The sequence below is a fragment of the Rattus rattus genome, chromosome 2 (assembly GCF_011064425.1).
Source record: "Rattus rattus isolate New Zealand chromosome 2, Rrattus_CSIRO_v1, whole genome shotgun sequence".
NCBI lineage: Eukaryota > Metazoa > Chordata > Mammalia > Rodentia > Muridae > Rattus > Rattus rattus.
Window position 1 is genome coordinate 79667307 of NC_046155.1, and position 121896 is coordinate 79789202.

General features: G+C 43.6%; 6 protein-coding genes and 1 long non-coding RNA gene across 13 annotated transcripts in view; 4 read left to right on the forward strand and 3 right to left on the reverse strand.

Moving 5' to 3' along the window:
* Plk1 (polo like kinase 1) overlaps positions 1 to 2382 on the reverse strand; it is a 10267-nt gene extending 7885 nt beyond the window's left edge. The window contains exons 1-3 of the mRNA XM_032892727.1: positions 1554 to 2382; positions 837 to 1005; positions 1 to 105 (exon numbers count right to left, since the gene is read on the reverse strand). The exon at positions 1 to 105 is cut by the window's left edge and continues 40 nt beyond it. Of these exons, the coding sequence (XP_032748618.1) occupies positions 1 to 105; positions 837 to 1005; positions 1554 to 1961 (682 nt within the window). The 5' untranslated portion in view covers positions 1962 to 2382. The remainder of the gene's footprint in view (positions 106 to 836; positions 1006 to 1553) is intronic.
* Positions 2383 to 12371: 9989 nt separating this feature from the next.
* Positions 12372 to 29706, reverse strand: Dctn5 (dynactin subunit 5). The gene is made up of 6 exons (XM_032892730.1): positions 29561 to 29706; positions 28353 to 28421; positions 27620 to 27738; positions 22904 to 23015; positions 16688 to 16790; positions 12372 to 13461 (listed from the first exon to the last, which is right to left on the reverse strand). Exons 1-6 carry the CDS (start codon positions 29606 to 29608, stop codon positions 13364 to 13366), a joined length of 549 nt encoding a protein of 182 aa, XP_032748621.1. The 5' UTR covers positions 29609 to 29706; the 3' UTR covers positions 12372 to 13363.
* A 149-nt stretch (positions 29707 to 29855) lies between these two features.
* Palb2 (partner and localizer of BRCA2) lies at positions 29856 to 54365 on the forward strand. 4 transcript variants are annotated; one of them, XM_032892731.1, is made up of 13 exons: positions 29856 to 30030; positions 32710 to 32769; positions 33226 to 33319; positions 33824 to 35230; positions 38359 to 39029; positions 39554 to 39625; positions 42601 to 42762; positions 45212 to 45297; positions 47179 to 47340; positions 48556 to 48672; positions 50079 to 50166; positions 51216 to 51364; positions 53908 to 54365. In XM_032892731.1, exons 1-13 carry the CDS (start codon positions 29983 to 29985, stop codon positions 54116 to 54118), a joined length of 3327 nt encoding a protein of 1108 aa, XP_032748622.1. In that variant the 5' UTR covers positions 29856 to 29982; the 3' UTR covers positions 54119 to 54365. The 4 variants fall into 4 exon arrangements, with proteins under 4 accessions (XP_032748622.1, XP_032748623.1, XP_032748625.1 ...); XM_032892732.1 differs by having other exon boundaries at positions 48559 to 48672; XM_032892734.1 differs by lacking the exons at positions 29856 to 30030; positions 33226 to 33319 and adding an exon at positions 31415 to 32210.
* A 7238-nt stretch (positions 54366 to 61603) lies between these two features.
* Positions 61604 to 71650, forward strand: Ndufab1 (NADH:ubiquinone oxidoreductase subunit AB1). The gene is made up of 5 exons (XM_032892741.1): positions 61604 to 61829; positions 65984 to 66106; positions 68963 to 69050; positions 70759 to 70858; positions 71515 to 71650. Exons 1-4 carry the CDS (start codon positions 61662 to 61664, stop codon positions 70848 to 70850), a joined length of 471 nt encoding a protein of 156 aa, XP_032748632.1. The 5' UTR covers positions 61604 to 61661; the 3' UTR covers positions 70851 to 70858; positions 71515 to 71650.
* On the reverse strand, positions 66576 to 93646 carry Ubfd1 (ubiquitin family domain containing 1). 4 transcript variants are annotated; one of them, XM_032892739.1, is made up of 8 exons: positions 93361 to 93646; positions 92853 to 93182; positions 91850 to 92058; positions 89236 to 89301; positions 88992 to 89097; positions 85111 to 85193; positions 66951 to 66983; positions 66576 to 66699 (listed from the first exon to the last, which is right to left on the reverse strand). In XM_032892739.1, the coding sequence occupies exons 1-7, from the start codon at positions 93560 to 93562 to the stop codon at positions 66963 to 66965; spliced, it is 1017 nt and encodes a 338-aa protein (XP_032748630.1). In that variant the 5' UTR covers positions 93563 to 93646; the 3' UTR covers positions 66576 to 66699; positions 66951 to 66962. The 4 variants fall into 4 exon arrangements, with proteins under 4 accessions (XP_032748630.1, XP_032748631.1, XP_032748629.1 ...); XM_032892740.1 differs by having other exon boundaries at positions 66576 to 66827; XM_032892738.1 differs by having other exon boundaries at positions 66576 to 66983.
* On the forward strand, positions 73643 to 75650 carry LOC116891562. Its single transcript, XR_004386846.1, has 2 exons — positions 73643 to 73756; positions 73797 to 75650. It is a non-coding gene; the product is annotated as an uncharacterized LOC116891562 (long non-coding RNA).
* Positions 93647 to 93728: 82 nt separating the features above from the next.
* On the forward strand, positions 93729 to 120922 carry Ears2 (glutamyl-tRNA synthetase 2, mitochondrial). Its single transcript, XM_032892736.1, has 9 exons — positions 93729 to 93937; positions 97976 to 98131; positions 104308 to 104497; positions 110341 to 110813; positions 112274 to 112382; positions 114751 to 114904; positions 114986 to 115116; positions 119898 to 120033; positions 120584 to 120922. Exons 1-9 carry the CDS (start codon positions 93799 to 93801, stop codon positions 120680 to 120682), a joined length of 1587 nt encoding a protein of 528 aa, XP_032748627.1. The 5' UTR covers positions 93729 to 93798; the 3' UTR covers positions 120683 to 120922.
* The last annotated feature ends 974 nt before the right edge of the window (positions 120923 to 121896 follow it).

Sequence of the window (121896 nt, forward strand, 5' to 3'; positions counted from 1 at the left end):
GTCCCTTCTTGCTCAGCACCTCGGGAGCTATGTAGTTAGGAGTGCCACACAGGGTCTTCTTTCGTTCCCCTTCATATTCCACTTTTGTTGCCAGGCCAAAATCCCCTGGGACAGAAGGAAGAAGAGAGGGTGCTCAGCTGCTTAGATCAGCTGTCTAAGGTTTCAGACAGCTGTTTCAAGCCTGAGCATTGACAACTTAGTGGCTTGAGACCCCACAGTCCCGGAACACCCCCCCCCACACACACACACACTGTACTGGCCCTAGCTGGCCTCCCACTGCCCTTTAACCCCTCTTTAGATAGCAGGGTTAAGGTTAGGTAGCATGGCTCAGGAGGTAAAGGGGCTTGCTGCCAAGGCTGATGATGACCTGAGTCGTGATCCTGGAACCCACACAGTGGAAGAGAGAACGGACTCCTTGAAGTTAACCTGTCTCCATCCCTCATATAAATAAAGTTAAATGCACTGGAGAATCAAGCAAGTGATCTCGTGATTGCTGCTGAGCAAGACAGGGATCTAGGGACTGGCAAGTCAGACTCAAGGGGACAGCTGAGGAGATGCCGCCTGCCATGCCCTATAGCTTATGTCCCCCATCTCCTGTTTAAAAAAGAAATTGGCTGAGGGTCTGGCTCAATGCTAGGGGATAGAGAGTATTTGGGGAGGCACCCCAAGTTCAAAACTACTGAGTTGAGGCACAGCAATGTATCTAAAAAAGGCAACCCCCCCCCCTTCCATTTCCTTTCCAGAGGGCAGCACTTCTCTTTCCCTCCTCCCAGCCTTCCCCTCCTTCCCGACTCTTGTGCTGGCTGGCACAGGCACCCGCAGGCCCAGCACCTCACCTATTTTCACCTCCAGATCCTCATTCAGAAAGAGGTTGCCCAGTTTGAGGTCCCTGTGAATGACTTGATTGCGGTGCAGGTACTGGCAACCCAGGACTATCTGCCGCAGGTAGTATCGGGCCTCGGGCTCGGTCAGCGCCTTCCTCCTTTTGTGCAGCTCCAGGAGAGACTGAGGAGGAAAGAGGTCACTGAGGCCCAAGTAGGGTGGCCAGCATAATATGGCCAACTAGGCGCTCGGAGTGGAGAGTTTTGGCAGGTTTCTGATAGCTCTGCCCATAAACTCGTCACTATCATTCACCGGACCCTCTTAACTAGTGCCCTTATACAGAGTCTTCTCTCAACCCCACTCTCGATCCCCTATCCCAGGGCTTCCTCCTAGCAGGAGATCCCCTCCCTTTCCTGAAAGCTCTAAGGTCTGACTCCAAACAGCCGCCCCCTCCCCCGACCTTGCCTCACTCCGGAAGTTCGAGATCCTCGGCACCTCAAGCCTGGAACCCTTCCTAAGCCAATTTACGCATCCATTTCCTGTACCCACTCACAGCCTTGCGTCTAGGAGCCCCTTCACTAATAGCAACAGGATCCGGAGTGCCAAGTACCGTCGCTAGAAGCCTTTCCATAACAGCTTAAATAAAACCCAAACACTCCTCTAGGCCACTCCAAAATCTTGGTGCCACTTTGCCAGCAAGTTCCAGGTGTAGGAGCCCCAGAAACACTTACCCTCCTGCGACAGAGCTCCAAAACCACGAACACAAAGTCGCTGTCCTCAAAAAAGCCATGGAAGCCTACGACGTGCTGGTGTGCGAGGCTGCGGTGAATGGAGATCTCCATAGACATTTTCTCCTTCTGATGGGGCTTGAGCAGCAAAGACTTAGGCACGATCTTGCCTGCGAACACCTCTTTTGTGTCTGAGTCTGAGATTTCGAAGCATTTGGCGAAGCCTCCTTTACCCAGAAAGCGGCCCCGTACATACTGCCGCCGGCTGCGTGGATCCATCAGGACCTCCGGAATCTCTTTCGCCAGCGGGGCGGCCCCTGGGGCACCGGGAGCTGCGTCTCCCGGGACCCCACCTTTCCCTAGGTCGGCTGGTGCTCGAGCCAGCTTTCCAGCTTTGGCCGCTGCATTCATGATGCCGATGTTGCTCCACGGACCTGGCCGGGTAGGTGCAGAGGGTCCTGCTCTGCTCCGCTCCTCCCCGAATTCAAACGCAGCGCTGGGAACGTTACAAGGGCCTGCGCGTTGCTGATTGGCCGCGGGGATTTAAAATACAAACCCGCCCAGCGCGCGGCACCATGGGAGTGCTCTACGGCGCAGCCGCCTTTAAACCCCGATCTTGCGGGCGAGAAATTTGTACTGGAGGATAGAGTGCACTCTAGATTGCCTGGGAAACCAGGAACGAATGAACTAGGTAGAGATCCCTAGGAGAACAGGATTCGGTCCTGCTTTCTGCTCCTCGGCCGGGGCGTGCTCATGTGGTTCACCTGCGCCTCCTCCAGAGGCTTCTCCTAACTATTAAGATCTAACACCTTCCTCCGCCCGACCTGGCCTTCTAGAACTGAAACTCCAGGTCGAGAGGTAGCTTGGGAGTGCACCGCCACCGTGGTCGACCTGGCACGACTAGCAGGCAGATGCACCTTCACAGCGCAACCGACCGGCAGCCTCTGTGGCAGTAGCTCTCAGCCCCTGAAATGTAGCTCAAGCCTTCGTCTGAACAACCCAGGGGCCAGTAGCATCTGCAGCACCTGGGAATTACCGAGGAAGGCAAAGGAGAGGCGTGGGTTCAAGACTACAGATTAGCCTAGGTCAGCTTCAGCTACCTCTCCGCTAACCCCAAAGGAAAGAAACTTTCCAGGCATGACCTGCCAGTCAAACAAGACTTTCAGATGATTCAGATGACATGTAAGAAACACCAGACGTCCGCCTTGGGATACAAGCTTGTCCTGAGCTGTGTGGCCCAAAGCCCCAAATAGAGAAAACTTTTAGTCAGAGGTGTGGCGGGGTGGGGGGGTGGTTAGACCCAAGTCGGCTCTGCAGAAGTGTTCAGTTCGGCCTTCATTTAGAAAATAAATGGATTTACAACATGTAAAAAGAGTGGCCACACAGAGCAGGTGTGTGGCTTTTCCTGGAAAAAAAAAAAAGTCAACTCTGGCCACTATTCCCAGACATCATCTTTGCCCACTTGCCTGCTGGTTTCTGTGGGCACTTTAGTGATACCTTCCGTTAGAAGCTGTGTTCCTCTAGTTCCCCAGGAGGGTCTTAGCAAGATCCTATTGCTGGATTGAGCAAAAACGGCAGTGCTGCTGTCTTTCCCAGTGCCTGGCAAACGATTGTACTAAATGCTTTCTGAATAAGCCCAAGCTTTGTCTCCAAAAACTTAAACTTGCCAGGTGTGGGCACACACCTTTAGTCCCAGCCAGAAGTGCTATTACCATAAACAGGTAGCCAGTAGCAACAGCTTGGGATGGAGATGGGGCAGAATGTAGCATCCCTGTTATATAGATTCACTTCCCATGTGAAAGACTAGGGCACCACCAAGTCTGCCAGCTCAATGTCTGGCACTCACAATGTCCTAGTAGGATGCTTGTCAGAGGCTGGATTTTAACATAATATTTTTACAGAACCTAAGATCTCCTGCATGCTAGCTGATTGTTCTACAACTGAACAATATTTTTTTTAATTTGTGTGTGTGTGTGTGTGTGTGTGTGTGTGTGTGTGTGTGTTCATGCTTGTGCCTGTGAGTACAAGCAATCACATAGAGATCTTAGAGATAGGCGCTCTCATTCTACCTTGTTTGAGGCAGGGTGTATCAGTTGGATAGTATGAGTTATCAGCAAAAATATGAGAGCAGAAGCTGCAGTAGCACAGAGCATCAAGGCAGTTGCCACATGGCTGGATGATTGATGTAGCCCCTGAGACCCATATACCTGCATGGTAGAAGGAGAAAACTGACTCCCACTTGTTGTTCTCTGACTTCTGCATGTACCAAATAAATGTGATAAAAAATTTTTTAAGACAGGGTCTTACTATATAGCCCCATATGACCTGGAACTCATAGAGATCCAACTGCCTTTGTCTCCCAAGTCCTGGTGTTAAGTTTGTGGAGACTGACCTATGATATAAACGCAATTATGCCTAAGAGGGGGTCTGGATGTAGCCATTCGAATCAATCCCACTGACCGTAAAAGTGTATTACAGGAAGTTTCTGAGGTGACGCCTTTAGCGGTCTAAGGCCCCGGGTAGAGTACATACTGGTCAGAGAAGGGAAGATGATGCCCTCAGGACTGAGACACTGTCAGGACAATCAGAGTCAAATCCTGGGGCCCCCTGGAATTTACTGTGTTAGGGTACCCTAAGCAGAACTTATGCTCTGCAGACAGCGTAGAACAGTGTTTCTCAACTCTCCTAATGCCCCTAATACAGTTCCTCATGTTGAGGTGACCCCCCAACCATAAAATTACTTTGTTGCTACTTCTTAATATTGTAATTTTGATACTGTTATGAGTTGTAATGTAAATATCTGATATACAGGATATCTGATAATTGATCCCTGTGGGGGTCTCCACCACAGGTTGAAAACTCTTGGTCTCCTAACTCCTCATCGTGAAGCCCCTGCCACGTTTCCTGTCCTGCCTGGTAGCCCTTGGGTCTCGGGCTCCTGAAGGTCTTTCTGAGGACAGTTTCACTTGTTGGTGACTGGCACGTCACACTGGAAGGTCTTCTGCATAGGAGCACTGGAGCTGGGTTCCAAGTCTGACTCAAACACATGGAAAGGTAGCACTGGGAGTTCTCCTCCAGGAAGCTGACAGTGCTTCTGGAAGCAGTCATGGAAACAAAGATTGAGCTCCCAGCCCAGGCTGTCACTCATCCCGTGTCACAGAATCACTGGGCCCCACTCAGCCAGTCCAACTTTTCATTTTTAAAATCATCTCTTAGCCTTTAGTCTTGTAAAAGACACACAAACCTTTTTTTTTTTCCTTTTTGCAAATTACTAGTTTTGTGCAATGTGGCCAGAAAACTGTGCTCAGGAAATGGTGACAATATGTTGACAATATGACTGGGCCATGCAGTCCCAACTTCTGTGGACTATATGTGGAGACAGGTCTTGAAAGCACTGCTTACATTAAAAAGAAGTTGTTAGGGCAGTGAGAAGGCTCGGCAGGTAAAGGTACTTGCTCTTCAGCCTAGCGACCTGAGTTAGAGCCTCAGAGCCCAAAGGGTAGGTCCCCAGAGCCCACTCCTGGAAGCTGTCCTCTGCTTCTACACTTGTGTTCACACACACACACACACACACACACACACACACTCACTCACTCACTCAAACATACACATAATTAAAAAAAAATACTAAGGTGGCAGTATTAGAGTAATCTCTAACCCAACTAAACTGATATCCTTATGAAAGAATTTAAGTCACAGACACCTAGAAGTACAAATGAGGACCCAGCAAGGAGGCAGCACTTTGCTCCTGGACATCTAGCTTCCGGAGCCAGAGGAACACAACTTTCCACTGCTTAAGCCCAGCTTCTAATGTTTCGTAATAAGCCAAGCAAACTAATAAGGGATGAAATCCTAAATTTTCAAAATGTTTAAGATGGCTTCCCGTACCTTCTACCTCCTTTGACCTGATAATCTGCTTATTGAGCAGCCTAGAAAAGATCAGTCCTGGGGACAGCGCTAGTTGAATCAGTGCCCTATCTTACCGAGGTTTATGTACTGGGAGAAAAGTGGGGAAGGTGGGCCTCAGTCTACTGAGAAAAGCTGCAGAAAAATAAGCTCAGTGCAGGAAGACAATCTCTTAAGAAGGGGCAGAGTCTGCTGCGTCCAAAGCAGTTGGAGGGGCCACAGACTCTGGGGTGGGTCCTCCCTACAACGTGGAGCTTTCCACAGGAATAACTAGTAAGAGATGTATTAGATACAGCTGACTAACAGCCTGGTTCTAGAAGGTGCCTTCAAAGACAAAGCCCTTTGTAGAGGCATTTATCCAAGTCGGCTGGCTAAGAGGAAGCACCTAGGGTGTGTTAATGGTTGTGAGCTCGCCAGAGGGGTCCTGACCTTCCAGGGTCAGAATCAAGGGCTTGCTCTTCAATCCATCTCCTTCCCATCAAGCTCAGCTTGGTTTGGGACTGAACAACTCGTAGCAGTAATGAAGTCAGGATTCCAGACATCCATCTTTGCTGCAGCACTACAGTCCACTCCAAAGGACAGGCAAGGCTTTCTTTGTGCTTTGTCTGTCTCAAGAGTCCACCTGGATCCACTTCGGACTAGAAAATGACCAGCTTTCAGGGCTGGATGTGTGAATCCCACATGGGCTCATAAGTGACTTAACCTCATTATCCAAATGTGCACTTTAAGCCAGAGACAGCCTTTCACCTTTCTTACTGCTGTTTCTCTTTCCAGAGGTTCCAGTCAGAATAAAAGATACAGAGACCTGCCCTGGCTCCAACACTCCAAGAACTTAAATTCCAATCAGCTGGACAGGGGCAAAAAACAAAAAAATCATAACTACCAGTATTTATGTTTGTTTGTATGTATGTGTGTATGTATATATTATGTATGTGTGTATTATGTGTATGTATGTGTGTATGTATGTATATATTATGTATGTGTGTATGTATGTATGTATATATTATGTATGTATAGCTAGAAATCAAACCCGGGACCTTGGGTATCCTAACAAAACACCATGCCATCACCCTTATAATTTTTGTAGCCTTTTTTTCTGACTGGCATGATCATTTAGCCCTGCTGAAATTGTAAACATTAATGTGGGCATGGTGGCACAGATTCATAATCTATCCAGGAAGTTGAGGCAGGAGGTTTAAGGCCAGCATGAACAGCATAGCAAGTTGCATCCAGCTAAGCTGGAGAAGACCTTATCCAAAAAGGGGGGAGTGGACCTAGGGAGGTGACAATAAGTTCCAGCTGAAAGCAGATAAAAAGGCCAGATGGATGGGGTGCATGTCTGCAATCCTGACACTCCTACAGACAAGAGACTCTTCCCTAAACCCTAGGGCCAAGTAGCCCCAGAGCACACAGCAGAGCAGCAACAGGAGAGACTCCTTCATAAGGTAGGTAGAGGGAGAGAACCTACCTATGAACATTATTCTGACTTTCACATACCTGAGCACATGTACACACTCCTTCCCTCCCTCCCTGTCTCTTCAAGCCAGGAATGGTGGTGCATGACTTTACGCCCAGCAGTGGGGAGGCAGAAGCAGGCGGATTTTTGAGTTTAAAGCCAGCCTGGTCTATGTACCAAGGTCCAAGACTTCTAGGGCTACAGAGAAAGACCCTATCTCAAAGAAAAAAAAAAAAAAGCCTGGAGCAGAAGGCTGGGAGCTGGCTCAGTGACAGTGTACCTAAGGTTGTGCAGGCCATGACTGCCACCTCTAGCACTGAGTTAGGAAGTGACAGCTGAAGTGCTTGTGGAGAGGGTCTCTGAGGCCAGTCCCATGAGGCACACAGTCATATGGTTACTATTCAAATAAAAACACCATGCACCGATTCAGGTATCTCAACATCTCCAATAGGCCTTTTCCACTCCTGGGTTTCTCATATATACTGTTTTCTTATTTTTGAAACAGGATATCTTGTTGTCTAGGCTGGCCCTGGACTTAGTATGTACCCAAGGGTGACCTTCATTCCTGACCATCCTGCCTCCATTTCCCAGACTCTGGGGCTCTAGGCATGTGCTGCCTGCCACCCCTGGCTCCCTGCCTTAATTCTTCCCACTCCTCTGGCTCTCTTTCCTCAGGCTCGTTTCTCCATGGAGAATCAGGACGCATATGCCAGACACCCAGAGCTGAGAGGGCTATGTCTGAAAAGAGAGCATGGTAGGGCCAGAAGGGGCCAACAGTTCCTGTTCAGGTCCAAGAGCAGAAAGCAAGGGGTGTGAATCTCACTTCTATGTCTTCTTGGATGGCTCGTCTGCATGATTATGATTTATGAATTTGGTAATAAGGAAAAGTCCACAAACTGACTTCAGGGAAATAGCTGTCCTATGCCAACTCTTCTTACTTGGGGGCTGCAGTCACAATGAAACTGCGAGGACGCATCAGAAGCAAGGACTCCAGGACAGTCAATAATGAGCCAGCAGACAGAGTGCTCCAAGCCAAGTGCTTAACGTTTCTTTTTCCCTTGAGTTCTGCACTCAGAGCTTTGAACACATCCCCAGCAGGAGCCTGGAGCTGAGCCACTGCCTTTGCCACCCAGGACAACGGGACCAGCCACATCAAAACGGACTTTGTGTTCACATAAGTGCTCGCTTTAATACTGCTCAGCAGACTGTCTGGAGTGTAGCACTGGCAAGTTTACTCAACTTCCCTGATAATTAGCTTCCTCTTCTGTAAAATGGGTTGTGACAATCCCTACTTTCTTGACAGTTGAGGGGATTAAATAGTTTCCGGTGAGTGCCTGATGTTCCATAGATAAAAAAATAAGAATGATTTTTTTCTTCATCTCTTTTTTTTTTTTTTTTTTTTTGGTTTTTTGAGTAGAAAGGTAGGATGTGCTTAATCCTATTTTACATCTAAACCATATATATCAGAATGCTGTGCTTTTAACTACAGGGGTTTTACTCAGGGTCTTTCCCTTTCTGGAAGAGAGGTTTCATGGCTTTTTCCCCTAAGCTGTAAGGTCCCCAGGAGCAGGGACTGCATGTTACTCTCCGGTGCAGGCCTGGTTCTCTGTGTGCGCTCAGTGAAGTATTTACGTGAATAGGGGGTGCTGTCTTCCCCACAGCATGTGGTAAGTCCCACCCCCCTATGCTAATGGGCAACAAGAACACAAACTAGGAACAGCACAATGCTGTTGCTAGGCTTGTGTGCTTCCGTGGGCATGAACTTAATGGCAACTTGTCCAAGCTGGCAGGGCCTTTTGCTGAAACCTGTTTTAAACAGCCAGGCTATTAGACATATTTATCCCCTCTGTAGTAGCTTCACTCACTTCCCACAATCACTAGTCATTAACTCTAAATCTATGTGTGTGCCTGTATTTCAGCGCTAAAATGAGCCTAGACTGTCTTGAAACAATAAACAAGGAAGAGCCATCTCAAAGGAAGAGAGAGAGAGGGGGGGGGGGAGGCAAGCCCTTGATGACACTGTTTAGTCTTAGAAATCCAGCCTGAAGCCCAACCGAGGCCTGGCTTTCTCAGCAGCATAAACCGAACTCCTTTCTCTCAATTACACGGTCAGAAAGGTCTTTCCCATCTACAAAAATATTCCTAGAACAAAGTTTTTCTTCTCTGGGGGTATAATTGCCTAGTAACAGGCTATTCTTGGGATGAGAGCCACCATGGAGACAGAGTCCAGCTAGTCCTTCCTAGGATACAGGCTCATGACAGTACATGCTCAAATACTACAAACACAATTACAAACTTGTTACTGTTTGTAGTAGGGACTGTTTTCATCTTCTACCTTGATTTGGCAATAGACTCCATTTCTCCCACAAGGTGGGGAATGGAGAAAAGGTCATGACCCTGACAGGTTAATCACAGGGTCAAACACCATTGGCCATTGTCATTGATCCAAAAGGGCACAAGAATTACAGTATAGGCTGGAGAGATGGCTCAGCAGTTAAAAACACTGACTGCTCTTCCAGAAGTCCTAAGTTCAATTCCTAGCAATCACATGGTGTCTCACAACCATCTGTAATGGGATCCAGTGCCCTCTTCTGGTGTGTCTGAAGACAGCTACAGCCTACTCATCATATATACATAAAATAAAGAAAATCTTTTTTTAAAAAATTGCAGTATAGGGGTTGGGGATTTAGTTCAGTGGTAGAGCGCTTGCCTAGGAAGCGCAAGGCCCTCGGTTCGGTCCCCAGCTCCAGAAAAAAAAAAAAAAAAAGAACCAAAAAATTGCAGTATAAACCACAGACAGCACTTTCTTTGGGATTTGCCAGGCCAAAACTGGAGTATCATTGGGATGCAATGGTAGAAGTCTGAAGCTATAATCTATCATGTCCCAAAAGTCCAGGGATCAAACCCAGGAAATCCAGAGCTCAAGGCTGCTTATTGTCTACTAATGTCCATTCTCCTCAATATCAGAAACTCCTTCCTAGTCTCGGTCACAGTGAGACCCCATCTAAACACACACACGCACACACACACACACACACACAAATACACACACTCAGACACACACATGCAAACACACACACACATACACACATACACACACACAAACACACACACACATACAGACACACACACAAACACACAGACACACACACACACACAGACACACACACAGACACACACAATACACACACACACACATGCACACACAACACACACACACACACAGACACACACACATACACACACATACACAAACACACACACACACTCATGCACACACACGTGTATATCTGCATTGCTAGGGCAGTGTGAAGGCTATTCTTAGTTGTCAACTTGACTACCTCAGGAATTAAAAACCTAAATGTCTGGGCACAGCTGTGAGGGATTTTTCCTTAGTTAAACCATTTGAAGTGATAAGACTCATTTCTATTATGGATCATTGAGGTGAGAGGATCTACCTTTAATCCGAGCCATTCTTTCTGCCGGCGGCCTTTTTAAAGGACATGGAAGAAGGAGGCTTGCTTTCTCTTTGCCTGCTTGCTCTCACTCTCACACAAGTCCATTCCTTCACTGGCATCAGAGCCTACTTCTTCAGGATTCCAGCACAAACCGAAGACCAGCTGAGACAGCCAGCCTCATGGATGGAACAACTGCCGGGTTCTTGAACCTTCTGTTGGTAGACAACCATTTTTGAACTACCTGGACCACAGCCTATAAACCAATCTAAAAAGCTCCGTGTGTGTGTGTGTGTGTGTGTGTGTGTGTGTGTGTGTGTGTGTGTGTGTGTAGTATATATATGCTTAGAAGTTGGCAGAATTCTTACATTGGTTCCCTGACCTGTGGAGTAAGGGCATCATGATTGGAAATGCTAAATAGAAGCTTTTTGAGTTACCTCTGCCAGGGAAAATAGTGATTCAAAAACAGTATCATATCCCTGGAGGGATTGCAGAAATTAGTGCCACCATCAAGGACTTGAAAGATGCAGGGGAGGGTGTGGTTCCCACCATATCTCTCTTTCACTCTTCTATCTGGCCAGAGCAGGAGACAGATAGATTGTGGAGAATGGCAATTGACTTTCATTCTTTTTTCTTTTCCTTTTTCGGAGCTGGGGACTGAACCCAGGGCCTTGCAAGCGCTGTACCACTGAGCTAAATCCCCAACCCCGGCAATTGACTTTCAAAAACTCAATCAAGTCCAGCTGCTGTACCAGTTGTGGTATCCTTACTTGAGCAGATTAACTCATTTCCTGGTACATGGTATGCAGGTATTAATCTAGTGTACACTGGTTTTGTGTCAACTTGACAAAGGCTAGAATCATCAGAGAGGAAGGAGCTTCAGTTGAGCAAATGCCTCCATGAGATTCAGCTGAATGGCATTTTCTCTTTTAGTGATCAAGGTGGAGCATGGAGCCCATTGTGGGTGGGGCCACCCCTAGGCTGGTAGTCCTGGTAGAAAGCAGGCTGGGCAAACCATGGGGAGCAAGCCAATAAGCAGCACCCCTCCATGGCCTCTGCATCAGCTCCTGACTCCAGGTTCCTGCCCTGTTTGAGTTCCTGACTTCCTTTGGTGATGAACAGCAACGTAGACGTGTACGATAAATAAACCCTTTCCTCCCCAGCTTGCTTTTTGGTCATGGTGGTTTCTAGCAGCAGCAGAAACCCTAACTAAAACATCTAGCAAAATGCCTGTTCATAAAGACCACCAGAAGCAATTTGCTCTCAATTGCCAAAGCCTTCAGTATACTTTCAGTTTTACTTCAAGGGAATGGTAACTCTCCAGCCCTATGCCATAACATAGCTTGAAGGTATCTTGATCATCTGTCTCTTCCACAAAATAACCCATTGGTTTGTTATAATGACGATACTATACCGACTCGACCTTTGACAGGAGAAAGCAACCACTTTGGATGTGTTGGTAACACATGAAAAATGACAAGTGACAAGTAGAGAACATTGACTGGGATTACAGCTGAGTCCACTCAGGGTTTTCTGGCAACCCCACCACGCCGTAAGTCAAGAAGGCTCCTCCTAGGTCCTGCCCCTCAGTGCTCAACTGTTTGGCCATTGTCTCTGAGAGCACTCAATTGACCAAGGCTCTAAACAAGGACTCAGAGCAGAACCAGGAGGAGGTGTGCTATCAGTTAGGGGCACTGGCACTGCCACTTCCTCAGGCTCTGTGTCCACAGGATGACCTAAAAAGCCTCTCCTGTACATGTGAGGCTGACCTCCTCAAGTACAAATACTTTGGTCCGAAGCATGGGAGTGTTGACAAATACCAGACGGACAAATGCTCTAGGCTAGAGAGCAAAGCTCACAGACACTCATGTTTGGTGGAGTAAACCCTGAGTCAAGGAATGAGGATGTGACTAAGAAATTCACACTGAAGAGCAAAACCTGGGACTTTGCAGAAGCAGAATCTGCAGTGTAGGTTCGCCTCTTTAAATCAAGAAGCCTAAACCAGGATGTTTTAAGTCTTTTATTAACTACTTTATAACAACTAAGGTCACCCTGAAAGAACAACAGATACCATCTGTTCCACATTTGTTTCTTTTACTGACTTTATTTTTGTTCTTTTGAAGCAGGATCTCATGTAGCACACCAGGCAAGTGTGAGCTCACTATGTAGCTCTTACTCCTCCTGCTTCTACCTCCAAGGTACTTGGATGATTGGTACAAGTCACTACAGCCTGTCTCTTTTCCTCATGTTCTCAAAACCAACAGGAACCTAAGCTCAAATCATACTTTCCCCAGGGTACAAGAAATTGTGGCTATTGGTTCCATATCAACAGCGAAAGCAGAGCGTCATCTGTGTGGATGGTGTGCAGTGGGACAGGACAGGGTTGTGAGCAGGACTAGGGCCATGTGACCCCATGCTGGGTGGGTGCTACTGCTCTGCAGGCCCACGCCAGGCAGGTTCCAGCCATCTGCGGAACCACAGGCTGGAGTGTCAGCAACAGAACTTTCTGTCCTCTTCAGACAATGGTATGGTGACTGTTGACAGGTGTATAACTCTTCCAGATGTTCTTATTAAAATTCTTTAAAAAGTTCGTTATTTTATGTGAAGGGATATTTTGGCTGCATATATGTCTTTACCATGTGTACGTTTGGTGACCATGGAAGCCAGAAACCCATCAGATCCTCTGGAACAAGAGTTACAGACAGTTGTAGGGCCATGTGGGTGCTGGGAACTGAACCTGGGTCCTCTGGAAGAGCAACCAGCATGCTTAACCACTGAGCCATCTCTCCAGCCTTCTTTTAAATTCTTAAATGCTCAGATCCATGGAAGATTGAAAACTTCTAAATTAAAAACCAAAACAAAACAAAACAAAACACCCCACCAACAAGGAGAGTAAAGTTGTAAGAAACACAACAGCTCTTGTAGTCACCGACTGCTCTTTTCATCTCCAGGTTCATCTTAGAGTTCAAAAGAATTAAAGACATGAAGCAGAGACACTAGACTTGTGTTAGGGGTAGAAACTTCTGGTAGTAGCTTTTGGTGACATCGATCATCAGCTCCTGTGTGCACTCTGGGAGCTCCCCTGAGAAGAGTCCTGAGGAAAGAGAGACCCTGTGAAGCATGGGAGGCAGGGAGGCCTGTAACCCTACCATTTGTGCAAAGTCTGCAGACTTTTGCATGCTATTTCGAGGATCTAACTTTGAAGTCCTCATCTTCAGACTGACAAGACTGTTGACTGCATACATCTTCTGAAAGGCCTGTGTTTGTTTGGGAACCAAACACTACAGCTCTCAAGTGAAGAAATAAAGTCCAGCTGGAGGAGTCAGACCATGCTTACAAGATCCAAAGAGAGAAGGCATCTCTGACTGCTGTGGGTTGTTCCACACAAGGGCTTCTCATCCCCAGGACTCACTCCCCAGTGACCCCCACTGAGCCTTATCCCTATCCCTGAGGGAAGAATTGTCCTGCCATTCCTACAGTGAAACTCGATCCACCAAAGCATACAGATGAATCAAAAGAAGACAACAGAGGAGTCCATGATGGAACAAGCATGGTTAAGAATGTGTGGGTGTGCACAACTTTAATTCCAGCACTTGGGAGGCAGAGACAGGCAGATCTCTGAGTTCCAGCTCAGTCTCATCTACAGAGTGAGTTCCAGGATAGCCAGGGTTACACAGGAAACCTGTCTCAAAACAGTAACAACAAACTTTCTGAAACAAAGGTACTGTAAGCTGCTGCCTCCATCCATGGGCTTTAAAAATAGGTAACAAATGATTGGAGAGATGCCTTGGCAGTTAAGAGCACTAACTGTTCTTACAGAGGTCCTAGGTTCAGTACCAGCACCCACATGGCAGCTAACAACCATGTGTTAGCTGGTTCTAGGTCTGGGTGCTTCATGCATGTAGTGCAGAGATAAATACAAGCAAGAACACATACAAATAAAGTCAGCAAAGTCTTCAACATTTATACCCTGTGGCTCATAAGTCAACCTCTAAGAATGTATGTCAGAGATAACTGTGCCTAATTGCACAATACATGTAAAAGAATGTCAGGACAGCAGTTTCTAATAGTGCCCAGGTTCAGCTTCCATTATACTATGGGACTGACTCAGTGCTTTTTGTTAAATTCACTTATGCAGTATGTGAAATCTATAACCCTGGAGAGGAAAGATGTGGTTCTCTATAGACCACAATAGTAAGGTATATTGCTAAATAAAAGGTAGTTGCCAAGCAGTACAGAGAAATAGTTTGATTTCACTTACATAGGTATAGTTTCAAATACCTATATTATCCATTCAAACATATAAGCACACCTACATATTTTAGATATTTACAAAATGTACTGAGTATATCTAAAAACAAAAACAAAAGCCTTACAGAATTCTCATACGCACCCTACAAATAAAAAGTGCACATGAGGTCTGCAAACATGTACAGACTTCACAGTATTTTTGTTTTGTTTTGTTTGAGATAAGGTTTCTATGTAGGTCCGGCTGTCCCAGAACTCATCATGTAAACCAGGCTGGCCTTGAGCTCACAGAGATCCGCCTGTCTGCATCCCAAGTGCTGGGACTAAAGGTCTGCACCACCATACCTGGCTCAAAAACATTTTTTTTAATGTGCAAGAATATTTTGCCTGTATTTAAGTTTGTGCACCACATGCATTCCTGGTGCCCAGGGAAGCCAGAAGAGGGCTTTGGAGCCTCTGAAACTGGATTTATAGATAGCCGTGAGTTATCATGTGCTGGGAATTGAACCCAGGTCCTCTGCAAGAGAAACAAGTACTCTCAACTGCTGAGTCATCTCTCCAGCCCCTAAACTACACGGCATATAATCGTTATGTAATAACTACACTACTTTAACAAAGTAGTCTAATTGTTACATAAAGTAATATCACATAAAACTCCCATTTTTAGCTGTTCCTTAAGCATCAGCTTTTGTGCCCTCAGGTGCTTGTCAAGCAGCCATGATGGGCTACGGCTTTTAATCACTGCCTGGCTGCAGTAGCATCTGAGTTTGTGGCTTCTGATCAGGATCCATCCTGATTCCTTTGCTTCATGGTTTAATTTTATCTCATGTAGCTCTTCATTAATGTGCCAGATTTCCTACAAGCCCACATGTCTGAATTCAAAGACAGAAGTGCCAGTAAAGTACCCTACTATCTGGTATTTATCTGTGAAACTACTCAAAAGGAAAATCAAAGTATCTTGTCACAGTGCCAGAGCTTAGGCTCTAAATGAGGGGTCTTTGGTGCTGGACAAGGCTTTGACCCTGGGAACAGCACACCTTTCAGTCTCAGTTTGCTCATGTACAGAGACCTGGATGGTCACATGTAGCTGGGCTACAAACGAGTCTTTATTACTTCCATCTGAAATACAGGGTGGCTTCCTTGTCTTCTGTCATTAGTGTCAGTGACAATAAGAAGCTGGTACTAAAGAATGTGAATACACACCTATCTCTAAAGAGATTTTCCTTTCTCCTTTGTCCTTTGTTCACTCAGAGCCCAGGCAAGAAAGAAATGCTTCTTTGTCCTTCCCATGTGCTGGTGGCAAATTTGTTCCATAGAAACCTTTTCTTATAATGTTCTTATTTACTTTTATGTATACAGGTGTTCTGTCTGCATGTATGTCTGTATACACTGTGTACAGCTGACTATTTCACAGCCCAGAAGAGGGAGTTGAATCCCCTGGAACTAGAATTTCAAAAGGTTGAGCTGCCATATGGGTGCCAGGAATGAAAAGCAGGTCCTGTGGAAGAGCACCCAGTGCTCCACTGAGCCATCACTCTAGCCCCTACAGCAACCTTTGTGAGGAGAAACCCTTCAAAGGTATTTGGGAAATCTCTCTACCATATGTGGATCTAAGGCATTCTCGTCTATCCCCACAAGTACCACATTTTAAATCACTCTACTGTGATATCAACATTCAACACTGCACTCTTCCAGTCTGGGACTCCATTCTTCTTTGTTTCTGATAATTTCCTGTGTTGAAAAATTGTGAATCCAGTTATTGATTCCAAGTGCAGTTTGTTCCCTAGGTGTGATGGTGCATGTTTTTAATCTTAGCACTAGGGAGACACATGCAATCAGATCTCTTTGAGTTCAAGGGCAGCCTAGTCTACATAGTGAGTTCCAGGCCAGTCAAAACTACACAGTGAGACTAGAGTCTCAGAAAACAAAAACCACCCCCACCAAAAGCAACTTATTTATACGTCTTTTGTAGTATTTTGTTGCTAAATCACAGACAGAAGTCTTATGCATTACTTTAGTGATAGAAAACAGTTTTAAGGAAGTCGAAATAGACATATTAACATCAACATTACCTGGACAGCCGGAGAAGACAGTGAATGGGGGGACCACAGTTTCTGGAGGTAATACTGTATTGTCAAGAATTTTGCAGCAGTCTTTCAAGACACACCGGCGCCCCTGAAATTATAATCTCATTACTAGGTATTGATCAAGACATGGAGTAAAGCCTGATTAGTGTGCTTCGTGGAGGCTGTTCTATATTCTCTCTATTCATGGTATTTTTATGACAGTGTCTCATTATTGGAGCCCTACTTGGTCTGGAATTTGCTATGTCAATCAGGCTAGCCTCGAACTCAGAGAACCAACTGCTTCTACCACTACCTTTTATCTGGAGTGCTAAAATAGCTAGCACACATCTCCATACCTGGGCACTCGTGGTTTCTTATAATACCCAGGGTACCAGGGATAATGACAGGGGGTTTGGTTGAAATTATACTTCAAGTGGAATCTGACAAGGAAGGAAAGGGTGTGTGTGTGTGTGTGTGTGTGTGTGTGTGTGTGTGTGTGCACGCGCGCGCATGTGTGCACACACATATACACACACACACTCATGCATACCTATGTGGAGGACACAGGTTTATATCAGGAAAGCGGTAATTTTCAACCATTTTTTAAAGACAAAAGTCTTTCATTAAGCCTAGAACTCACTGTTCTAGCTAGACTATCTGGCCACTGAGCCCCCAGCACTGTCTCCACCTCTCCCAAGCACTGTGATTACAGGCATCACACCACCGTGGGCAGTTTTTACATGGTGCCAGAGATTGAAGAAATTCTAGATTGAGAAAATACTACCCAGTGAGTCACCTCTCCAGCCCATTGATTGTCTTTACTAGAGCTTGTAAATTCACCTGTATCTTGATAAGCCTGCTTATTTCCATGAGAAAAACTAGGCTGCCAACGGAAATCTTTCACAGTTTTATTTATTTATGTATTGGTATTCTGCCTCCTTTGGAGGCCCTGAAACTAGAATTACAGATGGTGGTGAGCCATTATGTGGGTGCTAGAAATTGACTCTGGGTCCTCTGGAAGGACAGACAGTGCTTTTAACTGCTGAGCCATCTCTCCAGCTTCCCTAAATGAAAATTTTAAAAAAGGATCTACCACCAGAAATAATATCTGTAAAGAAATTTTAATCCAGTAACACAGCTGCTCTGGCAAGGGATTACATCCAAAGACCTAGGTCTGTGTGATCTGGCTGCAATGCAGACAGGACACATACCTTTAATTCCTCTGGCTAGACAGACTACAGACATATCCTTAGTAGACACCTTTAATCCCAAACCATGAAGCAAAGGTTAGTTTGTAGAAGGAAACATCCATGTTTGAGAGTGATGTCTAATTGAGGGGCAGACAAAGTGAAAAATCAGAGAAAGATTTGGCAGAATGAGTCAGAGATGAGATACACCCAACTCTCAATGAAAACAGACAAGAAAAAGAGGCTACTTAAAAGCAGCACAGAGAGAGTTCAATCAGTTCAGCTGAGTCAGCTTGGTTGGTGCAGCTCCGTTCAGTTTAGTTGAGTGCAATTAAAGTCAGTGCAGTTGAGTTGAATTTCACTGAGTTCAGTTCAGAGGCAGTTTTTACCAGGAAAGTTTTACAGAGACAGGTTGCAGGGAGTACAAGTTAGACACAGGTGAAGACAGAACGAGCCAGAGAATAAGAAGCCAGAAGATTAGAACAAGTTGCCATTGTTAGTTTGAGGCCAATCAGATCATTTCACTGAGAAGCAGAGAGAAGCCAGTCTGAATCGGTCAACTTGGAGAGGAGTTTTGAGCCAGAAAGGTTGAGTTGAATCAGCCAGCTAGAGTTCAGAAAGAACTAGAAAGGGTGAACTTATTCAGCAGTAAGTCTCTAAGACAATTACGTTTGGTGAATAAAAGTTGCTTTAATCCCAGCATGGCAGGCAGGAAGCACAGGCATGCAGGAAGCACAGATCAGCTATTAGTGAGGCACCCATCAAAGAACAAAAGCAAAACCCTGGGGGCACAGAGATGGTCCAGCAGTTAAAAGCACTCAAGTCTCTTCCAAAGGAAGGACCAGGTTCAAGTTCTAGAGCTCACAACTGTCTCCAATTCCAACAATATATCCTCTTCTGACCTCTGTAGTCTCCTAGGAGACATGCAATGCACAGATATACAAGCAAGCAAACCCTCATAGACATAACATAAAATAATTTTGTTTTTGTTTAAGGAGACAGGGTTTCTCTAAGTAACAGCCCTGGCTGTCCTGGAACTTGCTTTGTAGATAAGGCTAGCCTAACAGAGATCCACTTGTCTCTATCCCTACTCAGTGTTGTGATTAAAGGTGTGTACCACCATACCTGGCTTTAAAAAAAACCTCCTATCTGCAATGTCTGAATTTCATGAATGCTTAAGCCTCTCCAGCTGGATGGACAAAAAGACTGGCAACAGCTGGTGTGTCTGGTTCAGAAGCAGGCATTAAGTGCAATGTTGATTCTCTGCTGAAGTTCTCATTCATTAATTAGCTTTGGTATTTTCAAAGATATCAACTATCTTCCCTGGTGAACAAGGTGATGTTATCTAAGTCTCTGATCATGCCAACACTCCTAATTACCAAGACTAAGCACATGGATGTAGAATGTGCTAAGTAAAGCATGGCGCATTCCCTTGTTGGGATCCATAGACAAAAGGCCTAAGAAAAACACAGTGGGAAGGGATCTTCTCATTACTTACTGATAGCCACTATACAGCCTGCAGCCTGCTTTGTCCACTAATTAGCCATCCCACCCACTTAGATCCTGCCTAGTTAGAGAAATAGAGTTTAACTGAATTTCAGGAACATTATGAGGACAAGGATTAATTCACAACAGTATGAAAAATACAAATAGCTTTAAGACATGAATGGGTTTGTAATAGCTGAGGAGGTTAAAGGCTTCTTCATGCTTCCTGAAGGAGCTGTGGCTATGCTGCTCATTTTCCTCTCACCTAGATAATTTTAGATAAGTCAAGTCTGCCCAGTATTTCCCTCACTCTGGAAGCAGGACATAAAGCCAAATCAACAGCAAAGCTGCCAGGACTGGACGTAACAAACACAGAGCTGACGCACCCTAATGCCTGCCATACTGCTTCCTAGGCTTTTCCTTCTGGCACATGGCCCCTCCAGCTTACACCTTCCACAGCAAGTCACTGCTGGATGCTGCATGGGGCCTCTAGGAGAGTCTATGTGCCACGGAGGCAGTGAGGCTTTGCACTCTGAGAGGCTACAGTTCTAAAGACTCTCAAGTTTCAAAGTCTTTAAAAATTGCCAAGTTAGGTTTAACAAGGATTGCTCACATGGAACAATGACCAGGGAATATTCTGAAAAGTAATATTCTGAAAGAGGTACAAAAAGCAGAGTATCTAACCAGGAATGGTGTGAGACAGGCCTATAACCCAGCTGCCTGGAATGCTGGGACAGCAGTGGCATACGTGCAAGGCCAGTCTTGTCCTTGTCTAGTACACAGCAAGTTCTTGGTTAGTCCAAGCAACTTAGCCAGGCCTTGTCTTAAAATTAAAAAAAATATATATTTTTTTAAAAAGTGATTTAAAAAATTTTTTTAAAGTAATTTTAAAAAGTGAGTTATAGAGATCTAACTCAGGATAGAATGTTTGCCAGCCATACACAGGGCAGGGGTTCAATTTCTGGCAGCAGTGTGTAATAACCAGTGTAATTACTATAAGTATTTGTAAGTTATAGTGTGATACTTGAGTACACAGCATGTGCTGACCAAATCAATGCAGCTGAAATTCTGAATGTCTTTTGAATCACTTGATGTTTAGAGCCTTCCAATGCCTCTTGAGGTTCTTATGAATACAGTAAGTTGTGGAGTGTGGCCTCTGCTGTGCTGTGTACTAGAACATCCTCCTTGCTGTGCTGTATGTTAGTGCCCTTACTCCATCTCCTCCTAGCTTCTCCCTTCTTCATTGTTCTCCTTTCTTCTATTTGTCATCAACTTTTTATTTGCTGCTTATTTCTTTTTTTTCAAGACAGGGTTTTTCCATATAGCCCTGGCTGTCCTGAAACTGACTCTGTAGACTGACCAGACTGGCTCTGAACTCAGAGATTCATCTATATCTGCCTTTGAAGTGCTGGGATTAAAGGCATGCACCACAACTGTGATTGAGATCAACTATTTTCATTCTCCTTTCTTTAACACAGAGCTCTATACATAGTAAGGAATGCCTTTGCAACAAGAATATGTGGCAGAATTATCGTTCCCCCATCTCTAAGTCCAATTAGAACTGTTTTCACAGCAGCGTGAGCTCCCCCTACACTGACCACCTGTGCTGAGTCTTTGTGGCTTCTAGAACAAGAACTGTGACCTGCATGTGTTTTGATTCTTTAACATCTGACATTTAGCTGGGGCGGAGAGTTAGCTCTGCATTTTGAGGTAGAAGAACCTGGCTTTTACTATAATCCAGTCTGTGATACACATCTGAAACATACAAAACATCTTCTCTAGACTTTATGCAGGCAAACTTTGGTCAACATTCTCAACCCAAACACGATTCTTGGAAACCCCAACAGCTGTGTCTTTATCTACAAAACAGCAAGAAACCCAAACCTTGCTTGTGACACCTCTGCTTCTACGGATGAGGTTCTCTCAGATGCCATTCAACTGGAGGTCTATCTGCTACCTGCACTACCTGCAGTCCCTAACAATATGCCCTTTGGTGATACTGACCCTCACACACAACAATCCTTTTCCTGAACTGCCCAAGCTACCACTATCTTCTGCACTAGTTTCAATTTGCCCATCATATTTATCTGTGGTGGGGTGGATATGTTTGACCCAGGGAGTGGCACTATTGGGAGGTGTGGCCTTGGAGTGGTTGTGGCCTTGTTGGAGGAAGTGTGTCACTGTGAGGGTGGGCTGCTGCCTGAAGGCAGCAGTATTCTCCTATATACCTTTGGAAGAAGATGTAGAACTCTCAGCTCCTTCTCCAATACCATGCCTGCCTGGATGCTGCCACGCTTCCTGCTATGATGATGATGGACTGAACCTTTGAACCTGTAAGCCAGCCCCAATTAAATATTGTCCCTTATAAGAGTTGTCTTTGTCACGGTGTCTTTTCACAGCAATGGAAACCTAACTAAGACAATATCCTTCATCCATAGCATACTGTATGTTTTATGAGGCAAGGCAACAAAGAGCCCAATGGGCAGCACAGCTATTTAAATGGTATGTATATTTAGTCGTAGCTCACCACTGCCTTTGTTAATCCCTTAGTGTTAGCATCAGACACATCTGTGGACTTCACAGCCAGCTTTTGGACCCAGCAACTGGACAAAGCAACCAGACACATCATGTCTAGGCAACAGTGCTGCTCCCGCTGAGTCCCTTTGCACAGGAGTCACAGCCGGGATAAAAGACCCCCCCCCCCAGACCAATCCCTTCTTTCCTTCTATCCTCTCCCAGAGGCTGCCTTTGCCAATAAACTTCTGATGTGAGCCCAGCTATGGTGTGATTTGTCTGGGACTATCCCCCCACCCCCCATTCTAACACTATGGATCTCAATACTCACAGCAGCAAACAGGAATAACAGTGCCAAGACCTCTGTGTGGTTACGAAGATTACATGAAGTAACTGATGGAAAAGAAGTTTTGTGTGTGTATTCATTTACGTGTTTATACATGTATGTGTTCATGCTGGGACATATGTGTGCACATTCATACAGAGGCCAGATGTTAATTTTCGCTGTTTGTCCTCAGGTTCCATCCACCTTGTTTTTCATGACACAGGGTCTCTCCTTGCTCTGGTGCTGGGCAAGAAGGCTGGCTTGTCAGACAGTCTGCCTGCTTCTACCTCCCCAGTGCTTATAAATGTGTGATACCACACCTGGCTCTTTACGTGGGTTCTAGGATCAAACTTCTGCATGACTGGTGATTTATCAAGGAAAGAGTTCAACATCATATGGAAGAGTGTAATAGAGGCTAGCCACTATTACTTGGCTGTATTTTGGGTGTGTGTTTGTGTTTCTGTGTGTGGAAGAATCAAATCCAGTGCCTCGTACAAGCTACATATGCACTCTACATCTGAGCTAGTTCCCCAGCCCACTAGTCATTATTATTAATGCTTGGAAAAAACCCCAATCCAGTAAGAAAATCTTAACCCTAGGAAACTGGAAATGGCTCATTCCCTGTTACTGGGACTGAGTTCTACCGATGGGGTGGGGAGGGGAAGACAGAGAGGAAATGAAGCTGCTTAGTTGAATGAATCCTATACTCACAATCACACAGTTCTTCCCAACGTGAACATAAGAACCAATCTGGGCAGCGTTGACCACACAGTCTTCCTCAATAAAGACATGATCCCCAATATGCAGAGGAAAGAATGCAACACTAAAAAGGAAAAGAAGATGAATCAGGAAAGGGTAAGGTGATGGAGCTTAGGTTAAGGTTTGTAGAACTATGGACCATAACCTCGACATTTATTTATTTACTTACTTACAGGGTAATTCATTTTTTTTTTTTTTTTTTTTTGAGACAGCGGCTGTCTTTGCAGTCCTAGATTGGCCTCAAACCAACTAAGATGCTCTTGCCTCTGCCTCACAAGCTCTGGGATGGACATTCATCACCAGGCCAGCCTTTACAGGCACTCTTTCTATGTTGCCTAGGCTACCCTGAATTTGTCACAGAGCCCAGCATGACCTTAACCTTTGATTCTCCCGACTCAGCTTCCTGAGTAGTGGGGTTATAGGCAGGTACCACACCCTCAGTTTTTGTCATGTCTTAATAAAACTATTCCTTGCAAGAAAACAATCCTTAGGTCACAGATATTCCTAATGTTAAAACCAAAGAATCATGTTATAACTCAAAATCAGGACTGCTGGATTATGCAAGGAAAGCAATAAAGCAGGAGGAGTAGGATCTTCAAAGCAGATTCAAGTGGGTGGGTACTGATCCATTCCTGCTCTCTTGGACAAAGCTCACATATCATGCTTAGTAATCTGTTCCTAGGACTGACAAGGTCATAGGCTATCAGTTTACATGACCAACAGGACAGCAAAACAAAGAACAAATTAACTAATGAACTAACTAGGGGTCTACGGAGAAAAGAGGGTTTCAGATCTTCAGAGCTGTCTTCAATTTATTATGTAGCAGAAGATAACCGTGAATATATGATCCTCTTGCCTCTGAACTAGAGCTGTGTGCCACCACCATACCCCATTCATGTGGTGCTGAGACGGAACCCAGGCCCTTATGCATGCCAAACAAGTACTTTATATTCCCAGATCTTAAAAAAAAAGTTTTAGTTCCAAACAAACTGAAACTTTAATCATCTACCATATTTACTAAGTTCCTACTGCGTCCCAGACTCTCTGCAAGGAACTGGGGATACAATGTAAGCAACATAGGTTGTTGTATGAGGAATGTAGAATCAAGAAGACACCAGATGGCGTAAAGGAATGCATACACAATAGTCACACCTGTGATCTAAAGTGAGCGCACACAACTAGGCCATGTTACCTAGATGGGAGGCTCTGGGGAAAGTCTAATAGAATAGAACTTAAAGCCAGATATTGTGACGCACACTTTTAATCCTAGCACTTGTGTGGAAGGCAGATCTCTGTGAGTTTAAGGTCAGCCAGAGCTGCACAATGATAGCCTATCTCCAAAATAAAAAAACAAAAACAAAAACAAAATATATTTAAGTCAAGACCTAAAGGATGAATAGGAGTTATCCAGGCTTCTTCCAGACATCTAACCTTATTCCCATTCTCTATAATACCTCAAATATCACTGACAATGTTTCTATAACAGCATTTATCAAACCATGTTTAAAAAAAAAAAAAAAGAACGTGTGTGTGTGTGTGTGTGTGTGTGTGTGTTTCTGGTACTTAGAGGTCATAAAGGAGTGGTGGACTCCTTTCAGCTCTAGAGCTATAGGCCACATAACGTGAATGCTGAGATCTGAACCTGGTCCTTTGACAGAGCAGTAACCGCTGAGCCTAGCCCCAGGCCATATTTAAATCTGTGGACTAGATGAGATATAAAGTAGTTGTTTGCTCACTAACTCCTCCAGCCCTGTTCCACAAGGAATATTTTGTAAGTCATAGTATCTATTAGCCAAGACTCAAAACTTAAACTTTGTTAATTTTTAGTATTTTAAGTCTCTTCCTCTTGTACAACAACACTTCCTTGATCACATAGCAGTCTACAACAAACCCTCTTAAGATTTTTGTTTCTGATACCTTTTTACCCAAGAAATTGTTTTTTATGTGAATTCAGGTTTATAATTATATAGAATAAGTTTCCTAGTGAAACATTTAAGCTGAGCATTGTTGCACACACCTATAACCCCAGCTCTTAGGTGGCTGAGTGAGGAAAACTAGGGGGTTCAAGGCCCACACTAGACCTATCTCAAACAAACACACACATACAAATATTTACTGGTGAAAAAGCCAGAGTTGGGGTCAATCTGAGGCCAATGGGAAAATTCCACCACAAACCTCCGAGCACAGAAAGACCCCTCCCTTCCAGGAGCAGTAGAGCTAGTTTAGTTCCTAGAACAGCTACAAGCTAAACTGTTGAACAAAGCCACCTGTGACTCCCCATCTAACCCCCTTGGAAAGTCCCAGAACAGTCTACTGACCATGAGTAAGTCTGGAGGTCACTTCACCCCACCAACAGTACCTTGCCTAGTTACCATTGTGCAAATTCTGCTCCAATTGTTTGAATTCTGTTCCAATTGTCTGTAAGGTATATAACTGCCTGTTAGAGTCTACTCAGGGTTGTCTCTCTCCAAAAGGGAGTCGACCTCAGTGCATTGGAATAAAGCTCCCCTTGCTTTTGCATCAATTACTCAAGGGGTTCCAGAAGGGGTTCAGATTGAACCTCACACTGGTAATAGATCATAAGAAGCCTATGGCCATAGTGATCTGAGTGTGTTCAATCTCATTGTAAATCACAGAGAAATTTATTTTAAAACAAAACTTTGATATAATAAAGACAATAGCAAGTGTGCATGCTGTAGTGTGTTCATTTATTTTTACATGATTGGGTCTTCCCTGGGTATTTGCTATAGCAAAACAGAGCATCTTCACTGTTGCTCAGAGTTGACTGATACTCTAATTTTATAGTTATCAATGCTCAGAAAGCCACTGTGCATAAATACTCAGTACAAAATGGCAGATATGTTCAAAGTCATTTCAGAATCTACTGGAAAAATACGTCCTAATCTCAAAACAAAATACATTAACTAACTTTTCCTTTTGATGAATTCAAGTCAGCAATTCAAAGAGCAACTGTCATAAAACAACAATCTTTTTCTTTTTTTGAAAGATTTGTTCTATATGTGTGTGTGCAAAAGTATCTTTTATTCTCCTGATCAGAGGCTTACTGCTAACCTAGGCATAGTCCTGGAAGCTTCTAGCCTCCATACAATTTAATCTATGCCTAGAATATTTTCATTCTCTGAGATATGCTACTGAATAAGCTCAGCCTTTCTAGTTCTTTCTGAGCTCTGGCTGGCTGGTTCAGCTCAACTGTTCTGACTTAAACTCCTCTCCAAACTGACAGACTCATTATGGCTTCTCTTTCTGCCTCTGACTGAACTGCTCAGCTTAGCCTCATACTAATCTGGCAATCTGTTCTAATGTCTGGCTCCTTCTCATTGTCTGGCTTGTTCTGTCTTCACCTATGTCTAGCTTGTTCTCTCTTCAACCTGTCTCTGTAAAACTCTACCAGTAAAACTGCCTCCTCTACTCTCTTCCCTTATGTTTCCTCTTTATCCTCCTGAGAGTTGGGCATATCCTAGTGTGTCAAATCTTTCTCTGATTGTCACTGTGTCTGCCTCTCAATTAGACATCACTTTCAAGCACAGGCCTTTCCTTCTACAAACTAAATTTACCTTCATTGTTTGGAATTAAAGGTGTGTACTAAGGGCATTTCTCTATTCCAGCCAGAGAGATAAAGGTATGTCCTAAGTTGCATCTGTATTCCACCCAGAGTAGCCCTTTGCTGGATTAAAATTCCTCTACATATGTGTATTTGCTTGCATGAGTTTATGTAAGCCCCACGAGTGTAAGAGTCCAAGGAGGCCAGAAGAAGGAACTAGTCCTTAGTTGGGACAATAGGCAGCTGTAAGCCAGCCAGGTCCTTCATAAGAGCAGTGTGCTCTTAACCACCGAGCCACCTCTCCAGCCTCAGAAACCACCATTCTAATATGATAAAGTCCAAGTACATACCAATTTTATACTTACATGTTAAGGAATAACTGTAGGAAAATTTAAGAGTTTATTTTCAATAACTAAACCATTGTTTCTCTAATAGCAGCAAAATGTATAATAAAGACACTAGAATTTATACTGTAGTTCAAACTTGAGTGGAATGCTTCAAGAAGCATTCATTGGTATGGCTTGTATGGTGTCATGCACAATGCAGTGTACATGCTTGTGTACAGAACTGAGGCTGCAGTGGTGTCAGATGACAGATATTGTCACCCATGAGCAGGCATTGCCAGAAACTTTGGATTCATTCTGTATTTCGTTTTGAATTCATTTTTGGTTTTACATACTGAGAAACCTTTCATTTGCTGCCAAATTTTCACAGCCCTCCACATTCAGCTATGCAATGCTTGTACAGACTTGCAGTTTAAGAAACGATAGGCTACACCAGTCCTGAGTGTTCTCTAATTTTAAACTAAAATTTCTCAGTACTACCTGACTCTGGTATACACGAGAGGGGAAATTCCAGCCTCACCCTTTACCCAGGCTTTACTATCTATGCTTCAGTTGCCCACATCTCATAGGGACTTTTCTACTCCTGCCGGCAATGAACAAGGTTACAAGCACCCAGAGGGGCGTTCATTATTGTGAGCTCTTATGCAGCGCCCTCAGATGGCCAGACCTTCTCATTACACATCTAAACATGGTCATGGGCAACATCACCAGGAACAGGATGAAGCCTAGCTAGGACTGCAAACAGATAATTAAGTCACATACCCTTTGCTGAATTTTTTGAACGGTGGCCTTATGACACTACGGCTTTTCACAACACAGTGACGTCCAACTCTTACATTTGCCAGGTCTCCTCGGATGATACAGTCATTCATTATAATGGTCTATAAAGTAAAATGCATTTAAAAATTACCAGTGTAGTCCATTTCCCTGAATTCTGTTTTAAAATACTTAAAACAGTGCCTCCTTATGAGTTTTATGTCTAGTAGTCCTGGGCACAACATAGCAGAACAATCTGCCATTGTATTTTGTACAGGCATAAAAGATTTCTGGTCCTTCCCTCTACCACCGCTACTTTCTAATTCATAATTTTTAATGCAATGTAAATCCTATTAAATACAATATTGAAGAAAATGACAAAAGCGTTCATGTTCGGTTCAGGTGAAATTCCCCTCCTTACACTTCTCCCTCCATCTAGCTGCCCGTGTCTGGTGTGCCCTCTCCTGTCATATTTCACATATTACTGCCCTCCCTATCACTCTTCCTTAAAGCTTCTTTATCCCCCATCTAATGGGCCGCTCTCTAATTTCCTGGCTTCTCCTCAGTGATCATCTTTGTGCATTCAATAAATCTAATTTGGAGAAAAAAACAAAACAAAGAAATAGAATTCGGAATGGAGAACAAATTGGAGACACAGCAGTGTTTCATACACCCTGCAGATACTCGGCTAGTGGGAGCAAACACAGTGAAGCCTCCTGAAGCTGCCTATGCCCTTTACCTTGCCATTGAGAACGATGTTCTGGCTTCCACACAAAACAGACTGGCGACTAACTTTGTTCCCAGATGCCTAAAAGCAAAACAGAAATCTGGGGTGAAAAAGACAGGACTATAGTTTCCATCAAGAAAGCTGACATTGCAGAGAAAATTACTTCAGATGAAGGGTAATCTAAAAAGAAATGAGGCCTGAGTGTATGCTGCACCCCTACTGTCCCAGCTCTGGGCTGGCAGGATGACCGTCAATTTGGGGTTAGAATAAACTATGAAGTGAGCCTCCATCACAAAACAAACCAACAAAAGCAAGTTAGAGAAAGAAGACATGAAGAGGGGAGAAAAGACTGAAGGGCATAGCTCCGTTATAAGAGTGTTTACAAACTGAATCCAATACATCAAAGGAGCAAGGGTGGATTAGGAACTGAAAGCTCAAGAAATGATGACAGGTCTAATGACATATATGCATTCAAACCCCAGTTCCATATTATGGTTTCATAGCCCTAAATTAGAAAAACTACTTTCTCATGACCACAGACATACAGAAAAAATGATAGTAACCCTAACAGTTTACACATATTATAATGAGTTGACAATTTAAAACAATAACTTCTTAGCATGTAAACAGACTGTGAAATATTATTTTTAAAAGGGCCCAAAGCCTGAAAATGTAATTAATATCAGAATGAATAGGTTGTATTGTGTATTCTTCTGGAAGACATTATTTCTACAGGGAAACCAGGCGTGTGTATATGCACACATATACATATATATGCATACACACCTACCCACACCCAAACTTACACACACACACACACACACACACACACACACGGTGGATGGAGTAGAAGAAAGCCTAATTCATGCATGCACCGGCTAAATAACAAAACTAGATGAAACACGAAGCGTCTCTATGTGTTTCCAAGTCATCAAAGGAAGGGACTGAGGCATACACACCTACCCACACCCAAACTTACACACACACACACACACACACACACACACACACGGTGGATGGAGTAGAAGAAAGCCTAATTCATGCATGCACCGGCTAAATAACAAAACTAGATGAAACACGAAGCGTCTCTATGTGTTTCCAAGTCATCAAAGGAAGGGACTGAGGGAGCGGGGGCGAGTGTAGCAGGGACAGGAAGGGTGACCGTCCAGTCCTCGAGGGGCCTGCGACTGCCAACGGCGACAAGGTCGCCACACGCGCACCGTCTCGATGTACTCGGACTTGTTATACAGCAGTTCGCCCAACTCCATGGCTGCCTCCTCCTCTCTGAACCTCAGGATCCTGTCAGTCGCTCAGGCTGCCGGTGATTCTAGCTACTTCCGGTTGTCTGTCCACTTCCGCTACCGCGCCCTGGACTCTCATCGATTAACTACTCTCCTCTAGTCAGCCCTGCTCGATCGCTCGGCGGTCTCCAGCTGCGCGTGCGCAGAGCAAACGGCAATTTTAATTGGCCAGAGCGGGTAGCGCGCGGGACCTATGCGGCTCGCCAGTCACCCAGTGAGGGTGGACTAGGTCCGTGTTTCTCCCCGGGATTCCTTCTGGCCCCAGGAAGGCTCGGTTGGGTCCCCGTGACCACAGGCTCGAGGCTGGCGACGGCTGCTCCTTGCGTTTGTCTTCCATCCCGATGGAAGAGCTTTCCGGGAAGCCCCTCAGTTGTGCGGAGAAGGAAAAGGTGCCCGGGTTGCGGGAAGGGTGACCCAGGGCTTTAACTTGGGTTTTCAAGCCTGGTTCCTGTATCTGAGGCAGTGTCCTCCGACATACCTTCCATGAAAAGTCATTGAGACAAGCGCGCTGCTCTCGTGGTGAAACTTAAAATGCAAATTAGCCAAACCCAACTTCTAGTGGCACTGCATAAATATTAGGTGTAAAAGTTTACATATAGGTAAACCTAGAGGCCCTCTTCTCATCCTCTCCACCCCTGCCCCTTCACATAAATCTTTCAATAGTCTTGTACTTACATTTTCGTGTTTGTGTATTTAGGGCTTGACCTCCAAAATAGGAGAAGGGGATGTTCATAATGTATACTCTGGTTGGTTCTGCAGCTGATTTTCTCTAAGTTTAAGACCCACTTTGGAACAGGACGAAGGGAAGAAAAAATATAAGTATTACATATAATGAGTAGTTATTCTCTGTGTGTGTGTGCATACAAATTTAGTGTAGTAGTTTGGAAGAGCTCTCATCTCTTTCCAGCTCAGTATATTCTCCTGCAAGACTTAAATATTGCTTGTGTGTTCTTGCGCTTGCTGTGCAAAGTTAGCATTCACGTTAATTTGCCCTATCCTGTCTTACCTTCGAAGGGTGGTAAAGATCATTTACAAGTAAACAAGATAACCCCCACTTACTGATTGAGGACATGATAACAACAGAAGTTAAGAGCACAGACTCTGGGCCTTCCTAATGCTGTGACCCACCCTTTAATACAGTTCTTCATGTTGTGAGGATCCACGAATATAATTTCATTGCTACTTCATGACTATAACTTGCTACTATTAGGCATCAAAATGTAAATCTGTGATATGAATCCCCTCAGGGGTCTGGAGCCACAGCTGTAGGTACTGCCTAGGGGATTTAAATGGAGCAGTTATAAATGGCAGCACCCTGGAGGAACTACTTATTCTCTGTTTAGTTTGCATATCTATAAAAGGAAGGTGATTATATAGTAAAATCTACTTATTAGGGTTATCGTGAATGTTAATTGAGTTAATGGACATTAAAGTCATCCCTAGGACCAACTGAAGCACATTATGATGGTATCAGCCATTTTTGTTACTGTTTGTCTGAGAATTGGATGGGCTCTGAAGTCCACACCATGCTTGGGGAACTGAGGTGGGCAAAGTGCTTAAGTTAAGTTTAAAAAGTTTAAGTTGTTAGTAACTTTCATTGCAGCTTTTTTTGCTGCTTTTTGGTCTGTGGAGGTTTTTTTTTTTTTTTTTAAGACTGAATACAAAACAGTTACAGTGCACTATAACTGTCTTCAGACACACCAGAAGAGGGCATCAGATCCCACAGATGGTTGTGAGCCACCCCGTGGTTGCTGGGAATTGAACTCAGGACCTCTGGAAGAGCAGACAGTGCTCTTAAGAAAGGACCTTGTATCCCAGGCCAGTCTTCAACTTACTAGGAAGCTAAGGATGACCTCCCAAGTGCTGGGGTTACGGGTGTTCATCAAAAATCTGGGTTTATGCGGTGCAGAGGATCAAAGCGCATGCTCGATGAGCACTCTGCCAAGCAAGATACATTGCTAGCCCCTTTGTGTTGTTTTAAAAGGAATATACTGAGGATAGAAATGCAGCAGTTGTCTGAAGGATGAGTGCAGGGTTCCCAAAGGAAAGACAAGGATGGCTTTGCTGCTGAGAGAGCACTTCAACCACAGAAGCTAAGGAGACAGAGAGAAGCTAAACTTTCAGGGACTGGTAATTTAGCATAGCCTAAATGAACTTATTTGCAAAAGCATTGTAGAAATGCCTGCTGCGTGCCTGGCTTGGAACTCACTGCCTTTCTTCTATGTATTCTTCAGATGTATGAGCCAGGTCCGCCATGGAGCTTTCCTAGTTGTGGGGTCTACAATAATTACACATACACTGTTTTCACAAGACTAATTCCTTCCTTTAGATCTAGGTGCAAGTGGTAGCGCTCAGAATGCCTCCATGACTACACTCCCTGAAGTAGTTCCTGAAGTTCCTACAGGAAGCTAGTTACTTATGTCACCCAGATTAATCTAGGTACTTCTTACTATGACAGATCTTATCTGTGCTCTTGAATGTTATCTGCATTCCTCACTACAAGTAATTGCCTTAACCACCTTGTACCTCAAGTACCAGAGATAACTAACACTGCGTATGTCACTGAGGGGTGAGTATTGGTTACTACTGCAAGTTCCTGGACCATTGATAATGAGCATTTATTGGTTGATTGACTATGGTAACAGCCGGTCCCTGCTTTTCAAAGTGATGGAAAGATACAGGAGAAAATGGACAGCATAGCGAATGGTGCAGTAAATTTTGAGAAGAGCACAGAGGAAAAGAAGAATGTCTAAACTTGGTTTGAGCAAGAACCTTGAAGCCCATCCTAGGAAAGAAATCCTGCAAACTGAGGCTTGAGGAATCCATAGGAATTGCTCCATATGACAGGAAACCACCATGAAAGTCCTAAGACAGCTTGATCCTTTGTAGGAACTGAGAAAAGGTTTGAGTGGGAAAACTTCTCTTCCTGTACTGATCTTGCTGAGGGATGATGCTACTGAGCTATGCACATTGGGCACCATATGCAATCTCAGGCCCTATAGGCACTATATCCATTCCCTCTGATCTCACCTTTCCTCTGCTCAGAATTGTTAATGTTTTTCTTCCAGTTGAAGGAAAAGCTAGCATTTTTGAGAAAGGAATACACCAAGACACTTGCTCGCCTTCAGGTGAGTGAATCATAGTTGGTCAAATTAAAGTGTTGCACAAACTATGTAAAAGGTTTTGTTGGTCTGGTTTTGGTTTTGAAACATGGCTTCACTGTGTAATCCATTTTGATTTATACTCATAAACCTGTGGCCAACAAGATGGCTCAGAGGCTAAAGTCACCTGCTATCAAGCTTGACACAGTGACCTCAGTGCCCAGGAGTAACATGCTGTAAGGAAAGTTGTCTTCGGATTTCTACTAAGAAGTTCTAAGGCATGGGGGTATTTATATGTGTGCCACACACTTACACAATAAATAAAAATATAATAAAATAAGTAAACCCACAACACTGCCTCAGCTTTCAGGGTGCTAGGTGTGCACCACCTAGTGGGAAGAGAGGTTCATGATGGTAATAAAGCTTTAAGGAAAATTGATTTTTTTTTTTTTTTTCCTTTTGGGCTGTTTTTGTTTTCTCTAGCGTGCCAAAAGAGCTGAGAAGGTTAAGAACTCTAAGAAAGCAATAGAAGATTGTGTGCCCCAGCAGGAAATCTCCCCACAGCTAAGCCACTCTGGTAAATTAGCCATTCATTTTCACTTGTTTTGTATTCAGTCCCCAATTGGCTGATGTTATTTTTTTCACAGCCCATGGAAAAGAAGCAATAGAGTTAAGTAACACAAAATTTACTTTGTACAATTCAAGCAATACCCAGTGTTCAGTTGGATTGCCAATTTAGTTGCTTTTTTTTCTCCTCAAATTTTCAGAACTATATTCAGTGTTGTAATTGGAAAAATGAGTTTTTAACTCATAGTTATTTTTAAATTTATTTTAGTTACGATTTTTTTTTAATGTGATGTTTTTCCACAGAGCTATAAATAGCCTGGTACTTACAATGTTTCCTAGGCTAGCCTCATACTCATGGCAGGCCTTCTACCTCAGTCTCAGAGCTACTCTTTGACTAAAAATGCTGTTTGAATGGCTATGTATATATTTCTATGTATATATGGGTCTGTTTTTGATTCTCTTGTGACTACCTGGTCTTATTTGAGTCTCATTTATACATACTTTCCCCCCGCAGAACCTATAAATAAAGGCTTTCCTTGTGACGCGTTACAAAGCGACCATCTTGATGAGGAGACTGGAGAAAACATCTCTCAGATACTTGATGGTGATCCTCAGTCCTTTAACTGTGAAAGTGGCCAAGAAGTCTTACATACACCAAGAGCAGGTGACATCCAAGGACAATTTTTACATAGCACCAGCAGCCCTGATGGTAAGAAAGGGCAGAGTGCATTTCCAGGGACAACAAAGAAGCTGCGGAAGAGATCATCTGTTTTACAGGAAAAGGACGATTTCTTTGACACTAGTTCTCTTGTGCTCCCTGGTAGGCACCAAAATAGACAGGAAACAGTCAGCAGCAAGGGTCCTAGGGCCCCAGAAACTGAAAAGACTCACCCTTTAAGTCTGAAGTCTCAAACTCCTGACCCTCCAGCCCTTGTCACAGAAATCGACGGAGGGGGTAGATTAATTGTACTAGCTGGCAAATCAGAAAGAGGTATTGATACACCTGTGAGAGGAAACAATGTCTCTAGGGAGACTACAGTTCCTTCATGTACTGCTTCAGACAGCAATCATGGTGGACACCTTGAACTTACACCTCCTAACAGTAGCTGTAAAATTACTACTCAGGGCCCAGCTTCATCCATAAACCTGGTGGCACAAGACAAAAAAACGACTATTTTTACAGATAACCCAGCAGTATATAAACCTGTGAGTGCTGGCAGTCAGCTGCCAGGAAGTCCTAATTCGTGTTCTGTAAATGACCTCACTCACAGTAACTTGCCAGCAAATACTACCCAAAACTCTAGATCTTTAAAATCTGATAACATTGTTGATGGGAGAAATGAAAATCTTGAGGAAGATGAAATTCTTGGTCTATCTGAGAACCTCAGCCCAGCAGCAGTCTCTCCTCCCTCCACAGAAAGTCAAATACATTCTTGTACGATGCTTGAAGGCCTTCTGTTTCCTGCAGAGTACTATGTTAGAACAACCCGTCATATGTCAGATTGTCAGAGGAAAATAGCTCTGGAAGCTGTAATTCAAAGTCATTTGGGTGTCAAGAAGAAAGAGCGTAAAAAGAAAAACAAAGCAACTAAAAATCTAGTCCTCTCCAGTGAAGAAACTGACCAAAGTGAAAGTGGTATGTTGGACACCAGCATAGGACACTCAAGTTCAGAAAGCCTCTCTCAGAAACTAATCTCACCAGTCGAGGTCAGCTCTCCTCTGGGACCTGCCAACAACAGATCTAAGAAAGCCACTGCACGGCCACCAGGTAGAGGACACAGAAGGAAACAAACATCAGCCTGCACCTCCACAGTGGGTCACCATCAGCTGCTTTTCCCTCCTTGTGCCGCCCTGGCTGTTAACAGGACCAGGGGCAAATTCACAAAGCATAAGTGTCAGAACAGAGACGTGATTATTCATGGTAAGAATCTAAGGCAAGTCAGATTGCGTTTGATGACACTTGGTGTGACAGCAGATCATCACTGTGTACCTGGTACATGTAAATACTGTTCAGTATTAACTTACTGAATCTTCTATCACTGCCCTAGTCAAGGCAGTGATCATCTTCATCTTCAGTTGAGGAAGTAAGGCAGAGGGAGGGTACAGTATGGCACCAGAGGTCAGTGGTATGCTTGAAAAACTCATAGCAAAGGTGCTTACTTACCTAGTCAGGTACAGCACAGTCTCATCCACGGGTAGAATCTAAGGTAAGTGTTACTCTCCAAAGTACTTCATAGGTTCCATAGTAAAATGGAATATGTATTAGGTAAAACTACAGAAAAAAAACTCATATAGTAGAAAGTCTGAGAACTTTTATGGATAACATAACTGTTGTCTGTAGAACATAAGATTTCGGAACAGCAAACAAGAATTTAACAAGCTTTTTACTCATTTTCTGAGAAGTTAATCATACCTGATAAACAACAGGAAAGTTGGATCACTGGGGCTTTAAGGAGAGAATGAGCAAATGCCTGCAAATATAGGTAGTGGATATTTTGCTTGTCATTTTTCAGCTGCTCAGTTGTGGTGCAGGAGGAGCCACAGACAATGTGTAACTTACTGTGCTCTCATAAAACTTTGTGCATACATAGGGAGCAAACTGTTCATTATATGCCATTAGGCATAGATGTCCTTTACAAGCTAGGATTCATTCATTTAAAAATAGGAAGCATGGCTCTTCCTTACCTTAACCAATGATACAAAAATTTACAAGAAAAGGCAAGGTATAGTATTGCATACCATTAATCACAGCCGAGGTAGAGGCAGGTAGATTTCTGAGTTCTAGACCATCCAGGGTTACATAGTGAGACCTGTCTCAAAAGGAAAGGAAGGAAGAAAAAATATGCACACCAATAATAATCTAGAAACATTTTGTTTGGAGACAGGATCTCACTATCTAGTTCAAACTGGTTTTGAACTCAAGATCCTTCTGCCTTAGCTTCCTGAGTACTGGGCTACCTTGCCTAATTAGACATTTTGCTTTATACTTTGAAATGATCTGTTGTGACTTTATTTTCTTTATGTGTGTGTTTTTTGCCTGCCTGTGTGCTTGTGTACCACATGCATGCAATGCTAGTGGTGGCCAGAAGAGGCGTCAGATCCTCTGAGATTGGAGCACAGAAAGCTGTGAGTCTCCGTGTGATGCTTCAGTGCTCTTAACTGTTAAGCCATCTCTCCAGTTCCCTGCCATGAAAAGCCCTTTCTGTTTCCATTATCAAGTTTATTATTCATATGTAAACTTGATATTAATACAATAGATGTTTTTAAAGCATCATTTATGTCAAGGATAAAACAAACCTGCAACCAAACCTATTTTAATAACAATAAAAACAGGTCAAAGATTTTGATATTGCTTTCTGGTTTTGATTTGTTAAGGTTTTCTCTTCCTCCTCCTCCTCCTCTTCCTTTTTTTTCTTCTCCTTCTGTTTATTTGTTTGTTTATGTATATGAGTACACTGTTGCTGTCTTCAGATACACCAGAACAGTGTGTCAGACCCCATTACAGATGAGCCACTGTGTGGTTGCTGGGTCTTCCTTTCTTCTTTCTCCTCCTCCCTTTTTTTTTTTTTTTTTTTTTTTTTAAGATTTATTTGTTTATTATGTATAGTTTTCTCCTGTCCTCACCAGAAGAGCGATCAGATCTCATTACAGATGGTTGTGAGCCACCATGTGGTTGCTGGGATTTGAACTCAGGACCTCTGGAAGAGCAGTCAGTGCTCTGAGCCATCCTCCAGCCCTCCTCCTCCCTTCTTATTCCCTCTTCCTCCTCCTTCTCTTCTCTTCCCCCCCCCATGTGTGTTTGTTTTTTAATTTGAGCCAAGGTATTTCTATGTAGCTCTTGGCATCCTCCTATGTGGACCAGGCTGCCCTGGAATTCATAATAATCCCCTAGCTCTTCCTCCTGACTGCTGGGATACAAAAGGGTGTGCATGCCTATGCCTCTTTAATCTCAAATTCAAGGCTTGGGTCACCACACCCAGCCTAGTGCATAAGGGATCAGGAGAGAGATGTGTTTGTCTTAAGTTGTTTATGTGCATATATGTGTAGATCTGTTCATATGACTGTAGAGTCAGAAGGGGCCAGAAGAGGATGGGTCCTGCTGGAGCTACAGTTACAGGCACTTGTGAGCCGCTTCCTCCATGCACATTCTGGGAACCAAACCATGGCCTTCTGTAAGAGCGGTACATGTTCTTTTCTTTATTTTGCTCCTTAGATTTATTTTATTTCAACTGTGTGTATGTGTATGTCTTGTGCATGTGGCTGTAGGTGCCTGCAGAGGCCAGAGATGTTGGAGCTGGAGTTACAGATGGTTGTGAGCCAGTATGTGAGTGCTGGGAACCAAACTCAGGCCCTTTAGAAGAGCAGTAAACACTTAATCTCTAAGATACTGCTCCAGCCCCAAAGTGCATGTTGTTAAGCACGCTCTACAGTCCCAGGGATATGGCTATAATAGACATAGTAGGACAATAAATAAGATTGATTTTTGAGAATTAGAGCCTTTTTCTAGAGTTGACATTCACATAACATAAAATTAACTGTTTTTGTTAAGTGAGCAATCCAGTGTCATTTACTGAGTTACTCAGTGGCATGCCACAGGGAAGCCCACACCCATTAGGCACCTGTTTCCTATTTACTCTTTTCATCCCCAGTCCACATACAGCTACCAGTCTACTGCATGGTGTCTGGGGGAGAGCTAGCGTTCTGGTCACTTCATGTAAGTGGAATTATGTGATGGGTGGCCTTTGCATTCCCATCTGTTTGCTTCCCTTAGCATTGTGTCCATGCTGTAGAACATGTTGGCGCTTCCTTCCTTTCTGTGGCTGACACCTTGCTGACCAACCAGTCTAGCTGAATCTGAGCTCCAAGCTCAGTGACAGACCCTATCCTACAGAAATAAGATAGAGAGTATATGAACATACACATGTGAGAACATGCACATGTACCCCAAATGATAACATTTTATTTTTTCAGAGTAATAATAATGCTTTCATTGCACTGTGAGAACAAAATCCTAACTTTAAGGCAACTTGTCTTTTTTCACTGTCACAGACTTTGAATTACCCGATGAAGACTTTGGGCCTCTTAAACTTGAGAAATTGAAGTCCTACTCAGAAAAACTGATTGAGTCTCCTGACTCAAAAAACTGTGGTGAGAGTCTTCCTACAGAAGGAAAGCATGCTGTTCTGGAGGAACTGCAGATAGATTCGGAAACAGAGGGCTTGGAAGTGGAGCTCACTGTTCTACCAGGAGAAGCATGCCATCCAGGGCCAACCCTGAGATGGCAGCCAGTGAGCAAGGGCCTTTCTTCATCCATAGTGCTTTTCACTCCCACAGACACCGCTGCACCTAACAACAGTGGCAGGTCTACTGCTTGCCTGTGCTCACCTGCTTTCCCCGTCTTAGGCAGGACTCCAGCTTTTGGCTCCCAAGCAACCGGTGAGAATCTATCTGCTGAAGCTGGACAGCCTTGCTCTACATCCCGACCTTCTCACTTGGGAGAAACAAACAGTCTTGTTAATAAGAATAAACAGTGCGACAGTTCAGCCTGCTCACCAAAACTGGATACCAGCCTGCAAGTGTCAGGTAGGCAAGGACAAGCTGCCTGTGACAGTGACTCTGGCCCCCAAGCAACACCTCTACCCATTGAGTCATTCACTTTCAGAGAAGATCAGCTTTGTGGAAGTGCATGCCTCGAGTTACATGAACGTTCCACCGAACAGGTACAGTCGTTTCCTTTGTGAAATTCTCTCTGATGAAACGATGAAATGTCTTAGTGAATATGGACAGCACGATGTTCTCCCCATTGGCCTCTCTGTAGTCAAAAAGAGTTTCATTACATTTGTTTGACATGTCCTCATTGTAAACCTTAAGCTCATTCTAGGAAAGTTAAGGCTAATTAAATTATGTATTGTTTTTATCTTATATGCATTGGTGTTTTGTCTATGTGAGCTGTCAGAGCCCCTGGACTAGAGTTAACAGACATTGTGAGCTGCCATGAAGATGCTGGGGATGAACCTGGGTCCTCTGGAAGAGCAGCCAGTGCTCCCAACTGCTGAGCCATCTCTCCAGCTCCCTAAATTATGTATTTTAAAAACACAAGGAAGGTCCTACTCTTTACTCACAGGGAAATGGTTGCATTTGCTTTTGTGCTGTTATAGGTAGCTAAGGTAGCTTTGCTGATGAGTGAGTGAGAAAGGCAAGCATCACATAACGTAAGCTCACAGTGTGACTTCTTTTTCCACAGACTGAAATTGCAGATCTCCCTGCTTGTGACAGTTTAAACCCAGGCAACCTACAGTTGGTTTCAGAGTTAAAGGTCAGCAAAATGTCCTGTTACTGTGTGCCTTGTATATTAAATGTGAAACATTGAATGGGTTGGCGAGGAGAGCTGTTTTATTTGTTTGTTTAATATTATTAAATATATTGAGAAACAAATGCAGAAAAGCAGATTTTAATTCTTTTCACAGTATTTAGTTATGCTTTGAATTATCTATCTGAAATTTATACATCAACTTATTGCCAAGAACAACTTTTTTATTTTTAATTTTTTTATTTTATTTTATTTTTTTAAGACAGTCTCAATATAGGCTAGCCTCTGCCTCCCAAGACTGCCTCCCAAGACTGTAATGGGATTAAAGCCATGTTCTTCCACATCTGGCTTAATTTTTTTAGTGAATTTAAGTTCATTTAAATAACCTGAGTAATTTATGGAAATCAGATATTTTGACAGAGTGAGGGAGAGGAAGACAGGAGTTACGCATGCCTGTGCTACTAAATGATATGATATTCTTCAAGACCGTCTTTATGATTTATAAGAAAATAGGTCCTATATGGTGGCACACATTTGCAAGATCAGTGCTCAGGAGGCAAGTGGACCATGAATGAGTGAGGCCAGTCTAGGCTGCCTCTCAGATTCAAGGTCAGATTGGGCTACATAGTAAACTCTTTCTCAAGAAAAAGAAAATCTTAGTTCTGGGTTTTGATGCAGTAAATGTTTAGCTGCCACATCCAAAAAGGCGTCCAAACATTGCTGAGAATCCTGGGGATGAACGCGAGTCTTTGGAGTCTTTCCCAGTTGAAAACCAGTGGTGCCGAGAAAGAAGGTCCAACACACAGAAGTGTTGCTGCCTGTTACTCACAGATTAGCCTCTGAGCTCCAGGCTCCTTTTCTGTAATGGTTTTGTAGGGATAGTGCCTATGCTCTGTGGCAAAGCTGTTCTGAGGTCAATTTTATTTACCTATTTATTTTATTTGTTCTTCTCTTATACATTATGTCTTGGCCACAGTTTCCCCTCTATTCCTCCCAGTCTCCCTGCTCACCCAGATCCCCTCCTCTGTTTCCCTTCAGAAAAGAGCAGGCCTCCCAGGGCTGTCAACTGAATATGACTTAACAAGTTGCAATAGGCACAAGGCTGGATGAGGCAACCCAGTAGGAGGGACAGGCTCCCAAGAGCAGGCAGAAGATTGAGATAGCCCCTCACTCCACTGTTAAAGAGTTCCACAGGTACACTAACAACCAAAACCTGTCTGCAGAGGATCTAGCCCAGCCCCAGACAGAATGTGTGACTGTCACTTCAGTCTCTGAGCCCCCATGGGCTCTGCTTTGTTGATTCTGTGGGCCATGGTCTCGTTGTGTCCTTCACTCGGGACAACTTTAATACCTTAGATCAAGATGGAACTTATCATTTTGTTCATACTTTCAAGTTTGTATGTTAATGGTTCCGGGTGTTTTTCTGTCAGTGTATATGCAGTTAAATCTTTCCATTCTCCTGTTTTTTTAACTTAATTAATTGAGACAGGGTCTCATATATACCAGACTGGCCTTGTTCTCCTGATTTGGCTGACTGTGGCCTTCCAAATGGTGGGTGTGCTGAGTTAACAGTGTGTTCTGTCGTGACTAGATTATTGGGTGCAGGGAATTAAAGCCAGGGATTGTATGTGATAGGCGAGTATTCTACCAAATGAGCCACACTTCCAGTCCTCTTGCCTCTGCCATGTGTGTTCATGCTTGTTTTAAAGCAATTAGCTCTTGATTATATTGATTTCGTTTGGTGTTTGAGCTCAGGTCTCAGAGTGTCCCTCAGGCCGCCCTTAAACTTGGGATCATCTTTCCTCTTTTTTTCTGGTACTCAGATTACAGGTATTCACTGCCACACCTGGTTCATTTATTGTTTTTATTTGTTCTCATTGTTTGTTTGTGTCTTTATTATCCTTAAGCTGTATGCTATCTATTTTATATTTTCTGATGCTGCTGCTTTGGCTATGCTTCGTGGGGTTTGACTCATAGTGCTCTCCTTGTTCTAATAAAAATGGCATTTTTGGGCTGGAGAGATGGCTCAGCGGTTAAGAGCACCCGACTGCTCTTCAAGAGGTCATGAGTTCAATTCCCAGCAACCACATGGTGGCTCACAACCATCTGTAAAGGGATCCGATGCCCTCTTCTGGTGTATCTGAAGACAGCTACAGTGTACTCAATATATAATAAATAAATAAATCTTTAAAAAAAAAAAAATGGCATTTTTGCTGGGGGATGGTGGTACTCCTTTAATCCCAGCACTCGGCAGGCGGATTTCCCTGAGTTTGAGGCCAGCCTGGTGTACAGAGCGAGTTCCAGGATAGCCAGGGGTGAGGTTGGGGGTGGGGTTGGGGGGGTAGACACACACACACACACACACACACACACACACACACACACACACACACACACACACACACGCACACGCACGCACTTGGGAGGCCAGCCTGATCTTTTTTCTTCAATCTTATTCTTTCTTTAACTGATGGGTTGTTCACCAGCATCTTTAATCTCCAAACAGGTTAGTGTTTGTAGGCTCTCTCTCTCTCTCTCTCTCTCTCTCTCTCTCTCTCTCTCTCTCTCTCTCTCTGTGTGTGTGTGTGTGTGTGTGTGTGTGTGTGTGTGTGTGTGTAGAAATTAGAATGTATTCCATTCTAGAATTACGTAGTCTCTCTCTCTCTCTCTCTCTCTCTCTCTCTCTCTCTCTCCCTCTCTCTGTGTGTGTGTGTGTGTGTGTGTGTGTGTGTAGAAATTAGAATGTATTCCATTCTAGAATTATGTAGTCTAAAACCTTTTATTTAGTTCTGGGGTTAAGAGATTTTTAGGGGTTGGTTTTTCTGTGTGTGTGACATAAAATGTATACAGCTCTTTCTTATAACCTGCATAGAACTTCATTTATGTAGCTAGTATTTCTTCTCATCTTTGTAACTCATTACCTTTGGTACTTACTCTTTTCCTTAGGCATAACTTTAACATAATATCTCCTTTTGGGTCAGAATCCTTCCAGTTCCTGCTCTGTGGATGTGAGCGCCATGTGGTGGGAAAGAGCTGGTACTAAGGAGCCATGTATCATAACTGCTTGTGAAGATGTAGTTTCTCTTTGGAAACCGTTGGATTCTATGCAGTGGGAGAAAGTTCATACCTGGCACTTCACAGAGGTATGTCCAAGCCTCAGGTCTAAAAAGTGGATCTGTGTCATTTGTGATGTGAATGAACAGCTTAACAGAGATCTGTGACTCTTCATTGCAAACTCATGTTCCAACATTTACTGTGACTGAGACATCTCAGACTTAAAGTTTACATGGAGTACCACATGCCCACCATCTAGACTCCAGCATTACCCTAACGCTTTGTTTGCTTCATCATGCTTGCCTGCAGGTGGAGTTCTGCCGCCGGTCTATTGGGAAGCTTGCATTATTTGTCTATTGTCTAGTCTGATGGCTAAACTGCTGATAATCACATTTCTTCTTCACCAAAGCACTTTTCTATTTTCCATGTATTATCTGTATTCATCTTCATATTGGTTCAATTATTACTACTATTATCTTACTAGTGTGTGTTTGTGTTTGATATATGAGTGTGGGTATGTGCATGAGTGTGGGAGTCTGAAGACAACTTTCAGGAATCATTCTTTCCTTCCAGTATGGGTGTCAGGGATTGAACTCAGGTCTTCACTTATATGAAAAATATTTTTACCTGTCGAACCATCTTACCAGCCTGTTTAAGATTTTTTAATCCGTGTAAACATTTACGTGTTTCTACATATTCGTTTCTTTGGTGAGAGGGGAATATTGAGAAAGGTCTCCATGTAGCCCAAGTGGCCTTGAACTTCCCATGTACCGAAGCTTACCCTGCACTCCTGACTCGCCTGCCTTTCCCTGTCACGTGCTGGAATTGCAGGCACACAGCACATGCCTGGGTTTTCTGTATAATCATATGTTTTTGTACTCCTTTTTCCTGAACTCACAGCTTTGAGTACTGGCCTTTGCACACAGCTGACAGTGAGCATCTATCTGCTTAGTGACTAATAAAATTCCCTTCCTTTTTTCCTTATTTATGCTAAGCTCATGATCTGCCACTGAACTCACTTATAGCCCCTAAACATAAAGGAGTTTTTATTTGTTTTTCCCTACCTCCCTCCTTCCTTTCTTTATGTATATGTGTATATGTATGTGTGTAGGTTGTGAATCTATGTATTCAGGTTTGAGTACATGTGTATATCACATGTCAGTCCTCAGGAGCTGTCTGTCTTGATTTTTGAGACAGGGTCTCAAACTCACTAAGTAGTCTAAGCTGAATGGCCCTTGAGCTTTAGAGATCTACGTGTCTGCCTCCCGAAAGCTAGGATTACAAGTACCTGCTACTTCACCTGACTTTTTTACACTGGATTCTGGGGGTCAGATTCTAATTTCACACTTTGATCCCTGAGCAAGCTTCCCAGCTTTTTGACACATGTTTTTAATAAAGATTTATCTTTAAGTACGAATATGTATGTTGGGGAGAATGTGTGCATATGAGTGTAGGTGCACACAGAGGCCAGAAGAGCATTTTGGATCCTCTGGAAGTGGAGTTGCAAGCAGTTGTAGGCTGTTTCAGATGCTGAGAACCAAATCCAGGTGCTCTATAAGAACAGCTCTTAACTGCTGAGTAATCTCTCCAGTCCACCCCAACCGCCCTTTGGAGGCAGAGTCTTACTGTGTTGGCCGTACTGGCCGCAGACTCAGGAACTCAGGTCTACTTAAGCTACTCACTCCCCTAGAATAATTTTTAAATGGCACCTTAATGCTCTCTTCATCTGTTTGCTAGAATTTACTAGTTCTTGGTTGTTAGAGGCATAAATTGCATTAAATTGCACTTATTTCCTTGGTGTGATAGTATTACTTGGCTTAAGTGTATAGTCCTAGCTACAGGAGTCTGAGGCAGGAGTACTTGTGGCCAGTACTTTGAGCCCATCCTTGACAACATAGGGAGACCCTACCTGAAAAATTAAAATAAATACTAACCTGACTCCTAACACATATTGCTATTTAATTGTTTATTTGGCGGGGAGGGTGTTGATAGTGGTCTCATAGTGTAGCCCAAGTTTTCCTTCATTTTATGACCCCTGCTACCTTAGCTTCCATAGTACTGGACTTATATGTCCACACTACCACATCCAGCTCATGCAGTTAGATTAGAGCTTGTAAGAAGGTTTTTCTGAGGGCCCAGGTGGAGTGGCACATGCTTTTAATCCCTGCACTTGGGAAGCACAGGCAGACAGTGAGATCAGCCTGGTATACATATTAAGTTCAGGTCAGTCAGGAATACGTAGTGAGACACCGTCTCAAAAAGGAAAAACCAGAAACCAAATCAAAACACTAAAAGGTTGTAAGAGAGGCAGACAAAGATTTTTCTGAATCTTCATATTTCACACATAGTCCTGATACCATAAGAATTCAAGAGAATGTGATTAGCAGGCTCAGGGCCAGCCTACACAACTTACTATGACCCTATCACAAAATAAAAGTAAAAAGAAGGCTAGTAGTAATATAAAGAAGAGAAGTGTAATACATTTTTTCTAAAATATTCATGAAACTAAGTAACTGAATATAATTTTCTTTTATGTAGGTTCCAGTATTACAAATAGTTCCAGTGCCTGATGTTTACAGTCTTATATGTGTAGCTTTGGGAAGTTTGGAAATCAGAGAAATCAGGTATGCAGTTTTCAAAGACTCTACATGTGCCCTCTCTCATGCTCTGGCACTCCACCATCTTTGTTCCTTTCAGTTATTTTGAGTACACATTGCAACCCACACTTCAGTATTAAAAGCAGTATCAAAGCATCTTTGAGTTTCAGGTCTGGAAAGATTGCTCAGTGTTTAAGGCTACTTGCTCTTAAAGAGGATCCAGGTGTGGTTCCCAGCACCTACATAAGGTGGCACACAACTACAGTTCTAGGGAATCTCATACCCTGTCTTAGTTAGGATTTTACTGCTGTGAACAGACACCATGACCAAGGAAACTCTTATAAGAACAGCATTTAATTGGAGCTGGCTTACTGGTTCAGAGGTTCAGTCCATTATCATTAAGGCAGGAACACGGCAGCATCCAAGCATTCACGGTATAAGAAGAGCAGAGGGTTCTACATCTTCATCTGAAGGCTGCTAGCAGAATACTTGCTTCCAGGCAGTTAGGATGAGGGTCTTAAAGCCCACACGCACAGTGACACACCTACTCCAACAGGGCCACACCTTCTAATAGTGCCACTCCCTGGGCCAAGCATATACAAACCATCACACACCCTCTTCTCACCTCTCCAGGTACCTACAAATACATGTATTATACACATATACACTCAAGACACAACCACAAAATAAAATAAGTAAATCTTTTATGAAAAAAATTAGTTTAGGGCCAATCATGGTGATATACTGCAATCCTAGAATTTGGGAGACTAAAATGGGAGGGTTAAGAGTTCAAGGTCAGCAGCTGTATAAGACCCTTAAGACCTGCATAAGAACCTCACTCAAAACAATAAAACACTGAGAGTGCTGGAGAGGTGGCTCAATAGTTAACAGTGCTTACTACTCAGAGAAGACCCACACAGAGCTCAGAGACATGACCATCTTCTGTCCTGTGGGCTCCTGTATGTGTGTTGCATACATAAACTTATGCAGGCATGCACACATACACATAAAAGTTTAAAAAAATTTTCAGGGGACTGGAAAGATGGCTTAGCTATTAAGAGTGCATACTGCTCTTACAGGAGAACTGAAGTTCAATTTTCAACACCTTTATAGGGCAGCTTAACAACCACTTGTAACTCTAGCTTGAGGGGATCTGATATCATTTTCTGGCTTCTACAGATACTTCACTCAGGAGCACATACCCACACACAGGCACACAAATATATGTAATTGAAAATAAAAGTAATTTATCTTAATCATAGAAGAATTTGAATTTTGATACAGGCATGGTGGCACACTGAAGGAGAATTGTTAGGCTACCCTGGGTTACATGAATCTCTCTCAAAAATTTTATCTAGCTGAACATGATAGTACAAGCTTTTAATTCCAGTACTCAGGAGACAGAGACAAGCAAATCTCTGAGTTTGAGGCCAGCCTGGTCTACATAGCAACTTCAAAGCCTGCCAGAGCTACATAGTGTCTCAAAAAAATCTAGTGGCTAGAGAGGTGGCTTAGCAATTCAGAATACAACACCCATGTAACAATCCAACTGCCCTGCAGACACCTGGAGTTCTGGCTCCCGGAGAGTCTAAGCCTTTTAGCCTTCTGGTATCAGGACCCACATCCATATGTATGCCTACACTTACACACACACACACACACACACACACACACACACACACACACACACACACACACACACACAAGGACCCACATCCATATGTATGCACACTTACACACACACACACACACACACACACACACACACACACACACACACTAAAATCCTTAAAAAATGAAGCCATGTGTAGACTGACATCTGTGATTGAAGTTGCTATTTAAAATTTATACTCAGTGCCTTATTGCCCACGGCTTACTCCTGGCTTCTGAAATTTGTGTTTGGTGTAGGGCGTTGCTGTGCTCCTCTGGTGATGAATGTGAAAAGCAAGTCCTCCTGCAATCTGGAGACATAAAAGCTATGCTTGGCCTGACAAAGAGGAGACTGGTTAGTAGCACTGGGACCTTTTGCAATCAACAAATACAAATCATGACATTTGCTGAAGATGGAAGGTAAGAAAAGTATTGATTGGTCTTCTCTGTCCTGTAAGAAAGGCATTTTATCTCAGGCTTCAGGGAAAGTGGATGCCTAAGAACCTGATTTTCTCTGCTGTAGGTGTGGTAGCAAGCATGGCCAAGGAACAGGTACCTTATTCCTCGCTTCCTTGCCTGTCTAGATGTAACCTGCAGACATGCACTTCTAGCTCTAAGCTATTTCTCAGGCTCTAGACCTATGTGCTTGTTTAATAGTCACTTCTCAGGTACTTCAGGGTCAGCACGTGGCAACCTGAACTAAAACGTTTTTTCCTTTTGTTATGTCCTATCCTTTGCCAGTTTATTTCATATTAGTCCTGGGGATGGGACTCTGTTACTGAGCTCTACCTCAGTCTGTTTTCTTCACTGCTTTTGTCCTTCCTCATAACAGAGGGGAGGAATCTTATTTGTCATTATTAGCCCCAAACCAACATGGCAGTCTGGGCAAGAGACCAGTGAGTCCTTAAATCAAGGAAATGAACTATATGTGGTGGTACACACCTGCAGAAGCTGGGAGGGTGGGAGTGAGGGAGTCAGCCTGGGCTATACAACGAGTACTGGACCAGCCTGGACAGCAAGGTGACCCTGGCTCTAATCAAACAATTGCCAGGAAGTGTTGGTAGAGAAGGAAAGAAGACAGATTTGTGAGAAGTGAGTGTAGAGAGTGAATAGACCTGTTGATTGAGTTCCTGAAGAGGAAGGGAAAATGATGTCAGTGTTCAGGGTTGGTCACCGCATTGATTGGTAGTTCAGATATTGAGTAGGAATGGAAGAAAAGAGATTTAAACAGAATGTTTGTTAGATTAACATTGGCTAGAGTGAATTTGAGGTGATTGTAGCATGTTCAAGAAGATGAGTTTAAAAAGGTGTGTTTATTGTAGAAAATGTAGAACATGTATCTTCTAGTTGAAACTTTTTTCTGGTATTGTTGGCTTTTATTTTATTTATAGTAAATAAATAAAATAATTTAACAAAGTAAAGATTTTATTTATTTTATATGAGCGTTCTATCTGCATGTACACCCACATGCCAGAAGAGGGCGTCAGATCACATTGTAGATGGTTGATGGGAATTAAACTCAGGATCTCTGGAAGAGCAGCTCTCGTTTAGTGTTGTATAGTCTAGTAACCTATAGAAGAACTACTTAGAAATTGTTTTGGTTCAAAGTGATTTTCAGTACTGTTTTAAATACAGCAGCAAAGATGAACAGCTTTTGATGCCTCCTGATGAGACTATACTGACTTTCGCTGAGGTCCACGGGATGCAGGAAGCCCTGCTTGGTACTACCACTGTGAACAGCATTGTGATCTGGTAAGCTTTCGCTCTCTATGTGAATGTGCCTCTGCCTTACAGTTGTCAAGGTTAGCTATGCTGGGCATGGGCAGGGTCTGGTGGTCTATTCATGTAATCCCACAGCTGGACATGAGGAAAGATGCTGCCTCAGAGAAAGAGAGACTGCAGACAGACATGACTGTGGTTTTCTCTTTTCCACTGTTAGAAGCTTTGTCCTTGTCTTGCCAAGAAAACGAACCTAGATAAGTGGAAAAGAACACCTTCGAACTGTTTCTAAGATGCAGAGTCAGGGGCTGGCTCAGTAGTTAAGAGCACTGACTGTTCTTCCAGAGGTTCTGAGTTCAATTCCCAGCAACCACATGGTGGCTCACAACCATCTGTAACTCTGATTTCGAAGGATCTGATGTCCTCTTCTGCCGTCCATGGGCTCCAGCCACATACTTGGTATACCTCTTGACTGCTACAAAATAAATATTCAGTAAGTCTTGCAAACAGACAAGCAGGCAAGCATATGTGTAAGTTAAGAGATTTAGGTGGTGTTTGGGGAAACAAATCATAATAGTGAGTGGTATAACTTGTAGCTGTCTTCAGGGAGTTGGTGGAAGATACTGAGTAGAATGAGAAGAGGTTATCCACAGTATAGCAGAGTCCATTCAAGGCTAAACTATCAAGTTCAATTTTTGACAAAGTTAACCTGCCATTACACTTTTAATAAGGGTGTATAAGGACTAGACGTGGTGGTGCATGGCCTTTATCTTAGCATTCAGGAGGTAGAGGCAGGTTGATCTCTGTGAGTGTGAGGCCAGCTTGTTCTACATAAGGAGTTCTAGACTAGCTTAGGCCACCTAGTGAGACCTTATCTCAAAAAACAAGAAGTAGTATATGAAGTGTGGCTAAACAAAATGTAGTGCTCTGTCCCTTAGGGACTTCTGTTGTTACCTCCAAAATAGTTGGTAACAAATTAAGAACATTATATCTGAACCAGGCATGGTGGTGCAGGCCTATACCAGCCCTGACAGGCTGTGGCTGGAGGAGCACACGTTTTAGACTGCATAGTGACACCCTATCTTTAAAAGGAAAAGGGGTTGGGGATTTAGCTCAGTGGTAGAGCGTTTGCCTAGCAAGCTCAAGGCCCTGGGTTCGGTCCTCAGCTCCGGGGGGGGAAAAAAAAAGGAAAAGAAGGGGGCTGGAGAGATGGCTCAGTGGTTAAGAGCACCCGACTACTCTTCCAGAGGTCCTGAGTTCAATTCCCAGTAACCACATGGTGGCTCACAACCATCTGTAATGGGATCTGATGCCCTCTTCTACAGTGTACTTATATATAATAAATGAATAAATCTTTAAAAAAAAAAAGGAAAAGAAGCATACTATGTGAAAATCATTTTACTAAAAGAATGTAATAACCTCACTTATTTGATGTCTAGGAATTTAAAAACTGGCCAACTCCTGAAAAAGATGCACATTGATGACTCTTACCAAACTTGTGTCTGTCACAGAGCCTATTCGGAGATGGTGAGTAGTGACCCAGGGCCATTCAGTGTTTGTGTTATTCGTTGGTCTCACTAGTGGGGGAGCACCAGTGGCTTTCAGCACGCCCTCCCGCTGTCTTGTCTTTTCAACACTGGATGGCAGTGTGCTTTGCTTTGCTTTGTTTTGTTTTGAGATGAGTTCTCGTGTAGTCTAGGCTGCCTGAAACTATGTACTGAGTAAGGCGACCTTGAACTTATGATTCCGCCTGCTTCTACCTCTTCAGTGCTGGACGTTCTGGCACAAGACAGGCACTCCCTTGACTGAGCTACATTCCTAGCCTGTTTGTTCTTTTTGAAATTTATAAATAAAAATGTGTTAGTGCAGTGTGATTGCTTGTCACATTTTCTGCCTGTATGACTTAAAGACCTACTTCCAAACTATGAATTTTGTCAAAATATTATCCCTGTTATCAAGCTTGACCCTGACTACTTAACAAAGAAAAAGGGGAGAAAATCATGATGTAGCCCGGATTGGTTTAGAACCTAGTATGTAGCTCAGACTATCTAGCTTTTATAATCTGTTACGAGGGTTGAATCTGTTTCTAGAATGTGGCTGTTTGCTTGTCTGTTTCCGTTTAAGTAACTGGCATACTTGGTATATACCGATTACTCACTGACCTTCAAAGCAAGGACAGGGCTTACGTGGGTTTTTCCATATAAACCACAGATGATGGTTTCTTTTTGTCACTTTGTGGGACTTCTGAGATTTTGTTTATAAATGAGTACTTCCAATTTGAGGATTCCTTGTACGCGTTTCTGTGACGTCCATATTTGTACCAGCCTTTCCCACTGGATGGCACAAGGTGTGTCTAAAGTATAGGAACCTGAGAAGTCCGCTGGACTCATGATTGTCAAGACTGGTGAGGCTCCAGAAGCCCAGTGTGGCAGTCTCCTCAGCTGTGCGGATGAAGGGAAGGCAGTGGTTATATCCCGCGTGTTGAGGAGTCTGTGGATCACTCCTTCTGCGCTGGTTTTGTCACCACCGCCCACATACTCTTGATGGTCGTGTTGGTTATTTCTCTCCTACAACAGGGGCTCCTGTTTATTGTCCTGAGTCATCCTTGTGCCAAAGAGAGCCAGGCCTTTGGCAGCCCTGTGTTTCAGCTGCTGGCAATTAACCCTATGACAGCTCAGAGTGTGGGTGTTCTGCTGTGCTCCCTTCCTCAGGGGCAGGCTGGAAGGTAAGTGTGTGACTACTGTTCAAGGGTGAGGTAATTCTGAAGGCACTATGCTGGGTACTTTTGTGTCACTAAAATCTAGAATAGAAAACATGAGATGCTAAAGACTATTGGGTACAGAGGTGGTTCACTGGTAGTTTTTTTATAGAAAACATTCCTTTGATTTTTTTTTTTTTTTTGAAGATTTATTTATTTTATATGTATATCTGAGTACACTGTAGCTGCCTTCAGACAAACCAGAAGAAGGCATCAGATCCCATTACAGATGGTCGTGAGCCACCATGTGGTTGCTGGGAATTGAACTCAGGTCCTCTGGAAGAGCAGTCAGTGCTGTTAACCGCTGAGCCTCTGTAGCCTTGACTATCCTGGAGCTCAAGATTAATCTGCCTCTGCTTCCCAGTGCTTGGACTAAAGCCACCGCCACCTGGCTTAAAATATTTTCTTAAAACTTGTGTTGTTTTTAGTTACTTGTGCATGTGAAGCGTGTGTGTACAAGTTCAGGTGACTGAGAAGGCGGGAGATGTTGGCTCCCTAGAGCTGGAGCTACAAGCGCCTGTGAACCACCTAATACAGGTGATGGAGACTGAACCAGGCCTCTGCAAGAGCCACTATTGAACGTCAGCACTTGTAAAACATTGTCTTTAAGGAAAGACAGGATCTGAACATGGAGAGATGGATCACCAGTAATCAGTGCACGGCTACTACTGCAGAGAACAACTATAACTGCTTATAATGACAGCTCCAAAGGATGTTTCTGACCTCTAGACATCAGTTGTCACACGTATATACCTACCCACAAACACATAATTTAAAATAAATATGTTTTTTAGGAAGACCTACAGACCTTTTAAATGGACTTCAGGAAGGTCTTTTCAATATAAGGTGTAGTTCAGATTCTGGATTTTTGGTTTCTTTTTTAAAAAAAACACAGAAATATTATATGTGCTCATTTTAATCCTAGGTGTGGGGGTACAGGGCTGCATTGTAGCAGTGGCTATGATTTGCCTCGTGCTCTAGCAGAGGCGTGGTTTTCTGACTGCAGATAGCGTCTGCCCGTGTGTGATGTTTGGAATTCTGGGGACTAGTCAAAGGGTACATAGATGCTAGAGCACTGAAAGAACGGGCTCGTGCTGGATGCTGTTGGGTGCAGTTTGTCAAGTAGTCAGGTGCAAAGAGACAAAAAGAAGAAATTAGATATCCTGACTGTGAAGATCAAACATGCCCCAAGGTACTCGACACCCCTAGTCAGCAGGAAGTAGTCTAATGATATCACCCCTTTCCTTTCTCCTCTATCTTTAGGGGGTTGAAAGGGAAGAAGAGGAGCGGTGAAGGGTGGAAGGAGAGACCCCACAAAGTAGCCCAGGGTCCTATTACAGGCTTGAAGATGTCAGGATTCCCTGGAACTGGAGTTGGGATGGTTGTGAGCTGCCGTGTGGGTGTTGGGAATCAAACTATATTCCTCTGGAACAGCAGCCCAAGCAGTGCTCTTAACTGCTGACTACTTCTCATCCTGAGGCCCCAAGGTACCTTTTTAAGGTACCTCTTTCTCATCCTCACAACAGCGCCATGAAGTAACTGTCTTACTATCCTCATCTACTGATTAATTACTGGTTAATTACTGATTAATTACTGGTTAATTACTGATTAATTACTGGTTAATTTGCTCAGGGTCACACAACACTTAGTTGTCTTTAGAATTTAAGCCCAGGCACAGACTACAGAGCCTTTGCTTTTGGTTTTGGTTTGGATTTTTTTTGCTTATTTTTTACATTTTTAAGTGGGTGTAGAGGTCTGAGGACAATGTGGGTTCCATGGGTCAAATTCACATAAATAAAAACATAGAAAATAAATAAGTCAATATCTTTTTTTTTTTTTTTTTTTCTTTTTTTTTTTTTTGAGAAAAGAAGTAAGAAAAAACTGGGAATATAGTTCAGTGTAGAACCTGGCATGGTGTCATGTTTATGGGTTCTAAGGACCCCTAAGACTACCAAAAACTGAGGCAGCCTCAAAAATTTGCGGGAGAGTGCGTGTCTTTGGGTGGTTGTGACAGGCCTGGGTATGGTACGATTCAGGGCTAAAGTCTTACAGAGAAATGGGGTGGGGGTGGGGGATCAGACAGAGACAGATAAAGACAGACGGAGATAGAGACACTAGCAGAGCAAGGTCACTCAGGTGAGGCTGCGTGTGGTTAGCAGAGGGAGGGAGGCAGCGTCTGTGAGCTAGTGCTGGGCAGTATAAGATGCAGCCACTGAACGGTGCTGTCCCGGCCAGCAGCCATCTTGTACGGGCATTCGGTGACTGCAGGCTTGCTTTTGGCTGATTCTTAGGAGCATCTTTTTTTTTCCTTCAAGCTTTAAGTTTAGTGTTGTACATTTAGTTAATACATTTTGTTGGAGGCATGTGTCATGGTAAGTGTGCGGTAGCCATCCTGGGGATCCTGGGGATTAAACGTGGGTGTTTAGTGAAGTGCCTGTCCCACAGAGCCATTTCTGAGTCCTTGAAGCCTTTGATGTGAGATCTGAATTGTCTCCTCTGCTTTGTCTTAGGTTCCTGGAAGGGGATGTGAAAGATCATGTCGCAGCAGCAGTCCTGACTTCTGGGACAATTGCCATTTGGGATTTGCTTCTGGGTCACTGCACGGCTCTCCTCCCACCTGTCTCTGACCAGAGTTGGTCTTTGGTTAAATGGTCAGGTACAGATTCTCACCTGTTAGCCGGACAAAAGGATGGAAATATATTCATATACCGCTACTTTTAAGAGGCAAATAGGTGTTTCCTCTTTTTTTTTTTTTTTTTTTTTGAGAATACAATATCTTAATGACACTTTATGTGATTACTTGAATGTATTTCCCACAAACTTAATTTTATTCTGATGGTGGCACTACTGACTGAACGTTTGCTTATACTTACTTTCAGGTTAATGGTTTTAAGTCATTCTTTGCACATCTGCTATTACAGCTGTACATATGCAGTAAATGTTAATAAATATTTATTTTGATACATTCTGCTTGTCTTGTTTTACTTTTTTTTCCCAGTCTGTTCTTATCAGTTCAAAAATAAGAAATACTTACAAGGCTGGGGAAGATTCCTCAGTTGGTAAAATGTTTGCGTGTGTCTGACTTCATTTACCAGTGGGAAATAGCACAATGACACAGTTGTAATCCTAACACCAGGAAGGCAAAGACAACTAGATATCTAGGGCACACTGGTCAGCCAGTGAAAGAAAAGACAAAGGTAGATGATACCTGAGGAATACCTGGCCTCATGTGCACTGGTGCATGTATAGTACACAAACAAAGGTTGCTTAGACAACTAGAATAGTCGATAATATTTGCACAATAGGAATATTTCAGTTAGCTTAGAATGCTAGCAACTTTTTGTTGTTTTTAATTTATGTATACAATGCATTTTGATTATATTAACCTCTTGTTTATTTACTCGTTTTGTTTTTACATAAGTGTGTATGTGTGTGTGTGTGCGCGCGCGCGCGTGTGCGCACTTGCTGTACATACATGCCACAGTGTACTTGTGGAAGTCAGAGGACAGCTTACAGTGGTTCTTCCCTTTCACCATGTGGGATATAGGGACCTTTTATGTGCTGAGCTATTTCTAGGATCAGTCCAGGTAGCCAGGGGTCTTGTGTAAACTTCATTGTGCAAGTAAAGAAGAGAGACTGAGCTGTAAGCAGATCAGGCTGGACTCTGGCTCCTGGTGAGCAAAGGTTCTGTCTGGGAAGGCCAAGAATAAAGGTGGGTTGATAAGTGATGGAATCAGTAATTGTTACCTTGTTTTTGTTTGTTGTTTGTTTGTTTGGGTTGGTTTGTCTTTTTTTTTTTTCCTAGAGCTAAGGTCAGGACCAGGGCCTTACCACTGAGTTAAATCCTCAACCCCCTGGGCTGGAGAGATGGCTCAGCGGTTAAGAGCACCCGACTGCTCTTCCAGAGATCATGAGTTCAATTCCCAGCAACCACATGGTGGCTCACAACCATCTGTAAAGAGATCCAGTGCCCTCTTCTTGTGTATCTGAAGACAACTACAGTGTACTTATATATAATAAATGAATAAATCTCTAAAAAAAAAAATCCTCAACCCCTGGTATCAGTAATTCTAAGAAGAGGATTCATTTGAGTATTTAGAAATCACCCAAAAAGAATGCTTACTAGGTAACTGGATATAGAACTGTGAAAGTCAAAGTCAGATTCAAGTGGGAATTAACTCCTCTGAAACACACTGGTTGTGAAAACTTGAAAATTTAAAGTTAGGGGTGGATTAAAGGTACCATTCTAAGATGGATGTTTAAATGGTGAGGGAAATTGAATGTGTTTATATATTTATTTCAGATATAGTACATGCAGCCTGGGACTCACAATGTTAGCCGTTTGTCTTAGACTTAGAGGCATTCCATTCCTTTTCTTCCCAGGTGCCAGTTTGAGCTTCCAGGTCTTGAAAAAAGAAAGGGGGTGTGCAGGAGATAGAATCTAGGGGAGTAGGTCAAGAGTGAGTAGAAAGTGAGTGAGTAAATGCAGGTTATTTCAGGTTGGAGAAATGGCTCAGTGGTTAACAGCACTGACTGTTCTTCCAGAGGACCTGAGTTCCATTCCCAGCAACCACATGGTTCCACAGCAACCCATCTGTAATGGGATCTGATGCCCTCTTCTGGTGTGTCTGAAGACAGTTACAGTGTTCTCATATACATAAAATAAGTAAATAGATTTTTATTGTAGGTTATTTCTTAAACAAATGAATCTTAAATAATGACTCTTAAAGAAGTTTGACCATGACAAGATGCAGTGGTCGCACCAGATGAGTGGAAGGGGTCTCCGACTTTGATTTTAGATTAGGAGAAACAAGCATGTCTATGGGTTCATGGGAAAGAACTAGACAGACTGTTAAAGGTAGGAAAATGCATAAGGACCTCATAGTGCTTGCTTGGCATGCACAGGATAGTGAGTTAAAACAATAACAGGAGGGGATGACAGTAGAGCTGAGACATTAGAAGCAAGGAGGGTACCTGGTGTGCTGCTGGGCTGTGAACAAGAGCAGACCCTGGAGGTGCTACTCACTCTGACAAGAGTGCTACTCAAAAAGGCCCTGCCCTCTTTTGTCATTTTCTTTAAATATTTTCAGATAGCTTTGCTACGTGGCCAAGCCTGAACTTGAACTCCAAGTCCTATTTCACCCTGCCAAGTGCAGGGATGAGGGGTGTGCACATGTGTGCCTGGCTTGTCTAGGACTCCTCTCACTCCTCTTCCCAACCTGCAGATCCTCACCAGTATCCTCAGAGAGAAGCACAGGAGATAGTGCAGCAGAAGTTAGCCCTCGGGCTGGGGATTTAGCTCAGTGGTAGAGCTTAGGAGATAGGCCCTGGGTTCGGTCCCCAGCTCCGAAAAAAAGAACCAAAAAAAAAAAAAAAAAAAAAAGAAGTTAGCCCTCATTAGGAGAGCTTATCTTTAGATGAATTGGTCTTAACACACAGGAGTCGGTTCTAGAGAACTGGCTCTGGCGCGGGAGTCAGGGAGAGTGTCTTCTGTGGCTTGGTCCTATGGTTTTAAGTGATTTAGAGAGGCTCTCCAACTTTTTTTTTAATGTATGAATATGTTTCTGGTGCCCTTAGAGGCCAGAGAGGGCATCAGATCGCCTAGATCTGGAGTTATGAACGGTTGTGAGCTACCAGTGTGAGTACTGGGAATTGAACCTGGGTCCTTTGAACTAGCAGCCAGTGCTCTTGACGCTGAGCCATCTCTGCAGCCTCCTTTTTTGTTTGTTTTGTTTTGTTTTTGAGATCAGGTGGTTTTGATATCTAGATTCACTATCTTCCTGCCTCAGTTTCCCAGGTCCTGCATACCAAGTGCCACCAAACCTTGCCTTTTTTCCTTTCCTCTTTCTTAGATGGTGTCTCCTGTGTCACAGGCTGGCTTCAAATGAGCCATCTTGTCAAGAATGACCTCGGACACGCAGGCTCCTGCCTCCTTCCACCTCCAGAATGCTAGGATTATCTTAGTCAGGGTTTCTATTGCTGCAGCAAAACACCATGACCAAAAAGCAAGTCGGGGAGGAAAGGGTTTATTCAGCTTACACTTCCACATTGCTCATCATTATAGACTGAACAGGAGCTCACACAGGGCAGGAACCTTGAGGCAGGAGCTGGTGTAGAAGCCATGGAGGGGTACTACGTACTGGCTTGCTTCCCAGGGCTTGCTCAGATTCCTCTCTTTGAGAACCCAGGACCACCAGCCCAGGATTGGAACCACCAAAAATAGGCTGAGCCTTTCTCCATCAATAACTAATTAAGAAGATGCCCTACAGGCTGCCTACAATCTGATCTTCTGGAGGCATTTTCTCAAGAGTCCTTCCTTTCAGATACGTCTAGTGTGTGTATCACACTGACATAAGAGCAGTCAGCACAATAGGTGTGTACTAACCTTGCCTTGTTTATACAATGCCAAGGATTGAACCCAGGACACTATGCATTCTAGGCAAACACTTCTAAATTATAGCATCTTCTTAAATACAAGTGCTGAGGATAGAGTCGGAATCTCAACATTGGACCTTTTATTCTACAGATCCTGACATTTTGTGTTTGCTGTAAGGAAAAGGTCTCCAAGATGACATCATTTATATAAGAGGAGGTTTATTATGTTTAACTGAAAAGGTTAAATGTAGACACATGTAGTGAGCAAAAGAGACCTTGCGAACAGAAAAGCACTGGAGAAGCTGGAAAAATGAAACACACGGCTTACCTTTTCAGTGGAATGAAGTGTGCAGCCGTTCTTCCTAGAAGGCCAGGAATGATGGAGTTTTACAACCTGGTGATCCTTTGCACCTGATGTGACAGACTCTGCCTGTGTCTCTCAGAACTCACAGTATTACTTATCCCAGACCCTTCCCTCCTTGTTTTTGAGTATTGCTTTTAGAACATAAAACATCCTTATGAGTGATGTCACTTGTGCTTTACAACAGCCAAAGTGGCTTCTATGTTATCTTAGGGTTAGGCCAATCCTGACTCTCACAGACCTCAGTCAAGCTCCCTAGATCCTAAATCTTAGACACTGTCTCTGAGTCAGTATTCCCGTTCTTGTGAAAGAAGCCAGGTGTACTTTGTAAAGTATCTCAATGTAAATATGTCTTCAGTTATTACATGCTTGGGACGGAGTTAATTGTTACCTGAATACTTTTTTTCCAAAATTGTGCTGTGCTTAAATATGGCTCAAGTAAAATGATCTGGGCCAGACTCTAGAAGTCGTGGTCCAGTACTTGTTAAAATAAAACCGGGCTGAGCAGAGTTTCATTCTTCACTCTGATTGGTTTTCTCTGCCTGCTGTGAAGGCTGCAAAGAGGTCACCACAGAGTGTTTCGTATGGTTACCAGAAGGAGATGATCAGAATACAGTCTCACAAGTCCAACTGCTAAGCCTGCCACTTCTCCAAGCTTTAACTCAAAACTAACCTTCCCTTTTCCTTCTGTCCTTTTGAGGCACTGGCTTAAAGCCTAAGTATGATTTCCTTGACTCTCTGGATCTTCTTGCTGTCTCTCTGAAGGCCCGCCCTTTTTCCTACAGTTACCTGTTGACTTCCCTGCCTGATTCAGAAGGCATGGCTTTCTCCCTCCCTGCCATCATCACCCTCCTCCTAGCATCTGTGTGGATTTACAACTCCCTTGCATTGTTTCTCTCTCAAACTAGTAAAATGGTCCTTGGGCTTAACAAACGAACAGAACGATAAAAAACCTACATGTTTGTGGCTATGCAAAGAGACATTTTAAGTTGGAAGTGGTTATTAAATCATCTGGATTTCAAATACTAGATAATGTTAACAAAATCTGGGAGCTACATGGAAGGAAAACACAAGGCCACACAGTGACCTATGCTTTAGTTAATGTTCCCAGCCTTAGCATCATATGGCCTGATAAACCATTCCCACTCCTTACAGGAAAGGTCAGGATCTTTGGTTGATGCCAGTTATTGAGGGCTGAAGTCTTTGACCCCCTCCTCCCAATTGTTTTTCTTTGATTACAGTTTTTTTAGATGCTCATAATCCTTAAACAAGAGACTAATAACAGATCTCACAGATATCCAGTAGTCAGGCTACATTAACCATGTGCTGAGTGAATTCCAAAATTATTACAGTAGTTCCAAAATTAGAGAGAAGAAGGCCTCTTTAAAGTAGCCAAGTGAAATCTGAGGTGGATGTTATCTAAGTGATTGGTCCTCAGGAAACATTGCTTTACCCAATGGCACAGACTAAAGAGGGTACCTTGAATCCAGGGGGCAGGTACTGGCTTCAGGACAACCTGGGCTTTCAAAGTGTCAAAAATAAATTCTTACCTGCAAAGCTAACGTAAGTACAACTGAGACATAAAATAGTGGAGAAAAATGTAGTGCCTGAACCAGTCAGGAAAGCAAAGAAATTCTTTTCAAAGGAAGATATTCATTAAACAGACACTGAGGCCTTTATTTGGGGACCTCCTCCATATATATTCACACGGGGTTGGTCATTTTTAATCATACTCTTATTCCTAAATAGACTTATGAGTGTGCTCAGTTTAATTCATTTAAGATACGAGCACATTTTTAAGTTATGGGGTATGTGTTTGTGAGCTTGAGGGGAATGAACAGGACCGCTTCTAGGCCTGCTCAACTCACACCAGAAAGCCTTCCCTGGAAAGGACACTGGGAAAGTGCGTTAGTGTAGGAGTTTGCCCCTCGGGCGTATGCTGTGTTTACTGTCCAGCTGGTGTGTGGGTTTCACCAGAGTTGCCACTTGTCCATTTTGTTTACAGTCTCAAATTTCAAGGTGTGAAAATGAATTCCTATCTGCAAAGCTGTAAGTAATCTATTTAATCTGTAATATACACATATAGTTCAGTTTTGTTTGCTTTGTTCTTGCTGTACTGCAGACAGAATCTAGAACTTGGGTCATCCTAGGCAAACTGTCTACATTCATACATTATCAAAATTTAAAATATGTATTGTTAGACTTCAACATTGGTTAGTCTTCAGTTGACTCATATAAGCACATGGAGTTTTGTGGTGGTGGTGGTTGGGTTATCTATTCATTTTTTTTAAAATCTATTTCGAGATAGGACCTTGCTATGTAGTCTAGGCTACCACACCATCGATGATCCTCCTGCCTTAGCCTCTGGAACTGAGAATGTGGACATGGCAGTCACACCTACCTGGCTGCTAGTCTTAAATAGATTCTTTCTCACACTTATAATTTGTACTGAGGTTTCACTAAAACCAAAAAAAGAAAAAATCTTAATGGTATGGGAGAATTGTGGCATATTTTATTTTTTGAGGGCTTCACTATATAACCCTGGCTGTCTTGGAACTTGCTTGTAGACCAGGGTGTCTTTGAACTCTCTGAGATCCTCTTGTCTGCAGAGTGATGGCATTAAAGATGCTTGCCACCATGCGATGATCACCAGCAAACACTTTTTTTTTTTTTTGACAGAAAATGATGCAGTTTTAATATACCATTTTGCAGAAAGGGTCACCAGCACAGAGAAAAGGCAAAAATTGCTTTCGGGTTGATTTTGCCGAAGACCGTCGTTTCTGAACCCCTGACCACAGGAAATTCCTGCTTTTTTTCTCCCATAGGCTAGACATAAGATTCACAATCTAGCATAGTCCCCTTCTCAAATTCCCTATCCTTTTTATTTAGGAGGAAAAGCCTTACTTAATGAGTTAATTCGAGGCTTGAGACTACCCCTTTTGTTGATTGTGGGCTCACCCATATAGCTGATTGCCTATAACTTTTTTTTTTTTCTTTTTTTCGGAGCTGGGGACTGAACCCAGGGCCTTGCGCTTCCTAGGCAAGCGCTCTACCACTGAGCTAAATCCCCAACCCCTGCCTATAACTTTTTTCTATTTATTTTTTACTTATTCACTTTACATCCTGCTCACTGCCCTCTCCCGATCATCCCCTCCCACAATCCTTCCCCCTCCTCCTCTCCTTCTTTGAACCGGTAAGGGCCCCCTGGTTACCCCTCTATCCTCTACGAGGCTAGACGCTTTCTCTCCCGCTGACAGCCAACAGTATATTTCAGGACTTTGGGAGAAGAAATAAATCAGTTTCTTTTTTGAGTCAGTGACAGCGTTAAGGGTTAGATGGCATTTGTGCAGTTGCACCACAGTAGCCCTTGCCCTTCAAACAGAGGTGGGTGCAGCGCGGCTGGGAGCCGCCAGGGACCGCCAGCGCCCGCAAAGCCCTCAAGCGCCGCTCTGTACGTCGCAGGCGTAAGGCGCTACCAGCGGCTTCGGCGGGAGGCCACGGCGCGGTGCATCCTGGGTTGGCGTAGCCATGGCGTCTCGTGTCCTTTGCGCCTGTGTCCGCCGCCTGCCCGCGGCCTTTGCGCCGCTGCCCCGGCTTCCCACGTTGGCTTTGGCCCGGCCGCTCAGCACCACTCTCTGCCCTGAGGGAATCTGGAGGAGACCCGGAACTCTGCAGCCCACCTTGGCGCTCGCGCAGGTGACTCGCGGTGACTTTGCCGGAGCTAGTCAGGGGTCAGGGCTCCGGGCCGTCCGGGTTGGGGGAGGGGCTCCAGCCAGCTGCACACAACATGCAGGGGTGATCGGGGTACACGGCTAGCCCCACTGCTAGACGGGTTTTGGTTGACCACTGTCGCGAAGCTAAGTGTCTTATGATTAAAGCACAGGACTTTGACCAAGTCTTGACTGAACAGCAAAATTGGACACCACCTCTCATCCTTGCGGAGTGGCAATGAAGTTTAGTTGAGTGATCGAGTAGAGCACGTATTGCCTTTGTCAATTGTGATGATGGCAATTACTGTGGTCACCTCCTAGGGAAGTGCACAAGAGGAAAACCACTTGCCTACAATAGCCCTCTCCAGAGTGTTCTCTAGGTTCCTAGAGTTCTATCGTAATTTACCCGTGTGGCACCTTTTGTCTGTGAGTCTTCTGGAAATAAGGATAGGAAACAAGTCCTTTGTAGTTTGCATATTTAATGAAACCAGTGTTATGCTTAAACTGTGAGGATGTCACTTTCAACCCTAGACGCCCAACAGAAGACCCTAGTGAGCCCTCTAACTGCTCCCCTTCTTACCCCCCTGGGATCAAGCCCTGGCATGGCATTTTAAGTTCCCAGTGTACATGCAGGATTAGGGACTACTGTAGGATAGTCTCTGGGTCTAGTTGAAGAACCCCTTTTCTGTACTCAGCGAGCTTCCTGCAGTAGTGGTTTCAGTCATACCTACATGCTACAAGAAGAAATACATCCAGTGCTGAGATTCACTAACAGTGTAATAGGTAGACAGGCCACTGTCTGTATCAAAAGGTTGTCGTTATAAAAGTATTATAAGGGCAGTAAAGTTGCCGTGCCCTGGATCTAGAGATTAATTTCAGATTAAGCTAAAATGTGATCTTATGTTCTTACGACATTGCTTCTCAAACTTAAGTTGTGCACACAGATCATTCAGTAGGTCTGTAAGGTGTTTATTTTCGTGGGCTTTCTAGATGGGGTCCTGGGACCGTGCTTTCAGGTGGTGCTCTCTCTGCCTGCTTTATACAGATAGTAGAGGAACTGCTTTATGCTTACAGAATGGTTTTGATTAAGTTCATTCACAGATGTGGAGATGCAGTTGTTTCCAAAATATCTTAGGTTTGTTATTGGTCTGTGAACGTTCTCTGCACATCAGAAAGCAAATGGTAAGCGAGGTTTGTTAAAGGAATAAGAGACCTTTTCTCTGAATCACCCAGCTTAGATGAGTGAAATAAGTTGGCTTGGAAATTTCCAGAAAATGGAGAGGGAGTAGATGAAGGAAGAGTTTTGAAGAGGTGAGGGTTTATTTCAAACAAACAGCTGAGTTTAAGGTGCCCCAGTTCATGAGGTTTGCAGTGGGCAAGTGACAGAGATGGCCTTTAAAGCTTTTCCATAAACAAAGGACAAAGGCGAGTAGGATGGACTCTAATGCAGACTCATCAGTAGTGGGCCAGCTTAGAGTCGCTGCACATAGTGCCATCCTTGGTGCTTCGAGGTGATTGATGTCACACGTGAGTCTGGGGAGAACTCTACTGAGACAGCCCGTATTGACTACAGGGAAGGTACTTTTTTAACGGTAGACATCTGGCAGGTGGAAGCGGTTTAGCTCCTCCAAGAGGTGATGCAGGATAATGTAGGGCAGGATACCTACCATCCTGTGTCTTTTTGTAAAAAGTGTAACATACTGGCCCTGGAACTTACCAGTGATGCCTGGTGAGTTACTGACACCTAGTGGCCTACATGAGTAACTGCACACAAGTAGACACTCCAGTCACTGTTTTCTCACTGCCTGTTCTCAACACCGTTTCTCCTTCTCTTCCTTCTTTTTTTTTTTTTTTTAGCCTGATATCAATGCTAGGGATCTTTTTTTTTTTTTTAAGATTTATTCATTTATTATATGTGAGTACACTGTGCTGTCTTCAGATACACCAGAAGATCAGATCTCTTTACAGATGGTTGTGAGCCATCATGTGGTTGCTGGGAATTGAACTCATGACCTCTGGAAGAACAGTCGGGTGCTCTTAACCGCTGAGCCATCTCTCCAGCCCCTCCTTCTCTTCCATGTTAAATGCACTTCATACCAGCCCTGTGTTTCCTGTGATTGTTGTCTTTGAGACAGAGTCTCATTTTATCTTAGGCTGGCCTAGGTGAGAATATGTTACTCTGTGCTCACTTTGGGAGCAAGCCCTAGGACCGCAGCCCTGAACCACCCATGTCTTATTAAGTCCGCTTGATCTTTTTTTCCTTCCAGTCTGGAAATTGAACCTAGGGCCTCACTCATGCAGATAAGCCGTCAAATCCTGTCCCTTAATAGTTTCTAATCTCTTCTCAACTCCTTCTTGATATGCACACAAGATATGTTAGATCCTCCTACCTCAGACTTTTCTGTCATTCTCACTGTTAACATTTTTCTCCCTCTTTCTCTTATTCCTGTCTGTCCTTCATCTTATCTGTGGCCTTTTTAGGTCATTGTAATGAGTAGGACTGGCAGTTTGTCCCTATCATAGGCCTCTGATACACAGTATAAAGGGAACAATAGATTTAGGCACCAAAAGCGCCCTGCCATTCTTATTCAGAAATCTAGAATATTTTTCAGCTAATCTCTCTAGTTTTCTGATTAAATAAGTTTGCTGCAAAGTAAGTATATGTGTCCATTGGTTTAGTTTATGTATGTCCTTGCTATATACAGTCAGGCTTGCCTGGACTCTGGGTCTTCCTACCTCAGCCTCACAAGTGTTAGGGTTACATTTGACACCACAGCAAGTCTTGGGTCATTTTTTCATAGACACACTCAGGGTCCTGAGTGCCAACAAGCAAACCCCGCTCTTTCTTACACGTTTGTTTGTTTGTTTGTTTAGTGTGAGCATGCGTGTAAAGGTCAGAGGGTAACTTGGGAGCCTGTTTGGCAAGCGCCTTTACCCTCTGTTCCATATTGCTGTTCTTTTCCCTCTTCTTCAGTTCCCAGGGTTTCATACATGCTAAACAAATTGTTTACAACTCCATCCCTGCCCCTCTTAATTTGAGACAGGTGATCACTAAATTGCTCAGCTTGGCCTTGTTTCTTCTGCCTCCCCTCCCAAGTATCTGGGATTAAAAGCCTGGCAGCAGACTCATTTTCTATAGCACAGGCTTCCCTGCAAACTAAGAACTTAAACCCCCTGGCCAGACAGTCAGTGCCCCTCCATGCTTTGTAGGTGAAATCTAGTCAAGGCTTCAGTACCCAGCTGAGTATAAAGCAGACTTGATCGCTGAAACAGTTGGATCTTATCATAAGAATACTCAGAAAGGTTCAAATGTCTGGTGGCTATAGGGCATACCCACTTGCCAGAGAAATAGATGGGGCTGTGAGGCTTGGGGGTGGTGGCTGGTTTCATTTGTTCTAGCCAGAGTCTAGTTACCACCAAAGCCAAAGTAGACCTTTTCTGTATATGACCGCAGCTGTTAGGGTGGGTTCTTTTGTCTTCTATCAGTGGCGGCAGTGCACTGAAGAGCTGTGGCATGCTAAATTTGCCATGAGGGAACGTAAGCATTTCTGTGATGCTTTTCTGTTAATGACAGTCTTACTGAACAAGATGATACCCAGAATCATACGGACCAGTCCTGACTTTGAGGACAAGTGACCAGTTTGAAGCTAGAGCTTCTCAGTTGACGCAGCCCTGTGATCCAGTATTGAGTAATGACCACATTGGAGAATGACATGGTGTGGGTTCTGTAAGGCTCAGGAAGCTTTGTGAAAGATACCTGTAGGGAGGCAGTGAGGTGGCTCACCAGGGAAAGGCAGCTGCCACTAACCCTGATGACCCCTCAGTTCAATCCCCGGGACTCACATAGGGGAAGGGAGAACTGACTCCCACAGCTTGTCCTCTGCCTCCAGTCATGTGCTATGGTATATGCACGTGGATCCCTCTCCCAAATAAAGACTGTGTGCATTTTTTTTCCTTTTTTCTTTTTTTTTGGGGGGGACCGAACCCAGGGCCTTGTGCTTGCTAGGCAAGCACTCTACCACTGAGCTAAATCCCCAACCCCGACTGTGTGCATTTTTTAACAGATACCAGTAGTCATGTGCATCTATGTAAAGACATTTGGGATGGAGTGACAGCCTCTCTTCCCTGCCTTTGTTCTAGGTGCCTGGGACGGTCACACATTTGTGCCGCCAGTACAGTGATGCACCCCCACTGACGTTAGAGGGAATCAGGGACCGAGTTCTGTATGTCTTGAAACTCTATGATAAGATTGACCCAGAAAAGGTAAGTGGTTTTGTTTTGATCTTTTCCTTTACTTTCTTTGTGTGTGTGTACTTATGCACATGGATACACATATCATGGCCCCTTGAGGAAGTCACAGGACAGCTTGCAGCGGTCAGTTCTCTCCTTTCACCATGTCTGTCCCAGGAATTGAACTCAGGGGAATGAGGGTTGGTGGCAAGCTCCTTTACCTGCTGAGCCATCTCACCAGTCCATTTTTTCCTTTAGCAAATTTAATCACACAGTATAAAACTCAAAGGCTCCAAACAAATAATTAAAAGTCTCCCCAGCTTTCAGCCAACTAGTTCCTCTACTAGTAGACCTATGTTGTCCTTGTGTAGACAAGCTTCTTGTATAGCTTTCCAAGAGACACATGGATTTGTCAGGCAGTATGCACACATACGTATAGTATATATGTACTGGTCTCATTTACTTTTCTCTTGCTGTGATTAAACACCATGAACAAGCCAACTTACAGAAGGAAGGGTTTATTTAGGGCTTTGAATTCCACCATGGCAGGGAGAATGGCTGTAGGCAGGCAGGCAGGCAGGCAGGCAGGCAGGCTTGGCACTATAAAAGTAGCTGGGAGCTTACATCTTGAAGCACAAACAGGAAGCAAAGGTAAGTATGTCAGGGGCTTTTGATTCCTTGAAGGCTCCCTACCTCCCTGGGTGAAACACCTCTTCCAAGGCTACCCCTCCTAATCCTTCCAAATTGACACAAACTGGGAATTCAAATATTCAAATGTACAAGAAACCATCACAGTATTTATGTTTACCTCCCACTTTTCCAAAATCACAAGTGTTCTGGGAGTGCTGAGAGTGCAGTTCGGGGGAAACACACTTACCCTATGGCAGGCCTAATTACAGTCAAGAAAAGCCTGCGGAAAACAACAGGTGGTACATATACCAAAACTGTGTTTTGTTTCTTGTTTTGGTTTTGAAAGGGTCTCACTATATAGCCAATGCTGGCCAAAAACTCAGACCCTTAGCCTCCTCTTCCTAAGTGATGGGATTATAGAAGTACACTACCACATGAGGTCTGTTTCCGTCCTTCTGTCCTTTTTTTTGGTGACAAGGTTTCTATGTGTAGCCCTGGCTGTCCTTGCTTCGAACTCCGAATTCTGAGATCTACTTGCCTCTGCCTCCTGAGTGCTGGGATTTAATAAACCCTTGGGATTTTTTCATGTGGTTTGTAAACAACTTTTTCTTTAGTAACGCAAATTTGTTGCGTGTAAGGCAGTTTGTTTTTAGCAGTTTTAAAAATGACTGTGTGCGGGCTGGAGAGATGGCTCAGCGGTTAAGAGCACCCAACTACTCTTCCAGAGGTCCTGAGTTCAATTCCCAGCAACCACATGGTGGCTCACAACCATCTGTAAAGAGATCTGATGCCCTCTTCTGGTGTGTCTGCAGACAGCTACAGTGTACTTATATATAATAAATGAATAAATCTTTAAAAAAAAAAATGACTGTGTGCGCCCACACACGCACATACACACATTCATGCACCTGCCTGTATGTGTGATGAGAACAGATGGGGTCATCAGATGTCCTCTATTGTTCATCCATCTATTCTGAGGCAAGGTATCTCTGAACCTGGGACTCCCACTTTCTTAGCTAGGCTAGAAGCCAGCAATCAGTGATCTTCTGTCTGCCCACTTTAGGGCTCAGAGTACAGGTCTCTATCAGACAGCCAGCTTGTTACATGTGTGCTAGGACCTGAACTCTGGTCATCAGGATTGCATAGAGACTGCTTTTAACTCCTGGGCTAGCTCTCCGGGCCCTTACACAGATTCTAAAGAATATTTCCTGGTGATCTTGAGGTGTACATTACATTATAAGCAAATGAAATGCTGTATTTTCTCATTTGAAGGTGTCTTAGGGTTTCATTCCTGTGAAGAGAGACCATGACCAAAAGTAGAAGTAACTCTTAAAAAAGTAAACATTTAATTGGCTCAGTGGTAGAGCGCTTACATGATAGCATCCAAGGCCCTGGGTTCGGTCCCCAGCTCCGAAAAAAAAGAACCCCCCCCAAAAAAAAAAAAAAATAAACATTTAATTGGTGGGAAACATGATAGCATCCAAGTAGATGTGGTGCTGGAAAAGCCAAGGGTTCTCCACTTGTTTCTATAGGCTGCCAGCAGGAGGGTCTCTTCCCTACTGGGTGGGGCTTGAACTTAAGGCCTTAAAGCCCACCTCCCACAGTGATGTACTTCCTCCAGCAAGGACACACCTCCTAACAGTGTCACTCTGTGGGCCAAGCATTCCAACACGTGAGTCTGTAGGGGCCAAACCAATTCAAATCACTACAGAAGGTACCTGCAGTTTATAATAGTCTTGGGATTTTTAGTTGTTGAGTGTGTGTTGCTAGGAATGAAACCCCCAGGCCTCACGTGTACTAGACAAATGCTCTATACTGAGCTATATGGAAAGGCAGGATCTCACTGTGTAGCACTGGTTGACCTGGTACTTGCTATGTAGACCAGATTGGCCTCAGACTCAGACCTGTTTTCAATCTTGAGGACAAGTGGTTTTATTTGTTAGTAAAGTAGCAAAAAAAAAAAAATAAAATAAAAAAAAAAAATTCTCCCTGATGTCCTTTAAAATAGTAATCAAAGAACCAAGTAAAATATGTAGCATGAAATCCTTTATTTAATTTTGTTTGTAAGTTAACCACCTCAAAATGAAGTTGAACAAAGTAACAGATTACACTGTATTCATGCCAACATAAGTTAACACACCATGTTAAAGCCTTGATGGTTGTGTAAAATTGTCTGTATGGTGATAAAATAGCATTCTGTTGTCTTGGGAAGTAAACACTGTCTTGGGTTAAATTTTGCTTGGTATTTCTTTCTTGCAGCTCTCAGTAAATTCTCATTTTATGAAGGACCTGGGCTTAGACAGTTTGGACCAAGTGGAAATTATTATGGCCATGGAAGACGAATTTGGTAACACATACCTTAGCTTTGGGTTTGCATGCTATGAGTCTTGTTTTGTTGTTTTTAAGAGAAGTTTAAACTGAAGGAAGTGTGGAATCTGGACTGCACTCAGCTTTAGTAGAAACAATAACAGCAAATACTTGCCAGTCTTCTTACTGTCAGGTGATGCTAACTGTTAGGGACAGCCCAAGGGTCGGCAGAATACATAGAATTAAAGGCCCTAGAAAGCATAGCATCAGAAGCAAAAGTCTCACTTGTAGAGATGCTGATGACACTCAGGGCCTGGCCCCCAAGACCTATGATGACTTTAGCTGACAGCAGTAATAAGCTGTGCTGAGGACACATAGCTGAGATCTGAGTTTCCTGTGATGTTTGCCTTGTGTGCTCCAGGTTTATTAAGGCCTGTTTGCTGTGCAAATGAGGCCTTAAAAATTCCCAAATTACCTTTATGGGTAGCTATTCAACTAGGGAGCAAAGATTTGTGTGCCACCCATCAGGGCAGGCCCTAGTTAAAGCTCTTATAGATGATGCTAGCTGGAGAGGTGCTGTTGCTGCCTAGGGCTTACAAGAACTAGAGCTAGTCTGAGCAACATTACCTCTCAAAATATTTTCCTACACTGTAAAATGAGTGTGCTAGCAGAAGCAGCCTCAAGATTGGGACTGCTCAGAGATTGCATAGAAGGTACTCACTTCAGTGTCTGAGCCCAAGTGAACCATATGGAAACTATCAAAACCCAGCTGCATAAAAGGAACAAAGGAACACATGGATGACCCTTGAGAACAGAAGCCAGATAAACGTCTAACACATGCTGTACATATGGCTACTCCACTGGCATTGAGTAAGACACATAGGGACAGAGTAGATCCAAGACTGCCAAGGGTTGGGATTTGAGGAGTGACCTACTAATGACACTTGGTTTCCTTTTAGGGATGATGAAAATGTTCAATGACAGTGGTTCTCAACCTTCCTGATGCTGCCACCCTTTAATACAGTTCCTCATGTTGTGACCCCCAACTTTAAAATTACGTTGTTACTTTATTAACTAATTTTGCTGTTATGAATCATAATGTAAATATCTGAAATGTGACCCCCCCCAAGGTTGAGAACCATGGTTCTAGGGGAACTGAATTAATTCTTGGGGAATTAGATAATAGCAGCAGTTGCCCAATTTGTGAGCATACTATAGACTACCAAGTTGTTCATTTGAAAAAGGAGTTTTCACATGGGCAATGGTGGGCACACCTTTAATCCCAGCATTCAGGAGGCAGAGACAGGTGAATCTCTTGGAGTTTGAGACCAGCCTGGTCTATATTGCAAGTTTCAGGACAGCCAGAGTAGTTACACAACCTGCCGGGGGGTGGGGAGGTTGTTCTGTTATGTTAATTCTTTCTAAAAAAACAAAAAACAAAAAGAAACAAAAAACCTAAGATCAACATGATACTTATATTTTCTAAAATCTCAGTTCAAAATAAAGTAGGATTCAAGATTATTGGAGATGTTTAACACAGTTGTGTATATTATGAGAGGATCAGATGCAAGCCAAACCTACTGGCACAGACTTATAATCAAAGCTACATCAAATTTTAAGGTCAGTCTGAGTAACTTAGTCTCTGACCTAAAATTAAAACTAGCAGGGGAAAGGGTACTCATATGCTTTCAGTTCTAAAGGATTTGCTTTCTCTGTACTTATACATTGTTACCAACTTTTTATTTTAGGGTTTGAAATTCCTGATATAGATGCAGAGAAGTTAATGTGTCCACAAGAAATTGTAGATTACATTGCAGATAAGAAGGATGTGTATGACTAAAGTATCAGGTAAATAATCTGACATAAACTATCTTCTCCCATAGGATCAGTCTGTCTGTAGTTCTTCAATAAAGCAAGACACATAAAACAAAAGTTGGCAGTGCTTGACTGTCATTAGTTCTGTATTAGTTTCTGGTTATTTCCCATCCAGAGCCCTAAGCCTTGCGGTGATCTTTATTTTCAAGAGAAGCTTGAAAGCATCATTCCTAGACAGGACTCAGCCCTCTTCTTAAAAGTAGTCTTACACAAATATTGCATGTTATAACCCAGAAAGAAACCTCAGTCCTAGGCACCCACCCAGCCTAAGCCTCACCTGCTCAGGTGACCCAGGATTGCTCACAACTAAGAGGATGGGCTTTAGAGACAGGCCCAAGTTGGCTTCATTGTCAGGTATGCTGTGAGCCTGGTCATCTTTGATGAGCTGTTGGATCTGAGCCCACATAAAGTGGGAATGACGTTGGCCCTATCATGACTCTGTGAAGGTCAGATTGGCTCTCAGATGGTCAGTGCTGCCCACTGTTAAGCCTTAGCTGACAATCATTGCTGGTTCAGCTCTTGTGTTTTAGTGCTTGAGATACTTAGTTTCAGAGCATTGGGCACCTTGAAGATGGCACTTAGAATCAGTGGCTGCACACCAAGAAACCCACTTCTCTTGTCATTGCCAGAGCCTTCTTCCTCACTGTGAGGACTCCAGAGGACACACGATGGCATCGTGGCCAACTGACAGCGGTTCTGTTCGACTTGTATTTAAATTGTCTGAGTGTTTTGCCCTTTAAAAATAAATCTATTACAAAACTAACATTTTTCTCAATCTTTAGTTTTTCTTTTTCTTTCTTTTTTTGAGACAGTCTCATTCTGGCCTGAACTCATTTAAGACAAGCCTCAAATTCACAGTGATCTTCCTGTCTCAGCCTCCCGAGAGCTTCAGAATATAGGTTTGAACTACCCTGTTTGACCTAAACTTTTTAATTTGTATTGATGTTGCTTATAATTTTTAAAGATCTGCTATTGATAACCATGTATATTAGAAATACCTCCCAGGATACTGTGATGGGCAGCTGGGGAGAATAATAAAAGGCAATGACAGACTCTGTTTGAGAGCATCTCAGCGAAACCTACCTAGGCATGTATGAGTTAAAAACCATACTGGATGACAAGAAGACCCTGTTGCAAAAAAAATTTTTTTCCAGCAGTGTACCTGAAAAGGCTTCCCTTTGCTACCCACCTCAGTACATGGATTTAAGCTGGAAAACATCTGCTCCACTTGTTTCTCCCTCACTGGCTGATGAATCAAATGTTACTGGACTAGTTCCTTCCTAAAGACCCCTTTGCAAAATACCAGGATTGAATTTTGGGGGAGGGCAGCTCTCCTGAGGATGGGTATGCTTGGCGCTGCTACATCCAGTGTCAGTTTTGCCTCACCTCCTGTTGAGATATGCTCTCTGTCACCAAGGCTAAGCCTCAAACCATAATCCTACCTCAGTCCTCTGAGTGCTGGGACAATCGGGTAGATGCCACCACATGGCTACCCTTTTATTCTCATCTCAGCATTGTTTGCCTCTTGAGGTTGATGTAGGTAACACACACATAGCTCATGTCTTGAGATTAAGTTTGAGAGTCATGCCATAATTGCTTTTTTGCTGTGCTTTGGAGAAGGGAAAGGAAACAAGCTTATAGAAGGTGGTATCAAGGGGAGGGGCTGAGGTGGGTGGTCCAGAGAAGCTTCTGGTGGGATGAGGTGGGACAAAGGCAGGAACCAATACTGCATTTGGGCCTATCCTCAGCGCCCATTTCTTTCTGCAGTACCCAGTCTCTTTGTCTCCCAGGAGTTATTTTAGACATGTTGGCCATACATACTCCTTTCTTTTTAGGAATAGAAACCATTTACTGTTAGTTTGGGGGTTTTCCCCTATAGTGCTGGGGATGGGTTCTGGGGTTTTGCACATTAGACAAGTACTGCAGTACTGTGCTACACCCTCAGCTACTGTCCTCCTTTTTAAATTAGTTTTTGAGGTTACAACATAATTAGAGCTTTTTTCCTCCCTTCAAACCTTCCCATACACCCTTCCCTACTATCCTTCAGATTCATGACCACTTCTTGGTTTTATGTGTATCTTTAGATACACATATATTCCCAAGTATAACCTGCTCAGTTCATATAATATTACTGTATGTATGCTTTTAGGGCTGACAGTCTGACACTGAACAACCAACTGGAATGCTCCCAGCTTTCCTCAAGTGCCTGTAGTTCTGCCTTATGGGTTTTTTCTGCTCACTTTGGCCTGTCCATTGGTGTCATCTTTGTTCAGCTCATATTTGGCAGTCATCGTAGACTATGGGTAAACATTTAAGAAAATATCATGTATAACTCCTATCACGGAGCTTTAAGGAGCCTGTTTTTTTACAGATGCCTTTATTTCATGAAGAGCTTGAGTATTTATGATACACTGACAAACAAGAGTGAACCACATAGGATGCATGTGGCTGCTGACTGGAACTTACTCCAGGTTATTTTGGTAATATTCCCCCAAGTTGTAAATGACTACTTTAAATCCTGGGGTAGCTGAAGATTTGGCCCCAAAATGCATGTGGATTGTTTCTGCTCAAGCTCACCAAGTACTTCTCCTCACACATCTGGCCTATTCATGTGGCTACAGCTAACTGGCTCACATATTTAGCATCTTTTTGCTGAAATACCAAACATCTCTCTGCTCTAAGAATTCATGGGGATGGGTTGGGGATTTAGCTCAGTTGTAGAGCGCCCTGGGTTCGGTCCTCAGCTCCAGGAAAAAAAAAAAGAATTCACAGGGATGTTTTCAGTAAAGATTCTTTCTGTGCTCTGATAGGTGGGCAGCAAACTGACCACATACAGCATTCCAGACTGCAAATCAGAATGGAATACATACAGTTGATGTTTGTGTGTATGTTCATGTGTCAAAAGACAGAGGTTGATGCTAAGTGTGTGCCTGCATTGTTCTCCACTTTACATATTGAAGCAAGGCCCACTGCTTGCTCTTTTAGCTAATCTAGCTGGCCAGCTTGTTTGGGTAATTTCCTGTCTTTTCTGTCCTGGGTGACTCTCATGAGCCCCTGTGGCTGGGGATGGAACTCTGATCGAACGATTGCTCAGAATGCCTGAGGCCCTAGGTTCTATGCACAACAGTGAAAAAATAAGACCTGGAAATAGCCCTGTCCTCCATCCCTTGTCTCCTAAACCCTCTAGTTTAGCATCTTCAGTCTTCTCACTGTGTCCCCCCAGACAGTCCTAACAGTGAGCCCCCCCCAGGAGATCCAGGAAGACCTTTTAAGTTTCTGTGACAGTACCTATAGTAATACAAGCATGTGCCAGCAATGATGTCACCAACCAGGTATTCTTGCTAAAATCCTGTAAGCAGGATGATGGTGAAAGAGTACAGAAGTTGCATAGATTGAAATATGCGCTTCTGTCATGGGAAAAGGCAGTATGTTCTAAATCAAAGACCAGAGAGATGGTAACTTTGGGAAACATGGAGCTGGGAAGCACTAGGAAGAAGACATTTGGGGTAACTAAGCTGTATGTATGGGATAAGACAAAGTTAAATTTCTTAAGTACAGCAGTTAAGAATATCTATACTGCCTGCAAATAAATACTTAGGAGTGAAGCACATCAGAAGCTGACTTTAAAATTATTCTGGGCAAAAAAAATCAAAATGCTAATTGCTGACAAGTTAGGGTCTAGTTAGGGTGAGTCTTTGAGTTCACAGCACCATTCTTTCAATTGTCAAATTTGTGAAAAGATGGGAGAAAGCTTCAGTGTACATTTGAAAAGGACTATACTAAGGACTTAGAGTTGGATGTCCGCCTAAGTGTGCATCATCACACCTATGATCTCAAGCACTGTGAGTCTGAGGCTTGTCTAAAACAAAAACTCTCAAAAGCTAACAGCGAACACTGGGTGGGGTTGGTTGAACAGAAACAAATCTGTAGAGTAGGAAAAGTTGCTATTTTAAGCAAAAATAAAATGCATGCTTATAATCCCAGTGTTTCGGAGATTGGGGTGAGGGGATTGGAAATTCAATTGGCTACTACTTACTAAGTTCAAGGCCAGCCTGGGGGCTACAATGCAGTTGTCTCAAAAACTGAAGTGAAGATAAGCAGCATGACCCTACTTCTATAAAACATACCAAAGTGAAAAAAAGAGGTACCAAAGTGTGAATAAGTAATGATCACTACCAAGACACAACAGAGAGATGTATGGTTAACAAGTACATTTTTAAATGTTAGTAACTCAGGAATGAAAGCAGCATTGTAATGGGAATTCATTCCCTTTACAACTGACATGCTCCAGCCAAGGCTGAGGAGTAAGTGCTACAGCAGCCGCACAGGAAAGGTAGGACACAAAACATAGCAGGAGCAGGAGTAACTGCAAATTCAAGTGGATGCCCCATGTAGCACACACCTCAGCTACCTAAGAAGTTCAAAGTCAACTAGGGCCATGAGACCCTGTCTCAAAAATAGAATATAGAATGAAAATAAATGGGCAATTAGCCTGTGACTCAGGAAACCTGTAGTGCACAGCCTACATGGTCACCTGCACTTAAACAGGTGGCGGCAAGCAGTTAAGAGGTGGCTATGGTCCGTCTATCAAAGGACCTTACAGTCTAAGTCTGTTGGCCACTGGGATTTTCTGCAGGACAGAACCATATGGACACCCAGGATAGAGTAAAGAGGATGAACCTGATTGATGGTTACAAAAAGAAAAAAGGAAAACAGGTTTGGAGATTGGAATAAAGTAATGGATGAAGGTTCTCTGAGTAACTTATCTCAGCTTCACATAGCTAGCTGTGTTGCTAAAGAATAAAATGAGGGGTTGGGGATTTAGCTCAGTGGTAGAGCGCTTGCCTAGCAAGCATAAGGTCCTGGGTTCGGTCCCCAGCTCCAAAAAAAAAAAAAAAAAAGAAAAAAAAAAAAAAAAAAATAAAATGAGGGTCAGATTTTAAGGGGTGTCATTCCCACTTGAGACATCATGACTTGAGGGGTTTGTGGGATACCCAAGGAGGCAACACATAAAGCAAATGAGCAAAAGCATAACACCACCACCATGCTGAAGCTCATAATCGAGGGTCTGTAGGTAAGGCTGCCCCTGTGTTCTGGGATGGGGCCTTCTGTGCTGAAGGCTAACATGAATCCTGTTCCTTCAGACTGGGGTTCAGTAGACAGAGACAGAGCACCCATCACTCGAGATCTCTTTATCAGGTACATCATTATGACTTTCGAGTTTTTAAAATGATAATGAAGCCAAATCAGCAAATTTCAGACTTAACAATAAATCCAATGAATGAATGCCAAGGTCAAAGTTTATGCAGGCAATTTGTAACATGCATCAATGAAATCAGGAAGAGGATAATCTAGCAAAATCGGCAAGAACCACTTTCCTTAAGTCCTCAACAACAGGTAAATGGGTGCAGAATTCAGCATCAGGCCATGTGGGTGCTGAGTGAGCCAGCCAGCTACTGACAGGCATGTGATTGTTCTCAGCCTGAGTCCTTTGGGCTGAAATGAGGGTACCAGAAGATGTGACAGATCATGTGCTAACATAACAGAACCTGAATACAGTGCTTAGAGTAAATACTACAGACAGCCCCAGAGGCTCCTCTTTCGCCTCCATGCTTCCTCTAAAGGCAGGAGCCCTAGAAAAGGTGTATCCAAGCAGCCATTTATCCATTGTATAGCCAGAGATCAAAACCCTGTCAAAGTGCTCTTCTCTCTATACAGAGGAACTGCTCAATAGTCGCAGGCTCACAATGAGTGACACTCATTCACAGTGACAATGTCTGTTTGAGAAAGGTACGAGAAACATAGAATAGTGCAACAACTGGTGCTTTGGACAGAACTCTGGGAACAAAAACACCCTCCTGTGGGGTTGCTAGAGTACAGGTTCTAACTCCAGAGAACACAGCAGAACTAGGCATTACATGATTAGTCACCTGACAACCTGAGTGTGGGTTATTTGCATTGAGGTGGGTCTGCCACTAGTGTTTCTGTCATGAATCAAAGGGCACAAGTCCATCAAGAACTACAATAGTCCTTAGTAATGGCTCAGTGGATTCTACATCTTAGACTAGGATGTGAGAATACTAACTAGGAGAACCTCACCCTGAGCGGATCAGAAGGGAGTCCTCTGCTAACCTACACAGGACCAGAGCATCCCTAGCCATAGAAACCCAGGACATGAACTAGAGTAAGACTCAGAACCCAGCAGGACAGGGCATGGTGGCACACATCTGTAATCTTCGCACTCTGAAGATTGAAGGAGTAGAATTAAGGGACAAGGCTACCCTCAGCTTCATAGTGAGTCAAGTCCAGCCTGGTCCACATAAGTTCTAGGTCAGCCAGAGCTTAACAGTGAGACCCTGTCTTTGAAAGCAGGACAAGAACATTAATAGGAAAAATTCTACAAGTTACGTATTACTGATATCTAGGCAAAGCATCTTCCTGCACACACCTCGTTGGATCACTAGAATCTGGGTCAATGTGGAAAGAGAAAACCAAGTCCACAAATTTGTCCTCTGACCTCTTCACGTGGGTGCCTGGGCAAATATGATCCATACACATGCAACAACAAAGGACTTAGATGGGGCAAAAGGCATAAACGGGCAGTTCAAAAGTTTAGTAGAAAAATTAGGTGAACGAGGAAAAGTTGGAGAAGCAAAATAACGGAGCCTGAAAATAAAAATGGCCCTACATCAAGGCAACATGGCTAGAGCAGTCATGAGGGGGTAGAAGAGCGGCCTTGGCAGTTGTGTGTGGCAGAGGTCTCATGGCAGGAAGCATCTCACTCCTACTTCTCAGCTGCCTGTGGCTCAACAGTACAAAGAAGCCCTTGTCTCTAGCTCTTAGGACTGTCTCCTTGTAGGCTCTCTATTGTGGAAATGGTTTTTACCAGATCTTTTAAGAATATATCGGGGGTTGGGGATTTAGCTAAGTGGTAGAGCGCTTGCCTAGCAAGTACAAGGCCCTGGGTTCAGTCCCCAGCTCCGAAAAAAAGGAAAAAAAAAAAAAAAAAAAAGAAGTGTTTTAAAAAAGAATATATCGGTGTGCCAGGTGGTGGTGGTGGTAGCAGTGTACACCTTTAATCCCAGCATTCAGGAGGCAGAGGCAGAGGCAGAGGCAGGTGGGGAATCTCTTGAGTTCAAGGCCGGCCTGATCTACAGAGTGAGTTTCAGGACAGCCAGGGCTACACAGAGAAACCCTATCTTTAAAAAAAAAAAATATCCATAGGCTGACAAGATGGCTTGGTGGCTTATCCTGTTACCAAACCTTTCCATCCTGAAACTCATATGGTAGAAGAGAACCGACTTCCAAAAGCAGTCCTCTGATTTCCACACACGTCATGGCCTGAGTGTGCACACCTGTGATATGTGTACAACATATCAACAATATAATAATGTAATAAGAATTTTAATAAAAATCAAATACAGTGACAATGGACATCACACCACATGCCTATGCCCCCGAGGATGAATAGGAGGATCTGAGTTCCAGGCAGGCTTATACTACCTAACAAGACACTATCTGAAAAATGCTCTTCAATGTTGTTTGAGAAGTATGAGGTATTAGCAAGATAGAAAAGTGGGAGCCTAAACCTTCAGGAATACTTGCACAATGGAGGTAAGGGGAAATGTCTTAACATATGAGTGACTGAGTGCACTGTTATATCCTGACGAACTATCACCGTTTATGCCAAGGATTCTGGTCTTGTCCAACTTCTGATCATCTTTCCTTTCTGGGTCCTTAGAGCAGCATGTGGCTCCAGCTGTGCTGTTTGCACTGTTTTTTAAAATATGTCTTCAAAGGCTAGGTGGCTGGCAAGGGTAGAGGATTCCCAGTTAGGCAGAGAGGGAAGAGAGGTACAACTTCCCCTAACTAGAGGCTTACATGGCAGAGGGCTGCCCAAGCAAAACGGTGGCTGATTGGTAAGATCATTACTCTGATACTTCACGTGCAATCATACCTCCTGTCAGCTGTCCCAGAGAATAAACTTGTATATGTTACTCAGTGCCATACAAGTCAGACCACAGCTGACAAAAGATGGCTTGGGGCCCAGTTCAAAATGTTAGTAAGCCCCCAGGATACATTTGGCCCCAGAATAGATTAGGCGCATGAAGAATTGGAAGGAAAGAGAGACGCAATTAATTATCAAACTTTAATTGATAGACTAATCTTACAGGATAAACAATGACAGCTAGTCAAGATTACATATTTAAAAAAAAAAATCCAGCAGCGCAAATCTAATAGACTAAATACGTTTATCTCCTCCCAAACAGGCATTTTGATTTAAAAACAAACAAGAACAGAGTGTACACCACAAGGAAACATAGTACTTACATATTGTCAAATACTCTGTAGAAGTCTGTAGGAAAGGTAAAGAAGGTTCTCAGTCACCAAGAAAGCAGAACCACCCACCCTGGCAGGTAAATCACCAGCTGATTTGTACACTAGAGCACTCCTGTCCACTTTTAGGCCTATGAAGAAGGAATGGGCCTGATCCTGACTGGAAGTAACTTCATTACAAAGTCTAAAGACAGAGAGACCATCCTTTTCCAAGGAACAGGGCTGAACAATAGCAAGAAGCAAGAGAAAGTTGGTAGATGGGTGAAAAGAAAGCCTGGCCTTGGCATACATCTATCTTTCCCTTCCCTTCTTGGCTCCTGGTAAATAAAAGGGCCGGCCAACTGCAACAGCTCACAGCACTCCTCCAGGCACATTGAAGAGGAAAAATTCCTTTCTGGGTGAGATATGGCAACTTTTCTGAGACATGGCAATGTAGCAAAGTTCATCTCTTTGGCCCTCATAGGGGAAAGCAGCAATTAAAGAGCTACTTAGGCCCTTACCAGACAGGCTCCTACTATGTCCACAAAATGCAAAGAAAGCGCATCCTTAGCCCAGTCAAACTTCATTTAAGAGCCAAAGCTACTTGCCAAGGCCCACTATGGATTAAAATACTTTTCACCAAGAGTCCTGGAACTCAGAGTCTAAGTGCTCTAAGCTGAGGGACCCAGGCTCAGAAGCAGTTATATGATCACATTTTTCTGCCAAGTTGCCTCAGGGAGGAAAAGGAAGGCATAATGTGTGATGGCAGCCCTGCAGAAGGGCCATCAGTACCACTTGTCGATGGGAGAACAGCCTTTTGCGTGGCTACATGAGAAGAAGCCTTGTTGTGAGCAGGACTCTTCTACCTAGCCTCATGTAATGCCACCAGAGCCTTCTCCTGCATGCCCTCTCATCTGACTGAAAGAATTGTACAGAAATAATCCTGAGGAAAACATACTGTGATGCTACCTAAAGGGAAGAGTATTCCAATTTGCTCACACAGATTTAGTCAATATATCCCACATGTTAAGAAATATATAAAGACTGTTCACGGGACTGAATTTGACAAAATAGCAAATACTGCTGTGACCCAGACAGATCTAAACACTTATTCCCAGGGCTTCTGGCGCTGCCTGTCCTGGTCCTTCTGAGAGCTTCTGGCAAGGCCTTCCATGCTGACAGGTCAGGAGCCAGAGCTCAAGCAGATTCAGCAAGCTCCGGAAAGCAACACTCAAAACAGCTCCATATGAAAAGGTGTCATTTACATTATTTATAGAGAATATCTCCAAGTAAGGAAAAAGCACCATTTTACTGAAAATAAAAAGGCTCACAGAGGCTTTGGTCCTCTTGAAACGACACCAGCCTGCGTGAGAAGCAGTTTGGCCCTTGGGCAGCAGGGGAATAATGACAGGGCATGTGTACTAGGAGGTGGCAAAGAGCACTGAGACCCACACAGAACACAGGGGGCTGGCAGGATGGGCCTCAGAGCCAAGTTGGGAACATAAGAGGCCTGCTCAGAGAGACCAAAACTGGGTATGTGGCACTGTCAAGACAAGTCTCAAGGACAGGGACATTGGCAAACAAATGACAGTATTCAAGCCAAGAAGATGCTCTGCTTGCCACTTGGTCACTTCCTTGATAGGCCTGCCAAATGCAGGAGGAGGCCGGGACAAGGAGCAAAATGCACCTTTTCCAGGAACTGCAGGCCAATAAAAACAGAAAATCCACAATTACCAATGAGGTGCTAAAACACAGGCAGTTTCTTGGACGCTGCACTTCACATACATTACTTAGGCGCCCAAGAAGCAGAGTAGGTTTTCCTGTCCAGATGCATAACTTGGCACTGAATACACCACAAAAAGCAAGAGGCTGTCTATATGGGCTGGATTCCCAAACTACAGCTTAGAAGGGAAGGGCATAAATATTGTCATTAATTGGCTCACAAGGAATAGTCATCTTAGGCAATACATGCGGATACATTTCACAGGATGAGGGAGGGTAACAGCGTAAGAGTCCAAAGTGTGACGCTAGGAAGGTTTCTCACCAAACCTTACTATGAGAGCCTGCAACCAGTGAGAGGAGAATTGCAAAGACAGCAGCAGAGAAACAGCAAACAGCACAAAGGGATCATTCACCAAGAGACTGTCCCTCATTTCAGAGTCAATCAAGGCTTACGGAAAAGACAGCAGTTCACATGTACAAAGAACGTCAGGGCTAAAACCAGGAGAGCAAGCTGGTCCTGAAAGCAACTTATCCCATCTCTGTTGTTGGAATACCACTTGCTGACCCACTGGGTCACAGGTCTTCCACAAGAAAGGCAGCATCTCTGAACCTGGGATAAAGGACACTTGAACTGAACGCATGAGCAGAAGGACCGAATGGAGAAGCATAATTCAAACAACCATTGGACTGCTTAAGGAGTTCTGGGAAGCTTCCCAAAAAAGAAAGTGTATGATCTGTGGCTATATGGCAAGCCGGCTCATCAGACCAGGGGCCTTGGAGCAGCAAGTCCTAGGCTATGGTGATAGGCAGGGTTTAAAGTCAAGCTAAAGCAAGGCTGTCAACAAGCAAACCAGCAGTGGAACACCTCAGAACAGGGATCCGAAGGGTACACAGGAGTCAAGTGAGAGAAACTCTGCTGTTCGTTGAACACCACAGCGAGGTGGGAGCCCCTACACCAAGACCACAGCTGTTTTGTCTATGTGCATTCCCAAGCAGCAGCACATGGACGAGAGCCTGGCAGAGGTGAAATGAGGTACCGAAGAGAAACTGGCATCTTTGGGTTTAAAACAAAATCATAGGGAAGTAATAAAACAAAAACAAAAAACAAAAACAAAACAAAAAAAAAAACCCAAAAAAACAAAAATATATCTGAATCAATGAGCACACACACAAAAATATATGGCTTACTCACCATCCCCATTTTGCATACAATTTTAATACCAAGGAAAAAAGAAAAAGAAAAAACAACCAGACTCATCACAACGCAGTCCAAATGTTTGCAACCAAAGACATCTAAAGATTTCAGTTGAAATCATTTCTAAAAGCAAAAATGAAAACAAAAAAACAAAACAAAACAAAAAAAAGAAAATGAGCTAAGAAAAAAGAAAACAACCAGAAAGCTTTTGATTATTCCCTCTCAGCATTACTGGTAGGTCTACTCTCAAAGAGATTTAAGAGTATAAGAGTATTCCACACATGTTCGAAACTTGGATTTATTAATTTCCACCATACTGACTTTAAAAACGGTATGAAGCTGACTGCAAGAAAGGGAACCGGTGATTTTAAGTTCAAATTAAGCTAATGGTGAAAGTACATCACCTCTGGCTTCAGTCACCACATCACCTCAGATTGAATAGAGATTTTTGTGTGTGTGTGTGAACAAAGTCCCAGAACTCTGCAATCCAGGGATGCTGCGGACCTCTCCCGGCAATGTCCTTCACTTTGGGTCAGTCTCCTGGGCCAGAGGTGAAAGTGCTTTCAAAAATACTGCCACTTGCCCAGCACAGTGTCTTTGATTGCATCCACATATTGAGTTGGAACCCAGTACACCCAGTAGTAAGAGGCTTCCGTGGGGCCCAACTGAAACGCCTGCAAGGGAAAAGGAAAAACCAAGCGATGCTTCAGAGGAGGGTGACCAAGCAGGCAGAACAACAGACGCAGGAGGGAGGGGAGCAAACTGATTAAAAAGGGAAGAAAAAATAAAACCAACCTGTGTACATGGGGAGGAGTCTGCTACGCTTAAAGAGGAAATGGGGAATGTGAAAGGACAGGCAGGGAGGGGAGGTTCAGCTCAGTTCAGCAGAGTAGATTCTAAGGCAGTGATCTGCATACTTCAGTGTACATCAGAACCATCTGGAAGACTTGTGAAAACAGGCTGCAGGCTCCAGCCCCTGTACTTTAGTTTGGGAGGCCTGAGGCAAAGCCCAAGTAACTTCTAACAAACTCCTAGGTAATTCAATTTTACTGGTCCAGAGGCCACAGTGTGAGAACAGCTGCCCTAGAAAATGTCATTTACACACAGGAAGCAGGTATGAATGTCCAAAGCACACTGTGTGAAATGTTAAAATCCTGAAAAAAAACCTACATACCCATCTGTAAGGAAGGGTACCCATAATTCACAGTAGTGTGGCCTATTCATACAAACACTGGAGTCTTAAGATATAAACAGATCCTTTGGATCTTGAGTTATGACAGATCACAACATCAAACCCAAGTCATTAAGTTGCAGAAGGGTACCATGATGCTATTTATGAAAACTGAAAAAACACAACACAACATACCACCTTGTTCATGGACAGATGTATAACAAAAGTACTGACAGATGAAGAACAGACACGACAGATTACAATAATGGGGATGGAGAAGGGGAAGACAATGGGGACGACATCACTGTTGGTAAAAAAAATTTTATTTAAAAGATTTAAAACATGATACAAAATATTTACAACTATCATATTTTGGTGATGGGATATATGGGTAGTGGCATAAAATGTAAGGTATGTCCTTTTCTGTATTTTTGAAACATAACTCTAAAAATCAAAGAGCACTGTGAACTGTGACACACTCATCTAGCTAGACAAATGGCATCCACAAGAAGAGGAAGTAAACCTTTCATTGGGATAAGGGTCAAAGTGCTATTTAATGGCATTCAAAAAAGACAGAAGGGGACTGCTGAATCTACTTTTGATGCTAAACGACATCTGAACATTTTAACTAAATTTAATTTGAACTAAATTAAATTCTAAATCAACATTCATGAACACAAATTTTTAAAGAAATATCTACTGTGGTCCATTCATCCTATCTGCCTCCCCATCACCAGGCTGCATGACAAACAGGATTTGCAAGTCCACAGGGTCAAACTGTTCAGACAAATGTTCCAAAAAAGAGTGAAAGGGCCAGGCCAAAAATATCAATACTAACTGTTAACAGAAAAATAACTGAGCAGGCAAAACAAATACGTTTGTAATCTTGTTTTAGAGATTACAAAGAGGTGAGGGTGTAGAGACTACCTAATGACCACAAAGCCCAGGATGTTCTCATCACTGCCAGAAGGTCCAAAAGCCTGTGTCCAGCGACTGCAATCCCTTGGCCTTGCTTTGGCACCACCCAACTGACCCTGAGTAGGCAGGAAAGGGCACACCAACTCTACAGACCATTGTACCCGAATCCCTTTCACTGATTGCCCTAAAGCACATAGATTGTCCAAACATCTCTGTGCCATGGACTTGGTAATCTCACCTACAACTGGAACAACTAGCTGTTCCTCACAGAGGGGTGGAGTGGGGGAGGGGTATAGCAGCATCACTACAAGCTACTGAAGAACTACCCCTGAAAGACAACAGCAGGAAACCCCACCCTGAACTTTGGAATCTAAGCAGATAAACTTTATTTGTAAAGTACTTGTTCTGCACAAACTGATGAGTTCCATGAAGAACAAGCATGCCCTGGGCCCCATCCTCCCAAAGAATCCTGGCTACATGGACACATGCTGGGCATGGCAGATCACTACAAGAGAGAGACTTTTTGATGTCTTCACAGCCCCATAACTAAGGGGGATGCTCTCTTTTATAAGTAAGACAAAACTTCAAATGAAAATCCACAAGCCATTCCAATTCATTTTCCTGGCCTACAAACTAACTAATCCAAATAAGACGGAGACAGAAGAATTTCTAAAAAAGTCAGGAAAAAAAAACGCCCTCCTTTGGACAGTGGGGAGTCTGCAAATAAACACAACTGGGAACAAGGTCATGGACACAACTCTTAAGTAGACAAGAAAATGTAAAGGTCTTTTCAGTCTTCTGAAGACTGCTTTCTTTTCAGATAGGAAGAAATGCCCTGTGAAAAATCTACTCCCCTGCAAGATGAAGCAGAAGCAGTTGGCCAGACAGGCTGAGGCTACTCACCATCATGTGGTAGTCTTCATGTCCTTCAATAGGTTCACTGACAACATTTTTAATGGAGCCCATGGGCAGTTTCTCAGTCCGCTCTAGGTTGAAAGAATGACAGCAGTTATTCAAGGGTCTACCTGTCTGAACTCCTCCTCAGCCACAATTCCTCCCATACCACAGCTGGATGGATGTATAGTAACTCAGGTAGCAGGCAACACTCCCTCTGGGGAGGAAGAATGTCTTCTGACCAATACACCTAAAGTCTGGTAGGGAGCTGGGAAATATGGAAAATCAAATAAAGAACAGGGTTTGGTGATAGTATGATAAAAGTCTGAGGGCACCTTTACCTGTCTTGTTATGATAAATGATCACTAATAACACCTCAAAACTCCTCGATGTTTTAATAACCCAAACCCAGTATGGGCTAAGGTTTTGAACACCTAAAAAGGGCAAATTCAGGAAGCACACAAAAAAGCAGCAACAGGAGGAATGTGCCAAGCTTACAAGGCTAATGATTATGCCAAGACTCATCCAAACCTCTGCAAATATCACAATTTGTGGTAGTCTCTCAAAACATTTATCTCTCACCTGATTAACACTGGACACCAATGGTCACAAGGGCAGAGAACATTTTACAACCAGTTAAGGATGGCAGGAAATAGGAGGCATAATGAGGCTGGCTTTCAGGGAGATGAGGCAACTGCAGCAGACAAGTATAATAGTTGGGAGGCATGAGGGAAAGGAAGTAACCCAGGAAGCACCAGATACCCGAGGTACAGCGGGTATTGTCAGAAAACTGGTAAACAAGGTGGGAAAAACTCCTTACGGCCTCCGGGGGCCGGGTGGGGGGGGATCTAGAAAGGCAGACAAGTAAACAAATAAATTTCCAAACTATAAATTTACTAAGAGTCCTGGACTCTGGTCCTACCAATGACAAAGTATTTCACTTTGATAGGCCTTGGCTTCAGAAAACTGGGAACAGGGGGAAGTCTACTTTGTGGCTCTAAAACAACAGTCACATACAGACAAGACTGATAGCATCCTGAAGATTGAGACTTTAAAAATACTTGTACTTTGAAATGCCTGGAGGTTTCATACCATCATAGATTTCTGACCTTTCCTCAAACTCCAAAGATTAGACAATGCAAACCCCACAAGGCAGATAATAGCAATCAGCTAAGCTTTGACTTCACTACAAGCAGGGCAGGACAGCTGACAGACGACAAGCTGGGAATGCTTGCCTGGGCATCTCCATGGTCTCACCCTGCTTCTTCCTACACAGACATGCTATGCTGTGTGTGGCAGCCTTGAAGGTTCCTTATGCAGCAAAAAAGCATGGAGAAGCCAATTAGCTGCTGGGACAGTCACTTCACAGCAGCTTCTTGAAGACAAGCTAGTGGCTTTTAGCCAATTCCCAGAACAAGCTGTACTTCTGAAAGTCCTTTTGATGCTAGGTGACAGGCCTCCTGCGTACACAAGAACACTTCCCCACACCCTGGGCTGCTAGGTTGATAAGGAAAAGGTCTGGCTCAGAATGAAGAGCTCAGCCTCATCAACCATGAAAGGCACAAGGAGTTCAGGACCATGCTCTTTTCATACAGCTTGAATCTCATTGCAGTAGAACTCTTCTAGAACTCTGCCCTCACACTAGAGGAGGAAGTCAGCTGCTTTAGAATCTTAAACAAAATCTCTAAGCCAGGAATGATAGTTTATACCTATAAACCCAGTACTCAGGAGCCTGGGACAAGAGAAGCACTGAAAGTTTAAAGCCAGGCTTTAATGTCCTCAAAAATAACAAACAACACACACAATTTCATGGGGAAAGAATTATTCCAAGGACCCATAAAGCACTTGAATTCTAACTAGACCCCTTGCCTGCACCTACCCTCCTGGACATGATGGCTTTACTAGACCAGACTGGTCAACTGCTCTGAATCTGGGCTGCCAGCAAGCAGAAGCCCAGCTGTAGAGGAGAGCCATGTACATCAGTAAGCAAATGACGTAACAGAAGTCAAAAAACAAGATCACCAGGAAAGCCCAAAGGCAAGGAGGGCAGCTAATCACTAGCCAAGGTAATGATATGAAAGGTTCTTCAGAACAAAGTGTTCAAGCAAAGATATAAGTCACTGGAACACTAGAAAAACCTTTAAAAACTTAGAAAAACCGTGTGACCATACAGCTAAGAGTTGGCTGTGAAATGAACACCACAGACTGTTATCACAAAATGAGAAAACTCAAGCACTGTCAGTACCTCAGTCAGTTCATTTTAGGAATCCCTACGGTTGAAACAGCAATGTGTTCTAGATTCATGTTTTAGACAATTAAACCACACTTCCCACCACCACCCTGCCCAAGTTTTTTTCTGTGAAACTTGGTTCCATTTTCTGCAGCCTGCCCTTGGAACCAAGAAATCTCTGATGATGAGACCTCTATTCTCGTCTTTGGCATTTACCTCGAACACTGAATACCTACAGTGCTGGCCAGAAACAGGTGAATTAGGCATGTTCGGGTCCCTCCAGGAATCTAACGGGGACAGACAAGTCAGAGAGAAATTGAGTACTCTGGGGACACAGAGTGCTGGAGTAGCAGCAGCAGTAGCAGCAGCAGTTCAAAGTGAAGAGTTAGGAAGATGTGAGGAAGGCTTCTTTAGAAAAGGGCATCTTTCGGGGGGAGAAGGGAGCTCTGTAAGACTATTAATCCTAAGGGCAGAGGAGAAGACACTCTAAGGTAGACCCCAGAAAGGTAAGAGCTGTGCAAAAAATGAGCTGGGAAACTGAAGAATGTGGCTCAAGTACATAGGGGACATGAGGGCAGACACAGCGGGCCAAGGATTTGGAGTGGGGTATGTTTAGACATCTGAACCTAGCCTTGAAGGGTTATCAATGTTTACAGGCATAAGAACCAGGCAAAAGAGCAGTACAACAATGAGGATGATCAAAGATGATAGATCGGGAGAGGGAAACAGAAATGTGGTTCTAGTGCGACTTTTAAGACAATGCAAATAGCCTTTACCAGTACTGAGGAATGATCAAGAAAGGGACACAGACAAGATTTTGCAACTAGCCAGGACTGATGGTGCACACCTTTAATCCTAGCATTCAGGAGGCAGAGGCAAGTAGATCTCAGAGTTTAAGGCTAACCTGGTCTACAGAACAAGTTCTAGGTTGGCCAGGGTTACAGAGAGAAACCCCACGTCAAAATCAAACAAACAAACAAAAAAACTAGTAACCATCAGGGGAAGGTTGAGTGGGGATGGTCAGTGAGATACTTCCCAGAAATAGTAAGGTTGAGCCAGATACTGCACATGTGGGGAATTGGGCAACAAGAAATGAGGGTATGTACAAAGGGCAATCAGGAGGCAAAGGAGAAATTCTAGGCAACAGTTAGGAAAACTTCATTTCTATAGTCAAACTGACCTAACTAAACATTAGATGGGACCATGAGGACCATGGTGAATACCACTGCTCAGTCACAGTTCCTCAATGCCACGGGAAGAGTGCAGGCTCCAATGGCCAGATCTTTTGATATTTTCCAAGACAAGCTCCACATTAGTTAAAAAAAAAAATATGTAATTTGTACAACTATGTGATGTACCCATAGAACCCTTACCTAAAGACCAGACTTGGGTCACATGCTTGGGACCTCTTGGTTTATGTGTAATTTAAGGGCCAAATTTTGAAGGATTGTCTCTGAGATCAGACTGAAAAGAATGAGGGGCATGGGGCCAACCAAGAGGCAAGCAAGTAAAGACATAGTCAAAAGCCATGAACACAAAAAAAAAAGCACGGTGAGAAGGCTCCAAATGAAAGGCAGAATTGGAGTCAGGAGCCAGTGTTGTTGGGCACTAGAGGCAGGCAGGGTGCTGGGATGCCAAGGAGGCTGAGAGAACTAGATACCTTTAGTGCCGATCCACAGCTGGTCTTGCTCTAGCTTAAAGGTCAGTCTCACTTTCCCTCCAGACTTATTGTACATGCCAGACAAGGGTACCGTTGGCAGGCGCTCCTGGAGGCATAAGAGCACAGTGAGAAGGGGAGAGACAGTAGGACAGAGAGAGGGAGATAGAACTTCAGGCCATAATTACAGCAATCTTAGACTGTGAACTGGCTCCTTTTTAGGGGCTCAAAAAGTAGGCCAGCTTACCTGGGCACCCTTAACAGATGGCATCACATCTTCAGGTTTTCCTTTGTCCAACACTTTCCTGTGTTGCTACAATATAAGCCAGAACAGAGAGAAAATAAGATAGCTGACTGTACTTGAGCCAGGTTTCTAGCTCTTGGATCAACAGGAAGAAGCAGTCTTAAAGTCTGTTTGAAAGTATTTAGTATCAACAGACTACGGATCCCTTCTCAATGCAGAGCAACTGTGTTCAGGGGAGTTTGTGTTGATCATGAAACACTCCACACGTGTGCCGGCCTGACTACTGGCATTTTATATGTGGCTGGCAACACAAAGAAGTGGCCTCTCAATTCTATTTAAGTTTAACTATCCATATCATCCACAGCCATCATATTAGATATGTTCCACACACTAAGCAGGATTTAAAGGTTTCTAATTTAACTGTTTTACTCCCATCTCTCCAGGTAAAAAACTAATCGTTAAGTCAATAGGTAGGAAAAAAGAGCAACATCTGTATTCAACTTCAAAGAAATTATAACCAGCCTGTATAGGTATAGATGCCAAGTGGAGGGGGGGTCACTTCTGCATTATTATGGAGAGCCAGACTATGACAGAAGTCATCTCTGCCCCACCCTCAACCCAGCCACAAAGAAAACCCAAGGAACAGAAAACAGAAAACAGAAAAATGCTGACTCCTATACCCTACCATTAAGAAGCCTCCAAGCCCCACTCTTGCTCTCTACCCCAGGACTCAAAATTTCAAGTTCACAGCCCTCGAATGCCTTCATCTCCTTTACGTCTGTAGCTTTAAGGTCAAGTAGCTGCATGGTAAGCTGAAACTATAGGCCAATGAATGAGCTGAGAGTACAACTAAACCAAGCATCAACAGGCGATGGCCAACTGAAACCTTCACTGGCACAGCACAGCTCTGGGGTAGGGTTGCTAGTGGAGGGTTGTGGCTGACACCAGCCTCAGGTTCTGGAACACACTGATCAAAGCCTAATGAGGGAGTGGCGTCTCATTAGGTTGTGCTATGCCTCGTAACCAGTGGCATCAACAAAGCAAAGCAGCACAGGATGGAAGTATAGCCTGAGTCATGCCTTGTAAGTGCCTTTGGGAGCACTGTCCCTTACAGTGCTGAACAGCTGTAAGCCTGCTGACCCACCATTAGTACTAAAACCTGTATTTACAAGGCAGGGTATACACTAAGGATTTGACAGAAGAAAAGTCTCACATTTCCTTCATAGATGTGTCAGGGAAGACAGAAAATACCAACGACTTCGACAAATGACGGGAAATTAGGATCCCATATTTAAGGATGAAAATGGCTCATACACATATTTACTTTTGGATGTTAATTCAACTTTACAACACCTACCAACTCTATAGAGGTGCTACTTTGCAGTAAAGAGTGTGTTATGTATTGACAAGGCCCAAGGTTCAATCCCTAGCACCAAATACAACACAAAATAAATACACTATGGAAAGTTGTTTTGAACATCAGCGTTTCGGAGATTTTGTAAAGATAACAGTTTTAACAATATTTTCTATGGTATCTAGGGTAGCAACTTGTTACCAAACATTTCTAACATTTGTATTTCTATCAAAAAACATTAATAGTATAACTGTTCCCACAATTCTGTTCAATTTTACTGCCAAATTTATAAAAATACTTCTTTTTGGTTACAAAGTAAACACAGGTTACAGATGTCTAAAAGAAGACCATCTTTCTTTCAGTGTTGGCACCATGCCTTTAGTGTCTACTGTCCCTCAAACTAATGTTGGTTAAAGTCAGATCTACTCTGTTGAGGATACAGAGTAAATAAAAAAAAAACCTAATAGGCTGGGGTAGCTCAGTGTAGAGTTCTTGCCTACTACCATGTGTATGGCATGGTTCAGTCCTCTATACTGTACACCCACAAACACAAACTGATAAACGGGCATGATGGATGGCACATGCCCATAAACTCAGACCTAGGGAGATAGAGACAAGAGGATTGTTAAAATTCCAGGCCAGCCTAGTCTCCAGATCAAGTTTCAGGCCAGTCAGGGATAGAGTGAAACCCTGCCTCAAAAAACAAGCACACAAAAATGAGCAAGAGAGAATACAAAAACCCAGACTACTTCCTGGAGAAGGAGTACTATAAACAAAAAAACAAAAAAGTACCAATATCTTTTTATTCATCTTTGTTTGACTTCCTGAAATGGTCAATTTTAGAGGAACCTCTGAAATCTGTTGACTTCCATAACTTTGCAAAATTGGACTTTCTGAACTTGAGAAGACACACACATGTAAACACACACACCCCAAAATGGGAGCAGTTGTAAGGAACAAGGGCTTAATTCTAACACTAGTCATATTCTCTGGCACTACTAAGAGAAACCCACGTGTGACTTCCTCTGCTAACTGTAGTCTCCCTTTACAAAGGTCGTATCCTAGAGCAGGAAGACTAAGGCACACTGACCAGCCAGATGACAAAGATGCATATCTCAGGTAGCTGTCAACTCCATTCTGCTGCACCCAACCGCTCCATAAATTTCCATCATGGGCCCTGTCCAAAAAGGAGCTTATTCTAGGGAGAATGTAACCACTCTGCAGATTCCCAGGACCAACAAGCAAGCGCATGATAGGACTTACCTTCTGCCTGCAGAGGGGCTCCTTCTTGTTTTCTTCAGCCTTTGCATCCTGCTGGGCAGCATCTTTTGGGGTGTTTACTGCTAAAACATCATTTATAGTAGAGCCAACCACCATGATCTTGGCCCCACTGGTCACTTTTATTTCTCTCAACGTCTTGTCTTCAGGAACAAGTCCCTTATACATGACTTTCTGCATGGCGGGTGGGAGACCTTGACAAAAAGTAGAAGGCAGAAAAAGGAATAAGCAGGAAATGTGTGAACCATCACCCTTCTATAACAAAACAGGAAGTGAATACTGGTCCATCAACTATCAGCTTTATGAACTTAGAAGAATTCAGAACACCTGGACTATCTGATTGGTAAAACCTGGTCCTTCTACATAAATAGAAGGTGTTTAGAATTGTTTGATATGCTTTTGCTATCATCCTTCTCAACCTTCTATCCACTTAAATACTGAGAATTCCCAAGTGTCAGGGATACAGAAAGCCAAAAGTTACTGTTTTATGGCACTGAACACACTACATGGAGAAAGCTTTAAAAAAAAAAGTATTTTAAGTAGCAAACAATTCAAACGAAACGACCAAATATGAAGGGACCCACGAGGGCAGTCGATAGCACTGCTTCATTAACTTCCCTTATGAAACTTATCTGCTAAAAATAAATCCGTGGCTAAATCCTAGACCTGTTCGGATTCTCCTGTAAATTTAACACCTCGGGAGATTTTCACTAGCAATGATAGTCCAACATTAGTTAGAAGGCTGAGCCCAATACTCAAGATTCAGACTTGCATCTCACTCCACCACTTAGTGGTAGCTCTATCATCTTGGGCCTAATTTTCCCTCTCTGATTAATAATGTACATACAAGTACTGACTTCAGAAAACTGCAGCGAGAACAGCGGGGAGTCTAGGCAAGGAAATCACAGGCAGTTTAGTGCGATGTAAGCACCAAGAACTAGAAGGTAGGGTGCGGGTAGAAACAGTTGGCTGTCAGCTCCTAGAATACCTGTAATGGAGTGAATCTTCTGCTTTAGCTCGGAACCCGTGCTGTCCAGAGGAACCTTCACGTCGTGCTTGGTCTTGTTCCAGATTATCTTCAGATCCACCAGCTCTCTGCCCGCACCGCCACCCGCGTCCTCACCGTTGCTGACCGAGGCCTGGGCCGCAGGGTCCCCAGGGGGCTGGGCCGGGGCCGGCTGCAGGTTGTCTCGCGCGTCGCAGGAGTCCTCCGCCGCTGTCCCTACGACTGCTTCGGCCTCCACGCAGTTGAGGGGCCGTGCGGGTGCCTCGGTGGCCACAGCCTCGGCCTCCGTGTCCATGCTTGGCTCCTCCATGCCTGCAAAGGGGTTAGGGGGTGGGTGCTCGCCACGAGCCAGGCCTGCGACAAGAATGGGCCCAGGCACCACCGTTGCTGCGCCACGCTCCTCCCTCTGGGACCAGGCCCAGTCCCCCGACCCCAGCAGCTCCCGCAAGCTCTTCAGCCGCCTACCGCCCGCCTTCCCCTCCACACTCACCATCCGGGGCTCCGGCCGCCGCCATGATGATTGTGTACACCACCCACCGCGCCCGCAGGGGCCGCCGGGAAGAAGCGAGCTGGCTGAGATTGGCCCCCGCAACAGCCCCTAATTTCACACAGGCTGGCCGGAAACAGGTGGAGGTTTCTATGGAGACCCGCCTCCTCCGCTTCCCGGGCCGGCCCCTGCCACGCTTTAGCATTCCCACAGCCGAAGGGGGCGGGTCTGAGAATTCGCCCGCTCGCTGCGCTCTGTCCCTGAGCAGCAGTGCATTGCAGCCCTTGTCCAGAGGGGCGTGAGCAACCCAAATAGGGGTCCTACGCCTTTAAGTGGCGGGGTCGCGCTCGCTGTGGCGAAAGTTGATTGGGTGGAATGAGTTTTTTCCCCGCCGCGCGGAAGTGACGCGCGAAGAAGCCCACGTGTGTGTTTCTATTCCACATGGCGGCGCTCCGCAAGAGCCTTCTGCTGGCCGGGCCTCACGTGGGGGCCCTCGGGCACCGCGTGGGTCGGCGCGAGGCCAGTCTGGGCCCAGATCCCGGGGTCACGGTGCGAGTGCGCTTCGCTCCCAGCCCCACAGGTAATCCTGACGGACGTGACGCCGCGCGCCGCAGCCCACCTTCCCGTCCCCGCCCCCGAAAGTTCCAGAAACAGTCCCTTCCCGGGTTGTCTATGCGACCCCATTTTACAGAGACGGAAATGGAGGACTAGGATTTGAAGTGGTTGAGGTTGCTAGAAGTTTCTTTGCTGTACTGTCTCCGTTCTTAATGCACTCAGTGTGCAGTACGTGTAGACTATATCCCAAGGCCTGTGCGCTCTAATGCAGTGGTCGTTGAAAAGTTAGGGTCCCTGCTTTGAAGAAACCAACATTCTAGTGATCAGGACAGTTATAAAAGTAATCCTAGAGTCATATGTGTCATTTTGGAAATGAAGCGGATTAGGGCGCCCTAGAAGGTATTGCTAAAGAGGTAACATTTGAGTTGAGAACCAAGTGTCAAGAAGACCCTCTTGAAGCCTAAGAGGAAATGGCATGGGTTTCAAGCCAAAAGAAAACAGATCCAGTGTATATATTGTTAGAAATTCTGTTATCTCCTTCCCTTCTTTTCACAAGTTCCCAACCTTTAGTTCAAGCCACCTTCTGCCCTGTTTACAGTGAGCAACCTTTTTCATTCTAGGCCCAAGGTCAGCAGGAAAAGATTTTTGTGTCTCAGCTGCCCAGGAAAAACGCATCACTTCTGGGCAGGCAATATAGATTGTGGGAACTTCAACCATATGTAGGTTCATAATTGTGATTCTGTATTTAAGACTAATATAGGGGCTGGAGAGATGGCTCAGTGGTTACGAGCACTGATTGCTCTTCCAGAGGTCTGGAGTTCAAGTCCCAGCAACCACTTGGTGGCTCACAACCATCTGTAATGGGATCTGATGCCCTGTTTTGGCATGCCTAAAGCCAGCTACAGTGTACTCACCTACATAAAATAAATAAGTCTTTTTTAAAAAGGCTAGTATAAATACAACTACTAGGGGGAAAATAACAACAACAAAAAAAAAGCCATGAGAACAAAATCACCTCTCTTTTTCTTAGTCTCAGTGACATAAAATGGCTTATCAAGTGGTTGCAAGTATCTAAACCTTGACCCTCAGTTCTTGTGTTTACCTATGGCAAACATGTACTGGGATGCTCACCTTATTTGAATAAGCACTTAGGTAGGGATCCAAGGCCTGCATCTATATTTTTGTCTTTGCCAATCCCTAGATGTGTTGCTTTGGCAAAATTATTTGCTTTGTTTACGTCCCAATTTTGTGATTTGTCAAGGAGAGCTAATAATAGTACCTGTCTGGTGGTTTTGAGCCAAGGCAGCAGAGTCACTTAGCAAGATCTGCCAGGTGGTAGCCCTTACTACAATTACCGTCTTCATTTCTTTGCTGACTGGCAGGAAAAGCCCAAATGGGAAACAGTTGACAAGCAGTATAGATCACTGTGAGAGCTAAAATTAATTGAAGGTTTGCACGTTTGGATTTTTACTCTGTTTTTAATTTGGAAAGAGTTTCCTGTATCACCCTGATTGGCATGGAACTCACTATGAAGACCATGCTGGCATTGACCTTGCAGCAATCTTGTCTCTGCTGCCCAGGTTTTGGCATTACAGGTGTGAGTCTCAGACCTGGCTTGAGGGTCTACTTTGGTCAACATTTAGGTATCCCAGCAACCTCATTATTAAGAAGGATCTAGGTGTTTTTGCTTTGTTGAAATGGGGCCTTACTGTAATCCTGGCTGGCCTGGAACTTTCTGTGTTGACCAGGCTGTTGCCACAAACTCACACAGATCTTTTTGCCTCTGCTTCTAGAGTGGTGAAATTAAAGGTTCAATACACCAAGTCCAGCCTGATTTTCAACTTTTTTTTTTTTAAGATTTATTTATTTTATTTATGTGAGTATACTGTAGCTGTCTTCAGACACACCAGAGGAGAGCATCAGATCCCATTATAGATGGTTATGAGCCACCATGTGGTTGCTAGGAATTGAACTCAGGACTTTTAGAGGAACCAGTCAGTGCTTTTAACTGCTAAGCCATCTCTCCAGTCCCCTGATTTTCATTTTTAAGTCCACTAACAGATCAGTAAATTGAAATTTGTGAAAGCTAAATGAATTCCCAAAGGTTAGCAACTTCTTAACAATGGGCACAGTTCTTTTTAATTTCATGTATGGTGGTTGTGTGTGTTTTGTGGTTGTGAGAAAGTCACTGAACCTGGTGCTCAACTGATTGACTGAAGACAGTGAGCTACAGGGTTCTGCCTGTCAAGTTGTCATGCTTGGACAGCAAAGCTGGAGCCATTTACCCTGTCCTTGGATATGGAATTCGAATCCAGCTGTGAATAATGTGAGAGGTGTTATTTTGTTTTCTGGTATCTTCTGTCTTGAATTTCCTAAGACTCAGTTCCACTGAGAACCACTCGTTTTGTGGGTCTGAAATAATTTGCTGAAGGTCTCACATAGAATTAGTGTTGAGCCAGGTCAGCCTGGTACCCAAGAAACCATTTCCTGTCCCGAGCTGCTTTGGGTACTTGGAAATGCAGGTGAGGTTTTTATCAATGTAACTGGCCTGATTATGGAGATCCAGGGCCCTGGGCTGGACGAAAGAAAGGAAAGGAAAGGGGGGAGTGACAGGCCTGGGAAGATCTGAAACTCTTAGTCAGTAGTAATACTTTTGGAGCTTACACTCCAGTGAAGGGAAATACCAGGAAATCAAATGTTGCTTTTCATTATGAGTTCTTATAACTAGCACTTATGGTAAAAAAATCTCAATTAGAAAAAATTTAAATTGCATGATGTAGCTAGGTATCATATGTAGAGTATATATGCAAAATGTGATTTTGACAGGATTTAATTGTGTTATTAATGTGATGTATTCCCTCCTAGAATGCATCATTAAATTTATGTAACTTAAATGCTTGTGTGATCTGGACTCTGTGAATAATTTTCAAACATAAAATGCTGTTCCTCCTTCTGGTGAAAATTAGCCTTGAGGCAAATGTCAGAAATCAAAGGATTAAGGTATTCAGGAAGCATTGGGGCTCTTTTTATGTGATGACAAGCTCCTAGATCTGACACCTGGGTATTCTTTCATTCCCAATGTGAAGGACTATGGCGTCAGCTAACCTGTCCTTTTTATTTTGTTGTTGTTAAGATTTCTTTATTTATTTTGCCAGGCCTAGTGTTCTACACCTTTAATTCCAGCACTCAGGAAGCAGAAGCAAGCAGATCTAAGTTCAAGGCCAGCCTGATCTACAGAGCAAGTTTCAGGACAGCCAGGGCTACACAGAAAAACCCTGTCTCAAAAAAGAAAAAAAAAAGATTTATTTATTTTGAACCAGGTGATGGTGGTAGTACATCCTTTTAATCCCAGAAGTAGGGAATTTCAAATACTAGGGAGGCAGAAGCAGGCAGATATCTGTGAGTTTGAGGCCAGTCTGGTCTGTAGAGTACAGTGAGTTCTAGGACATGTCCAGGCTACATAGAGAAACCACATCTTAAAAAACAAAACAACAACAAAAACAGATTTTTTTAAAAAAATTTATGGGGTTGGGGATTTAGCTCAGTGGTAGAGCACCTGCCTAGGAAGCGCAAGGCCCTGGGTTCGGTCCCCAGCTCCGAAAAAAAGAACCCCCCAAAAAAAAAATTTATATGTATGAGTAATTTGTTTATGTACACCATATATATGTGTGATACCTGCTGAGGTCAAAAGATGGTGTTACATCCTCTGGAACCATATGGATGCTGGGTACTGAACCTGGTCTTCTGGAAGAAGAACTATCCTTGTTTTTTTTTTTTTCTTTTTCTTTTTTTTTTTTTTTCGAAGCTGGGGACCGAACCCAGGGCCTTGCGCTTGCTAGGCAAGCACTCTACCACTGAGCTAAATCCCCAACCCAAGAACTATCCTTGTAACCATTGGTCCATCTCTCCATACTCCTGTGTCCTTTTCAGCGTCCAGAGATATAGGACAGTCACAGCCATTTCTTGGTCTTAAAACTGTGTTGGGACATTCTTATTTGCACTTCAGCTGAGGCCTATGATCTAGTCTTTTCCTTGTCCAATCTGACCTGTTCTCTTCTACCAGGCTTCTTACACCTGGGTGGCCTCCGTACTGCCCTCTACAACTACATCTTTGCCAAGAAGCACCAAGGGAGCTTCATCCTGAGGCTGGAGGACACTGATCAGAGCCGCCTGGTACCGGGGGCAGCAGAAAACATTGAGGACATGCTGGAGTGGGCAGGTGAGGCTGGCATGGGAAGAGTCTCTGGGGAGAAACAGGAAGCAGAAAAGAAGGCTGTGGGTCTTCTCTGAAGGTTCAAGGTGGAAAACGAGAATTCCTGGAAAAATAGATGCTTTTACACAGTCTGGGATGGCAGGTGCTCCCTATAAAACACCAAGGCTCCTTAAAGCTCTAAGGCTGTTGCAAGATTCCTGTTCTTGTCTTACTTAAATCCATTCCTTACATAGACCAGGCAGGAAACAGGTTCATTGGAAATGAGTGACTAGGCCAGCTCCTGTCCCCATGAGAATATGACCTCATAAGTCCAGCTTTATAGTTCCAAAAACCAGAAAGCTGAAGTGTTTGTTTGTTTGTTTGTTTATTGAGATAGGGTCTATCAATGTTCTGGCTGTCCTGGAACTCACTATATATACCAGGCTGGTCTCTAATTCACAGAGATTCTCTGTCTCTTGAGTGCTGGGGTTAAAGCCTGAATACCCAGCTGAACTCTCTCTTTTTTAAAACATACCTTCTTTGTCTTCTCCCTAACTCTTTTTTCATCTATTTTTTTTGTTTTTTGTTTGTATGTGTGTTCTTGTGTTGAGGTATGAGGACCACATTCAGGAGTGGTTCTCTCCTTCTACAAGGTGGGTTCTAGGCATTAAACTCTGACCATAGGATTTGCAGCAAGAGTTTGCCCCCCTGAACCACCTTGATGGCTGATTTTTAAAATACTGTTATGGTCCAGAAGTCCAAAACAACCCAAGCAGGCACAAGAGTCCAGCAGAGTAAGATCTTTATTTGAATTAGGCAGCAAAAACTGACCAGTCGAGACAACAGCACAGACATGGGAGTCAACTGCATGTTCGAATGTCCATCTCAGTGAAGATTGAAGTAGATGACAAAATGTATTGTACTCAGGGTAATGCTGATGTTAAACTGCACCCCGGAACCAGAATGTTACAGTTTTAAAGCCCCAAAACCACAAACATCTGTGCCATGTTATAGTCATAGTTTTTCATTAGTCATAATCATTTGTTCTTTTGTGATTAAGAACAATCATGATATTTTGGACAGCAAGAGAAGAATAAGGAAACTTGAACTTAATTTTACCTTCAAATTGATCAAAATGGAGTCTGAAAACAAAATGGTGGTACTTCGCATAAGTCTCATTTGTTTGATCCCAACATACTGCCCATTGTTAAACCCAGGCTTATATTTATTTTATTTTAAAATCAAATAGTTGTGAGCCAAACAAAATCTCAGTGCAGTCTCAGGAGTTGATCTTCTTGTGTGTGTTAATCCTGAGTATGACTAGGAGTCTCCTGGATCATCCCAAACTCCTATGGGATCCTCCTAAAGACAGGCATAAGAGAAAGTCAGTCCCCTAAGGAAAAATACCAAGACTTTTTGAAGACATTTATTCCCATTTCAGGTAATGCTTCACTAGGCTCTAAGTTGCTAAGTAGCAGAAACCCATTTATTTCTAGCTTTTATTAGAGAAATTTTAGTATATATGTATTTAGCTGAGGTTCATTAACTAAAGGAATTTATTTATTCAGTAAAATCACTTTGATCTAGCTGCTTGCCTCAGCCTTAAAAATGCGAGGACTGCATTATACAATTGGATTGGGTTAGCCCTACACATGCCCAGAATAATTTTAAACAGGACTTGGACTCCAACTCAGGCCTGTGCATATTAAGCGAGTGAGTGCTCCACTGAGCTGTATCCAGCCCTGTAATTCATTCTTAACCTAATGTTAAGTTGTGATATGAATTATAGAGAAAGGGCTGGGGAGATGGTTTGTTGGGGAAAGTGCTTGTTGTGCAGATGTGAGGACTTGAGATCAGATCCCCCGGGGCTTCACTGACCTGGGGTTCTAGCCAGTAAGCCAAGGTTCTCCAGGGTCAATGAGAAGATGGGCAGGAAAAGATGTCTGAGCGGTTAAGAGCAGTTACTATTCTGGGTTCCAACACCCTCTTCCAGCCTCTATGGGTACTATATGAACATGATGTACACACGTACATGCAGGCAAAGCATTCATACACAAAGGAATAGATTGTTTTAAATCTTAAAAAAAAAAAAAAAAAAAAGGTGTGAAACCCTTGAGGAAGACACCCAATATGGAACACTGGCTTGACACATGCATGTGTGCCTGCAAAGTTACAGAGAAAGAGTAACAGGTTGGAAAGCTGAGAAAATGGTGCTCTTTTTGAGGTCATTTCTCTGGGCACAGAGTCTTGAATGAGGTAAGCAGGTAAGATGCAAAAGTTCTGTGGAAGAGAAGTAGTGCTAGGTGAGGAATGACAAGAGCTGTGGTCTAGGAGTCACTCCACAAACCACACGAATACCCATCTCAATCAGACAGGGATGGCTTATTGAACACAGTCAATAAGTACTGATCAGACTAGGGACATAATATCTTTACTATGACAACAGACATCTTTCTCTGTCAGCTTATAACAGAAAAAAAACAACAACAAAAAATGTCATGAGATCATATGCAGGTACAGGAAATGCTGCCCAGTATTTACTTAAACCATTTTAGGCATAGCAGTTCATATTAACCTTTGATTTGATGAATCCTACATAAAGTTGTGTGGAATTTATTAAGATTAGCAAACCTCATACAGAACATAATAGGGTATGTGGTCAGCATGTCCTTGCTCTGAACCAAATCATTTCTGAGTCAGTGACAAGCAGGCATATTAAAGCAATGATACGAAATAGCTGACAGGCACGGAACAAAATGGCCACAGGTATGTTGAACAGGTCATACCTTAACAACAAGGCCCAGAGACTGCAAGAAAGCAAAATGACAAAATGGGAGGGCAGCAAATTCACTCAATAAAATGAGGTCCAGCTGAGAACTTCAACTTGATGGGGCCTAGTTGTACCAGGTACCATGTGAGGCTCATGCAGAGCTGAGCAAGGCTGCTGGTCCTGCCCTCCTTGAGCACCCACTGCCACACTGGTGTATAAACAGGGCCTGCAGCACCTGGTCATGGTATAATATTACGGTAATAGAAAAGTTACTAAGATGCTGTCTGTTGCTGACACAGATGACCCTGATTAAGCTAAATGAGCCACAAAATAAAACTAAGTCCTAAATCTGGAAAAAATACTAATGGAGATGAGGACTTGTTAGTAGGAATAGGAGGGAGATAAGAAAGAGTAGAGGGAAATATAATAAAAATATATACATATGTGAAAATGTCTCAAGAATGAAATTTAAAAAAAGATGGAGATCTTTAAAAAAAATTCCTGGGGTTGGGGATTTAGCTCAGTGGTAGAGCGCTTGCCTAGCAAGTGCAAGACCCTGGGTTCGGTCCTCAGCTCCGAAAAAAAAAAAAAAAATTCCTAAATTTACCCCTTTCAACCTTGCTCTTTTTTCACTCTCCTTTTCTTTCTTTTGTTTTTGGGTTTTGTTTTGTTTCCTTTCCTTTTTTTGTGTGGAGACAATGCCTCATGTCTGCCTCAAATTCACTGTGTATCCAAGGGTGGCCTTGAACTCCTGGTTCTCAAGAATGCTGGAGCTATAGGCATACACACCATGCTTGTCCTTTTCTGTGAGCATGCAAGGGTTTTTGAGAAGTAGAGTAACAGCTACGTGCAGCAGGAAAAGGTTCTGAAATAGGTTGTCCAGTCTTTCTTTAATAGAGAATGACTTAGTAGGGTTAATACTGTTGTAAACACTGAGGAAGGAAGTGGAACTTGGAGTGGAAGGGGCTAATTTGGCTTATACTTCTCCAGGGAAGTCAGGACAGGAACTCAAAGCAGGAGCTGATGCAGAGGGCATGGAGGGATGTTGCTTACTTGCTTACTTTTCATCACTTGCTCAGCCTGCTTTCTTCTAGAATTAGGACTACTTGTTTGTGACCCCACTTACCTGGACTGGACTCTCAAACATCAGTCACTAAGAAAATGCCCTATACTCTTGCCTATAGCCTGATCCTATGAAGACATTTTCTCTATTGAGGTTCCCCTTTCTGTCCGATGACTCCAGTTTGTGTCAAGTTGGCATAAAACTAGCTAGTACAGAGTATCTTTTAGTCTTTGAGAATTCCATAAATGTAAACAATGCATTTTGATCATAAGTATCCCCAACTCCCCTTCTCACTCCCTTAGGAATCCCCAGCTCCTTCCTCCTCCCCACATCCCCAGGTACCCTCAACACATCCCACTTTCTCTTTCACATCCTCTCCTTTAAATCAATAACCCAGAGAGTCCAAGTGGTACTATCTGTTGGGAGTTAACTTGATCTTCTGCAGGTAGTCATGCTGCATGAGTTTATGAATGCAGTAGCCATATCATGTACCAAAGATGCATTTCACAGCACTCTCCTCATCTTCTGGTTCTTGTATTCATTTTCTCTTCTGAAATGTTCTTTGGGCCTTGAGGTGGATAAAAATGTTCCATTTAGAGCTAAGCACACAGTAGACACTCATTTTCAGCACTCTGAGCAGTGATATGTTGTTGATTATGTGCTGACCACTGCAAAGAGATACCTCTCTGACAAGGTTGAGGGGATAACATAAATATTTAGAAGGCAGTTTGACAAGTTGTCATTTAGCAAAATAATAGGAGTAGGTTCTTCTGTAGAGTCTCTGACCTCCTGAGCCATGGGCTTTTGGCCAAGTTTACAGCACCAGGTCTGAATTCCTTCCTGTAGAGCATGCTTCAAATCCAACCCAAAAGCAGTTGTATTACTTCTGTAACCTTCATGCTTCCTGCATCACTGGGGCACATCTTGCCTGTAGGCCAGTACTATAGTGTGAAGGCTTGGTTCAGGGGTGCCATTGATGTGTTTGCTTTCCCAATGGCCTGCCCTACACCTTCCTCACTACAAAGTCTACTTAGGAAGAAAGACAGTTTCAGGTTAGTTTCTGCTTGGTATCTGAATGTCCTGCAGCAAAAAATACGTTGTGTTTTCAGCAGTAGGACTTACTATCTAGTTCTGGTGAGGTTATGAGTGTGGGAGTATGGGTGTGTTTTAGGTTTGTTTGTTTAATGTGTGTATAACTTAAGTATACCACAGGTGTACAGGAGCCTGTGCAGGCCAGAAGAGGGTATTGGATCCCCTGGAACTAGAGTTACAGACGGTTGTGAGCTTCTGTGTAGGAGCTGGAAACCAAACCTGTGTTCTCTGCAAGAGCAGTAAATATTCCTAACTACCAAGCCATCTCCTTGAGCTCCGTATGTGCATGTGGTTTCCGTTCTTTTTGTTTTGCTATATAGCACAGTCTAGTCTTGAACTTAAGGCAGTCTTCTTAGTTCGGCTTCCCATGTAATGCTATTACCAATATGAAATACCATGTCAACTATTTCATTTTCCCTTCTTTTTTATCAAATGAAGAAATGGAGGCACTGTGAGGCAGATAGCTAAGTTATGTCAGCAGTAATTATAGCCAGAATGTATTGTGCACATAGCAAGTGCCTAAGGACCTCAGCACTCTGCCTTGATTCCCCAGAAAGAATCTGATGTGTTCATGCATGTGTGAGTTATAAAACATGTATGCTATGTTGTAAAACTGTGATATTACCAGTATAAGTGGCATAGAAGCCACTCTTATGCAACATTCAGTGTGTCACTGCTTTTGAAACTTGATAAGTATTTTACTAAAATACCTCATGAGTCCCTGGTATTACTGTAGGACTTGGAAAGGTTTTATTTGTTTGCTTTTTGGTCTTAGAACCTTTGAGACTAGGAAGGACCTAGCCAAGCCTAGCTGCTATGGCCATGGCTTGTGTTTGCCTTAGTGGATCTCTTCATACAGACAAATATAAATTCCCTTTACTTTTGGCTTTTTCCTTTTTTTTTTTTTTTTTTTGTCTTTTGCTTACTACCCTGCACTCCCCCCCCCCAAAAAAAAGTTTAAAAATCTATTCTTAAAATAAAAGGTTCAATGTATAGCTGGGGGTGGTGATGGTGTACACCTCTAATACCGGCATGTAGGAGGCAGAGGCAAGCAGATCTCTGAGTGTGAGGCCAGCCTGGTTTCCAGATTGAGTTCCAAGGCAGTCAGGACTGCACAGAGTAACCCTTTATCAGAAAAAAAAAATCAAGCAAAATAAAAGGTTTGGTATATATGTAAAGTATCTAGATGAATAGCTGAAGAAAAAAAGGAGCATTGTGTGCATTTCTGTGTACATTACTGTGTACCTCTGTGATGACAGTTTTCCAACTGTGCTCCAGGCATCCCACCTGATGAAAGTCCCCGCCGGGGTGGTCCTGCAGGGCCCTACTATCAGTCACAGCGGCTAGCTCTGTATGCCCAGGCCACAGAAGCATTGCTGAAATCTGGAGCTGCCTATCCCTGTTTCTGTTCACCACAGCGGCTGGAGCTCCTGAAGAAGGAAGCACTGAGGAGCCGTCAGACACCTCGGTGAGAACCCCAGCTCACTTTGGTTGCCTCCCCAAGTTGGTGTTTGTTGCTTCTCCGTTTATGCAGGTCAGGTATCTGTGCAGTGCTTAGCAGGGTTCTTTGGCTCTGAGTATCTTTCAAAGTTGCAGTTGGGCTGAAGTCAAGCCTCAGTTCTCAGGAGTTTTTCCTGAGGCAGATTCCCGTCTGTCTTCTCCCCACAGGCTGTGGGCATGCCAAGGGTCTTCCTGGTTGTCCTGGTTGTCTGTTCCTTGTCACGTGGGTTTTCTTTAACCAGCTAAAGGTTAGAATACACACGAGGTCTGGTTTTTTCTCTTTTTTTCTTTCTTTTCCCAGAGCTGAGGACTGAGCTGAGGGGCCTTGTGCTTGCTAGGCAAGTGCTCTACAAGTGAGCTAAATCCCCAACCTTTGATTTTTTTCTTTTTGGTAATGCCTGAGGTTGAACAAATAGCCTGGTGCATGCTAGGCAAGGATTCCTCTAACTCTACTGTGTCTCCAAACCACACCGGCCTCTCCATAGGACAGGCCACACCTGGCAATTGAATATACCTAACTGTGGAGGTGACATCTTACCACTTGCGATCTGTTCCTTAAAAAGAAGTCAGTGTGAGTTCAATTCGTACTTTGAGGGAGGACATTGTAGAGCATAACTGCCAAGAGGTTGGATGACAGCCATTGGGTCTGTAGGAGAAGCTTCTGGCTAAACTGCACCTCAGGCAATATTATCTGTAATATTAATAACTATGTAATTTGTACAAAAACTTTGGGCTGGAGAAAGTGCTCAGTAATTAAGAATACTTACTGGGCTGTGTATGGTGGTGCACACCTTTAATCATGGTGCGCAGAGGCAGAGGCAGAGGCAGAGGCAAAAAGATCTCTGAGTTTTAAGCTAGCCAGTTATACATAATGAGTTCCAGGACAAGCTGGGCTTTGTAAAGAGAGCCTTTCTATTTTCTTTTTTTTTTTTTTTTTTTTTTTTTCCGGAGCTGGGGACCAACCCAGGGCCTTGCGCTTTGCTAGGCAAGTGCTCTACCGTGAGCTAAATCCCCAACCCCGAGAGAGCCTTTCTAAAAAACAAAACAAAACGCTTACTGACCTAGTAGAGGATCCAAGTTCAGTTCCTAGTAGCCACATGGAACAGTTCAGAACCACCTGTAACTGCAATTCCAGAGGAATCTGATTCTTCTGGCCTCTATAAGCACCTGTACTCACATACACACATACCCACACACATGTACTCAACATGAAAAGTAATAAAAATTGCTGAGTGTGGTGGCAAATGCCTTTTGTCCTGGCACTCAGAATTCAGAGGTCAGTAGGTATCTGTGAGTTCAAGGCTAGTCTGATCTACAAAGCAAGTTTCAGGCCAGTAATGGCTATACATAGTGTGATCCTGTCTCAAACAACAATAGCAACAACAACAACAACAAATTATGTCTAATATTTACATTTCTTTTTACATTTTTAAACTTACTTTGTGAGGGGCAGCACATGTCCTAGCGTGTATGTGTCAAAGGACAGCTTTCATGAGTTGGCATTCTCCCTCCACCATGTGGGGATTTAACTCAGATTATTAGTCTTGGCAGGAGGCACCCTCACCTACTGAGCTAACATATTTAATACTTAAACTACTGAAAAATGCATAGAAACATGTCTCCTCACTCTCCCTTTGACCACTCATTTCCTCTCTCGAGAGGTAGTTGGTGCTAGGTAATATATTCAGTGCCTGTGCTGACAAAGGGGGATTACTGTTACCTTTTCCAGTCAAGGGAGTGGGCAATATGCTACACACCTCCTGTCTTGGGGGGAGTTTCCATATCGGCCCATAATTTTTTCTTCTATCCTGTAATATTGTGTTTATGGTATAGCCCATAATCCTAGCATTCAGGAGGCAGAGACAGGACAATCAGGAGTTCAGGGTCATCCTCAGTTACCTTGAGACTTTGAAGCCTTTCTGGGCTTTGTGAGACCTTTAAAAAACAATAGAAAATTGTATATGGAAATACTATGAATTACTTCCTCTGTCCCTATTAATGAATCTTTATGTCTTTTATACTTTGTCTTAAAGGGGGGAGTTGTGATGAGTGTGGCAGTTTAAATGGGAATGGTGCCCAGGAGCCCATGTGTTTGAATACTTAGTTCCCAGTTGGTAGGAGTGCTCATAGGAAGTGTGACCTTGTTGGAGCAGGTGTGTCACTAGGATGGTGGTCTTTGAGGTTTCAAAAGCTCCAGCTGTTCCCACTGTGCTCCCTCTGCCTCCTGCTTGCCAATCAAAATACAAACCCTCAGCTATTCCTGCTGCCGTGCCTTTGCCCCACCATCATGGGTTCTAACTCTCTGAAAGCATAGGCCCAATTTAATGCTTTCTTCTTAAGTTGCCTTGGTCATGTTGTTTTGACACAGCAGTAGAAAAGTAGCTAATATAATAAGGGAACATTGAAGTACATCATGTTTATCTGTGACGTGTGTATGAGATAGTGTGGTAGTTTATTTGTTGTGATAAAATACTCTGACAAAAGAAACTTACAAAAGGAAGGGTTTCTTCTGGCTCACAGTTTAAGTCCCTCATGGCAACGAAGTCAAGAAAAGGGACTTGAAGCATCTGCTTACATTATGTCCACAGTCAGGATGAAGAAAATGATGACTGCTAATGTTCAGCTCCCTTTCCTCATTCTATACAGTCCAAGACCCCAACCAAGGAATGGTGTAGGTGTACATTTTTGGGCTACTTTATTGGATTCTTATATCTACCAACTTTCCAACCCTTATTCCATCCTAGTCCCTTCCAAGCCCCAACACTATGTAGAAGACAGGTAAACATAGGGGACATAGACCTCTTTAGACTACTTCCTGCTGACTAGGAGTCAAGTTCCCCAGGGCAAGTCCAATCTTCATTGTCAGAATCTCTCCAGCCAGCAATCCAGTAATAGCACACAAAGCAGCAGGAACCAGGATCAGTAGCCACAGGCCCTCTTGGAACGATCCCATATATACCCTCTCCAGAGTTCCAAAGGCAAACTATCTGCAGCCTTTCCTAGAGTACAAGACAATCATAGCAGCGCTGGACAATCTGAAGACGCCCCTTATCCCAGACCCGAGAATAAAACAAAAACATACTCAACATAACTGGGTTTTTAAGGAAACCAAATTCTCACTAGAGAATGGTGCAGATGGGTTTTCCTGTATCAATTCATTTAATCAATATAATCCCTCATATCTAAATAATTCTCTGTAGGTGTACATAGACTTGCCTTTTAGGTATTTTCAGATACCGTCAAATTGACATCAATATTACCCATCATAGATTTCTTCCATAATTGAAACTTCATTACAGGGACTATATATAGCACTGAAGCTGGGTGTGGTAGTACACTCCTATAATCAGGCACTTGGAGAGATAGGGGAAGGGGGAACAGGTGTTCAAGGATGTCCTCAATATGTAGTAAATGTGAAACCAGCCTGTATGTGTGACCAGCCTGTCTCCCATGTACCTCTACACACACACACACACACACACACACACACACACACACACACACACACACACACACAAGAAGCACAACATATTGCCTTGATAGATCCCATACAGCAGTGACCTTTTCTAGTTTACACTGTCATCAGTAATAGCATCATAACATTGAAGCTCTACTTTCAGTACTGCTGGACAAAGGCTAGTTGTTTACAGCCATCCACTGCTTTAAACCTTTGAAACAGAAATCTCACTGTAGCTCAGCCTGGCCTCCAATTTGAAATCTTGTTTCCATCTCCCAGGTGTTAATAGGTATCACTATACTCCATTTATACAAAGAATTGCTTTTAGTTATGACCATATGATATTACGGGATCTATGAGACTGAAGAGTTAGCTGTATCAAAAACTTAGTTTACTGCCCAGCATGGTGGCACACGCCTTTAGTCCCAGCACTCAGGAAGCAGAGGCAGGCAGATCTGAGTTTGAGACCAACTTAGTCTACGAAGCCAGTTCAAGGAAGGCCGGGGCTACACAGAGGAAACCCTGTCTCAGGAAGAAAAAGAAAAAAGGAACTGACTTTGCAAGTTTTACATTTGTGTTCTTAGGATACTTTTGGATATATATTTAAAAAGTTAAAATTGACAGGCAGAGGCGAATGAGTTGGCTCAGCAAAGGAGGTTGCTTACTAGAGCCTAGAGACCTGTGTTCCAGCTGCAGGACCCATGTGCAAAATGGAAGGAGAGAACTGACTCCATAATGCTGCCCTCTGACTTGCACACATGCACAATGGCATATGCACATCATGTGCACACAATAATATTACATTTTAAAAACCTTTTCTTGTTTGTTTCTTTGCTTTTTATTTTTATTTTTTTGTTTTTCAAGACATGTTTCTCCTATGTACCTCTGACTATCGTGGAACTAGCTTTGTAGAGCAGGCTATCCTTGAATTCAGAGAGCCACCAGCCTCTGCCTCTTGAGTGCTGGCATTAAAGGCCACCACATTTGGCTAAAGCTTTTTTTTAGGTGGCAAACTAGGGAACTGGAGAGTTAGTTGACTTAGGAGTTAGGAACTCACACTGCTTTTGCACAGGACCAGAGTTTAGTCCTCACCCACAGTAGGCAGCTCACAACTCCAGTAACTACAGCTCCAGGGGCATCCTTTGGCTCTGACCTCCCCAGGCACTGTGCATTTACATGTATACATATGCATATCATTTTTAATAAAAATTTTTGAAGAAGTGATCAACCAAAGAAGGAAAGAAGTAAGAGATAAAATAAGTTAAAAAGTGAAAACAGGGCTGGAGAGATGTCTCAGAGGTTAAGAGCACTGGCTGTTCTTCAAGAGGCCCTGAGTTCAATTCCTACCAACTACATGGTGTCTCATAAACCATTTATAATGAGATCTGGCTCCCTCTTCTTGCTGTGCAGACAGAACATTGTATACATAATAATAAATAGATCTTTTAAAAATGGTGAAAACAACAGTTTTCAATATTTTCTCTAGTGTATGGGTTATCTGGGCTTATGGTTACCCTATAGATTCTGGCTTGGCACATCTTAAGTTTCGGTCTGAATTTCTTAGGAGTTCCCAAGTGAAGCTGGTCCTGGAGGGCCTACACACCCACATTGAGTAGGGAGGACATGAACCACACAAACCTTATCTTAGAATCTTATGGAAATCTGGAGGTAGATGACTCCAGGTTAGGAGGAGCAATCTTGAGATGTCAGGACTCTGTGATGACCTCTCTGACTATTACCCTGCCTGCTGACAGCCTTGCCTTTTCTCCCTTGATTGTGTGTGGAGTAACAGTTTCAACATGGCTTCTCAGATAGTGGCATCCAGAGTGCTCCTGGAAAGTATAAAATGGAGGGTTTTTCCCCTTACAGGTATGCCTTAACCTCATTGGAAAGAAATATCTTTCCCAGAACCTTAGCCTTTTCTTATCCGCCAAGTGTCATTTACATTCTTACCTGGACTGATCACTGGTACCAAGTCACAAGATTGCAAGATTGTCTGTACTCATTGAAATTCTGCTCTTAGTCTAAGCATTTCCAGTGTCTTCCTTAACAAGGGAAAAGGAACAGTGATTAATAAGTCAACACACTGTGTTATCCCACACAACTTTATTTTTAAACCTATTCTAGACAGAAGAAGCATCTTTAAGAGGCTAATGAGTTGCCCAGGGCAAAAGCTATCAGAAACCAAAGATAAGGATTGGGGTTATAGTTCAGTTAGTAGAGTGCTTACTAGCATTCCCAGGGCCTTGAATAAAATCTCTAGCACTGCAAGTAAAAACCAGAACCTGAGGAACAAGTGAGACTCTGTCCACTTATGGTTCTCTTAGCTACTCTGCTGTTCTATCTCCCAACAGGTATGACAATCGATGCCGGAACCTGAGCCAGGCACAGGTGGCCCAGAAGCTGGCCACAGACCCCAAGCCTGCTATCCGCTTTCGCCTAGAGGAAGCAGTACCAGCCTTCCAAGACCTGGTATATGGCTGGACTCAGCACGAAGTGGCCAGTGTGGAGGGGGACCCAGTTATCCTGAAAAGTGATGGCTTTCCTACCTACCACCTAGCCTGTGTGGTAGATGACCACCACATGAGCATCAGCCATGTACTTCGGGGCTCTGAGTGGCTGGTCTCTACATCCAAGCACTTGCTCCTCTACCAGGCCCTGGGTTGGCAGCCACCTCAATTTGCTCATCTGCCCCTGCTCCTCAACAGGGATGGTAGCAAGCTGTCTAAGAGGCAAGGGGACATTTTCCTGGAACATTTCGCTGCCACCGGTTTTCTTCCAGAAGCCTTGCTTGACATCATCACCAACTGTGGCTCGGGGTTTGCAGGTACATATGCAGCAGAGTGGTCATGGTGGCCGAGCTGGAGCTTTGACACAGGCAGACCTGCTTGTCAAAGCATTGCTACCTATCAGTCACATGATCCTGGACAAGTTCATTATTCTAGTCAGTAGTATTTATTGAGCTAGACAACTGGGTTCCCTTACTTGGTTTTTCCCACACTGCTTTAGAGTGGGGCTCACAGTAGGCACTGTCCCATGCCTTCAGAGACCAGAGTCCATATGATAGCTAAGGGTATGCCATGTAGGATTACTTAGGAGCCAGTGAGCTTGTAAATATAAGGAACCAGCCCACTGTCTGGCCACATCAAAGGCACAAAAGCCATAGACCTCATGATTATTGTAATTATATAGTATGTGCTCTAACGGTATTACTGATGTTAACTGTGAACCCAGGTTATTCAGGTCTAGAACACAAACTGAAGAACCAAGTACCAAATAGGATGACTTTCTGTGGCAAGAATTTCTGAAACCCTGGCAATAAGTTGATAATCCTAGTTTCTAAGGTGATCTGAGGTTCAAGAAGTTTGAGTAACTTGCCAGAGTCACATCCTTAGTAAAGGATATAGTTCTTGAGACCTGTGGCTGACCACGGTGCCACCTGACTGCACCAAAGAGAACTGCTGCTCATAAAGAAGTTACTTCTAGGGGTTGGAGAGATGGCCCATCTGTTAAAGCTCTTGCTAGTTTTGCTGAGTTCTGTTCCCAGCACTAACATCAGATGGCTCACAGAGTCCTGTAACTCCAGTGTCAAGCAAGATCCAACATACTTTTCTGGACTCTATGCACTTGGACACACACACTTAAACACACACACACACACACACACACACACACACACACACACACCCTGTTCTGGACTCCATGCCTTTGGACACATACACTTAAACATACACACACACACACACACACACACACACACACAAAGGGGGAAAAGAAGCAGCATTCAGTCTGAGTGTGGTGTTACACACTTGGAATCCCAACACTAGAGAAGCTAAAGCAAGAGGATTAAGAGGATTGCTAGTTCAAGGTCAGTCTGGACTATGTAAATACCAAAGTCCTATCTCAAATGAAACAGAAATTCAGCAGCTTCTATCATTGAGGTTCCACTGTGGCATTAAGGAGGAAGTATGTAGGGTACACTGATGTCAGACCCTACTCAAAGCCAAGCATATCAGAAGCTCTGAAGTAACCAGACAGTGGGGGTGCACTGCTCTTGTGGCTTTGGACCAAATGTGGTGGGGAGCCTACTGCTTACTCACTTGCTCTCCTTTGTGTGTGAAGGCAGAGAAATGTAGCCAATACTTATATCCCAGCAATTTGGAAAACAGAGGCAGAAGGATCAAAATCTGTAGACCAGCCTGGGCAATGCAGAAAGAAAGATAATAGGAAGAACAGAAATAAGTAGATAAGGGAGGGGCTGAGCAGCAAAGTGGGCCTGACTTGCAGAGAACCAAATGGGCAGGACCCTGCCGGAGCTGATTACACAGTTTGACCTGACTCGGATCACCTGCCACTCAGCCCTGCTGGACCTAGAGAAGCTCCCAGAATTCAACAGGTAAGTGAGCGAGCCAAGCACTATGGTGCATACCTGTAATCCTAGCACTTGGAAAGTCGAAACAGGAGAATTGTAAACTCTAGGCCAGCTTGGGTTAGATAGTGCCTCAAACTCACTATTAAGCCAGTTAACCTTGAATCTTGATCCTTCTGCCTCCACTTCCCAATTGCTCAAATTACAGGAATGTGCCAACACTGATGCCATTGCAGTTGTTTTAAGGATATGACTTTATCAGTTGTGTAACTTTGTTATATGTTACCCATATGGGTCCAAGACAGAATTTAAATGACTAGCAGATTTACACAGTGAGCAGTGAGATATCCCTTGCATGGGGCCTGCAAGAGTGAATGCAATCTAGCATGTCAGATACAGTATAGCTACCTTTTTTATTTCACAAAAGTACTATTTCAGGAGGAAATGGAGTCAGATTAGAGAGGTACTTTATGATACCTCCCTGCAATCCAGGAGTCAGCAAAAAAAGAGTCTAGTCAAGGTAAATTCTCCCCAGATGTTTCTGTCCTCAAGCCACATTCATGCTGACTTCAGAGATAGAGTAAATGTATTAGTAGGTATATTAGTGTCCCTGCAGCAGCAGTATATAATACTGGTAGTGTATGAACGTAGCAATAGTGACTGGTTCATTTAGCACGACTGTGTCACAGGGTTGGACTTATAGTGTATTAATTCAGCATGGCCAGGAGTGTCTCCTAGATTTTGTTGTTGTTGTTGTTGTTGTTACTTGTTTTTTCTGCTTCTTACTGCCTGGCCTTGCTGCTCAGGAGATTGTACAGTTTCTGTATCCATATGTTTTCTATAATATTCAAATTATTTTTCCAACTAAATTACACATGCTTATAATTCCAGCACTCAAGGGACTGTGGGAAGATAGTGAGTTCTAGGCCAGCCTAATTATATAGAATCTGTCTCAAAAACTAAAAACAAAATGAAAGGTTTTAGATTGTCTTTTGACAGTCTACATTTCAGAGAGCTTCCGATAGTGAATTGCCTTCCATCCTGTGACATGCAAAGAGCCTCAGACTCCTGTAGATCTGCAGCCATTGAATGGGTGGCTTCCAGGCCCTGGCATCAATACTTCAAATATAGTCTCATGGTCACTCTTCACTATCATTCTGCCAGAGGCCTCTTACCCCACTCTGTCTGAGGCTCCTTAGCTTTCCAGTGGTCGTGTGGGTTGTTACAAACACCTGGCAGGTGGGCTTTGGACTCCAGACTATCCAGTCCCAAGCCTATAACCTGTCTACCATTTTATTATTACCTCTCTTTCCTCTGTTACACAGACAAGGGCTATAGGACTTAGAGTGGTCCCTGGTTCTGCATTACCATGTCTCTCCTTGGCCCTTCCAGTCCTGTCAGGAAGAGGCAAAGGACAGCCTGGGGACTGAAGATAACAAGGCTCAATATGAGGGTTGGACTTTTGGAGGCTTTGCTATACAGAGGAAAGTCAGAGAGTTAGGATTCCAAAAAAGATAATTTGAATTGACAGGAAAGCCCCAGCTTTGAAACCGAGTGCTTCATTGAAGCAGTTCCTGTTCCAAATCGTAAGAATACATTTTTTGACCTCTCCTTTCATATCAGTGTTTCATAATCCAAATGAGGTCAGAAAGCACATTCCTGGATTCTTCTGTGTAAACTCAGGTGCCTGTGGAGGTCAGGTGATAGTGGGGGAAGGGAGAGTCGGCAAGACACCAAGGAGGAAAGGGACAGGGCAGCTGGAGGACTGTGGAATCTGAGCCAGCAACATGGATCCAGCCTGCTCCAGCCAGTTAAAGCTGTGGTCAGGGTGCCATGCACCCAGAGCTGCTCATTCCACAGGAAGAGTCAGAATGTTCATTACTGTGATTTCCTAGTTTAAAATGGCTTCTTGGCTGGGTGTAGCTCAGTTCAAGAATGCTTACTTAGTATGCACGAGGTCCTGGGTTTTGTCTTTAACACCTCAAAAGTAACAGGGAAAAGTCAGTTACTATTTTTAAAACACTGAAAATGCCTGGTATGGTGTCATACACCTTTAATTCTAGCACTTGGAGTGTTGGGGCAGGTGGATCTCTGATTTTGAGAACAGCTGGGTCTATATGGTGAGATGAAGGCCAGCTAAGGATATATAGGGAGACCTTGTCTCAGAAAAATAAAAAATAAAACACTGAAAACAAAACATGTCTGCCTAGACTCATGCTGGCTGGGACCTCCATCACATCCTGTTGCTTTTATACATATAAAGGAAATTATGGTTTTACCTATGGGTTTTATAGATGTGACATTCTTCAAATCCCTGTGCTGCCCTGAGGGGAGAGGTTTGGCATAGTCCTGGGGTATCAGTACCAGGGTATCCATACCCTTTCTTCACCCTCAGGCTGCACCTCCGCCGGCTGGTGAGCAGTGAGACCCAGAGGCCCCATTTGGTGGAGAAGTTGCAGGGCCTGGTGAAGGAGGCATTTGGGAGCAAACTGCAAGACAGGGATGTTCTGGACCCAGCATATATGGAGAGGATCCTCCTGCTGCGACAGGTGTGGGTTTAGGGCCTCCTTAACCCCTTCCAGGGTTTCCCAGGCTCTCACAGTGCATGTGGTGACTGCCTCTCTACCCAGGGTCACATCAGCCGTCTGCAGGATCTGGTCTCCCCAGTGTACTCCTACTTATGGACCCGCCCTGCTGTCCATCGAGCAGAGCTGGGCGCCAGCTCGGAAAAGTTGGATGTGATTGCCAAACACTTGCTGGGGTAAGTGCTCACATACCTGGTTAAGGGTTGGACGCACCCTTCTCATTCTTTGCCCTGGCTTCTGTCCACCAGACATTGGCTCTTGCTCCCCATCACAAAACTGTGACAAGCTAAAAAAAAAAATGCTCTTTCCCTGGCTTCTCAGTTAAGGACAGCAACTCTTAAGGCCCAGGTGACTCTGCTCCCTGAGCTTCCTTTCTTCAGCTGTGTGTAAGGAAGAGAGGACCTGGCTTACTGTAGCAGTATCAGAATTTTTGTTTAATTTTTTTTTTAAAAGATTTTATTTATTTTATGTATATGAGCACACTGTCGCTGTCTTCAGACACACCAGGAGAGGGCATCAGATCCCATTACAGATGGCTGTGAGCCACCATGTGGTTGCTGGGATTTGAACTCAGGACCTCTGGAAGAGCAGTCAGTGCTCTAACCACTGAGCCATCTCTCCAGCCCCTTTGTTTAATTTTTTAAAATATTTGTTTAGTTTTAATTTATGTGTATGAGTGTTTTGCTTGCATGTATGCCAGTGTATGCCATATGTATACGTCTATTGTATTGTTAATATGCTGAAACTTTTTAAACTTTGGCTTTAACCTGGGTTTTAGAAGTCAGGCTTTGGAAGCAGGAAAGTTATGGCCTGGTGCAGTCTTCCATCTACCTAGTTCTTCTCATAATTTAATTCTTACTTTCTACTTTTTTGCCCAAATGATAATATTACAGTGATAATGTCTGTGTGTTTTTAGATGATTTTTCCACTTTTTGTCTTTTTCTTTTAAGAGATAATTGCTGAACTGGGCAGTGGAGGTTTAGACATTTAATTCTAGCACTCAGGATACAGTGGTCTTTGGATTTTTATAAGTTTAAGGCCAACCTAGTCTACACTATGAGTTCTAGGACAGCCAGGGCTACACAGACATCCCACCCCTCCCCTTCCCCCCAAAAGGACATAGGTTCTATATGCTGCTTAGGCTAGTCCCAAAGTAAACTCAAATAAGTTTCTTCCTTCATCCTTTTGAGAAGCTAACACTGTAAGCATGGACTATTACACCCAACAGTATAACTCGAGTTGTCTATTCCTTGAAAGTCTCCTTATTCCTTTCATGGCTAACTTTACTGTAACACCACTCCAAACAATTTATCTATTTATGTACATTAGCGTTGCTTCCTTATTTCCATATTTTGCTTTTAAAAGTGACTGCACTGAATAAACTTGCATGGATATATGACTAAGCATGTTTGCAAGTCCATCCCTCAATCAGAATCCAAGAGCTAATATTGTCAGTAATTTGGGACATTCCATAGTAGGGTCTTTAATTCTTTTTTGTTTGCTTGTTGTTTGAGACAGGGTCTCTGTTTAAAAATAAAAAAATTGGTGGTCCGGTTCCCGCACGTACCATGATGGTCGCACTCTCGCTAGTTCCAGCTCCAGCAGGCCACTGGAACTATCTCTAGTTTATCTCAGCAGCTCCATGCTGCCCCCAAGTACTCTCTGACCTAGGCAACCATCTCTCTATCCATCTAGTTTCCAGAGCAGGTTGTTACCACACCAGGCTTACACATCTCAATACCATGGCAGGCCATGTACTCTCTTGAACTCAATTAAGTCGACACATGAGAGAACACACCACACAATATCCTCTGATCCAATTGATAAGATATAATTTGCCCATCTAGACAGCACAAAATCCTGTACACACCCATCCCTTAAAAATAGTCGTAACAGCCTGTGACTATGCACAGAGAAGAATCTTAACATCTACTGCCATGTTTTCTCAGTTCCTCCCTCTTCCAGCTTCCTCTTCCTCCCTAAAACTTTTCTCCCACCCTTCTTGTCCAGTGACAGGCCTCATTCTATCCTGTACCTTTCTTCACCTGCATAATGGCATCAACCTACAGGTTTCACTCTATAGCCTTGACTGTTATAGAACTCACTGGATAGACCGTGCTGGCCTCAGACTCACAGACATCTACCATCTATGTGCTGGGATTAAGATGTGCTACCATATCCAGGTTTTTGTTTTTTGTTTTTGTTTTTTTTTAATGCTTGTAAATATATACACATGATGTAGTACCCATGGAGGCTAGAAAAAATTGAGCCACCCAGCTTCCTCTGAAAGAGCAATATATGCTCTTCACTGCTGAACCATCTCTCCAACTATTAATTCCAATTCACCAAGACCATGTCTTAACTTCTCCTCTTCATTTTGGGTTAGATTTCAGAGGCTGGGACTCCCACTCAAGTCAGGAAAGCTGACACCCAAATGCCTAGGAGCCACCAGACCACTAGAAGTCCCTTTTGTCCCATAGCCAAGTTCTCAGCCAGCTCTGGCATGTCCTGGGCTGCCATTAGCAGCTGCCTAGGGCCTGTCCTGATCCTTGGCAGTTTCCTTCTCTGAACACAGTGACATTAGAGAGTGACCGTCCATATTCCTCCTATATTGCATTTTGTATTTTTAGTATTTTATCTCCTTGATTTTATAAATAGCAGTGATCCTAGTTAATGATTGGCTTTGTCCAGGAGAGCTTCTATAATAAGAATACCACAGACTTCTGTAAAAAACAGTTTCGAAGCTGGGGTCTACAGACAAGTGCCAGCTGAGTCTGGCAGGCGATGGCAGACTTCTGGGCTTTGTCCTCACGTACTCAGCTGCTGAAGTCTGGCAGTTGTTAAAGAAAGCTGTGCATACTAAAAGACTGTTTTCTTCATAAGACTGCCACTCAACCCACTCAGGAGCAGGGTTCTTCTACTGAAACATTGTTATACCACCTCTGTCCTGTTATTTTAAAAGTGGTGGGGTTTTAGTTTGTGTGTGTATGTGTGTGTGTGCGCGCGTGTGCATGCATATAGATGTCAAAAGAGACTATAGACTCCTTGGAACTGAAGTTCTAGGCAGTTATAAGCCACCCAACATAGGTGCTGAGAGCTAAACTTGGATACTCTAGAAGCAGTAAGTGATCATAACTGCTAAGCCATCTCTCCAGTCTCTGGGATATACTCTTAAGGGGCCTGGGAAGCTGCAATAGAATGTACCCACCCACCACCTCACTCAGAGGTAGGGTGTATAGCAGGACTTCCTAGTACTTACCAGTGGTTAAATACTGATACAGAAACTTATTAATGTTTATTAAAGCTTAGGCAGATGGCTGGGCAGATTCTTAGCCAGCTCATCTGAGTTATCCCTACTATTCTAGCCCATGTCCCACCGCCATGTGGCTAGTTCTTTACTTCCCTCTCATCCTGAGTATGTCTGTTCCTCTCCATGTCCTGCTGGCAAATCTCCCACTTCCTCAACTTCTCATTTCTTCTCCCAGAGACCCTCTCTCTGCCCAGAAGTTCCACCTTTCACTTCCTGCCCAGCTATTGGCCAGCAGTCTTTATTAAAACCAATAAGCAAGTAAGGAAGGTGGGAAGGTGTTTATAAAATATGAGGCTTATGGTGGACCACAGGAATAACAACACCAAGATCTGCCAGGACTCAGCTCTTTGCAGGTTTGACAATCAACAATTGAATGTACAGACAACCTTTACACAATGTACAAAAGGCACCCCAAACAGTGGTGAATGGTTTACAAGTCCAGCTCTCACTAGTTGGGAACCACTCAGAACTCAGAATGTGCTTTTGGCAAAGGGTATTAGCTTGGCTTTTGGGAATATGAGGGTGATTGCTGGCCTGTGGAGTTTGGAGTCTTTGTATTTCTTTTGTTTGTTTGTTTTTTGAGCCAAGATTTCTCTGTGTAGCCCTCGCTGTTATCCCTACTATTCTAGCTCATGTCCTGCCGCTGAACTCACTTTGTAGACCATGCTGGCCTTGAACTCACAGAGATCCTCCAACCTCTGCCTCCTGAGTGCATGTGCCATCACGCCTGGTGACCCTTCGTGTGTCTGTTTGTGAGGAGTCTCTACCTAGCGTGTTTCTAGTGGAGCTGGTGTTTCCTGGTGTCTGCTTTCCATTTCCCTGTGCTACCGTCTCTTTGACATATCTTGAAGCTGCTTCAAGTAACTCCTCAGGGATTACCCATTTTTGCATTCTGTATTCTAAGTTTTCACTTTAAGTTCTCCTCCAATGTCTGCCAGCTATTGGGTGTAGTAAATGCTAGCTAAGTTTAAGCTTTTATTGAAACATAATATACAATATTTTTGAGTGTTTACTGTGAGTTTAGGGTTTTACTTAGTGCTGGTCATATTTTAGCTCTCTGTCACCTCCCTATGCAGTATAGGTGCTATTATTGTCCCTATGTTATTGAGTGAGTTATAGGGACTACATGGCAGTTAGTAAATTCTCTTATTATAGTTCTTATTTTTATTTTTGACATTTATTTACTTTGTTGCATGGAGAGGGCACATGCCATGGCACATGAGTGTAAAAGTCAGGATAAACTTGGGAGAAGTTAGTTCTCCTTCCACAATGTGGGACCTGGGGATTGAGCTCAATTCAACCAGGATTGGTGGCTGCCTTTTTGGTGTCCTTTGAGTGACCTATATCTTACTACTTGCCTGGGCCACCTGTTTATGTAGTTCCATCACTGATGCATGCATGTGATAGATTGGTGTAAAGCTCCTCCCCTCAGTAAACTGTTAGTGCTGTAGGTGATTAACAATCTTCTGAAGCTTCCTCTCCCACCAGGATCAACATTCCACCTACTCTACCCCCACAGCTGCCTGCCGAGGCACTCACTCTGTAGACCAGGCTAACCTCAGAATTAGATTCTCCTGCCTCTGCCTCCTGAGGTCTGGGATTAAAGATTTGTACCTTCATGCCTGGCTCAGACTGGCTCTCTTTTAGGCTTTTAGAAAGACCTGGTTTAAGCCTAACTCAGGATGCGGTGAACAGAGAACTGAAGAAGCTGTCAGAAGGCCTGGAAGGCACCAAGCATAGCAGCGTGATGAAGCTCCTCCGGATGGCCCTCAGTGGACAGCTGGTGAGCTGGGACATGGGCTGAATTGTTGCCTGCAGCCCCTCATTGACCCTTCCAGCAAGTGTTCCACAGGCTGGCAGTAAGGCCACTCCAGGGAGTAATAAGCTGATGAAACACTATTATTCCCTCATTCGCCCACTGAGCATCTTACTTGCACAGGCACTGTGATGCTTACAGTAGACATGGTAAGAAAAAAAACACGTGGTCCCTGCCTCGATGGACATCACTGAAAACGATAATGGCAGGAAAACAGGCCCATGGGAGCCAGCTGTGTGGAGAAAAATGTAGACCAGTAAGGTTGGGTTGTAGTTTAGTGCTGAAGCAAATGCCTAGCATTCATGAGCTCTAGGATTGATCCCCAGCACTGCACAAATAAATCAAAAACAAAAATGACCCTAGTTAAAGAAAATACAATAAAGACAGGCTTTCTCTGTCCCTGTGTTGCAGGCTTTGGGTTGGGACTAGCCAGTGGGTATCTTCTACAGATGGAGGGATGGAAACTAGACATGAATCCCTTTGAAGCAAAAAGACTTTTTTTTTTCTCTTTTCTTAGCAAGGACCCCCTGTGGCTGAGATGATGGTGTCCTTGGGCCCAAAGGAAGTACGGGAACGAATCCAGAAGGTGCTTTCTAGCCAGGGAAAAGATGCATAGGACGATGGAGGTGACCCTGAGAGCCTCTACACATGGAAACTGAATTCTAAGGAGAGCAGGGCCTGGGGCCTACTAGGACCCTTTCAGAATGAACAGCAGTAGAAACAGGCTCTCTGACTACTCTCAGCTGGCCTCCGGGGAGCCTGGCTTGTTTCACCTTGTTAACTCTGGGAAGGATGAACTTGAACCCCTGTTGTGATTCTTTTCTATTTTTTTTTAAAGATTTTATTTTTAAATGTATATGGGTGTTTTGCCTCCATGTATGCCTGTGTAACACATAGGCACACACATGTAACACATGCATACATGCGGAACCTGCAAAGGCAAAAGGGGAGCATTGGATCACCTAGAACTAGAACTACCATTTGGGTACTTGGAATTAAACCCGGTTGGTTTTCACACCACATTCTACAGCACATGTTAGGAGCTGGTTTATAGAAAAGATCAACATTCCAAAACAGTACAGAGAGCTGAGGTCTTGGTTCACTAGGCTGCATAACAATATACCACAGAATATGGTGGCTTAAACTAAAAAGATTGTTTTGCTTAGTGTCCTAGACGGAAGTCCAAGGTAAGTGTCATAGGGTCAGTTTCCTGTGGGAACCTCTCCCAGCTTGCAGACAGCCACCTTCCACCTTCTTGCAGTGTCTTCCTCTGTGCACACTTGTCCCTGGTTCCTTTCAGAGTATCCTTGTCTTTTTCAAGGGCACCAGTCTGTCTAAATGCTACTCACCCTAATAGCCTCTTAGCATAAATAACACCCCTATATATCATCCAAATGCCCCCACATTGTATGATACTGGGGTTTAGGTTTCTATATCCATACAAGTCTGTGGGACACAATTTAGCCCAGAACCAATTCAGTTCCAGCCTGGATTCGTGGATCCCAATCTCAGGCCCCATTTGGAGTTGGGACCATAGTGGACACAAGCAGGGCCATCTAGACAGCACATTTTTCTTCCAGTTCCTGAGACCTGATGCTTAGCGTTACTGTTGGTGTCTTTCTTCATATTTGCCCTTACGTCCAGCATTGCTTGTAAATCATTGGACTTGGATTCCTGAAATCAGGGTTCCTTTCTTGAAGCCTTAATTAACTTGGAGTAGTGTAAGTAGGATGGTGACCCCAGCAGAACTTTTAGCTTCCTCAGGATAAGCAGTCTCTGCATCTACACTTACTGTCCTCTGAGGGCAGGATGTGAGGATTCGACAGAGGC

Excerpts from the sequence above, each read along its gene's own strand:
- Dctn5 (XM_032892730.1), bottom strand. The coding sequence starts at position 29,608 with ATGGAGTTGGGCGAACTGCTGTATAACAAGTCCGAGTACATCGAGACG. Across the intron at positions 23,016-27,619 it reads TTCAAAAAATTCAGCAAAGG|TGTTGCATTCTTTCCTCTGC; the intron begins GTATGTGACTTA and ends TTTCCTTTTTAG. Across the intron at positions 16,791-22,903 it reads TTGGGAAGAACTGTGTGATT|GGGCGCCGGTGTGTCTTGAA; the intron begins GTGAGTATAGGA and ends TTATAATTTCAG.
- Palb2 (XM_032892731.1), top strand. The coding sequence starts at position 29,983 with ATGGAAGAGCTTTCCGGGAAGCCCCTCAGTTGTGCGGAGAAGGAAAAG. Across the intron at positions 39,030-39,553 it reads ATGAACGTTCCACCGAACAG|ACTGAAATTGCAGATCTCCC; the intron begins GTACAGTCGTTT and ends CTTTTTCCACAG. Across the intron at positions 42,763-45,211 it reads ATACCTGGCACTTCACAGAG|GTTCCAGTATTACAAATAGT; the intron begins GTATGTCCAAGC and ends TCTTTTATGTAG.
- Ndufab1 (XM_032892741.1), top strand. The coding sequence starts at position 61,662 with ATGGCGTCTCGTGTCCTTTGCGCCTGTGTCCGCCGCCTGCCCGCGGCC. Across the intron at positions 61,830-65,983 it reads CCACCTTGGCGCTCGCGCAG|GTGCCTGGGACGGTCACACA; the intron begins GTGACTCGCGGT and ends CCTTTGTTCTAG. Across the intron at positions 69,051-70,758 it reads GGCCATGGAAGACGAATTTG|GGTTTGAAATTCCTGATATA; the intron begins GTAACACATACC and ends TTTTTATTTTAG.
- Ubfd1 (XM_032892737.1), bottom strand. The coding sequence starts at position 93,562 with ATGCTAAAGCGTGGCAGGGGCCGGCCCGGGAAGCGGAGGAGGCGGGTC. Across the intron at positions 92,059-92,852 it reads GAAGATTCACTCCATTACAG|GTCTCCCACCCGCCATGCAG; the intron begins GTATTCTAGGAG and ends CTTTTTGTCAAG. Across the intron at positions 89,098-89,235 it reads CATCTGTTAAGGGTGCCCAG|GAGCGCCTGCCAACGGTACC; the intron begins GTAAGCTGGCCT and ends TTATGCCTCCAG.
- Ears2 (XM_032892736.1), top strand. The coding sequence starts at position 93,799 with ATGGCGGCGCTCCGCAAGAGCCTTCTGCTGGCCGGGCCTCACGTGGGG. Across the intron at positions 104,498-110,340 it reads AGGAGCCGTCAGACACCTCG|GTATGACAATCGATGCCGGA; the intron begins GTGAGAACCCCA and ends ATCTCCCAACAG. Across the intron at positions 120,034-120,583 it reads TGGCCCTCAGTGGACAGCTG|CAAGGACCCCCTGTGGCTGA; the intron begins GTGAGCTGGGAC and ends CTCTTTTCTTAG.